This window comes from Salmo salar, chromosome ssa11, assembly GCF_905237065.1.
Source record: "Salmo salar chromosome ssa11, Ssal_v3.1, whole genome shotgun sequence".
NCBI classification, from domain to species: Eukaryota; Metazoa; Chordata; class Actinopteri; order Salmoniformes; family Salmonidae; genus Salmo; species Salmo salar.
The window spans coordinates 99,295,253-99,428,362 of NC_059452.1; the positions used below are offsets into that span (position 1 = coordinate 99,295,253).

Here is a 133,110-nt window from a genome sequence, read left to right on the forward strand (position 1 = left end):
GGTGTAACTGAATCAGGTTTGTAGGCCTCCTTACTCACACACACTTTTTCAGTTCTGCCCACAGATTTTCTATAGGATTGAGGTCAGGGCTTTGTGATGGCCACTCCAATACCTTGACTTTGTTGTCCTTAAGCCATTTTGCCACAACTTTGGTGGTATGCTTGGGGTCAATGTCCATTTGGAAGACCCATTTGCGACCTAGCTTTAACTTCCTGACTGATGTCTTGAGATGTTGCTTCAATATAACCACATCATTTTCCTGCCTCGTGATGCCATCTATTTTGTGAAGTGCACCAGTCCCTCCTGCAGCAAAGCACCCACAACATGATGCTGCCACCCCCGTGCTTCACGGTTGTGATGGTGTTCTTCGGCTTGCAAGCCTCCCCATTTTTCCTCCAAATATAACGATGGTCATTATGGCCAAACACTTATATTTTTGTTTCATCAGACCAGAGGACATTTCTCCAAAAAGTACAATCTTTGTCCCCATGTACAGTTGCAAACCGTAGTCTGGCTTTTTTATGGCGGTTTTGGAGCAGTGGTTTCTTCCTCGCTGAGCGGCCTTTCAGGTCATGTCGATATAGGACTCGTTTTACTGTGGATATAGATACTTTTGTACCTGTTTCCTCCAGCATCTTCACAAGTTCCTTTGCTGTAGTTCTGGGAATGATTTGCACTTTTCGAACCAAAGTACGTTCATCTCTAGGAGACAGAACTCATCTCCTTCCTGAGCGGTATGATGGCTGCGTGGTCCCATGGTGTTTATACTTGCATACTATTGTTTGTACAGATGAATGTGGTACCTTCAGGCATTTGGAAATTGCTCCCAAGGATGAACCAGACTTGTGGAGGTCTACAATTTTGTCAAGCAAAGAGGCACTGAGTTTGAAGTTAGGCCTTGAAATACATCCACAGGTACACCTCCAATTGACTCAAATGATGTCAATTAGCCTATCAAAATGACATCATTTTCTGGAATTTTCCAAGCGGTTTAAAGGCACAGTCAACTTAGTGTATGTAAACTTCTGACCCACTGGAATTGTGATACAGTGAATTATAAGTGAACTAATCTGTCTGTAAACAATTGTTGGAAAAATGACTTGTGTCATGCATAAAGTAGATGTCCTAACCGACTTGCCAAAACTATAGTTTGTTAACAAGAAATTTGTGGAGTGGTTGAAAACGAGTTTTAATGACTACAAAATTAGTGTATGTAAACTTCTGATTTCAACTGTATGTAAATGTGATATTTCAATTGTTTTTTGTTTTTTTTGCAAACACTCATCTAACAGGACTGTGTATATAATACTGTAGCATAAGGAGGACATCACCTAGCCAACTTATCCAGAGGTTTGGTCCTAATGGCTAAGATGTTGGACTTTCCAACACAGTGATAAGGTCCTTTTGGGACTACTTCCTGAATTTACTGCAGTTTCATGGCATAGGCATAACATATCACATCATAAGGAAAAGGAGACAATTACATATGTATATGGCTCTGAAGGGAAATAAGATTTGTGACAAAGATGGTTTGCTGAGAAGAGGCAGTGAAATGTGTGTGGTAGTGAAAGGGTTAAGGATGGGCATTTCACAACAGGCTTCAGGCCAGGCAGCCAATCAGCTTGCAGGACAGGTCTTCTAGAGCCCTGATTGGCTGCTGGGCGGCCATTGTCCTGACGATGGGAATCAGGTCCTGTCCGTGTGGTCTGTATCCAGGCGCTGGGGAAGTATGCTGCTGGAGCAGTGACAGAGAGAAACACTGCACAACACTCTCTCTCTGTCTGTGAGTCTCTCTATAGCTCTCTCTCTCTCTGTCTGTGTCTCTCTCTCTCTCTTTCTCTCTCTCTCTCTCTCTCACACACACACACACACACACACACACACACACACACACACACACACACACACACACACACACACACACACACACACACACACACACACACACACACACACACACAAAACAGTTTAGTTGGTCAGTTAGTGTCCACAAACCTCCAGGGTCCATAATCACAAACCAGGACCATGGGCTGTGTGGGTAAACAGGGAGTGTTTCCCTGGTCTGCCCCTGTCTCTGTGCGCATCCTCAAATGGCATCCCATTCCCAAAGGGTTCTGGTCAAAAGTAGTGCACTATATAGGGAATAAGGTGCCATATGGGATGCAACCCCGGTCTCCTCCATCATTTCCTGCGCTCCAGCTCTGGGCTTCTCCCTCCCTGAGGAGAGTGCTTATGATGGTTCTCCCTCCTGCTCTCGAATGCTCTGCTCTCTCTCTCACATTGTTGCTGCTGCTTCCAAGCACGAATGTAATTACACTAGTGGCCACAGGAGGGTACTCATCGCTCAATGCTAAGGCATACACGAACAAAACCTGTCACTGCTGCCATGCAACAGGTGCAAGATGTGGCTGTTTTTCCCCCCCAACTTCAAATCTAAGACTTATAAATGATTCTCTTATTTCTTCAACCCTGTACCCATGACTTTAGTATGACGATTTCAGAGTTGAGTATGTTATTCTGCTTTGTGTCACATCTCCCAATTAAGGAAGAATGTGCTGCAGCATGTGTTTCACAGGAGGTTGGTGGCACGTTAACTGGGGAGGAGGGGCTCGTGGTAAGGGCTGGAGCTGAATCGGTGGAATGTTATCAAACACATGGTTTCTGTGTGTTTGATGCCATTCCATTCGCTCCGTTCTGACCATTATTATGAGCCGTCCTCCCCTCAGCAGCCTCCTGTACATTACTGTATCATAGCTTTGCTATCATACCGCACATCTCCCCCCCGTAATAATTTGGACAGTGAGTCAAACATTTGTACATTTGGCTCTATACTCCAACATGAATTTCACCCTTTATTTTGGGGTATTTTCATACATATCTCTGTTTTACTGTTTAGAAATATAAGCACTTTATGCATATAGTTCCCACCATAATATATATATATTTTTTAAATCCTAGGTATTTGGACAAATTCCTTTATAATGTAATGTCAAAATGTAGATTTCTGCCTAGACATACCCAAAAGCAATTATTTATCTTGAGAGGGCCATAAACAATACCTAGTAATACTCATACTGACAGAAATATTAAAATGTAACCTTTCTAGTAAAAAGAAAAGTTATAAATTGCTTTGATGTAGTCACTTTTGAGGATAGAATATGAAATATGTATTTCCTATTCAACAAAATTGGATTAATAAGTAGAGTAGTGGAGGTATACGGGTGATCAATTATGTAGCACAAGAGAAATCATGCACCAAGTAGCCTACACAATCGCAAAACACATGAAATATACTGAACAAAAATATAAAACGCAACAATTTTACAGAGTTACAGTTCATATAAGAAAATCAGTCAATTGAAATAAATTCATTAGGCCCTAATCTATGGACTTTACATGACTGGGCAGGGGCACACCCATGGTTGGGCCTGGGAGGGCATGGGCCCACCCAACCAATAAGAATTATTTTTTCCCCACAAAAGGGCTTTATTACAGACAGAAATACTCCTCAGTTTCATCAGCTGTCCGGGTGGCTTGTCTTAGACGATTCCGCAGGTGAAGAAGCTGCATGTGGAGGCTGGTGTGGTTACGTGGTGTGCTGTTGTGAGGCCGGTTGGACGTACTGCCAAATTCTCTAAAACGATGTTGGAGGCGGCTTATTGTAGAGAAATTAACATTAAATTCTCTGGTAACAGCTCTGGTGAACATTCCTGCAGTCAGCGTGCCAATTGTACACTCCCTCAAAACATCTGTGGTATTGTGTTGTGTGACCTTCTAGAAGGGAGAAATGCTCACTAACATGGATGTACACTAATTTGTGCACAAAATTGGAGATACATTTTGTGTGTCTGGGATCTTTTTTTTCAGCTCTCATGAAACCACTTTACGTGTTGCATTTATATTTTTGTTCAGTATATATTAAACATGCGTGCCGCACACGTAGCCTGGTTTGACCAGAATATCACCTGCAGGCAGCAAGAGTGCACAGCTCTCAACTGGTTTTGTCATGGAGCAACTAACAGAAGAATGACATCGTTAGCTGGTAGGGTAGGAAAGATATTTAAATTTATGATATCTACCAGTAACATGCCAAGTAAGTCAACCATGGGTATGCAAACCAGGTATTGAAAAAGTTTGGTCCGAAGTGTTGGTTAGTAAGCTATTTGTGATGCACAATTATCATCATGGGCTGTTTGCATTAGGGGCGTAGGCATGGGGCCCAACCAATCAGATTATTGTGGACTTAGAATAGACAAAAATTTGATGTTCTATTAAAAAAAAAAGTCTGATTTTGAGAGTGAAAATTCAACAACAAAACATGTATAGAATTTTGTAACTTTTCTTTGGTGGGTGGGCTGTTTGGGAACTTTTTTGGCAAATTTGATTGTCGTTGTAGAGTACACACGATTTTGTGACTCAATAGGTAAAAATTCTTCAAAGATCCAGAAAAAAAGGACCTTGTGCATTTCAGGTAAAATAACAACCCAATGTTTATATCCCAGGACAAATTAGCTAGCTAGCAAACAAGCTAGCTAAATGTCCATGAATGTTTAATGTGTTTCGACCTGTCCCCAAATTAATATAGTTGGTTTAGGAGTTCATTTTGATATTTCAACCTGCATGTCCTGATCGAGTCTGGTGTAGATGGATTAAAATCAACATGCGTGCGAGCCAGGTGTAGTCAGCATGTTGGCTGCAGGCGGGCCAGCAGTAGCCTCAGGGACTGCCCTGCGCAAGAAATATCAGCACAGATTAAACTTCACTCAACTTTCTAGAGCAGTGGTCACCAACCGGTTGATCGCGATCGACTGGTTGATCTCCAAGGCATTCTTAGTCAATCGCCAAACATTTCTGTAAAAAACCCAACAATAAAACCCTGTGATCCTATTTTTTATTTTGCGGTAGGTGCACCCGATTCAGCTGTAGGCGGACCCTCAGTCACATTTAATGTGTCTGAAAGTCCAAACTAACCCTTCCGGGCGGGCCCGGAGAGCAAATCAAGTGCACTATAAGTCTACCGCTGGCCAATCGGATTGCTCAGATGACCAAGTCTGCAGTAACGTAGTTGGCATGAAAGACAGCTACAGTAAAGTTCGTACTGTGAGATTTCAAAATGTTTAAAACCATGACTAGAGAGAGACTATCAATGAATACAGCAAAGAGCTGCTGTTTTTATGAGAGTTCTTACTCAGCACTGTCAACACTTTTATAAGCCATAAAATGCACGTTCTACCTATTTCCACTCAGCGCTACAACAAACACTGCAGCAGTAATTAATGGGTAGGAAAGTGTATCTATAGGCTATTATTAGCAGCTTGGGTCTTTTTAATATAAAGGAATATTTAACTTTCTCAGTTCATAGGAGTAACAACATGAATTTGTGCATGAGGCAGAAATAATGCGGTGCGACTCGAGTTTTTCCATCAGCTGGAAGACGGTGTCCCTTTCTGGTCAGTGTCAGTGGAGGAAAGGGAGAGCGAAGAGACGTTAGAGGTTGACCCTCAGTCTGCTGCTCTCTCCCTCCGCTGAGACTGACCATCAGATGCAGGCAACATCAACCCAGTAAAATAAAAATAAAAGTAAATTATTTAAATGTATGCTCACTCAGCTGTGCCTCACAAATAATACAATGATGGATCTATTACCGGTATGTTCATATAGCCTACCTCAAACTTTTAAATATATATCTTTTTTAATGGGTCGATCAAATTTGCGGTGATAATGTATATATCCTACTGCACAAACCCCATTGCTACAGTACTGTTTTTAATTGGTTAACGTTGCATAGGCTTAAACATTTTTGACTCAAAATGTAGATAATGCTGGTGACCACTGTTCAAGAGTTCTCTGTTAACACTGTCAACGTTTCCCTTTAATGTGGCAATTGTGATCGAATCAACACAATATTAGCCACTTTCAATGCAACATAACGAAACAAAAATTATGCAAGAGATTTTGTTGTAGGCAGAACGCATCGAACTAGGATTCTATTGCATTGACACGCATGACTCAGCCCGTACTCTACAGACCTGTGCAACATAAACAATCAGAGCTGCAGTAGGTCTATATGCAAATACACCATTGCCATATATGGATCTGTGCCATTCACTTTGAACTGGACTGTGTTTACAGCATGAGCAGTCGTGAGTAGATGCACTTGTTTTGAGATCAAAGCAAGAGTAGCATGTTGCCACGTGTGCACATTTTGCTCATATCCTTTGCTAGTTAGTGAGTTATTAGCTCAGTTATAGATAATTTGTAGTCAGCAATAGGTGAGTGAGTGATTGCTTCCGCCAAGAGTGCACATTTCTAAACATCTTTGAAAAGCGATTTAGGTTAAGAGGTTTTTTTTATCTTAAAGGGGCAGTGTTGTATTTTGAGACAGGCTTAAATAAGCTTAGTAGCCAGCAGGTAGCATAATTTGACTGATTCTGTTATAATGCATTTTATTTTGTAAAGTGTTTTTTTTTGTTGCATCAAACAACACTTTTAGTCATCTTGTCTGATGGAGGCCTTCATTATGATCTATTAGCCACAGTAGCCTACTTGGCCTCTGTTAAAACTGTAACAAAAAATGGGTACAGCCTCAGTGTTCACAGTAAATGTGAGCTGGAATATGCACAGAATTTTAACAACATTCAAGTTTTGTGCTCTGCAGACCTGAAATGTTCTCAGTGCCTAAATTATTTTTAGGGCTAGGCCTAGGGGGGACCGCTTGATGATAAGATATAGGCCTAGGGGGACCGCTTGATGATAAGATATAGGCCTGGGGGGACAGCTTGATAAGGCATAGGCCTAGGGGGGACCGCTTGATGATAAGATATAGGCCTAGGGGGGACCGCTTGATGATAAGATATAGGCCTGGGGGGACAGCTTGATGATAAGATATAGGCCTGGGGGGACCCCTTGATGATAAGGTCTAGGCCTGGGGGGGACAGCGTGATAAGGCATAGGCCTAGGGGGGACAGCTTGATGATAAGATATAGGCCTGGGGGGACAGCTTGATGATAAGATATAGGCCTGGGGGGACCACTTGATGATAAGGTCTAGGCCTGGGGGGGACAGCTTGATAAGGCATAGGCCTAGGGGGGGACAGCTTGATGATAAGGCCTAGGGGGACCGCTTGATGATAAGATATAGGCCTAAGGGGGACCGCTTGATGATAAGGGATAGGCCTAGTGGGACAGCTTGACGATAAGGCATAGGCCTGGGGGGACAGCTTGATGATAAGGCATAGGCCTAGGGGGGGACAGCTCGATGATAAGGCATAGGCCTAGGGGGGACCGCTTGATGATAAGGTCTAGGCATGGGGGGGACAGCTCGATGATAAGGCATAGGCCTAGGGGGACAACTACAGTGGGGGAAAAAAGTATTTGATCCCCTGCTGATTTTGTACGTTTGCCCACTGACAAAGAAATTATCAGTCTATAATTTTAATGGTAGGTTAATTTGAACAGTGAGAGACAGAATAACAACAAAAAAATCCAGAAAAACACATGTCAAAAATGTTATAAATTGATTTGTATTTTAATGAGGGAAATAAGTATTTGACCCTTCTGCAAAACATGACTTAGTACTTGGTGGCAAAACCCTTGTTGGCAATCACAGAGGTCAGACGTTTCTTGTAGTTGGCCACCAGGTTTGCACACATCTCAGGAGGGATTTTGTCACACTCATCTTTGCAGATCTTCTCCAAGTCATTAAGGTTTCGAGGCTGACATTTGGCAACTCGAACGTTCAGCTCCCTCCACAGATTTTCTATGGGATTAAGGTCTGGAGACTGGCTAGGCCACTCCAGGACCTTAATGTGCTTCTTCTTGAGCCACTCCTTTGTTGCCTTGGCCGTGTGTTTCGGGTCATTGTCATGCTGGAATACCCATCCACGACCCATTTTCAATGCCCTGGCTGAGGGAAGGAGATTCTCACCCAAGATTTGACAGTACATGGCCCCGTCAAATGATGCGGTGAAGTTGTCCTGTCCCCTTAGCAGAAAAACACCCCCAAAGCATAATGTTTCCACCTCCATGTTTGACGGTGGAGATGGTGTTCTTGGGGTCATAGGCAGCATTCCTCCTCCAAACACGGCGAGTTGAGTTGATGCCAAAGAGCTCCATTTTGGTCTCATCTGACCACAACACTTTCACCAGTTGTCCTCTGAATCATTCAGATGTTCATTGGCAAACTTCAGATGGGCATGTATATGTATTCTTCAGCAGGGGGACATTGCGGGCGCTGCAGGATTTCAGTCCTTCACGGCGTAGTGTGTTACCAATTGTTTTCTTGGTGACTATGGTCCCAGCTGCCTTGAGATCATTGACAAGATCCTCCCGTGTAGTTCTGGGCTGATTCCTCACCGTTCTCATGATCATTGCAACTCCATGAGGTGAGATCTTGCATGGAGCCCCAGGCCGAGGGATATTGACAGTTCTTTTGTGTTTCTTCCATTTGCGAATAATCGCACCAAATGTTGTCACCTTCTCACCAAGCTGCTTGCTGATGGTCTTGTAGCCCATTCCAGCCTTGTGTAGGTCTACAATCTTGTCCCTGACATCCTTGGAGAGCTCTTTGGTCTTGGCCATGGTGGAGAGTTTGGAATCTGATTGATTGATTGCTTCTGTGGACAGGTGTCTTTTATACAGGTAACAAGCTGCGGTTAAGAGCACTCCCTTTAAGAGTGTGCTCCTGGGAGCCAGAAATCTTTCTGATTGAGAGGGGGTCAAATACTTATTTCCCTCATTAAAATGCAAATCAGTTTATAACATTTTTGACGTGTTTTTCTCAATATTTTTGTTGTTATTCTGTCTCTCACTGTTCAAATAAACCTAACATTAAAATTATAGACTGATAATTTCTTTGTCAGTGGGCAAACATACAAAATCAGCAGGGGATCAAATACTTCTTTCCCCCACCTTAGTTTTTTTAAGCATGTTACTAGAACCTGTACGCAATCAACTGCTTTTTGTCACACATGTTCAAGTATTTCACCTGAGGACAGGGAACATCGTTCTGAATCAGTTCAGTGATATCAATAACACTGCAAACAATCATGGAAACTAGATGTCGACCGATTCATCGGAATGGCCAATTAATTAGGGTGATTTCAAGTTTTCATAACAATTGGTAATCTGCATTTTTGGACACCGATCATGGCCGATTACATTGCACTCCACGGGGAGACTGCGTGGCAGGCTGACTACCTGTTATGCGAGTGCAGCAAGGAGCCAAGGTAAGCTGCTAGCTAGCATTAAACGTATCTTATAAAAAACAATCAATCTTAACATAATCACTAGTTAAACTAGTAATATCATCAACCATGTGTAGTTATCTAGCTTGTCCTGCGTTGCATATAATCGATGCGGTGCCTGTTAGTTTATCATTGAATCACAGCCTACTTCGACAAACGGGTGATTTAACAAGTGCATTCAAGAAAAAAGCACTGTCGTTGCACCAATGTGTACCTAACCATAAACATCAACGACTTTCTTAAAATCAATACACAGTATATATTTTTAAACCTGCGTATTTAGTTAATATTGCCTGCTAACATGAATTTCTTTTAACTAGGGGAATTGTGTCACTTCTCTTGCTTTCTGTGCAACAGAGTCAAGGTATATGCAGCAGTTTGGGCCGCCTGGCTCGTTGCAAACTGTGTGAATACTATTTCTTCCTAACAAAGACAGCCAACTTCACCAAACGGGGGATGATTTAACAAAAGCGCATTTGCGAAAAAAGCACAATCGTTTCACGACTGTACCTAACCATAAACATCAATGCCTTTCTTAAAATCAATACACAGAAGTATATATTTTTAAACCTGCATATTTAGTTAAAAGAAATTCATGTTAACAGGCAATTTTGAACTAGGGAAATTGTGTCACTTCTCTTTTGTTCATTGCACGCAGAGTCAGGGTATATGCAACAGTTTGGGCCGCCTGGCTCGTTGCGAACTAATTTGCCAGAATTGTACATAATTATGACATAACATTGAAGGTTGTACAATGTAACAGCAATATTTAGACTTGGGGATGCCACCCGTTAGATGAAATACGGAACGGTTCCGTATTTCACTGAAAGAATAAACGTTTTGTTTTCGAAATTATAGTTTCCGGATTTGACCATATTAATGACCTAAGGCTCGTATTTCTGTGTGTTATTATATTATAATTAAGTCTATGATTTGATAGAGCAGTCTGACTGAGCGGTGGTAGGCACCAGCAGGCTCGTAAGCATTCATTCAAACAGCACTTTACTGTGTTTGCCAGCAGCTCTTCGCAATGCTTCAAGCATTGCGCTGTTTATGACTTCAAGCCTATCAACTCCTGAGATTAGGCTGGCAATACTAAAGTACCTATTAGAACATCCAATAGTCAAAGGTATATGAAATACAAATGGTATAGAGAGAAATAGTCCTATAATAACTACAACCTAAAACTTCTTACCTGGGAATATTGGACTCATGTTAAAAGGAACCACCAGCTTTCATATGTTCTCCTGTTCTGAGCAAGGAACTTAAACGTTTGCAATATGTGCCATGTAAAAAAGCTCTTTTACTTTCTTCACCAAGACTTTGTTTTTGCATTATTTAAACCAAATTGAACATGTTTCATTATTTATTTGAGACTAAATTGATTTTATTGATGTATTATATTAAGTTAAAATAAAAGTGTTAATTGTTCATTCAGTATTGTTGTAATTTACAACAATACTGAATGAACAATTAACACTTTTATTTTAACTCAATATATATATATATATATATATATATATATATATATATATATATATATATATAATAGTCCGATTAATCGATATCGTCTTTTTTTGGTCCTCCAATAATCGGTATCGGCGTTGAAAAATCATAATCGGTCGACCTCTAATAGAAACACCGCTATAAAAGTCTTCTTTCAGAGATGTTTATATAGGTGTGTAGGTACAGTAGCATGGATAAGAACCGTTTGGTATTATCTGGATTTCGGCATACAATGTAATCTGATCTTCATCTAAGTCACAGACAAAACACAGTCTGCTTAAACTAATAACACACACATTATTGTATTTGTCTTGTCTATATTGAATACATCATTTAAACATTCACAGTGTGGGTTGGAAAAAAGTATGTGAACCCCTAGGCTAATGACTTCTCCAAAAGCTAATTGGAATCAGGAGTTAGCTAACCTGGAATACAATCATTGAGACGAGATTGGAGATGTTGGTTAGAGCTGCCTTGCCCTATAAAAAAATACTCACAAAATGTGAGTTTGCTATTCACAATAAGCATTGCCTGATGTGAACCATGCCTTGGACAAAAGAGATCTCAGAAGACTCAATATTAAGAATTGTTGACTTGCATAAAGCTGGAAAGGGTTACAAAAGTATCTCTAAAAAGGCTTGATGTTCATCAGTCCATGGTATGACAAATTGTCTATAAATGGAGAAAGTTCAACACTGTTGCTACTCTCCCTAGGAGTGGCCATCCTGCAAAGATGACTGCAAGAGCACAGTGCTCAATGAGGTTAAAAAGAATCTTAGTGTCAACATGCTAACATCTCTGTTGACGAGTCTACGATACGTAAACACTAAACCAGAATGGTGTTGTTACGGATACAAGTGTGTATCCTGTGTGTTTCTTTTCTCTCCTTCTCCCCATCACAGGTGACAATCATCAGTCCCCAATCAGAAGACACCTGTTCCTTCTCCCTCAACCAATCACAGTCCCTTTCCCTTGGTTTAAAAACCCAGTCAGTTGTTTTCTCCCAGAGCTCATTTTTATCTCGCGAGCTCATTCTCACTCTGTGATCAATCTTTGTGCTCATTCGCTCTTGTGTCCAATCTCTATCTCCCCGTGTCTCTCTCTCTCTGTATTGATCTCTTTTGTTTTTGCAAACTACATGTCACATTTGTCCGGTAATCCTGTGAGTATTGTTTTGTTATTTGACTGTTTGTTTGTTTGGTGGGAAAAGGGGGTACCAAGACAAGTCGCCCATGGGCATACATTACCCGTAGGAATACTGTGTCTAAGTACCATAGTTAGAACTGGGCGGACCACCCACTGTATTTTTGGTTAGTTAGCTAGCTGTTGTTGAAATAGGCTAGTCTAGCTTAGGGGTGGTTTTGGATTATTGTTTCGTTGCTTGGGTCCAGCTCAGCCCCTTTTCCCACACCCCTTTACCGTGTGTTTAAAATAAACCTTTTGAGTTTGACGGTAGATTTCAGTTGTCTGTGGTTTTTGGTTCTCACTGTTACATGTCACGATTATAATTTGCATGATTTATGTTACGGGTCTCGTATCCATCCCCCCTAGACCGCTGGGCCAAAGAGGTTCGTAACATAAGTGGGGGCTCATCCAGGATCTGTCATTACTGACGCCCATACCGCTCATGCAGATTGTTATTGTGTGGTTAGTCAGTGTTGAGCGTCATAAGCATTAGTGTTTGCTATTTGTTGGCTTTTGTGTTTGGTAGTAGTTCAAGATGGCTACTTTTGAGTTGAAATCCTTTTTGGATAACCCTTTGTGGGAGGTGTTTAATAAATGTCGTAAAATTGATTTAATGACCTTGGCAGAACATTATTCATTGTCTATTTCTCACAATTTAGTTAAGGCGGAGGTTAAGAAACTAGTGTTAAATGTATTGTTGAAAGAGCAGGTGCTTGTGTTACCGCTGCCTGAGCCTACTACCCCTGTAGGGGATGTTGCTGCTCCTGTAAGCCCGTCGGTGTCTGAGACCGAAGGCGAGGCTAAAGCTCCAGCTACATTGCCCCGTTTTGATCCACTCTCCCCACTGTCAACTGGTGATGCCAGAAGGGATGTCCGTTCTATACAGTTTCAACTGGAGGCAGAAGAGAGAGCCCAAATTAGGCGAGAAAATCTCCAGTTAGAAATGTGTAAACTTGAGGCAGAAAAAGAAAGAGAACAGCGGCAGTTGGAAATCTGTAAAATAGAGGCTGAAAAAGAAAGAGAACAGCGGCAGATGGATTTCAAAATGCGCCAAATGGAACTGGAAGCAGAGACAGCGAGGCTAGCCTTCGTTCCTACTGTGCCTGTTAGTGAGTCGTCCTCACCAGCTGTAGCTTCCAACACGTTTGACATTAGTAGGCAGATTGCCTTAGTACCTTTGTTTAGAGAGTCAGAGGTTGACTCCTATTTTTGTGTGTTTGAACGTATAGCTGTAGCCTTGAAATGGCCTGAAGAAGTATGGTGTTTATTGCTACAATGTAAATTAACTGGTAAAGCCCAAGAGGTTTTATCAGCGCTACCTCTGGAAGATAGTTTGAACTATGAAGTGGTCAAAGCTACCGTTCTTCGCGCTTATGAGCTTGTGCCTGAGGCATACCGACAGAGATTTAGGTCTCATAGAAAGTCTTCTAATAAGACTTATGTGGAGTTTGCTAGAGACAAGGGAAATCTGTTTGATAAATGGCATGCTGCTAGTAAGGTAACTAATTTCAACTCTCTCCGGGAGTTAATTTTGTTGGAAGAGTTTAAAAATTGTTTACCCGAACGCATTGTAGTATACCTAAATGAACAGAAAGTATCCTCCCTGTCAGAAGCGTCTGTGTTGGCAGACGAGTTTGTGTTGACGCACAAGAGTGTGTTTTCGGCTCATACTGAGAGTAGAGCTACTGAGTTGCCTACTTTTAGTCCTGGTCGGCCCGCAGTATATCAAGCACGCCAGAAAAATGAGCGTCCCTGTTTCTATTGTCATAAAGTGGGACATATGATTAATGATTGCTTCCTACTAAAACGCAAACAAGGGATGCCTATTCGTGCAAAGCCGCCGACAGGTGTTGGGCTAATTCGTACTGTTGTGAGGTCTGAAACGAAACCAGTGCCTCAGGGTAAATGTAGTTTGAAAGTCTCAGTACCCGACCGCAGTTACGAACCGTTCATTTTCGAGGGGTTTGTGTCCATAGCGAATGACGAAGCATCTCAGCGTCCTGTTAAAATCCTTAGAGATACTGGTGCGGCACAGTCATTTATATTGTCTGATGTGTTGCCCTTATCCGACAATACATACTGTGGTTCCAGTGTGTTAGTTCAGGGTATTGAAATGGGTTTTGTCCCAGTGCCATTGCACTTTGTGAATGTACACTCTGAGTTGATCAGTGGAATATTCAGAGTGGGGGTACGTCCTATGTTGCCAGTAAAAGGTGTGACCTTTATAATGGGTAACGATATTGCTGGAGGAAAGGTAGTACCCGTATTGGAAGTGTTGGATAAAAGTGACCACTCTCTCTCCAATGAGTTGGCACAGAGTTATCCCCATGTGTTCCCCGCTTGTGCTGTCACTCGTGCTCAGGCAAGACAAGTGGGTGACGTGATAGATTTGTCGAACACTGTTCTGTTCAAAGAAGATGATCAAGAGGATGGGTTGTGTACTACCTCTGCGAAGCTGATCACCTCTGACAAACAGACAAGGGAAGAATCGAAGTATGTTGAACTTATTGCTGAGGCAATACAGTTACCAGTCACTCGTGAGCAGCTGATTGCTAACCAGAAGGTTGACAACAAGCTTGCTAAATGTTTTTCTAGTGTTGTCTCATTGGAAGAGGTAAAGAAGAAGAATGTGGCTTACTTTCTTGATGGTAATCTCCTCATGCGTAAATGGACATCCCATGGTGGCGCGGAGGGAGATTGGAATGCTGTTTACCAAATAGTGATTCCTACAGCCTTTCGACACAATGTGTTATCCCTTGCTCATGATCACCAGTGGTCTGGACACTTAGGGATCACGAAGACTTATGATCGGATCCTTCGACATTTCTTTTGGCCAGGTTTAAAACAAGATGTGGCTCAGTTCTGTCGGACATGTCACACATGTCAGGTTACAGGAAAACCAAATCAGGTTATTCCTCCTGCTCCTCTTTGTCCTATACCTGTCATAGGTGAACCATTTGAACATGTGGTGGTTGATTGTGTTGGACCGTTACCGAAGACAAAATCGGGTAACCAGTTTCTGTTAACGATAATGTGTATGGCAACAAGATACCCCGAAGCCATTCCTCTGAGAAGGATTACAGCTCCAGTGGTGAGTAAAGCCTTAATTAAGTTCTTCACGACATTCGGGTTACCTAAGGTGGTACAAACTGATCAAGGTACAAATTTCCTGTCAAAGCTCTTCAAGCAGGTGTTAAAATCCTTGTCAGTTGCGCAACCGTGTATCAAGCGCATATCACCCAGAGTCTCAGGGTGCGCTTGAACGATGGCATCAGACACTGAAGTCTATGCTACGTAAATATTGTTTGGAATCTGAGAAAGATTGGGATGAGGGAGTTCCTCTAGTTTTGTTTGCTGCTCGTGAAACTGTACAGGAGTCCCTAGGGTTCAGCCCAGCTGAACTAGTGTTTGGTCACACAGTGAGAGGACCAATGAAAGTCCTTAAAGAACAGTTTTTGTCCCAAGAGTTGTGTACGGAAGAAGAGAATGTGTTGGACTACGTTAGTCGCTTTCGTGAGCGCCTACACCAAGCCTGTGCTCTCGCTAAGGAAGCTCTGTCTTCCTCACAAACAAGTATGAAAAGACACTATGATAAACAGGCTGTTTCTCGTCCACTACAGCCAGGTGACCAAGTGCTGGTGTTATTGCCTGTTCCAGGATCTTCACTGTCAGCTCGTTTCTCTGGTCCTTATTTGATTGAAAAGAAGTTAAGTGAAACTGATTATGTGCTTCAAACTCCTGATAGAAAACGGCAATCTCGTGTGTGCCACATTAACATGTTGAAAGCATACCAAACCCGACCCATCACCCAGGTAGATGGTTCAACCACAGCGGAAGTTACTGCTATTTCTGCTGCTTCTACGGCTATGATAGTGGACTGTCATATTGATGATGTTGATGGAGATGGATTGGAGTTGCGCAATACTCAGCAGCAGTGTGTTAGATTGCCCAACTCAGAAATGCTGATGTCTCTCCAGTCAGGTCTGGTTCACTTAACGGAAGGACAGGCCGACGATATTGTGAGGCTACTCCACAGTTTTCCATGTCTCTTTAATGACGTTCCTACTCGCACAAATGTGTTGGAACATGACATTAATGTTGGAAATGCTGCCCCTATCAAGCAACACCCATATCGTGTCAATGCTTCTAAGAGGAAGATAATGAGGGATGAAGTGAAATATTTGTTGGAAAATGACCTGGCCACGCCAAGTTCAAGCCCTTGGAGTTCTCCTTGCATTCTGGTTCCTAAACCTGATGGTACGTCCAGGTTATGTACGGATTATCGAAAGGTAAATTCTGTCACATTGCCAGATTCTTTCCCGTTACCCAGACTGGACGACTGTATTGACACTGTTGGTGCTGCTACTTATGTAACTAAGTTGGACCTCTTAAAAGGTTACTGGCAGGTTCCGTTAACCTCACGTGCTTCTGAGATTTCTGCCTTTGTTACCCCAGACAACTTCCTACAATACTCTGTCATGGCTTTTGGGATGCGAAATGCACCAGCCACTTTTCAACGACTGGTTAACACCGTATTAGCTGGCGTTCCTAATTGTAGTGCATATCTAGATGATCTAGTGATTTATTCATCTGAGTGGACAGATCATGTTAACTCTCTAAGGGTAGTATGTGAACGTTTGGCCGCTGCTTCTTTAACCCTGAACTTGGCAAAGTGCGAGTTTGGGAAGGCCACTGTTACCTATCTCGGCAAAGAGGTAGGCCATGGACAGGTGCGCCCTGTTGATGCTAAGGTCTTGGCTATCACTGCATTCCCTGCGCCTACCACCAGACGAGAGCTACGCCGCTTTTTTGGGGATGGTTGGCTACTACCGTAGCTTCTGTAAAAACTTCTCTGCGGTAGTTGCTCCATTGACCGATTTGCTCAGTCCGGCAAGATCGTTTGTGTGGTCCCCGGACTGTAAGGTAGCTTTTGAAACTGCTAAAGCACTATTATGTAATACCCCTGTACTTGCAGCTCCGTATTTTGAAAAACCATTTAAACTTGAGGTAGATGCTAGTGCCAGAGGTGCTGGTGCTGTTCTACTTCAGCAGGACAAGAGTGGACTGGATCATCCGGTGTGTTATTTCTCCAGAAAATTTAACAAATGTCAGACAAACTATGCCACCATCGAGCAAGAAGCTCTAGCGTTGTTGTTAGCTCTGCAATATTTTGAGGTGTACATAGGGTCTAGTGCCCTACCTGTGACTGTATATACGGACCATAACCCCTTAGTGTTTCTCCACCGTATGTACAACCAGAACCAGCGCCTTATGCGTTGGGCTCTTATTGTACAAAATTATAATTTGGAGATTTGCCACAAAAAGGGTTCTGAAAATATGTTAGCAGATGCTTTGTCTCGTGTGTAATAATTTTTGTATGTTTCGGAAGATTGACTTTGATTTTGTGAGTATTCATTGTAGATACTTTTGTATAAACTGTGTACATACTTTTAGTCGCAATCCCCCCTGGGGGTTGCTCTTTAAGGGTGGGAGTGTTACGGATACAAGTGTGTATCCTGTGTGTTTCTTTTCTCTCCTTCTCCCCATCACAGGTGACAATCATCAGTCCCCAATCAGAAGACACCTGTTCCTTCTCCCTCAACCAATCACAGTCCCTTTCCCTTGGTTTAAAAACCCAGTCAGTTGTTTTCTCCCAGAGCTCATTTTTATCTCGCGAGCTCATTCTCACTCTGTGATCAATCTTTGTGCTCATTCGCTCTTGTGTCCAATCTCTATCTCCCCGTGTCTCTCTCTCTCTGTATTGATCTCTTTTGTTTTTGCAAACTACATGTCACATTTGTCCGGTAATCCTGTGAGTATTGTTTTGTTATTTGACTGTTTGTTTGTTTGGTGGGAAAAGGGGGTACCAAGACAAGTCGCCCATGGGCATACATTACCCGTAGGAATACTGTGTCTAAGTACCATAGTTAGAACTGGGCGGACCACCCACTGTATTTTTGGTTAGTTAGCTAGCTGTTGTTGAAATAGGCTAGTCTAGCTTAGGGGTGGTTTTGGATTATTGTTTCGTTGCTTGGGTCCAGCTCAGCCCCTTTTCCCACACCCCTTTACCGTGTGTTTAAAATAAACCTTTTGAGTTTGACGGTAGATTTCAGTTGTCTGTGGTTTTTGGTTCTCACTGTTACATGTCACGATTATAATTTGCATGATTTATGTTACGGGTCTCGTATCCATCCCCCCTAGACCGCTGGGCCAAAGAGGTTCGTAACAGGTGTTCATGGGAGGACACCACAGAAGAAGCGACTGCTGTCCAAAAAAAACATGTCTGAAGTTTGCAGAAGAGCATCTGGATGTTCCACAGCGCTAATGGCAAAATATTCTGTGGACAGATGAAACTAAAGTTGAGTTGTTTGGAAGGAACACACAACACTATGTGTGGAGAAAAAAAGGCACAGCACACCAACATCAAAACCTCATCCCAACTGTAAAGTATGGTGGAGGGAGCGTCATGGTTTGGGTCTGCTTTGCTGTCTCAGGGCCTGAATAGCTTGCTACGTCAACGGAAAAATGAATTCCCAAGTTTATCAAGACATTTTGCAGGAGAATGTTAGGCTATCTGTCCGACAATTGAAGCTCAACAGAAGTTGGGTGATGCAACAGGACAACGACCCAAAACACACAAGTAAAGCAACAACAGAATGGCTTTAACAGAAGAAAATACGCCTTCTGGAGTGGTCCAGTCAGAGTCCTGACCTCAACCCGTTTGAGATGCTGTGGCATTACCTCAAGAGAGCGGTTCACACCAGACATCCCAAGAATATTGCTGAACTGAAACAGTTTTGTAAAGTGGAATGGTCCATAATTATTCCTGACCCGTTGAGAAGGTCTGATCTGTAGTTGAGGTTATTGCTGCCAAAGGAGGGTCAACCAGTTATTAAATCCAAGGGTTCACATACTTTTCCCACCCTGCACTGTGAATGTTTACACGGTGTGTTCAATTAAGACATGAAAACATATAATTGTATGTGTTATTAGTTTAAGCAGACTGTGTTTGTCTGTTGTTGAGACTTAAATGAAGATCACATTTTATGACCAATTTATACAGAAGTCCAGGTAATTCCAAAAGGTTCACATACTTTTTCTTTCCACTGTATACTGATATCTTGTAGCGGTGTTCGTGTAGCTTGTGGAATTTAACTTTTTATTCATTTCTCACAGTACTCTTTGCATTTGTCATTAATAAGAAATAGAAGACAGTACATTCCCCAGACAGATTAAACCTTGTCCTAGAGGAGGACGATCAAGAGAGACTCTCCTAGTCCAAGACTTAATCTGTGTTCAGCAGACAGGGAGTGGACCAGAGGGTCATTTCCTGACATATTTGAACAAAGTGGAAATCAACTGGGAAACGAAAAAACATTAGGGGTCAAACTTGGTTAGGCTAAGGTTAAGTTTAGGGACAAGGGTTAGGTTAAGGTTTGGGATAGCTTTAGTGAGGTTAGTGTAAGAGCTCGGGAAAGGCTTAAAGATTAGCACTGGGTTAGTGTACCATGGTCTGCCGCCATTCATTTTCTGCCTGTTGAAACTACCTCCTTTTAATGAAGACGGTCCAACAGTCACGGTTTTACTCTGGGGTTTGTTTTTAACTGTTGTTGTTTTACTCTGGGGTTTGTTTTTAACTGTTGTTTTACTCTGGGGTTTGTTTGTTTTTAACTGTTGTTTTACTCTGGGGTTTGTTTTTAACTGTTGTTTTACTCTGGGGTTTGTTTTTAACTGTTGTTGTTTTACTCCGGGGTTTGTTTTTAACTGTTGTTTTACTCTGGGGGTTGTTTTTAACTGTTGTTTTACTCTGGGGGTTGTTTTTAACTGTTGTTTTACTCTGGGGTTGTTTTTAACTGTTGTTTTACTCTGGGGTTTGTTTTTAACTGTTGTTGTTTTACTCTGGGGTTTGTTTTTAACTGTTGTTTTACTCTGGGGTTTGTTTTTAACTGTTGTTTTACTCTGGGGTTTGTTTTTAACTGTTGTTTTACTCTGGGGTTTGTTTTTAACTGTTGTTTTACTCTGGGGGTTGTTTTTAACTGTTGTTTTACTCTGGGGTTTGTTTTTAACTGTTGTTGTTTTACTCTGGGGGTTGTTTTTAACTGTTGTTTTACTCTGGGGGTTGTTTTTAACTGTTGTTGTTTTACTCTGGGGTTTGTTTTTAACTGTTGTTTTACTCTGGGGTTTGTTTTTAACTGTTGTTTTACTCTGGGGTTTGTTTTTAACTGTTGTTTTACTCTGGGGTTTGTTTTTAACTGTTGTTTTACTCTGGGGTTTGTTTTTAACTGTTGTTTTACTCTGGGGTTTGTTTTTAACTGTTGTTTTACTCTGGGGTTTGTTTTTAACTGTTGTTTTACTCTGGGGTTTGTTTTTAACTGTTGTTTTACTCTGGGGTTTGTTTTTAACTGTTGTTTTACTCTGGGGTTTGTTTTTAACTGTTGTTTTACTCTGGGGTTTGTTTTTAACTGTTGTTTTACTCTGGGGTTTGTTTTTAACTGTTGTTTTACTCTGGGGTTTGTTTTTAACTGTTGTTTTACTCTGGGGTTTGTTTTTAACTGTTGTTGTTTTACTCTGGGGTTTGTTTTTAACTGTTGTTTTACTCTGGGGTTTGTTTTTAACTGTTGTTTTACTCTGGGGTTTGTTTTTAACTGTTGTTTTACTCTGGGGTTTGTTTTTAACTGTTGTTTTACTCTGGGGTTTGTTTTTAACTGTTGTTTTACTCTGGGGTTTGTTTTTAACTGTTGTTTTACTCTGGGGTTTGTTTTTAACTGTTGTTTTACTCTGGGGTTTGTTTTTAACTGTTGTTTTACTCTGGGGTTTGTTTTTAACTGTTGTTTTACTCTGGGGTTTGTTTTTAACTGTTGTTTTACTCTGGGGGTTGTTTTTAACTGTTGTTTTACTCTGGGGTTTGTTTTTAACTGTTGTTGTTTTACTCTGGGGTTTGTTTTTAACTGTTGTTGTTTTACTCTGGGGTTTGTTTTTAACTGTTGTTGTTTTACTCTGGGGGTTGTTTTTAACTGTTGTTGTTTTACTCTGGGGGTTGTTTTTAACTGTTGTTTTACTCTGGGGTTTGTTTTTAACTGTTGTTTTACTCTGGGGTTTGTTTTTAACTGTTGTTGTTTTACTCTGGGGTTTGTTTTTAACTGTTGTTTTACTCTGGGGTTTGTTTTTAACTGTTGTTTTACTCTGGGGTTTGTTTTTAACTGTTGTTGTTTTACTCTGGGGTTTGTTTTTAACTGTTGTTTTACTCTGGGGTTTGTTTTTAACTGTTGTTGTTTTACTCTGGGGTTTGTTTTTAACTGTTGTTGTTTTTACTCTGGGGTTTGTTTTTAACTGTTGTTGTTTTACTCTGGGGTTTGTTTTTAACTGTTGTTGTTTTACTCTGGGGTTTGTTTTTAACTGTTGTTGTTTTACTCTGGGGTTTGTTTTTAACTGTTGTTTTACTCTGGGGTTTGTTTTTAACTGTTGTTTTACTCTGGGGTTTGTTTTTAACTGTTGTTTTACTCTGGGGTTTGTTTTTAACTGTTGTTTTACTCTGGGGGTTTGTTTTTAACTGTTGTTTTACTCTGGGGTTTGTTTTTAACTGTTGTTTTACTCTGGGGGTTGTTTTTAACTGTTGTTTTACTCTGGGGTTTGTTTTTAACTGTTGTTTTACTCTGGGGTTTGTTTTTAACTGTTGTTTTACTCTGGGGTTTGTTTTTAACTGTTGTTGTTTTACTCTGGGGTTTGTTTTTAACTGTTGTTGTTTTACTCTGGGGTTTGTTTTTTAACTGTTGTTTTACTCTGGGGTTTGTTTTTAACTGTTGTTGTTTTACTCTGGGGTTTGTTTTTAACTGTTGTTTTACTCTGGGGTTTGTTTTTAACTGTTGTTTTACTCTGGGGTTTGTTTTTAACTGTTGTTGTACTCTGGGGTTTGTTTTTAACTGTTGTTTTACTCTGGGGTTTGTTTTTATCTGTTGTTGTTTTACTCTGGGGTTTGTTTTTAACTGTTGTTTTACTCTGGGGTTTGTTTTTAACTGTTGTTGTTTTACTCTGGGGTTTGTTTTTAACTGTTGTTTTACTCTGGGGTTTGTTTTTAACTGTTGTTTTACTCTGGGGTTTGTTTTTAACTGTTGTTTTACTCTGGGGTTTGTTTTTAACTGTTGTTTTACTCTGGGGTTTGTTTTTAACTGTTGTTTTACTCTGGGGTTTGTTTTTAACTGTTGTTTTACTCTGGGGTTTGTTTTTAACTGTTGTTTTACTCTGGGGGTTGTTTTTAACTGTTGTTTTACTCTGGGGTTTGTTTTTAACTGTTGTTTTACTCTGGGGTTTGTTTTTAACTGTTGTTGTTTTACTCTGGGGTTTGTTTTTAACTGTTGTTGTTTTACTCTGGGGTTTGTTTTTAACTGTTGTTTTACTCTGGGGTTTGTTTTTAACTGTTGTTTTACTCTGGGGTTTGTTTTTAACTGTTGTTGTTTTACTCTGGGGTTTGTTTTTAACTGTTGTTGTTTTACTCTGGGGTTTGTTTTTAACTGTTGTTTTACTCTGGGGTTTGTTTTTAACTGTTGTTGTTTTACTCTGGGGTTTGTTTTTAACTGTTGTTGTTTTACTCTGGGGTTTGTTTTTAACTGTTGTTTTACTCTGGGGTTTGTTTTTAACTGTTGTTTTACTCTGGGGTTTGTTTTTAACTGTTGTTTTACTCTGGGGTTTGTTTTTAACTGTTGTTGTTTTACTCTGGGGTTTGTTTTTAACTGTTGTTTTACTCTGGGGTTTGTTTTTAACTGTTGTTTTACTCTGGGGTTTGTTTTTAACTGTTGTTGTTTTACTCTGGGGTTTGTTTTTAACTGTTGTTTTACTCTGGGGTTTGTTTTTAACTGTTGTTTTTTACTCTGGGGTTTGTTTTTAACTGTTGTTTTACTCTGGGGTTTGTTTTTAACTGTTGTTGTTTTACTCTGGGGTTTGTTTTTAACTGTTGTTTTACTCTGGGGTTTGTTTTTAACTGTTGTTTTACTCTGGGGTTTGTTTTTAACTGTTGTTTTACTCTGGGGTTTGTTTTTAACTGTTGTTGTTTTACTCTGGGGTTTGTTTTTAACTGTTGTTGTTTTACTCTGGGGTTTGTTTTTAACTGTTGTTTTACTCTGGGGTTTGTTTTTAACTGTTGTTTTACTCTGGGGTTTGTTTTTTAACTGTTGTTGTTTTACTCTGGGGTTTGTTTTTAACTGTTGTTTTTACTCTGGGGTTTGTTTTTAACTGTTGTTGTTTTTACTCTGGGGTTTGTTTTTAACTGTTGTTGTTTACTCTGGGGTTTGTTTTTAACTGTTGTTTTACTCTGGGGTTTGTTTTTAACTGTTGTTTTACTCTGGGGTTTGTTTTTAACTGTTGTTTTACTCTGGGGTTTGTTTTTAACTGTTGTTGTTTACTCTGGGGTTTGTTTTTAACTGTTGTTTTACTCTGGGGTTTGTTTTTAACTGTTGTTTTACTCTGGGGTTTGTTTTTAACTGTTGTTGTTTTACTCTGGGGTTTGTTTTTAACTGTTGTTGTTTTACTCTGGGGTTTGTTTTTAACTGTTGTTTTACTCTGGGGTTTGTTTTTAACTGTTGTTTTACTCTGGGGTTTGTTTTTAACTGTTGTTGTTTTACTCTGGGGTTTGTTTTTAACTGTTGTTTTTACTCTGGGGTTTGTTTTTAACTGTTGTTTTTTACTCTGGGGTTTGTTTTTAACTGTTGTTTTACTCTGGGGTTTGTTTTTAACTGTTGTTTTACTCTGGGGTTTGTTTTTAACTGTTGTTTTACTCTGGGGTTTGTTTTTTAACTGTTGTTGTTACTCTGGGGTTTGTTTTTAACTGTTGTTGTTTTACTCTGGGGTTTGTTTTTAACTGTTGTTTTTTACTCTGGGGTTTGTTTTTAACTGTTGTTTTACTCTGGGGTTTGTTTTTAACTGTTGTTTTACTCTGGGGTTTGTTTTTAACTGTTGTTTTTACTCTGGGGTTTGTTTTTAACTGTTGTTTTACTCTGGGGTTTGTTTTTAACTGTTGTTGTTTACTCTGGGGTTTGTTTTTAACTGTTGTTTTTTACTCTGGGGTTTGTTTTTAACTGTTGTTTTACTCTGGGGTTTGTTTTTAACTGTTGTTTTACTCTGGGGGTTGTTTTTAACTGTTGTTTTACTCTGGGGTTTGTTTTTAACTGTTGTTTTACTCTGGGGTTTGTTTTTAACTGTTGTTGTTTTACTCTGGGGTTTGTTTTTAACTGTTGTTTTACTCTGGGGTTTGTTTTTAACTGTTGTTTTACTCTGGGGTTTGTTTTTAACTGTTGTTGTACTCTGGGGTTTGTTTTTAACTGTTGTTGTTTTACTCTGGGGTTTGTTTTTAACTGTTGTTGTTTTACTCTGGGGTTTGTTTTTAACTGTTGTTGTTTTACTCTGGGGTTTGTTTTTAACTGTTGTTGTTTTACTCTGGGGTTTGTTTTTAACTGTTGTTGTTTTACTCTGGGGTTTGTTTTTAACTGTTGTTTTACTCTGGGGTTTGTTTTTAACTGTTGTTGTTACTCTGGGGTTTGTTTTTAACTGTTGTTTTTTACTCTGGGGTTTGTTTTTAACTGTTGTTTTACTCTGGGGTTTGTTTTTAACTGTTGTTGTTTTACTCTGGGGTTTGTTTTTAACTGTTGTTGTTTTACTCTGGGGTTTGTTTTTAACTGTTGTTGTTACTCTGGGGTTTGTTTTTAACTGTTGTTGTTTTACTCTGGGGTTTGTTTTTAACTGTTGTTTTACTCTGGGGTTTGTTTTTAACTGTTGTTTTTTACTCTGGGGTTTGTTTTTAACTGTTGTTTTACTCTGGGGTTTGTTTTTAACTGTTGTTTTACTCTGGGGTTTGTTTTTAACTGTTGTTTTACTCTGGGGTTTGTTTTTAACTGTTGTTTTACTCTGGGGTTTGTTTTTAAACTGTTGTTTTACTCTGGGGTTTGTTTTTAACTGTTGTTGTTTTACTCTGGGGTTTGTTTTTAACTGTTGTTTTACTCTGGGGTTTGTTTTTAACTGTTGTTTTTACTCTGGGGTTTGTTTTTAACTGTTGTTTTACTCTGGGGTTTGTTTTTAACTGTTGTTTTTACTCTGGGGTTTGTTTTTAACTGTTGTTTTTTTACTCTGGGGTTTGTTTTTAACTGTTGTTTTACTCTGGGGTTTGTTTTTAACTGTTGTTTTACTCTGGGGTTTGTTTTTAACTGTTGTTGTTTTACTCTGGGGTTTGTTTTTAACTGTTGTTGTTTTTACTCTGGGGTTTGTTTTTAACTGTTGTTTTACTCTGGGGTTTGTTTTTAACTGTTGTTTTTACTCTGGGGTTTGTTTTTAACTGTTGTTGTTTTACTCTGGGGTTTGTTTTTAACTGTTGTTTTACTCTGGGGGTTTGTTTTTAACTGTTGTTTTACTCTGGGGTTTGTTTTTAACTGTTGTTTTTACTCTGGGGTTTGTTTTTAACTGTTGTTGTTTTACTCTGGGGTTTGTTTTTAACTGTTGTTTTACTCTGGGGTTTGTTTTTAACTGTTGTTTTACTCTGGGGTTTGTTTTTAACTGTTGTTTTTTACTCTGGGGTTTGTTTTTAACTGTTGTTGTTTTACTCTGGGGTTTGTTTTTAACTGTTGTTTTACTCTGGGGTTTGTTTTTAACTGTTGTTTTACTCTGGGGTTTGTTTTTAACTGTTGTTGTTTTACTCTGGGGTTTGTTTTTAACTGTTGTTGTTTTACTCTGGGGTTTGTTTTTAACTGTTGTTTTACTCTGGGGTTTGTTTTTAACTGTTGTTTTACTCTGGGGTTTGTTTTTAACTGTTGTTTTTTACTCTGGGGTTTGTTTTTAACTGTTGTTTTTACTCTGGGGTTTGTTTTTAACTGTTGTTTTACTCTGGGGTTTGTTTTTAACTGTTGTTTACTCTGGGGTTTGTTTTTAACTGTTGTTTTACTCTGGGGTTTGTTTTTAACTGTTGTTTTACTCTGGGGTTTGTTTTTAACTGTTGTTTTACTCTGGGGTTTGTTTTTAACTGTTGTTTTTACTCTGGGGTTTGTTTTTAACTGTTGTTTTACTCTGGGGTTTGTTTTTAACTGTTGTTTTACTCTGGGGTTTGTTTTTAACTGTTGTTGTTTTACTCTGGGGTTTGTTTTTAACTGTTGTTGTTTTACTCTGGGGTTTGTTTTTAACTGTTGTTTTACTCTGGGGTTTGTTTTTAACTGTTGTTTTACTCTGGGGTTTGTTTTTAACTGTTGTTGTTTTACTCTGGGGTTTGTTTTTAACTGTTGTTTTTACTCTGGGGTTTGTTTTTAACTGTTGTTTTACTCTGGGGTTTGTTTTTAACTGTTGTTGTTTTACTCTGGGGTTTGTTTTTAACTGTTGTTTTTTACTCTGGGGTTTGTTTTTAACTGTTGTTTTACTCTGGGGTTTGTTTTTAACTGTTGTTTTTACTCTGGGGTTTGTTTTTAACTGTTGTTGTTTTACTCTGGGGTTTGTTTTTAACTGTTGTTTTTTACTCTGGGGTTTGTTTTTAACTGTTGTTTACTCTGGGGTTTGTTTTTAACTGTTGTTTTACTCTGGGGTTTGTTTTTAACTGTTGTTGTTTTACTCTGGGGTTTGTTTTTAACTGTTGTTTTACTCTGGGGTTTGTTTTTAACTGTTGTTTTACTCTGGGGTTTGTTTTTAACTGTTGTTTTACTCTGGGGTTTGTTTTTAACTGTTGTTGTTTTACTCTGGGGTTTGTTTTTAACTGTTGTTTTACTCTGGGGTTTGTTTTTAACTGTTGTTTTACTCTGGGGTTTGTTTTTAACTGTTGTTGTTTTACTCTGGGGTTTGTTTTTAACTGTTGTTTTTTACTCTGGGGTTTGTTTTTAACTGTTGTTTTACTCTGGGGTTTGTTTTTAACTGTTGTTTTTTACTCTGGGGTTTGTTTTTAACTGTTGTTTTACTCTGGGGTTTGTTTTTAACTGTTGTTGTTTTACTCTGGGGTTTGTTTTTAACTGTTGTTGTTTACTCTGGGGTTTGTTTTTAACTGTTGTTGTTTTACTCTGGGGTTTGTTTTTAACTGTTGTTTTACTCTGGGGTTTGTTTTTAACTGTTGTTTTACTCTGGGGTTTGTTTTTAACTGTTGTTTTTACTCTGGGGTTTGTTTTTAACTGTTGTTTTACTCTGGGGTTTGTTTTTAACTGTTGTTTTACTCTGGGGTTTGTTTTTAACTGTTGTTGTTTTACTCTGGGGTTTGTTTTTAACTGTTGTTGTTTACTCTGGGGTTTGTTTTTAACTGTTGTTTTACTCTGGGGTTTGTTTTTAACTGTTGTTTTTACTCTGGGGTTTGTTTTTAACTGTTGTTTTACTCTGGGGTTTGTTTTTAACTGTTGTTTTTTACTCTGGGGTTTGTTTTTAACTGTTGTTTTTACTCTGGGGTTTGTTTTTAACTGTTGTTTTACTCTGGGGTTTGTTTTTAACTGTTGTTGTTTTACTCTGGGGTTTGTTTTTAACTGTTGTTGTTTACTCTGGGGTTTGTTTTTAACTGTTGTTTTACTCTGGGGTTTGTTTTTAACTGTTGTTTTTTACTCTGGGGTTTGTTTTTAACTGTTGTTGTTTTACTCTGGGGTTTGTTTTTAACTGTTGTTTTACTCTGGGGTTTGTTTTTAACTGTTGTTGTTTTACTCTGGGGTTTGTTTTTAACTGTTGTTGTTTTACTCTGGGGTTTGTTTTTAACTGTTGTTTTTTTACTCTGGGGTTTGTTTTTAACTGTTGTTTTACTCTGGGGTTTGTTTTTTAACTGTTGTTGTTACTCTGGGGTTTGTTTTTAACTGTTGTTTTACTCTGGGGTTTGTTTTTAACTGTTGTTTTACTCTGGGGTTTGTTTTTAACTGTTGTTGTTTACTCTGGGGTTTGTTTTTAACTGTTGTTTTACTCTGGGGTTTGTTTTTAACTGTTGTTTTTACTCTGGGGTTTGTTTTTAACTGTTGTTTTACTCTGGGGTTTGTTTTTAACTGTTGTTTTACTCTGGGGTTTGTTTTTAACTGTTGTTTTTACTCTGGGGTTTGTTTTTAACTGTTGTTTTACTCTGGGGTTTGTTTTTAACTGTTGTTGTTTTACTCTGGGGTTTGTTTTTAACTGTTGTTGTTTACTCTGGGGTTTGTTTTTAACTGTTGTTTTACTCTGGGGTTTGTTTTTAACTGTTGTTTTACTCTGGGGTTTGTTTTTAACTGTTGTTGTTTTACTCTGGGGTTTGTTTTTAACTGTTGTTGTTTTACTCTGGGGTTTGTTTTTAACTGTTGTTTTACTCTGGGGTTTGTTTTTAACTGTTGTTTTACTCTGGGGTTTGTTTTTAACTGTTGTTTTTTACTCTGGGGTTTGTTTTTAACTGTTGTTGTTTTACTCTGGGGTTTGTTTTTAACTGTTGTTGTTTTACTCTGGGGTTTGTTTTTAACTGTTGTTGTTTACTCTGGGGTTTGTTTTTAACTGTTGTTTTTACTCTGGGGTTTGTTTTTAACTGTTGTTTTTTACTCTGGGGTTTGTTTTTAACTGTTGTTGTTTTACTCTGGGGTTTGTTTTTAACTGTTGTTTTACTCTGGGGTTTGTTTTTAACTGTTGTTTTTACTCTGGGGTTTGTTTTTAACTGTTGTTTTACTCTGGGGTTTGTTTTTAACTGTTGTTTTTTACTCTGGGGTTTGTTTTTAACTGTTGTTTTACTCTGGGGTTTGTTTTTAACTGTTGTTTTACTCTGGGGTTTGTTTTTAACTGTTGTTTTACTCTGGGGTTTGTTTTTAACTGTTGTTTTTACTCTGGGGTTTGTTTTTAACTGTTGTTGTTACTCTGGGGTTTGTTTTTAACTGTTGTTGTTTACTCTGGGGTTTGTTTTTAACTGTTGTTTTTTACTCTGGGGTTTGTTTTTAACTGTTGTTTTACTCTGGGGTTTGTTTTTAACTGTTGTTGTTTACTCTGGGGTTTGTTTTTAACTGTTGTTTTTACTCTGGGGTTTGTTTTTAACTGTTGTTTTTACTCTGGGGTTTGTTTTTAACTGTTGTTTTTTACTCTGGGGTTTGTTTTTAACTGTTGTTTTACTCTGGGGTTTGTTTTTAACTGTTGTTGTTTTACTCTGGGGTTTGTTTTTAACTGTTGTTTTACTCTGGGGTTTGTTTTTAACTGTTGTTGTTACTCTGGGGTTTGTTTTTAACTGTTGTTTTTACTCTGGGGTTTGTTTTTAACTGTTGTTTTTACTCTGGGGTTTGTTTTTAACTGTTGTTTTACTCTGGGGTTTGTTTTTAACTGTTGTTGTTTACTCTGGGGTTTGTTTTTAACTGTTGTTGTTTACTCTGGGGTTTGTTTTTAACTGTTGTTTTTTACTCTGGGGTTTGTTTTTAACTGTTGTTTTACTCTGGGGTTTGTTTTTAACTGTTGTTTTACTCTGGGGTTTGTTTTTAACTGTTGTTTTTTACTCTGGGGTTTGTTTTTAACTGTTGTTGTTTTACTCTGGGGTTTGTTTTTAACTGTTGTTGTTTTACTCTGGGGTTTGTTTTTAACTGTTGTTTTACTCTGGGGTTTGTTTTTAACTGTTGTTGTTTTACTCTGGGGTTTGTTTTTAACTGTTGTTTTACTCTGGGGTTTGTTTTTAACTGTTGTTGTTTTACTCTGGGGTTTGTTTTTAACTGTTGTTTTTACTCTGGGGTTTGTTTTTAACTGTTGTTGTTTTACTCTGGGGTTTGTTTTTAACTGTTGTTTTTACTCTGGGGTTTGTTTTTTAACTGTTGTTTTACTCTGGGGTTTGTTTTTAACTGTTGTTGTTACTCTGGGGTTTGTTTTTAACTGTTGTTGTTTTACTCTGGGGTTTGTTTTTAACTGTTGTTGTTTACTCTGGGGTTTGTTTTTAACTGTTGTTTTTACTCTGGGGTTTGTTTTTAACTGTTGTTTTACTCTGGGGTTTGTTTTTAACTGTTGTTTTTACTCTGGGGTTTGTTTTTAACTGTTGTTTTTACTCTGGGGTTTGTTTTTAACTGTTGTTGTTTTACTCTGGGGTTTGTTTTTAACTGTTGTTTTACTCTGGGGTTTGTTTTTAACTGTTGTTTTTACTCTGGGGTTTGTTTTTAACTGTTGTTGTTTTACTCTGGGGTTTGTTTTTAACTGTTGTTTTACTCTGGGGTTTGTTTTTAACTGTTGTTTTTACTCTGGGGTTTGTTTTTAACTGTTGTTTTACTCTGGGGTTTGTTTTTAACTGTTGTTTTACTCTGGGGTTTGTTTTTAACTGTTGTTTTACTCTGGGGTTTGTTTTTAACTGTTGTTTTACTCTGGGGTTTGTTTTTAACTGTTGTTGTTACTCTGGGGTTTGTTTTTAACTGTTGTTTTACTCTGGGGTTTGTTTTTAACTGTTGTTTTACTCTGGGGTTTGTTTTTAACTGTTGTTTTACTCTGGGGTTTGTTTTTAACTGTTGTTGTTTTACTCTGGGGTTTGTTTTTAACTGTTGTTGTTTTACTCTGGGGTTTGTTTTTAACTGTTGTTTTACTCTGGGGTTTGTTTTTAACTGTTGTTTTACTCTGGGGTTTGTTTTTAACTGTTGTTTTACTCTGGGGTTTGTTTTTAACTGTTGTTGTACTCTGGGGTTTGTTTTTAACTGTTGTTTTACTCTGGGGTTTGTTTTTAACTGTTGTTTTACTCTGGGGTTTGTTTTTAACTGTTGTTGTTTTACTCTGGGGTTTGTTTTTAACTGTTGTTTTACTCTGGGGTTTGTTTTTTAACTGTTGTTTTTTACTCTGGGGTTTGTTTTTAACTGTTGTTTTACTCTGGGGTTTGTTTTTAACTGTTGTTGTTTACTCTGGGGTTTGTTTTTAACTGTTGTTGTTTTACTCTGGGGTTTGTTTTTAACTGTTGTTTTACTCTGGGGTTTGTTTTTAACTGTTGTTTTACTCTGGGGTTTGTTTTTAACTGTTGTTTTTTACTCTGGGGTTTGTTTTTAACTGTTGTTTTACTCTGGGGTTTGTTTTTAACTGTTGTTGTTTTACTCTGGGGTTTGTTTTTAACTGTTGTTTTACTCTGGGGTTTGTTTTTAACTGTTGTTGTTTTTACTCTGGGGTTTGTTTTTAACTGTTGTTTTACTCTGGGGTTTGTTTTTAACTGTTGTTGTTTTACTCTGGGGTTTGTTTTTAACTGTTGTTTTTTTACTCTGGGGTTTGTTTTTAACTGTTGTTGTTTTACTCTGGGGTTTGTTTTTAACTGTTGTTGTTTACTCTGGGGTTTGTTTTTAACTGTTGTTTTACTCTGGGGTTTGTTTTTAACTGTTGTTTTTACTCTGGGGTTTGTTTTTAACTGTTGTTTTACTCTGGGGTTTGTTTTTAACTGTTGTTGTTTACTCTGGGGTTTGTTTTTAACTGTTGTTGTTTACTCTGGGGTTTGTTTTTAACTGTTGTTTTACTCTGGGGTTTGTTTTTAACTGTTGTTTTTTACTCTGGGGTTTGTTTTTAACTGTTGTTTTACTCTGGGGTTTGTTTTTAACTGTTGTTGTTTTACTCTGGGGTTTGTTTTTAACTGTTGTTTTTTACTCTGGGGTTTGTTTTTAACTGTTGTTTTACTCTGGGGTTTGTTTTTAACTGTTGTTTTTACTCTGGGGTTTGTTTTTAACTGTTGTTTTACTCTGGGGTTTGTTTTTAACTGTTGTTGTTTACTCTGGGGTTTGTTTTTAACTGTTGTTTTACTCTGGGGTTTGTTTTTAACTGTTGTTGTTTTACTCTGGGGTTTGTTTTTAACTGTTGTTTTACTCTGGGGTTTGTTTTTAACTGTTGTTTTTACTCTGGGGTTTGTTTTTAACTGTTGTTGTTACTCTGGGGTTTGTTTTTAACTGTTGTTTTACTCTGGGGTTTGTTTTTAACTGTTGTTTTACTCTGGGGTTTGTTTTTAACTGTTGTTGTTTTACTCTGGGGTTTGTTTTTAACTGTTGTTTTTACTCTGGGGTTTGTTTTTAACTGTTGTTTTTTACTCTGGGGTTTGTTTTTAACTGTTGTTTTTTACTCTGGGGTTTGTTTTTAACTGTTGTTGTTTTTACTCTGGGGTTTGTTTTTAACTGTTGTTGTTTTACTCTGGGGTTTGTTTTTAACTGTTGTTTTTTACTCTGGGGTTTGTTTTTAACTGTTGTTTTTACTCTGGGGTTTGTTTTTAACTGTTGTTTTTTACTCTGGGGTTTGTTTTTAACTGTTGTTGTTTTACTCTGGGGTTTGTTTTTAACTGTTGTTGTTACTCTGGGGTTTGTTTTTAACTGTTGTTGTTTTACTCTGGGGTTTGTTTTTAACTGTTGTTTTACTCTGGGGTTTGTTTTTAACTGTTGTTTTTACTCTGGGGTTTGTTTTTAACTGTTGTTTTTACTCTGGGGTTTGTTTTTAACTGTTGTTGTTTACTCTGGGGTTTGTTTTTAACTGTTGTTTTACTCTGGGGTTTGTTTTTAACTGTTGTTGTTTTACTCTGGGGTTTGTTTTTAACTGTTGTTTTACTCTGGGGTTTGTTTTTAACTGTTGTTTTACTCTGGGGTTTGTTTTTAACTGTTGTTTTACTCTGGGGTTTGTTTTTAACTGTTGTTTTACTCTGGGGTTTGTTTTTAACTGTTGTTTTTTACTCTGGGGTTTGTTTTTAACTGTTGTTTTACTCTGGGGTTTGTTTTTAACTGTTGTTTTTTACTCTGGGGTTTGTTTTTAACTGTTGTTGTTACTCTGGGGTTTGTTTTTAACTGTTGTTTTACTCTGGGGTTTGTTTTTAACTGTTGTTTTACTCTGGGGTTTGTTTTTAACTGTTGTTTTACTCTGGGGTTTGTTTTTAACTGTTGTTTTACTCTGGGGTTTGTTTTTAACTGTTGTTGTTACTCTGGGGTTTGTTTTTAACTGTTGTTGTTTTACTCTGGGGTTTGTTTTTAACTGTTGTTTTACTCTGGGGTTTGTTTTTAACTGTTGTTTTACTCTGGGGTTTGTTTTTAACTGTTGTTTTACTCTGGGGTTTGTTTTTAACTGTTGTTTTTACTCTGGGGTTTGTTTTTAACTGTTGTTTTTACTCTGGGGTTTGTTTTTAACTGTTGTTTTTACTCTGGGGTTTGTTTTTAACTGTTGTTTTACTCTGGGGTTTGTTTTTAACTGTTGTTTTACTCTGGGGTTTGTTTTTAACTGTTGTTTTACTCTGGGGTTTGTTTTTAACTGTTGTTTTACTCTGGGGGTTTGTTTTTAACTGTTGTTGTTACTCTGGGGTTTGTTTTTAACTGTTGTTGTTTACTCTGGGGTTTGTTTTTAACTGTTGTTTTTACTCTGGGGTTTGTTTTTAACTGTTGTTGTTTTACTCTGGGGTTTGTTTTTAACTGTTGTTGTTTTACTCTGGGGTTTGTTTTTAACTGTTGTTTTTTACTCTGGGGTTTGTTTTTAACTGTTGTTGTTTTACTCTGGGGTTTGTTTTTAACTGTTGTTGTTTACTCTGGGGTTTGTTTTTAACTGTTGTTGTTTTACTCTGGGGTTTGTTTTTAACTGTTGTTTTACTCTGGGGTTTGTTTTTAACTGTTGTTGTTTTACTCTGGGGTTTGTTTTTAACTGTTGTTTTTTACTCTGGGGTTTGTTTTTAACTGTTGTTTTACTCTGGGGTTTGTTTTTAACTGTTGTTTTACTCTGGGGTTTGTTTTTAACTGTTGTTTTTACTCTGGGGTTTGTTTTTAACTGTTGTTTTTACTCTGGGGTTTGTTTTTAACTGTTGTTTTACTCTGGGGTTTGTTTTTAACTGTTGTTTTACTCTGGGGTTTGTTTTTAACTGTTGTTGTTTTACTCTGGGGTTTGTTTTTAACTGTTGTTTTACTCTGGGGTTTGTTTTTAACTGTTGTTTTACTCTGGGGTTTGTTTTTAACTGTTGTTGTTTTACTCTGGGGTTTGTTTTTAACTGTTGTTTTACTCTGGGGTTTGTTTTTAACTGTTGTTTTTACTCTGGGGTTTGTTTTTAACTGTTGTTTTACTCTGGGGTTTGTTTTTAACTGTTGTTGTTTTACTCTGGGGTTTGTTTTTAACTGTTGTTGTTTTACTCTGGGGTTTGTTTTTAACTGTTGTTTTTACTCTGGGGTTTGTTTTTAACTGTTGTTGTTTTACTCTGGGGTTTGTTTTTAACTGTTGTTGTTTTACTCTGGGGTTTGTTTTTAACTGTTGTTGTTTTTACTCTGGGGTTTGTTTTTAACTGTTGTTTTACTCTGGGGTTTGTTTTTAACTGTTGTTTTTTACTCTGGGGTTTGTTTTTAACTGTTGTTGTTTTACTCTGGGGTTTGTTTTTAACTGTTGTTTTACTCTGGGGTTTGTTTTTAACTGTTGTTTTTTACTCTGGGGTTTGTTTTTAACTGTTGTTGTTTTACTCTGGGGTTTGTTTTTAACTGTTGTTGTTTTACTCTGGGGTTTGTTTTTAACTGTTGTTTTACTCTGGGGTTTGTTTTTAACTGTTGTTTTACTCTGGGGTTTGTTTTTAACTGTTGTTTTACTCTGGGGTTTGTTTTTTAACTGTTGTTTTACTCTGGGGTTTGTTTTTAACTGTTGTTTTTACTCTGGGGTTTGTTTTTAACTGTTGTTTTACTCTGGGGTTTGTTTTTAACTGTTGTTGTTTTACTCTGGGGTTTGTTTTTAACTGTTGTTTTACTCTGGGGTTTGTTTTTAACTGTTGTTTTTACTCTGGGGTTTGTTTTTAACTGTTGTTGTTTTACTCTGGGGTTTGTTTTTAACTGTTGTTTTACTCTGGGGTTTGTTTTTAACTGTTGTTGTTTACTCTGGGGTTTGTTTTTAACTGTTGTTTTACTCTGGGGTTTGTTTTTAACTGTTGTTTTACTCTGGGGTTTGTTTTTAACTGTTGTTTTTACTCTGGGGTTTGTTTTTAACTGTTGTTTTTACTCTGGGGTTTGTTTTTAACTGTTGTTTTTACTCTGGGGTTTGTTTTTAACTGTTGTTTTACTCTGGGGTTTGTTTTTAACTGTTGTTTTACTCTGGGGTTTGTTTTTAACTGTTGTTTTACTCTGGGGTTTGTTTTTAACTGTTGTTTTACTCTGGGGTTTGTTTTTAACTGTTGTTTTACTCTGGGGTTTGTTTTTAACTGTTGTTTTACTCTGGGGTTTGTTTTTAACTGTTGTTTTACTCTGGGGTTTGTTTTTAACTGTTGTTTTTACTCTGGGGTTTGTTTTTAACTGTTGTTTTTACTCTGGGGTTTGTTTTTAACTGTTGTTTTACTCTGGGGTTTGTTTTTAACTGTTGTTTTTACTCTGGGGTTTGTTTTTAACTGTTGTTGTTTACTCTGGGGTTTGTTTTTAACTGTTGTTGTTTTACTCTGGGGTTTGTTTTTAACTGTTGTTTTTACTCTGGGGTTTGTTTTTAACTGTTGTTTTTACTCTGGGGTTTGTTTTTAACTGTTGTTTTACTCTGGGGTTTGTTTTTAACTGTTGTTGTTTTACTCTGGGGTTTGTTTTTAACTGTTGTTTTTTACTCTGGGGTTTGTTTTTAACTGTTGTTTTACTCTGGGGTTTGTTTTTAACTGTTGTTTTACTCTGGGGTTTGTTTTTAACTGTTGTTTTTACTCTGGGGTTTGTTTTTAACTGTTGTTGTTTTACTCTGGGGTTTGTTTTTAACTGTTGTTTTACTCTGGGGTTTGTTTTTAACTGTTGTTTTACTCTGGGGTTTGTTTTTAACTGTTGTTGTTTACTCTGGGGTTTGTTTTTAACTGTTGTTTTACTCTGGGGTTTGTTTTTAACTGTTGTTGTTTTACTCTGGGGTTTGTTTTTAACTGTTGTTTTTACTCTGGGGTTTGTTTTTAACTGTTGTTTTACTCTGGGGTTTGTTTTTAACTGTTGTTGTTTTACTCTGGGGTTTGTTTTTAACTGTTGTTGTTTACTCTGGGGTTTGTTTTTAACTGTTGTTTTACTCTGGGGTTTGTTTTTAACTGTTGTTGTTTTACTCTGGGGTTTGTTTTTAACTGTTGTTTTACTCTGGGGTTTGTTTTTAACTGTTGTTTTTTACTCTGGGGTTTGTTTTTAACTGTTGTTGTTTTACTCTGGGGTTTGTTTTTAACTGTTGTTTTACTCTGGGGTTTGTTTTTAACTGTTGTTGTTTTACTCTGGGGTTTGTTTTTAACTGTTGTTTTTTTACTCTGGGGTTTGTTTTTAACTGTTGTTGTTTTACTCTGGGGTTTGTTTTTAACTGTTGTTTTTACTCTGGGGTTTGTTTTTAACTGTTGTTGTTTACTCTGGGGTTTGTTTTTAACTGTTGTTTTTTACTCTGGGGTTTGTTTTTAACTGTTGTTTTACTCTGGGGTTTGTTTTTAACTGTTGTTGTTTTACTCTGGGGTTTGTTTTTAACTGTTGTTTTACTCTGGGGTTTGTTTTTAACTGTTGTTGTTTTACTCTGGGGTTTGTTTTTAACTGTTGTTTTTACTCTGGGGTTTGTTTTTAACTGTTGTTTTTACTCTGGGGTTTGTTTTTAACTGTTGTTTTTTTACTCTGGGGTTTGTTTTTAACTGTTGTTTTACTCTGGGGTTTGTTTTTAACTGTTGTTTTTACTCTGGGGTTTGTTTTTAACTGTTGTTGTTTTACTCTGGGGTTTGTTTTTAACTGTTGTTTTACTCTGGGGTTTGTTTTTAACTGTTGTTTTTTACTCTGGGGTTTGTTTTTAACTGTTGTTTTTACTCTGGGGTTTGTTTTTAACTGTTGTTTTTACTCTGGGGTTTGTTTTTTAACTGTTGTTTTACTCTGGGGTTTGTTTTTTAACTGTTGTTTTACTCTGGGGTTTGTTTTTAACTGTTGTTTTTACTCTGGGGTTTGTTTTTAACTGTTGTTGTTTTACTCTGGGGTTTGTTTTTAACTGTTGTTTTTACTCTGGGGTTTGTTTTTAACTGTTGTTTTACTCTGGGGTTTGTTTTTAACTGTTGTTTTTACTCTGGGGTTTGTTTTTAACTGTTGTTTTTTTACTCTGGGGTTTGTTTTTAACTGTTGTTGTTACTCTGGGGTTTGTTTTTAACTGTTGTTTTACTCTGGGGTTTGTTTTTAACTGTTGTTTTTTACTCTGGGGTTTGTTTTTTAACTGTTGTTGTTTTACTCTGGGGTTTGTTTTTAACTGTTGTTGTTTTACTCTGGGGTTTGTTTTTAACTGTTGTTTTACTCTGGGGTTTGTTTTTAACTGTTGTTTTTACTCTGGGGTTTGTTTTTAACTGTTGTTTTTACTCTGGGGTTTGTTTTTAACTGTTGTTTTTTACTCTGGGGTTTGTTTTTAACTGTTGTTGTTTTACTCTGGGGTTTGTTTTTAACTGTTGTTTTACTCTGGGGTTTGTTTTTAACTGTTGTTTTTTACTCTGGGGTTTGTTTTTAACTGTTGTTTTTTACTCTGGGGTTTGTTTTTAACTGTTGTTTTACTCTGGGGTTTGTTTTTAACTGTTGTTTTACTCTGGGGTTTGTTTTTAACTGTTGTTTTACTCTGGGGTTTGTTTTTAACTGTTGTTTTACTCTGGGGTTTGTTTTTAACTGTTGTTTTTACTCTGGGGTTTGTTTTTAACTGTTGTTTTACTCTGGGGTTTGTTTTTAACTGTTGTTGTTTTACTCTGGGGTTTGTTTTTAACTGTTGTTTTACTCTGGGGTTTGTTTTTAACTGTTGTTGTTTTACTCTGGGGTTTGTTTTTAACTGTTGTTGTTTTACTCTGGGGTTTGTTTTTAACTGTTGTTTTACTCTGGGGTTTGTTTTTAACTGTTGTTGTTTTACTCTGGGGTTTGTTTTTAACTGTTGTTTTTTACTCTGGGGTTTGTTTTTTAACTTTTGTTTTACTCTGGGGTTTGTTTTTAACTGTTGTTGTTTTACTCTGGGGTTTGTTTTTAACTGTTGTTGTTTTACTCTGGGGTTTGTTTTTAACTGTTGTTTTACTCTGGGGTTTGTTTTTAACTGTTGTTGTTTTACTCTGGGGTTTGTTTTTAACTGTTGTTTTACTCTGGGGTTTGTTTTTAACTGTTGTTTTACTCTGGGGTTTGTTTTTAACTGTTGTTTTACTCTGGGGTTTGTTTTTAACTGTTGTTTTTACTCTGGGGTTTGTTTTTAACTGTTGTTTTACTCTGGGGTTTGTTTTTAACTGTTGTTGTTTACTCTGGGGTTTGTTTTTAACTGTTGTTTTACTCTGGGGTTTGTTTTTAACTGTTGTTTTTTACTCTGGGGTTTGTTTTTAACTGTTGTTGTTTTACTCTGGGGTTTGTTTTTAACTGTTGTTTTACTCTGGGGTTTGTTTTTAACTGTTGTTGTTTACTCTGGGGTTTGTTTTTAACTGTTGTTTTACTCTGGGGTTTGTTTTTAACTGTTGTTGTTTTACTCTGGGGTTTGTTTTTAACTGTTGTTTTACTCTGGGGTTTGTTTTTAACTGTTGTTTTACTCTGGGGTTTGTTTTTAACTGTTGTTTTACTCTGGGGTTTGTTTTTAACTGTTGTTGTTTTACTCTGGGGTTTGTTTTTAACTGTTGTTGTTTTACTCTGGGGTTTGTTTTTAACTGTTGTTTTACTCTGGGGTTTGTTTTTAACTGTTGTTTTACTCTGGGGTTTGTTTTTAACTGTTGTTTTTTACTCTGGGGTTTTGTTTTTAACTGTTGTTGTTACTCTGGGGTTTGTTTTTAACTGTTGTTTTACTCTGGGGTTTGTTTTTAACTGTTGTTTTACTCTGGGGTTTGTTTTTAACTGTTGTTTTTTACTCTGGGGTTTGTTTTTAACTGTTGTTTTACTCTGGGGTTTGTTTTTAACTGTTGTTTTTACTCTGGGGTTTGTTTTTAACTGTTGTTTTTTACTCTGGGGTTTGTTTTTAACTGTTGTTTTACTCTGGGGTTTGTTTTTAACTGTTGTTTTACTCTGGGGTTTGTTTTTAACTGTTGTTTTTACTCTGGGGTTTGTTTTTAACTGTTGTTTTACTCTGGGGTTTGTTTTTAACTGTTGTTTTTTACTCTGGGGTTTGTTTTTAACTGTTGTTTTACTCTGGGGTTTGTTTTTAACTGTTGTTTTACTCTGGGGTTTGTTTTTAACTGTTGTTGTTTTACTCTGGGGTTTGTTTTTAACTGTTGTTGTTTTACTCTGGGGTTTGTTTTTAACTGTTGTTTTTACTCTGGGGTTTGTTTTTAACTGTTGTTTTACTCTGGGGTTTGTTTTTAACTGTTGTTTTTACTCTGGGGTTTGTTTTTAACTGTTGTTGTTTTACTCTGGGGTTTGTTTTTAACTGTTGTTGTTTTACTCTGGGGTTTGTTTTTAACTGTTGTTGTTTACTCTGGGGTTTGTTTTTAACTGTTGTTTTTACTCTGGGGTTTGTTTTTAACTGTTGTTTTACTCTGGGGTTTGTTTTTAACTGTTGTTGTTTACTCTGGGGTTTGTTTTTAACTGTTGTTGTTTTACTCTGGGGTTTGTTTTTAACTGTTGTTTTTTACTCTGGGGTTTGTTTTTAACTGTTGTTTTTACTCTGGGGTTTGTTTTTAACTGTTGTTTTACTCTGGGGTTTGTTTTTAACTGTTGTTTTTACTCTGGGGTTTGTTTTTAACTGTTGTTTTTACTCTGGGGTTTGTTTTTAACTGTTGTTTTACTCTGGGGTTTGTTTTTAACTGTTGTTGTTTTACTCTGGGGTTTGTTTTTAACTGTTGTTGTTTTACTCTGGGGTTTGTTTTTAACTGTTGTTTTACTCTGGGGTTTGTTTTTAACTGTTGTTGTTTTACTCTGGGGTTTGTTTTTAACTGTTGTTGTTTTACTCTGGGGTTTGTTTTTAACTGTTGTTTTTTACTCTGGGGTTTGTTTTTAACTGTTGTTGTTTACTCTGGGGTTTGTTTTTAACTGTTGTTGTTTACTCTGGGGTTTGTTTTTAACTGTTGTTGTTTACTCTGGGGTTTGTTTTTTAACTGTTGTTGTTTTACTCTGGGGTTTGTTTTTAACTGTTGTTTTTACTCTGGGGTTTGTTTTTAACTGTTGTTGTTTACTCTGGGGTTTGTTTTTAACTGTTGTTTTACTCTGGGGTTTGTTTTTAACTGTTGTTTTACTCTGGGGTTTGTTTTTAACTGTTGTTTTACTCTGGGGTTTGTTTTTAACTGTTGTTTTACTCTGGGGTTTGTTTTTAACTGTTGTTTTTACTCTGGGGTTTGTTTTTAACTGTTGTTTTACTCTGGGGTTTGTTTTTAACTGTTGTTTTTACTCTGGGGTTTGTTTTTAACTGTTGTTGTTTACTCTGGGGTTTGTTTTTAACTGTTGTTTTACTCTGGGGTTTGTTTTTAACTGTTGTTTTTACTCTGGGGTTTGTTTTTAACTGTTGTTGTTTTACTCTGGGGTTTGTTTTTAACTGTTGTTTTACTCTGGGGTTTGTTTTTAACTGTTGTTTTACTCTGGGGTTTGTTTTTAACTGTTGTTGTTTTACTCTGGGGTTTGTTTTTTAACTGTTGTTTTTACTCTGGGGTTTGTTTTTAACTGTTGTTTTTTACTCTGGGGTTTGTTTTTAACTGTTGTTTTTTACTCTGGGGTTTGTTTTTTAACTGTTGTTGTTTTACTCTGGGGTTTGTTTTTAACTGTTGTTTTACTCTGGGGTTTGTTTTTAACTGTTGTTTTTACTCTGGGGTTTGTTTTTAACTGTTGTTGTTTACTCTGGGGTTTGTTTTTAACTGTTGTTTTTTACTCTGGGGTTTGTTTTTAACTGTTGTTGTTTTACTCTGGGGTTTGTTTTTAACTGTTGTTTTACTCTGGGGTTTGTTTTTAACTGTTGTTTTACTCTGGGGTTTGTTTTTAACTGTTGTTTTACTCTGGGGTTTGTTTTTAACTGTTGTTGTTTTACTCTGGGGTTTGTTTTTAACTGTTGTTGTTTTACTCTGGGGTTTGTTTTTAACTGTTGTTTTACTCTGGGGTTTGTTTTTAACTGTTGTTTTACTCTGGGGTTTGTTTTTAACTGTTGTTTTACTCTGGGGTTTGTTTTTAACTGTTGTTGTTTTACTCTGGGGTTTGTTTTTAACTGTTGTTTTACTCTGGGGTTTGTTTTTAACTGTTGTTTTTACTCTGGGGTTTGTTTTTAACTGTTGTTGTTTTACTCTGGGGTTTGTTTTTAACTGTTGTTTTACTCTGGGGTTTGTTTTTAACTGTTGTTGTTTACTCTGGGGTTTGTTTTTAACTGTTGTTGTTTTACTCTGGGGTTTGTTTTTAACTGTTGTTTTACTCTGGGGTTTGTTTTTAACTGTTGTTTTACTCTGGGGTTTGTTTTTAACTGTTGTTGTTTTACTCTGGGGTTTGTTTTTAACTGTTGTTTTACTCTGGGGTTTGTTTTTAACTGTTGTTGTTTTACTCTGGGGTTTGTTTTTAACTGTTGTTGTTTACTCTGGGGTTTGTTTTTAACTGTTGTTTTACTCTGGGGTTTGTTTTTAACTGTTGTTTTACTCTGGGGTTTGTTTTTAACTGTTGTTGTTTACTCTGGGGTTTGTTTTTAACTGTTGTTTTTACTCTGGGGTTTGTTTTTAACTGTTGTTTTTTACTCTGGGGTTTGTTTTTAACTGTTGTTTTACTCTGGGGTTTGTTTTTAACTGTTGTTTTTACTCTGGGGTTTGTTTTTAACTGTTGTTTTACTCTGGGGTTTGTTTTTAACTGTTGTTTTACTCTGGGGTTTGTTTTTAACTGTTGTTTTACTCTGGGGTTTGTTTTTAACTGTTGTTGTTTTACTCTGGGGTTTGTTTTTAACTGTTGTTGTTTTACTCTGGGGTTTGTTTTTAACTGTTGTTTTACTCTGGGGTTTGTTTTTAACTGTTGTTTTACTCTGGGGTTTGTTTTTAACTGTTGTTTTACTCTGGGGTTTGTTTTTAACTGTTGTTTTTACTCTGGGGTTTGTTTTTAACTGTTGTTGTTACTCTGGGGTTTGTTTTTAACTGTTGTTGTTTTACTCTGGGGTTTGTTTTTAACTGTTGTTTTACTCTGGGGTTTGTTTTTAACTGTTGTTGTTTTACTCTGGGGTTTGTTTTTAACTGTTGTTGTTTTACTCTGGGGTTTGTTTTTAACTGTTGTTTTACTCTGGGGTTTGTTTTTAACTGTTGTTTTACTCTGGGGTTTGTTTTTAACTGTTGTTGTTTTACTCTGGGGTTTGTTTTTAACTGTTGTTGTTTTACTCTGGGGTTTGTTTTTAACTGTTGTTTTACTCTGGGGTTTGTTTTTAACTGTTGTTTTACTCTGGGGTTTGTTTTTAACTGTTGTTGTTTTACTCTGGGGTTTGTTTTTAACTGTTGTTGTTACTCTGGGGTTTGTTTTTAACTGTTGTTTTTTTACTCTGGGGTTTGTTTTTTAACTGTTGTTTTTTACTCTGGGGTTTGTTTTTAACTGTTGTTTTACTCTGGGGTTTGTTTTTAACTGTTGTTTTACTCTGGGGTTTGTTTTTAACTGTTGTTTTACTCTGGGGTTTGTTTTTAACTGTTGTTTTACTCTGGGGTTTGTTTTTAACTGTTGTTTTACTCTGGGGTTTGTTTTTAACTGTTGTTTTTACTCTGGGGTTTGTTTTTAACTGTTGTTGTTTTACTCTGGGGTTTGTTTTTAACTGTTGTTTTACTCTGGGGTTTGTTTTTAACTGTTGTTGTTTTACTCTGGGGTTTGTTTTTAACTGTTGTTGTTTACTCTGGGGTTTGTTTTTTAACTGTTGTTTTACTCTGGGGTTTGTTTTTAACTGTTGTTGTTTACTCTGGGGTTTGTTTTTAACTGTTGTTTTACTCTGGGGTTTGTTTTTAACTGTTGTTTTACTCTGGGGTTTGTTTTTAACTGTTGTTTTACTCTGGGGTTTGTTTTTAACTGTTGTTGTTTTACTCTGGGGTTTGTTTTTAACTGTTGTTTTTACTCTGGGGTTTGTTTTTTAACTGTTGTTGTTTTACTCTGGGGTTTGTTTTTAACTGTTGTTTTACTCTGGGGTTTGTTTTTTAACTGTTGTTTTACTCTGGGGTTTGTTTTTAACTGTTGTTTTACTCTGGGGTTTGTTTTTAACTGTTGTTGTTTTACTCTGGGGTTTGTTTTTAACTGTTGTTTTTTACTCTGGGGTTTGTTTTTAACTGTTGTTGTTTTACTCTGGGGTTTGTTTTTAACTGTTGTTGTTTTACTCTGGGGTTTGTTTTTAACTGTTGTTTTACTCTGGGGTTTGTTTTTAACTGTTGTTTTACTCTGGGGTTTGTTTTTAACTGTTGTTTTTTACTCTGGGGTTTGTTTTTAACTGTTGTTGTTTACTCTGGGGTTTGTTTTTAACTGTTGTTTTTACTCTGGGGTTTGTTTTTAACTGTTGTTTTACTCTGGGGTTTGTTTTTAACTGTTGTTGTTTTACTCTGGGGTTTGTTTTTAACTGTTGTTTTACTCTGGGGTTTGTTTTTAACTGTTGTTGTTTTACTCTGGGGTTTGTTTTTAACTGTTGTTTTACTCTGGGGTTTGTTTTTAACTGTTGTTTTACTCTGGGGTTTGTTTTTAACTGTTGTTGTTTACTCTGGGGTTTGTTTTTAACTGTTGTTTTACTCTGGGGTTTGTTTTTAACTGTTGTTTTACTCTGGGGTTTGTTTTTAACTGTTGTTTTACTCTGGGGTTTGTTTTTAACTGTTGTTTTACTCTGGGGTTTGTTTTTAACTGTTGTTGTTTTACTCTGGGGTTTGTTTTTAACTGTTGTTTTACTCTGGGGTTTGTTTTTAACTGTTGTTGTTTTACTCTGGGGTTTGTTTTTAACTGTTGTTTTACTCTGGGGTTTGTTTTTAACTGTTGTTTTACTCTGGGGTTTGTTTTTAACTGTTGTTTTACTCTGGGGTTTGTTTTTAACTGTTGTTTTACTCTGGGGTTTGTTTTTAACTGTTGTTTTACTCTGGGGTTTGTTTTTAACTGTTGTTGTTTTACTCTGGGGTTTGTTTTTTAACTGTTGTTGTTTTACTCTGGGGTTTGTTTTTAACTGTTGTTTTACTCTGGGGTTTGTTTTTAACTGTTGTTTTTTACTCTGGGGTTTGTTTTTAACTGTTGTTTTACTCTGGGGTTTGTTTTTAACTGTTGTTGTTTTACTCTGGGGTTTGTTTTTAACTGTTGTTTTACTCTGGGGTTTGTTTTTAACTGTTGTTTTACTCTGGGGTTTGTTTTTAACTGTTGTTTTACTCTGGGGTTTGTTTTTAACTGTTGTTTTACTCTGGGGTTTGTTTTTAACTGTTGTTGTTTTACTCTGGGGTTTGTTTTTAACTGTTGTTGTTTTACTCTGGGGTTTGTTTTTAACTGTTGTTTTACTCTGGGGTTTGTTTTTAACTGTTGTTTTACTCTGGGGTTTGTTTTTAACTGTTGTTTTACTCTGGGGTTTGTTTTTAACTGTTGTTGTTTTACTCTGGGGTTTGTTTTTTTAACTGTTGTTGTTTTACTCTGGGGTTTGTTTTTAACTGTTGTTGTTTTACTCTGGGGTTTGTTTTTAACTGTTGTTGTTTACTCTGGGGTTTGTTTTTAACTGTTGTTGTTTACTCTGGGGTTTGTTTTTAACTGTTGTTTTACTCTGGGGTTTGTTTTTAACTGTTGTTTTACTCTGGGGTTTGTTTTTAACTGTTGTTTTACTCTGGGGTTTGTTTTTAACTGTTGTTTTTTTACTCTGGGGTTTGTTTTTAACTGTTGTTGTTTTACTCTGGGTTTTGTTTTTAAATGTTGTTTTACTCTGGGGTTGTTTTTTTAACTGTTGTTGTTTTACTCTGGGGTTTGTTTTTAACTGTTGTTTTACTCTGGGGTTTGTTTTTAACTGTTGTTTTACTCTGGGGTTTGTTTTTAACTGTTGTTTTACTCTGGGGTTTGTTTTTAACTGTTGTTTTACTCTGGGGTTTGTTTTTAACTGTTGTTTTACTCTGGGGTTTGTTTTTAACTGTTGTTTTACTCTGGGGTTTGTTTTTAACTGTTGTTTTACTCTGGGGTTTGTTTTTAACTGTTGTTTTACTCTGGGGTTTGTTTTTAACTGTTGTTTTACTCTGGGGTTTGTTTTTAACTGTTGTTGTTTTACTCTGGGGTTTGTTTTTAACTGTTGTTGTTTTACTCTGGGGTTTGTTTTTAACTGTTGTTTTTACTCTGGGGTTTGTTTTTAACTGTTGTTTTACTCTGGGGTTTGTTTTTAACTGTTGTTGTTACTCTGGGGTTTGTTTTTAACTGTTGTTTTACTCTGGGGTTTGTTTTTAACTGTTGTTGTTTACTCTGGGGTTTGTTTTTAACTGTTGTTTTACTCTGGGGTTTGTTTTTAACTGTTGTTTTACTCTGGGGTTTGTTTTTAACTGTTGTTGTTTTACTCTGGGGTTTGTTTTTAACTGTTGTTGTTTTACTCTGGGGTTTGTTTTTAACTGTTGTTGTTTACTCTGGGGTTTGTTTTTAACTGTTGTTTTACTCTGGGGTTTGTTTTTAACTGTTGTTGTTTTACTCTGGGGTTTGTTTTTAACTGTTGTTGTTTTACTCTGGGGTTTGTTTTTAACTGTTGTTTTACTCTGGGGTTTGTTTTTAACTGTTGTTTTACTCTGGGGTTTGTTTTTAACTGTTGTTTTACTCTGGGGTTTGTTTTTAACTGTTGTTGTTTTACTCTGGGGTTTGTTTTTAACTGTTGTTTTTTACTCTGGGGTTTGTTTTTAACTGTTGTTTACTCTGGGGTTTGTTTTTAACTGTTGTTTTACTCTGGGGTTTGTTTTTAACTGTTGTTTTACTCTGGGGTTTGTTTTTAACTGTTGTTTTACTCTGGGGTTTGTTTTTAACTGTTGTTGTTTTACTCTGGGGTTTGTTTTTAACTGTTGTTGTTTTACTCTGGGGTTTGTTTTTAACTGTTGTTTTTTTACTCTGGGGTTTGTTTTTTAACTGTTGTTTTACTCTGGGGTTTGTTTTTAACTGTTGTTTTACTCTGGGGTTTGTTTTTAACTGTTGTTTTACTCTGGGGTTTGTTTTTAACTGTTGTTTTACTCTGGGGTTTGTTTTTAACTGTTGTTTTTTACTCTGGGGTTTGTTTTTAACTGTTGTTTTTTACTCTGGGGTTTGTTTTTAACTGTTGTTTTTACTCTGGGGTTTGTTTTTAACTGTTGTTTTACTCTGGGGTTTGTTTTTAACTGTTGTTGTTTACTCTGGGGTTTGTTTTTAACTGTTGTTGTTACTCTGGGGTTTGTTTTTAACTGTTGTTGTTACTCTGGGGTTTGTTTTTAACTGTTGTTTTACTCTGGGGTTTGTTTTTAACTGTTGTTGTTTACTCTGGGGTTTGTTTTTAACTGTTGTTTTACTCTGGGGTTTGTTTTTAACTGTTGTTGTTTTACTCTGGGGTTTGTTTTTAACTGTTGTTTTACTCTGGGGTTTGTTTTTAACTGTTGTTTTACTCTGGGGTTTGTTTTTAACTGTTGTTTTTACTCTGGGGTTTGTTTTTAACTGTTGTTTTACTCTGGGGTTTGTTTTTAACTGTTGTTTTACTCTGGGGTTTGTTTTTAACTGTTGTTGTTTTACTCTGGGGTTTGTTTTTAACTGTTGTTGTTACTCTGGGGTTTGTTTTTAACTGTTGTTTTACTCTGGGGTTTGTTTTTAACTGTTGTTGTTTTACTCTGGGGTTTGTTTTTAACTGTTGTTTTACTCTGGGGTTTGTTTTTAACTGTTGTTTTTTACTCTGGGGTTTGTTTTTAACTGTTGTTGTTTACTCTGGGGTTTGTTTTTAACTGTTGTTTTACTCTGGGGTTTGTTTTTTAACTGTTGTTTTACTCTGGGGTTTGTTTTTAACTGTTGTTTTTTACTCTGGGGTTTGTTTTTAACTGTTGTTGTTTTACTCTGGGGTTTGTTTTTAACTGTTGTTTTTACTCTGGGGTTTGTTTTTAACTGTTGTTTTACTCTGGGGTTTGTTTTTAACTGTTGTTTTACTCTGGGGTTTGTTTTTAACTGTTGTTGTTTTACTCTGGGGTTTGTTTTTAACTGTTGTTTTACTCTGGGGTTTGTTTTTTAACTGTTGTTGTTTACTCTGGGGTTTGTTTTTAACTGTTGTTTTACTCTGGGGTTTGTTTTTAACTGTTGTTGTTTTACTCTGGGGTTTGTTTTTAACTGTTGTTTTTTACTCTGGGGTTTGTTTTTAACTGTTGTTGTTTTACTCTGGGGTTTGTTTTTAACTGTTGTTTTACTCTGGGGTTTTTTTTTAACTGTTGTTGTTTTACTCTGGGGTTTGTTTTTAACTGTTGTTTTACTCTGGGGTTTGTTTTTAACTGTTGTTGTTTTTACTCTGGGGTTTGTTTTTAACTGTTGTTGTTTTACTCTGGGGTTTGTTTTTAACTGTTGTTTTACTCTGGGGTTTGTTTTTAACTGTTGTTTTACTCTGGGGTTTGTTTTTAACTGTTGTTTTACTCTGGGGTTTGTTTTTAACTGTTGTTTTTACTCTGGGGTTTGTTTTTAACTGTTGTTGTTTTACTCTGGGGTTTGTTTTTAACTGTTGTTTTACTCTGGGGTTTGTTTTTAACTGTTGTTTTACTCTGGGGTTTGTTTTTAACTGTTGTTTTACTCTGGGGTTTGTTTTTAACTGTTGTTGTTACTCTGGGGTTTGTTTTTAACTGTTGTTTTACTCTGGGGTTTGTTTTTAACTGTTGTTTTTTACTCTGGGGTTTGTTTTTAACTGTTGTTGTTTTACTCTGGGGTTTGTTTTTAACTGTTGTTTTACTCTGGGGTTTGTTTTTAACTGTTGTTTTACTCTGGGGTTTGTTTTTAACTGTTGTTTTACTCTGGGGTTTGTTTTTAACTGTTGTTTTACTCTGGGGTTTGTTTTTAACTGTTGTTTTTTACTCTGGGGTTTGTTTTTAACTGTTGTTTTACTCTGGGGTTTGTTTTTAACTGTTGTTTTTACTCTGGGGTTTGTTTTTAACTGTTGTTTTACTCTGGGGTTTGTTTTTAACTGTTGTTTTTACTCTGGGGTTTGTTTTTAACTGTTGTTGTTTTACTCTGGGGTTTGTTTTTAACTGTTGTTTTACTCTGGGGTTTGTTTTTAACTGTTGTTGTTTTACTCTGGGGTTTGTTTTTAACTGTTGTTTTACTCTGGGGTTTGTTTTTAACTGTTGTTGTTTTACTCTGGGGTTTGTTTTTAACTGTTGTTGTTTTACTCTGGGGTTTGTTTTTAACTGTTGTTTTACTCTGGGGTTTGTTTTTAACTGTTGTTTTACTCTGGGGTTTGTTTTTAACTGTTGTTTTACTCTGGGGTTTGTTTTTAACTGTTGTTTTACTCTGGGGTTTGTTTTTAACTGTTGTTTTTACTCTGGGGTTTGTTTTTAACTGTTGTTTTACTCTGGGGTTTGTTTTTTAACTGTTGTTTTTACTCTGGGGTTTGTTTTTAACTGTTGTTTTACTCTGGGGTTTGTTTTTAACTGTTGTTGTTTACTCTGGGGTTTGTTTTTAACTGTTGTTGTTTTACTCTGGGGTTTGTTTTTAACTGTTGTTTTACTCTGGGGTTTGTTTTTAACTGTTGTTTTTACTCTGGGGTTTGTTTTTAACTGTTGTTTTACTCTGGGGTTTGTTTTTAACTGTTGTTTTACTCTGGGGTTTGTTTTTAACTGTTGTTTTACTCTGGGGTTTGTTTTTAACTGTTGTTTTACTCTGGGGTTTGTTTTTAACTGTTGTTTTACTCTGGGGTTTGTTTTTAACTGTTGTTGTTTTACTCTGGGGTTTGTTTTTAACTGTTGTTTTACTCTGGGGTTTGTTTTTAACTGTTGTTTTACTCTGGGGTTTGTTTTTAACTGTTGTTTTACTCTGGGGTTTGTTTTTAACTGTTGTTGTTTTACTCTGGGGTTTGTTTTTAACTGTTGTTGTTTACTCTGGGGTTTGTTTTTTAACTGTTGTTTTTACTCTGGGGTTTGTTTTTTAACTGTTGTTTTTACTCTGGGGTTTGTTTTTAACTGTTGTTTTACTCTGGGGTTTGTTTTTAACTGTTGTTTTACTCTGGGGTTTGTTTTTAACTGTTGTTGTTTTACTCTGGGGTTTGTTTTTAACTGTTGTTGTTTTACTCTGGGGTTTGTTTTTAACTGTTGTTTTACTCTGGGGTTTGTTTTTAACTGTTGTTTTACTCTGGGGTTTGTTTTTAACTGTTGTTTTACTCTGGGGTTTGTTTTTAACTGTTGTTTTACTCTGGGGTTTGTTTTTAACTGTTGTTGTTTTACTCTGGGGTTTGTTTTTAACTGTTGTTTTACTCTGGGGTTTGTTTTTAACTGTTGTTTTTACTCTGGGGTTTGTTTTTAACTGTTGTTTTACTCTGGGGTTTGTTTTTAACTGTTGTTGTTTTACTCTGGGGTTTGTTTTTAACTGTTGTTGTTTTACTCTGGGGTTTGTTTTTTAACTGTTGTTTTACTCTGGGGTTTGTTTTTAACTGTTGTTGTTTACTCTGGGGTTTGTTTTTAACTGTTGTTTTACTCTGGGGTTTGTTTTTAACTGTTGTTTTACTCTGGGGTTTGTTTTTAACTGTTGTTTTACTCTGGGGTTTGTTTTTAACTGTTGTTTTACTCTGGGGTTTGTTTTTAACTGTTGTTTTACTCTGGGGTTTGTTTTTAACTGTTGTTGTTTTACTCTGGGGTTTGTTTTTAACTGTTGTTTTACTCTGGGGTTTGTTTTTAACTGTTGTTTTACTCTGGGGTTTGTTTTTAACTGTTGTTTTACTCTGGGGTTTGTTTTTAACTGTTGTTTTACTCTGGGGTTTGTTTTTAACTGTTGTTTTACTCTGGGGTTTGTTTTTAACTGTTGTTTTACTCTGGGGTTTGTTTTTAACTGTTGTTTTACTCTGGGGTTTGTTTTTAACTGTTGTTGTTTTACTCTGGGGTTTGTTTTTAACTGTTGTTTTACTCTGGGGTTTGTTTTTAACTGTTGTTGTTTTACTCTGGGGTTTGTTTTTAACTGTTGTTTTACTCTGGGGTTTGTTTTTAACTGTTGTTTTACTCTGGGGTTTGTTTTTAACTGTTGTTTTACTCTGGGGTTTGTTTTTAACTGTTGTTGTTTTACTCTGGGGTTTGTTTTTAACTGTTGTTGTTTTACTCTGGGGTTTGTTTTTAACTGTTGTTTTACTCTGGGGTTTGTTTTTAACTGTTGTTTTACTCTGGGGTTTGTTTTTAACTGTTGTTGTTTTACTCTGGGGTTTGTTTTTAACTGTTGTTGTTTTACTCTGGGGTTTGTTTTTAACTGTTGTTTTACTCTGGGGTTTGTTTTTAACTGTTGTTTTACTCTGGGGGTTTGTTTTTAACTGTTGTTTTACTCTGGGGTTTGTTTTTAACTGTTGTTTTACTCTGGGGTTTGTTTTTAACTGTTGTTTTACTCTGGGGTTTGTTTTTAACTGTTGTTGTTTTACTCTGGGGTTTGTTTTTAACTGTTGTTTTACTCTGGGGTTTGTTTTTAACTGTTGTTGTTTTACTCTGGGGTTTGTTTTTAACTGTTGTTTTACTCTGGGGTTTGTTTTTAACTGTTGTTTTACTCTGGGGTTTGTTTTTAACTGTTGTTTTACTCTGGGGTTTGTTTTTAACTGTTGTTTTACTCTGGGGTTTGTTTTTAACTGTTGTTGTACTCTGGGTGTTTGTTTTTAACTGTTGTTTTACTCTGGGGGTTGTTTTTAACTGTTGTTGTTTTACTCTGGGGTTTGTTTTTAACTGTTGTTTTACTCTGGGGTTTGTTTTTAACTGTTGTTTTACTCTGGGGTTTGTTTTTAACTGTTGTTTTACTCTGGGGTTTGTTTTTAACTGTTGTTTTACTCTGGGGTTTGTTTTTTAACTGTTGTTTTACTCTGGGGTTTGTTTTTAACTGTTGTTGTTTTACTCTGGGGTTTGTTTTTAACTGTTGTTGTTTTACTCTGGGGTTTGTTTTTAACTGTTGTTTTACTCTGGGGTTTGTTTTTAACTGTTGTTTTACTCTGGGGTTTGTTTTTAACTGTTGTTTTACTCTGGGGTTTGTTTTTAACTGTTGTTTTACTCTGGGGTTTGTTTTTAACTGTTGTTTTACTCTGGGGTTTGTTTTTAACTGTTGTTGTTTTACTCTGGGGTTTGTTTTTAACTGTTGTTGTTTTACTCTGGGGTTTGTTTTTAACTGTTGTTGTTTTACTCTGGGGTTTGTTTTTAACTGTTGTTGTTTTACTCTGGGGTTTGTTTTTAACTGTTGTTTTACTCTGGGGTTTGTTTTTAACTGTTGTTTTACTCTGGGGTTTGTTTTTAACTGTTGTTGTTTTACTCTGGGGTTTGTTTTTAACTGTTGTTGTTTTACTCTGGGGTTTGTTTTTAACTGTTGTTGTTTTACTCTGGGGTTTGTTTTTAACTGTTGTTTTACTCTGGGGTTTGTTTTTAACTGTTGTTGTTTTACTCTGGGGTTTGTTTTTAACTGTTGTTGTTTTACTCTGGGGTTTGTTTTTAACTGTTGTTGTTTTACTCTGGGGTTTGTTTTTAACTGTTGTTTTACTCTGGGGTTTGTTTTTAACTGTTGTTTTACTCTGGGGTTTGTTTTTAACTGTTGTTTTACTCTGGGGTTTGTTTTTAACTGTTGTTTTACTCTGGGGTTTGTTTTTAACTGTTGTTTTACTCTGGGGTTTGTTTTTAACTGTTGTTTTACTCTGGGGTTTGTTTTTAACTGTTGTTGTTTTACTCTGGGGTTTGTTTTTAACTGTTGTTTTACTCTGGGGTTTTTTTTTAACTGTTGTTTTACTCTGGGGTTTGATTTTAACTGTTGTTTTACTCTGGGGTTTGTTTTTAACTGTTGTTTTACTCTGGGGGTTGTTTTTAACTGTTGTTTTACTCTGGGGTTTGTTTTTAACTGTTGTTTTACTCTGGGGTTTGTTTTTAACTGTTGTTGTTTTACTCTGGGGTTTGTTTTTAACTGTTGTTTTACTCTGGGGTTTGTTTTTAACTGTTGTTGTTTTACTCTGGGGTTTGTTTTTAACTGTTGTTTTACTCTGGGGTTTGTTTTTAACTGTTGTTTTACTCTGGGGTTTGTTTTTAACTGTTGTTTTACTCTGGGGTTTGTTTTTAACTGTTGTTTTACTCTGGGGTTTGTTTTTAACTGTTGTTTTACTCTGGGGTTTGTTTTTAACTGTTGTTGTACTCTGGGGTTTGTTTTTAACTGTTGTTTTACTCTGGGGGTTGTTTTTAACTGTTGTTGTTTTACTCTGGGGTTTATTTTTAACTGTTGTTTTACTCTGGGGTTTGTTTTTAACTGTTGTTTTACTCTGGGGTTTGTTTTTAACTGTTGTTTTACTCTGGGGTTTGTTTTTAACTGTTGTTTTACTCTGGGGTTTGTTTTTAACTGTTGTTTTACTCTGGGGTTTGTTTTTAACTGTTGTTTTACTCTGGGGTTTGTTTTTAACTGTTGTTTTACTCTGGGGTTTGTTTTTAACTGTTGTTTTACTCTGGGGTTTGTTTTTAACTGTTGTTGTTTTACTCTGGGGTTTGTTTTTAACTGTTGTTGTTTTACTCTGGGGTTTGTTTTTAACTGTTGTTTTACTCTGGGGTTTGTTTTTAACTGTTGTTTTACTCTGGGGTTGTTTTTTAACTGTTGTTTTACTCTGGGGTTTGTTTTTAACTGTTGTTTTACTCTGGGGTTTGTTTTTAACTGTTGTTTTACTCTGGGGTTTGTTTTTAACTGTTGTTGTTTTACTCTGGGGTTTGTTTTTAACTGTTGTTGTTTTACTCTGGGGTTTGTTTTTAACTGTTGTTTTACTCTGGGGTTTGTTTTTAACTGTTGTTTTACTCTGGGGTTTGTTTTTAACTGTTGTTTTACTCTGGGGTTTGTTTTTAACTGTTGTTGTTTTACTCTGGGGTTTGTTTTTAACTGTTGTTGTTTTACTCTGGGGTTTGTTTTTAACTGTTGTTGTTTTACTCTGGGGTTTGTTTTTAACTGTTGTTGTTTTACTCTGGGGTTTGTTTTTAACTGTTGTTTTACTCTGGGGTTTGTTTTTAACTGTTGTTGTTTTACTCTGGGGTTTGTTTTTAACTGTTGTTTTACTCTGGGGTTTGTTTTTAACTGTTGTTTTACTCTGGGGTTTGTTTTTAACTGTTGTTTTACTCTGGGGTTTGTTTTTAACTGTTGTTGTTTTACTCTGGGGTTTGTTTTTAACTGTTGTTGTTTTACTCTGGGGGTTGTTTTTAACTGTTGTTTTACTCTGGGGTTTGTTTTTAACTGTTGTTTTACTCTGGTGTTTGTTTTTAACTGTTGTTTTACTCTGGGGTTTGTTTTTAACTGTTGTTTTACTCTGGGGTTTGTTTTTAACTGTTGTTTTACTCTGGGGGTTTGTTTTTAACTGTTGTTTTACTCTGGGGGTTGTTTTTAACTGTTGTTGTTTTACTCTGGGGTTTGTTTTTAACTGTTGTTGTTTTACTCTGGGGTTTGTTTTTAACTGTTGTTGTTTTACTCTGGGGTTTGTTTTTAACTGTTGTTGTTTTACTCTGGGGTTTGTTTTTAACTGTTGTTGTTTTACTCTGGGGTTTGTTTTTAACTGTTGTTGTTTTACTCTGGGGTTTGTTTTTAACTGTTGTTGTTTTACTCTGGGGTTTGTTTTTAACTGTTGTTTTACTCTGGGGTTTGTTTTTAACTGTTTTACTCTGGGGTTTGTTTTTAACTGTTGTTTTACTCTGGGGTTTGTTTTTAACTGTTGTTTTACTCTGGGGTTTGTTTTTAACTGTTGTTTTACTCTGGGGTTTGTTTTTAACTGTTGTTGTTTTACTCTGGGGTTTGTTTTTAACTGTTGTTGTTTTACTCTGGGGTTTGTTTTTAACTGTTGTTGTTTTACTCTGGGGTTTGTTTTTAACTGTTGTTTTACTCTGGGGTTTGTTTTTAACTGTTGTTGTTTTACTCTGGGGTTTGTTTTTAACTGTTGTTTTACTCTGGGGGTTGTTTTTAACTGTTGTTGTTGTACTCTGGGGTTTGTTTTTAACTGTTGTTTTACTCTGGGGTTTGTTTTTAACTGTTGTTTTACTCTGGGGTTTGTTTTTAACTGTTGTTTTACTCTGGGGGTTTGTTTTTAACTGTTGTTGTTTACTCTGGGGTTTGTTTTTAACTGTTGTTGTTTTACTCTGGGGTTTGTTTTTAACTGTTGTTTTACTCTGGGGTTTGTTTTTAACTGTTGTTTTACTCTGGGGTTTGTTTTTAACTGTTGTTTTTAACTGTTGTTTTACTCTGGGGTTTGTTTTTAACTGTTGTTTTACTCTGGGGTTTGTTTTTAACTGTTGTTTTACTCTGGGGTTGTTTTTAACTGTTGTTTTACTCTGGGGTTTGTTTTTAACTGTTGTTTTACTCTGGGGGTTGTTTTTAACTGTTGTTGTTTTACTCTGGGGGTTGTTTTTAACTGTTGTTGTTTTACTCTGGGGTTTGTTTTTAACTGTTGTTGTTTTACTCTGGGGTTTGTTTTTAACTGTTGTTGTTTTACTCTGGGGTTTGTTTTTAACTGTTGTTGTTTTACTCTGGGGTTTGTTTTTAACTGTTGTTGTTTTACTCTGGGGTTTGTTTTTAACTGTTGTTGTTTTACTCTGGGGTTTGTTTTTAACTGTTGTTTTACTCTGGGGTTTGTTTTTAACTGTTGTTTTACTCTGGGGTTTGTTTTTAACTGTTGTTTTACTCTGGGGTTTGTTTTTAACTGTTGTTTTACTCTGGGGTTTGTTTTTAACTGTTGTTTTACTCTGGGGTTTGTTTTTAACTGTTGTTTTACTCTGGGGTTTGTTTTTAACTGTTGTTGTACTCTGGGGTTTGTTTTTAACTGTTGTTGTACTCTGGGGTTTGTTTTTAACTGTTGTTTTACTCTGGGGTTTGTTTTTAACTGTTGTTTTACTCTGGGGGTTGTTTTTAACTGTTGTTTTACTCTGGGGTTTGTTTTTAACTGTTGTTTTACTCTGGGGTTTGTTTTTAACTGTTGTTTTACTCTGGGGTTTGTTTTTAACTGTTGTTTTACTCTGGGGGTTGTTTTTAACTGTTGTTGTTTTACTCTGGTGTTTGTTTTTAACTGTTGTTTTACTCTGGGGTTTGTTTTTAACTGTTGTTTTACTCTGGGGTTTGTTTTTAACTGTTGTTTTACTCTGGGGTTTGTTTTTAACTGTTGTTTTACTCTGGGGGTTGTTTTTAACTGTTGTTGTTTTACTCTGGGGTTTGTTTTTAACTGTTGTTTTACTCTGGGGTTTGTTTTTAACTGTTGTTGTTTTACTCTGGGGTTTGTTTTTAACTGTTGTTGTTTTACTCTGGGGTTTGTTTTTAACTGTTGTTTTACTCTGGGGTTTGAGTATGAATGAACATGTAGATGGGTGGCTGAAGGAGGGAGTGCAGGAGCACGTATTTGTAAACCGAAACACAGTTAATTCTACATGACAGGAGCCGACATTCAGATACTATAATTCACACAACACAGACACATTGTGAAATCAAGTTCATAAGACAAACATGTTGGTGATTTATAACATGAGTCCTGAGCGGCAGTGAAGCTGGTCTCACAGATAGAACACTGTGGCATGGTGTACGAGCAACGTCACATCTTACCTGTACATGCACTCTTCATAATATAACCCCCCCCAGCATGTTAGTGCTGGGGTAGATAAAAACCCTGCAACTCCAAAAGAAGTTACCATCTTAAACAGAAATATAAAACAAAATAGCTGATAAAAACATTTATTGAAGGTTTCAAAGTAACAACAATTACATAATATAGGTTTGCTACAACGTTGGACTGTAGTGAAATAATATTGATCATATAATGCATATAATATATATCTCACATGCGACTCGTGATAAGACTTCACAGACTTAACAACAATGTTAATGAATTATCTGATTCCATAGAGAATATACTTAGATTTTTTACAGTAATAGGCTACCAAGAAATGTCTGAGAATTAAAATTGTAAAGGAAAATAGATTTAACTACATTGTAAAAGATTTACCGATTCACAGGCATGAAGCTTAAGTTATAAAACATTAACAAGCGTGACAAGGCATATGACAAGGGTGGCAGGTAGCCTAGTGGTTAGAGGGGGCAGGTAGCCTAGTGGTTAGAGGGGAGGCAGGTAGCCTAGTGGTTAGAGGGGGCAGGTAGCCTAGTGGTTAGAGGGGGCAGGTAGCCTAGTGGTTAGAGGGGGCAGGTAGCCTAGTGGTTAGAGGGGGGCGGCAGGTAGCCTAGTGGTTAGAGGGGGGCGGCAGGTAGCCTAGTGGTTAGAGGGGGCAGATAGCCTAGTGGTTAGAGGGGGCAGGTAGCCTAGTGGTTAGAGCGTTGGGCCAGTAACTGAAAGGTCGCTGGATTGAATACCAGAGATGACAAGGTGAAAAATCTGTCTTTGCCCATGAGCAAGGCACTTAACCCTAATTTCCTCCAGGGGTGCTTAACTACTATGGCTGACCCTGTAAAACAACACATTTCACTGCACCTATCCGGTGTATGTGGAAGAAAAAAATGTGGAGGGGCTGGGATCTTACAGTTAGAAGGCAAAGCATGACCAAAAACAGACCTACTCAGGCCGAGCAGCCTACAAGAAAAACATGTTCATATAGCTTTTCTGTAGAGCGTAGGACAGGAGGAAGAGACAGAAAAAAGGCATTCCCTTTATTACATTTCAAGGTGACTTAATCAAACCATCCAACCTTAACAAGTTACCCATGATCACCCAGGCCCAATATCCAAATCTAACGGCTTGTGGGGGATGAAACCAAATAAGGCAGAATTCCTAAGGACAATAAAATCCCTTAACATACAGTAGTTTAAAGTTCACCATGTCCAGATACAAGTTACCACAGATCATACATCCATATAGATGACATCAAAGTTCTCTTCAGAAGTTTCTGAGATACCAAACATGGAGGCAATAGCATCACTAACACACATTTCAATAGTCAGGAAGTGCTGAATGGCCCTTGAGTGTTTTCCTGGGCCATTTGTCATGCAGACCCAGAGGTGACAAAGCACATAAGTTAGGGCCTACAGTACAGTTTAATTAAGTTATTATCAAACCTGAGGGTATGTTCACTTACAGGTGTCAGTTTGAATAAGCCTTCATCTTCAAACGGACATTTTACACAATGGACACTGTTGTGTTCCCTTTAGTGAATATTCTTCATGTGTGATTTAAGGGAACTGATCTGACTAAAGCATTTGTTGCAATCATTGCAGCGATATGGTTTCTCTCCAGTGTGAATTCGCTTGTGGCGTGTCAGATCACCCGATGATGTAAAACCTTTCCCACATACAGAACACTTAAATGGCTTCTCCCCTGTGTGAGTCATCATATGAAGTGACAGTTTTCTGCTATAAATGAACCTTTTGCTGCAGACATGGCACTGATGAGATTTCTCCCCTGTGTGAGTCTTCATGTGTTCTCTAAGGACTCCCTTCCAAGTGAAGCTTTTGCCACAAACAGTGCACAGATAAGGTTTCTCTCCAGTGTGAATTCCCTGGTGGTCTTTGAGATAACTCAGTGATGTACAGCCTTTTCCACAAACAGGACACTTATGCAGCTCTCGCTCTGTTTTAGTTCCCGGATCTCTCTCTGTGTGAATCCTCATATGCTTTCTCAGATAACGTTTCTCCCGGAAGCACTTGCCACAATCACTGCAAAGATACAACTGTTTCTCTGATTGATTTTCTCTTCGTTTCTCCCCTGTGTGTGTCCTCATATGTCTAGTCAAATCACATTTCTGAATGAATCTTTTGTTGCAAACATGACATTGATGTGGTTTCTCCCCAGTGTGAATTCGCTGGTGGATTTTTAGAACATTTGGATATGCAAAGCCTTTTCCACATACAGGACACATATGCAGTCTTCTCTTTTTGTGACTCCCCAATTCTCTCTCTGTCCGACTTCTCGGTTCGCTCTCTGTCCGACTCCCCGGTTCGCTCTCTGTCCGGCTCTCTGTCCGACTCCCCGGTTCGCTGTCTGTCCGACTCCCCGGTTCGCTGTCTGTCCGACTCCCTGATTCAGTCTCTGTATGAGTCTTCATATGAACCCTCAAGTAACTCATCGTTCGGAAGCTTTTGCCACAATCGCTGCAGAGATATGATGGTTTCTCTCCAGAGTGATTCAGCTCGTGTTGTTTTAGACCTCCCAACGATTTAAAGCATTTTTCACAAAGAGCGCACTTGTATGATTTCTCCCCTGTGTGAATTCTCATATGCTTTCTCAGTTCATGTTTTTGACTGAAAGATTTGTCACACTCTTTACACTTATATGGTTTCTCCCCTGTGTGAATCTTCATATGCACTTTTAATGTTGCCCTTTGAGTGAAGCGTTTCTCACATTCAGTGCAACAAAACGGTTTCTCCCCTGTGTGAATCCTCATATGGTCTTTTAATGATGACCTTTGAGTGAAGCATTTCTCACATTCACGGCAACCATATGGTTTCTCCCCTGTGTGAGTCCTCATATGCTTGACCAGATGTCCCTTGCGGTAGAAGCATTTGTCACATTCTTTGCACTTATGTGGTTTCTCACCTGTATGAATGACCTGATGTATTTTTAACAGGCCTGAGCTAGTAAAGCTTTTAATGCACACAGGACACTTGAAGGGTTTCTCCCCTGTGTGATTTCTCTGATGTACTTTATAATGGCTTACATTATAAAAGCTTTTACTGCACACTGCACATGTGTATGGTTTCTCACTACCATGAAACTTTTGTTGGTGTTCCTTTAGGTAGCGTGGTCTCTTAAAGCATTTATTACACACAGGACAGATACATGGATTCACTCCATGAGTTTTCCCATGTATTTTTAGAGAGCCTGGTGTGTTGAAACATTCATTGCACACGGGACAGTTGTTCGGTTTTGCATCTGGGTGAGTAGTGCTCATATGTTTGTTGAAGTCGGTCTTGACACTGAAGGATTTGCCACATTCTTTGCACAGATATGTTTTTTCACCTGTGTGAATTCGCTGATGATCTTTTAAAGAAGCTGTGCAAAGAAAGGATTCATTGCACAAAGAACACTGCTGTGGTCCTTCTTTCTCCCCTGTGTGAACTTTTTTGTGTCGTTGTAGACCATTTAGTGATTTAAAGCCTTCACAACAGAAAGGACATCTGTGTCGTTTCTCTGCTTTGTGAATTCTCTGATGTACTTTTAAACTGATTGGTGCCTTAAACAGTTTACTGCACACAGGACACTTGTATCGCCTCTTGCTTGTGTGACACTTCAATGGTGCGTTCTGCTCATTGGTTATCTTGGCCTCAGTGCAGACTTGAGAGCTTTGTCCTTTCTTGTCCCGGGTTCTCTTTGACCCTGACGGTAGTTCTTCACTCTCCTCCTCATCAATACTAACAATGATTTCACTTGGAGCTGCAGAACAGTCTGGATGTAGTACAGAGAGGGGCTGAGAGTCACTGGTTGGTTCTGATACTCTGATACTGTAGTGCTCTTCATCTGATTCTGATTGGGTCTGTTCCGTTGTGTTGATGGGTTGAGAGTCCCTTTTGCTGTCCTGATCACAGTCACTTTCCACACAGGGAGGAATAAATATCAACTGTATGACCTCTGTGGTAGGAGACCTAAGTCTTTGAAGCTGCTCTTCCTCCTGACTGGTCCTGAGTTCCTCATGTTCCTCTGTAATCTGTGTGGGCTCTGGGTCCTCCTGGCTCAGACTGGGGCTCAACTCCTGCTCACAGTGCTGCTGCTGCTTAGGGGGAACCTCCTCTTCCGGGAGAGTTACCTGCTTGGGGTCTGCAGAGAAGGAGAGAAGTAAAAATACTAAATAACAATTCAAAATACTTCACATTCTGAATTCTCTATGCCGTGCTTAGGGCATCATGAAATTGTCAGCCGGTGATTGTCAAGCAAATAACTGCCGTTGTCACGGTAATTGAGACGATGTCTGGAATGACACATCGATCTCTGGAATGACACATCGTCCCATCGACCTGTCCGAACATCGTATGGTCTATTTATTTTTACCCGGGGCAGGGGGTCGTTGCGTTGCCTAGCAATTCAGCCTGGGTCCTCCACAAACCACTGATTAAGATCAAATCATTAGACTACAATGTGAAAATCATTTTACCAAGATTGTATTTCCCTGTGTGTAAATAAGTACATCAATATGAACCAATCATATGGTTAAATGTGGTACCGATAACTTTGATTGGTGATTTGGAACCAAATGTTGTAGGCCTACAGTGTGATACGAGACCCTTTCAATGGTGATTACAGACAATTTCAACTGAGATCGTGAGCGCACGTTCACCATAGAAGACAGGGCAGTCTTCTCGGGAGAGCTAAGCAAACAGTCATACTCAGTGTTCAACAGCAGGCCAGCGCAGAGCTCACATCCTCCCTACTGATGTCATCAGAGGAGATGATCACCCACTGGCCTGGTGGAGAGGGAATGAGGGTCATTTCACTTTTTGTTTGAATGCGACTTGTTTGTCTAAAACAGATCTTTCATGATCAACTTTCAAATGAATCTAGAACGCCAGTAAAAGGGTTCTATTCCTGAAAGTTGTGTTTGTGAATAGACAAAATAACAACACGATCTGGTAAATAATGAGAGACAGAATTCTAAATGGTAGCAACGTCAGCACAAGAACTGTTTGTCGGGAGCTTCATGAAATGAGTTTCATTATTCGATTCACCGCGATTTAACTGAATCTGAATTAACGCAATGGTGAAGTGAATAATTTTTCCCAGTCAAAAATAATAATGAATCGTTCAAAGAAAATCAATCAATACGGCCAGCCTTATTGGTGAGTGTCGGTATATGTATATATGAGCAACTTTTAATTCATGGGTTTAACATACTGGATTTGTTTATATTCCGTATGTACTAATTAGCATATTAAGTTCCTATAAAAGTTGCATGGTAATTTCTTAAATTGGTTTAAAATGTAACAAACTTTCAATGTTGCATAAAGTTTTGTTAATAATATGCCCACCTCATCTTAAATTACTGTAATTATGTATTTTCCCTATGCTGCTTCCTTCACTTGTTATTTTCCTGATTGGATAACATCTAGACTCAGTGTTGTGGTGTACTGTTCTCGCTAATGTTTTTCACCTGTGCATTCTGACACAATGAATTTAAATAGTGTAAGCCTACACAAAACACAGCCTTTATTTGAAGTGTTTCTAAATTCCAAGTTGGATTAAATGAATAGTGGAAAAACGATTGGAACCACATCCATGTCTGACTGCTAAGTTTTATAACACGTCCACTGTGGGGCTCAATGGTAAATCCTAACCTCATGAAAAAGTCCTGCGTCTTCCTGAGAAGCTTCTCTATAACATGAAATACAAAGTATAACACCAGAACCACAGTTTCAATGTTGACCCCTAACACTCTAATATCATACCTACCTTACATGACCAAAAGTATGTGGACACCTGCTCGTCAAACATCTCATTCCAAAATCATGGGCATTAATATGGAGTTGGTCCCCCTTTGCTGCTAAAACAGTCTCCACTCTTCTGGGAAGGCTTTCCACTAGATGATGGAACATTTCTGCTGGGACTTGCTTCCATTCAGCCACAAGAGGATTAGTGAGGTCGGGCACTGATGTTGGGCGATTAGAACTGGCTCGCAGTTGGCGTTCCAATTCATCCCTAAGGTATTTAATGGTGTTGAGGTTAGGGCTCTGTGCAGACTAATCCGGTTCTTCCACACCGATCGACATACCATTTCTATAAAGACCTCGCTTTGTGCACGGGGGCATTGTCATGCTGAAACAGGAAAGGGCCTTCCCCAAACTGTTGTCACAAAGTTGGAAGCACAGAATCCTCTAGAATGTCATTGTATGCTGTAGCATTAAGATTTCCCTTCACTGGAACTAAGGGGCCCAGCCCGAACCATGAAGAACAGCCCCAGACTTTTACTCTGCCTCCACCGAAATGTACAGTTGGCACTATGCATTGGGGCAGGTAGTGTTCTTCTGGCACGTTTCCACTTCACAATAACATCATTTACAATTGACCAGGGCTGCTCTAGCAGGGCAGAAATGTAACTAACTGACTTATTGGAAAGGTGGCATCCTATGACGATGCCACGTTTAAAGTCACTGTGCTCTTCGGGTGGGTATAATTTGTGGAACGTTCCAACAGGAACCTGTTCCAAAAACGTTGTAAATAACAAGGTAGCAAACAAACAACGCATACAAAGTTATATAGCGGCAGAATATGATACAGGGTAGGGTTTGTTAGCAACCTTGAACTTTATGAAGTTTTTGAAACAGATTCCTGTTGAAACGTTCCACAAATTATACCCACCCTGCTCTTCAGTACGGGCCATTCTACTGCCAATGTTTGTCTACGGAGATTGCATGGCTGTGTGGTCGACTTTATAACGTTACACCTGTCAGCAACGGGTGTTGTTGAAATAAAGGTGTCAACATACTTTTGTATATATACTGTATAATGCATTATGTTAACAGTTAAAAGTTTTGAAATAAAATATTTATTTGATTGTATATACGTTATATACACCTAGCCTTAGCAAGCTCTTTGCCAGCAAGGTAAGCTTTTTTAGTTATAATATTTAGTTAACGTTAGTTAGTTTTGCAAACATTAGCTACTTAGCATCAAGTGTAGACGATAGAAAGAAGGTCGTAAAAACAGATGTATATTCGTTTAGAAGACTTAAGTAAAACATTTTACCGGAGAATGACCTTTGATACACATTTCTACCACTAGCTAAGTCCTTGTTCTATCTGAGCCGGTAGTATACAGTAGCTGCCATTACCGCCGCAGAGAAAGGCCTATAGGATCTCACGTGAGTCGCGTCAGCCAGGCTAGATAATTAACGTTAGCTACTAAACTTTAAGTCAAAACAGCTTAAGTTACCTGAACGTAGCAGTGAATACGATACGTCCACGGCTAGTGATTCAGCAAACACAATATGTTGTTATCCTATAACTTGGTGTAACTGGTCGCTACAAACCTGCTCCGAAATGATCCAGAAGAAGCCCCCGAAGACGGTCGTTCTCTCCCTGAACCTCTGCTACCGTCTTTTCTACCACAACACATATCTCCACCGCCGCTGTTGTCAGCCGCTCCTGGTACTCTGCTAACGTCTTCTCCGCCGAACCAAATATATCCACAGCCGCTGCTGTTAGCCGCTCGGTAATAAACACACTCAACACCTGTAGTTTGGACATTTTACGTACAAATAAACATTTCAGACGCTCAAACTACATATTCCTATTAGACCCACACTTTCTGATGAAAACATGCGACTGAGCGCCATTATTGCTGTGAAAAACGCAATAATAACTAAGTACTTCCGGGTCATGGATTTTTGGAATCCTTCAGAATAAGAGTCCTGTCCCGTATACTTTGTCAATTAATAATGATGGAGGAAATGGTGGATAATGTACACAGTTATCGAAATGTTATACTACTTACCATACAAATAATAATTTAAAGTATTTCTATAAGATAGTGTATATTAAGTGGTCAACAATGTTTTTAGTGTGGGTATTATTCATTGCAGCATACAGCCTGAACATGTGTCAAAGTAAAAAAAGAGTTCCATTCTAGTCAGGAGCACTTCTACTTTCCAAATCCACAAAGTGTACACCCTGAGGAGCATCACTGCTCATTTTGCAGCCCTTAAAGAGGTGCCCATCAGCTTAAATCCAATCGTTTTTTTTCTTCATATTGGACACACATATTGCACCTTACATAATTGTCTGTATGCTGTGGGGGGGGGGGGGGGGGTCCATTCTATTCAGGAGCACTTCTAATTTCCAAATACACAGAGTTTACACCCTCCAGGGTCGTCATTGCTACTATTGTGGCCCTTTAAGAGTGGGAAATCCACTTAAATCCAAATATGCTGTTGGGTTTTATTTCACTTATTAGATGTGATGCATTACCATTTACAGTAGATGTAGGCCTAAGTATGAACGGACTGTAATGCACTAAGAGGTTTATATTGTATTAACATAGATTGAGCAACATATAATAGACATGACTAACTGGAGGGTTGCTGGCTAGTAGGCGTGTAGGCTGAGTAGACTCTTGACACACACACACAATGCCTGGTTGTGGGGCCGCTCAAGGACAGGTGTACGGGAGGGGCTGGTAGAATGGAAGATGGCTGTAGCACAAAAGCAGAAACTGTCCTAACTGTGGCACAAGAACAGGCACTGTCCTTGGGTGTCTGACTCTCGGGTACACACACGAAGATAAGCTAGAAGACAACTATGCTTGGCAACAAAGATGCGTCTAGAGGCTGGGACCAGCCTGCAAGCCAACGATAGGCTGGAGTAAGTCTAAACCACACCCAAGCCTCTACTATGACAGGCCCTCAGGGAGAGGGAACTACGTCTGTCAAGAAGTATTTAAGGAAGAACTTATGTCATTTCAGTTCTCTGTTTGCCCTGCGAGGTGTTACAGTGAACCCATATATACGAAGATTGCATTTACCATTTATTCTGCTTGACTAATTCTATTAATAAACAGCTGAAAATATATTCAGTAGCCTAGTGTTATATTTTGTTCTGATACCAGAATTGAATTGACGCAGCCCTAACAATGCGCATATTAGATAGGTTTTATTTACACAAATACATGTGCATAGGTAATCCCTGTCACGTGGTGTCTACACTTGACACATACATGCGACTTCTGCTATCAAAATACGAAGATTGCACTGAAAGACGGGTTTAGACGCACAAAAGTCGCTTTGTGGTCTGACTGTGTTCAGATCTGTAGGCCGTCATTGTAAATAAGAATTTGTTCTTAACTGACTTGCCTAGTTAAATAAAGGTTAAAAAATAAAAAATAAAGATCTGGCTGACAACTTCAGGAGGTGGTCAGGGATGCATTGTGTATGCATTTCCCCACAGTCTGGACGCAATCCGGTTACCGCCGTTTGGGTCTTTGCGTGTCAAAAAAAGATACACTTCAAATAACACTATTTGACGTGTCAAATAAGCTTGTTGACCAATCAGGAACTGAATAAGACTGCATGTTACATAATAATTTAATGCGTTCATCATTTTTTACCTAGTTATTCAACCTAGTTATTACACATTGATTTATTTACAGGTATTCTCAAACTGGGGTGCAATGCCGTCGAAGGTACGCCAAATAAAATGTGATTCACATCAAAAAAATATATAGTTAGTTATTTTTTCTTCACATTTTCAAACAGTACATTTATATTTTACGGGGCTATACATTTGGGTACGTTTTTTTTCTCACCTGAGTAGCCTTGTCTGACCGCTTGCATGGTGGCGAGTTTCTCACACGACCTGCCAATCTGGGTGATGTTTTTCTCTCGTCTGAATGATCTGAATCTAGGATTACAGGGACTCTCAGCAACTATATTCAATGCGGGACAAAATTGAGGCTATGATTAAGAAGTTGGAGCTCTTCTCTGTCTGCATTAACAAGAACAACACACAGGTCTTTCCATCATTGTATGATTTTTTTTTGTGCAAATGAACTCAAGTTTACGGACTATGTCAAACGTGATATAGCGAAGCACCTGAGTGAGCTGGGTGCGCAATTACGCAGATACTTTTCCGAAACGGGTGACTCAAACAACTGGATTCGTTATCCCTTTCATGCCCTGCCTCCAGTCCACTTTCATATATCTGAACAAGAGCGCCTCATCGAAATTGCAACAACCGGTTCTGTGAAAATTTAATTTAATCAGAAGCCACTGACATATTTCTGGGTAGGGCTGCGCTCAGAGTTTCTTGCCTTGGCAAATCGTGCTGTTAAGACACTGATGCCCTTTGCAACCACGTACCTATGTGAGAGTGGATTCTCGGCCCTCAATAGCATGAAAACTAAATACATATTTTCTGTAATATTCATATGTGAATACATACTGAATTATAATTGGATGCATTTTACCGCCGTATCATACTGTGCGGTGATTGGTTAAGACCACCCAGACGGTTAGGTCATGGGCAGTTGATCGTGGTTGGAGATAGGCTAACATGTAGTTGTAGCTAGTTAATAAAGAGTTATGTTAAGAAACATCCTGTAGTTCTGCGTTTTATTATTTTGTACAAAGCGTACAAAACAAGACATTTTCCACACAGACTGTGTGTGGAAAATGATTTAAGACAGACTGAGACTCTCTCCAATACAACCCAACATTGCAGAGTTATGTGCATCCTTTCAAGCACACCATTCTCATTAACCTGTGGTGAGTTTTTCACAATTTTTGATGAACAAATATGGTTTTATATGTAAGATGGTTAAATAAAGAGCAAAATTATTGATTATAATTCTATTATTATTTGTGCCCTGGTCCTATAAGAGCTCTTTGTCACTTCCCACGAGCCGGGTTGTGACAAAAATGTACACTCATTCTTATGTTTAATAAATGTATCGTATAGTGTGTGTGTGGGAGGCTTACAATGATGGCAAAAAAAACTAAATTTGAAAGTGCGCTGACCCTGGTGCTAAAGGGGGTATGTAGCTGGAGGTTGAATGTTTGAAGGGGTACGGGACTATAAAATTTTTGGGAACGACTGGATTACACTGTCACTCGTATTTCATATGTCACAACGATTCATCGATACGTATTCTATGATGCTGGTAAAGTTGTCTCGCGCACCTACAGCCCTGGTCATAAAAAAAGCTAGTTAGATCATGGATGCAAACAATGTTCTTCCCCAAATGCATAGCAAAACGACAATCTGTTTCAGTAGCTATATAGTTAGCTAGCTAACTATATGATCTCCAGCTGTCGTAGCTAGCTAACTATATAGCTAAGTGTCATCATTATAAGACAGTTCTTATTTGATTAATGGTGGTCGGACCCATCTATGTGAAAGTAGCCACAATAGTGTACTTTGCGTTTATTATTATTTGGGGCGGCAGGTAGCCTAGTAGTTAGAGCTTTGGACTAGTAACCCGAAAGGTTGCAATATTGAATCCCTAAACTGACAAGGTAAAAATGTCGTTCTGCCCCTGAACAAGGCAGTTAACTTGTTCCTAGGCCGTCATTGAAAATAAGAATTTGTTCTTAACTGACTTGTCTAATTAAATAAAGGTAAAATAAATAAATACAATCAATTACCGAAAGCGCATACAGAGTACGTCATCAGCACTCCCCCCACAAGTCTCCAGAAAACGTGTTTTGGGACCGAGGCACCTTTTCATTATAACGCTGGCGGAAATTCCATGATCAAAACTCTATGATCAGAATACTGCACTAACTGTCAAGTCTAGACACGACCTATTTATTATATGAAGCGAGATACCTGCCAAAAGGTTGAACGTACATATCGTTAAGATCATAAGAAAAGCCATGAGTGAAACATGAAACGTAGATTTGAAATTTCTGCTGTGAACATACACACACCATGTTTCGATTAAGGACCAACATTTTAGGCTTGAACAAATCTTGTGTTGCAATTATGATGTACACTAATACTTTTCAGAGTTTTGGCCTGTGATGAGTGCTGCACGAACAAGCGTAACACAGTATAAAAAAAAGGTAGTCAGGGAAACCGGAAAGAGGTATCCTGCACGTTTTCAAGTTAAAAGTCTCCATTCTCTATTACTCCTCAGTTGAGTTTACCTCACATTAGGTAGCAAATGTAATGGATATGTTTGCCAGCGCAAGTCTACAGTCGTGGCCAAAAAGTTTTGAGAATGACACAAATATTAATTTTCACAAAGTCTGCTGCCTCAGTTTGTATGATGGCAATTTGCATATACTCCAGAATGTTATGAAGAGTGATCAGATGAATTGCAATTAATTGCAAAGTCCTTCTTTGCCATGCAAATTAACTGAATCCCCCAAAAACATTTCCACTGCATTTCAGCCCTGCCACAAAAGGACCAGCTGACATCATGTCAGTGATTCTCTCGTTAACACAGGTGTGAGTGTTGACGAGGACAAGGCTGGAGATCACTCTGTCATGCTGATTGAGTTTGAAAAACAGACTGGGTGATGTATCTCTGGGTGATGTGGACATCCCCATGCATGCACCTTATCAAAATATGACTAATTCAATATTGCACCATCCCATTCTCTGGGCTCTGTCTGCAATCATAACCAGTAGTATCTACCAGGAATAATGAATCATAACCAGTAGTATCTACCAGAATAATGAATCATAACCAGTAGTATCTACCAGAATAATGAATCATAACCAGTAGTATCTACCAGAATAATGAATCATAACCAGTAGTATCTACCAGGAATAATGAATCATAACCAGTAGTATCTACCAGAATAATGAATCATAACCAGTAGTATCTACCAGAATAATGAATCATAACCAGTAGTATCTACCAGAATAATGAATCATAACCAGTAGTATCTACCAGGAATAATGAATCATAACCAGTAGTATCTACCAGAATAATGAAACATAGCCAGTAGTATCTACCAGAATAATGAATCATAACCAGTAGTATCTACTAGAATAATGAATCATAACCAGTAGTATCTACCAGAATAATGAATCATAACCAGTAGTATGTACCAGAATAATGAATCATAACCAGTAGAATCTACCAGAATAATGAATCATAACCAGTAGTATCTACCAGAATAATTAATCATAACCAGTATTATCTACCAGAATAATGAATCATAACCAGTAGTATCTACCAGAATAATGAATCTGTCACAGGGGTCGTTGAATGGAGACCAAGACGTTGTGTGGATAGTGCTCATTTTCAATACTTTAATGAAGACACTTGACAAAATAACAAAAACAACCAACACAGTCCCGTCAGGTACACTTAGACTAAACAGGAAACAACTACCCACAACCCCAAAGGAAAAACAGGCTGCCTAAGTATGGCTTCCAATCAGAGACAATGAAAGACACCTGCCTCTGATTGGAAACCATACCTGGCCGAACATGAAAACCAACACATAGAAATAGACAACTAGAACAAACCCACATAGATACAGAAAACCCAAAATACATACAAAACAAACCCCCCTGCCACGCCCTGACCATACTACTATGGCAAATTACCTCTTTCACTGGTCAGGACGTGACAGAATCATAACCAGTAGTATCTACCAGAATAATGAATCATAACCAGTAGTATCTACCAGAATAATGAAACATAACCAGTAGTATCTACCAGAATAATGAAACATAACCAGTAGTATGTACCAGAATAATGAATCATAACCAGTAGTATCTACCAGAATAATGAATCATAACCAGTAGTATCTACCAGAATAATGAATCATAACCAGTAGTATCTACCAGAATAATGAATCATAACCAGTAGTATCTACCAGAATAATGAATCATAACCAGTAGTATCTACCAGAATAATGAATCATAACCAGTAGTATCTACCAGAATAATGAAACATAGCCAGTAGTATCTACCAGAATAATGAATCATAACCAGTAGTATCTACCAGAATAATGAATCATAACCAGTAGTATCTACCAGAATAATGAATCATAACCAGTAGTATCTACCAGAATAATGAATCATAACCAGTAGTATCTACCAGAATAATGAATCATAACCAGTAGTATCTACCAGAATAATGAATCATAACCAGTAGTATCTACCAGAATAATGAATCATAACCAGTAGTATCTACCAGAATAATAAAACATATAGTAACAATCATAATAATAGAAGTTTGGTGGATCTATGAATTGCCACTGGAGTCTTTGCCACTCAAAATATTTTCTTTATAGAATATTTTGATGTTTATTTATCATCACTCAAAATCTTGCCAAAGCATATTCTGTGAGAGGGGTTAATATAAATGTTAAATCATTTTACATGAATCTGGTCATGAACATATGGACTTTGACATTAACAAGGGAGAGATTAAATGTAGGCTAAGTCTGGCATAAGTTTATTCCCACACTTTACAATAACTCTGTTGCAGTGATTTTAGGTAGTCTTCGTATAGGCTAAACTGCTTTATCGTGTAGAACTAACTCCTCACAGGCCGTTTGGTGTACATTTCTTTTGTTGGAGAGATGAAACTGCCAAAACTCTGAAAGGTATTATTGTACGTCAGAATTGCAACACAAGATTTGTTCAAGCCTAAAATGTTGGTCCGTAATCGTAATATGGTGTTTGTATGTTCACAGATGGAATGTCACGTTTCCGTTTCATAAATGGCTTTTCTTACGAGAATAGAAATTAACGTATGGACTTTCTTACAATCCTAGCGATATGTACGTTCAACCTTTTGGCAGGTATGTCGCTCCATACCAACTAGCCTGACTGCTAGAGGAACCTGGGTAAGATCTCAATTGCTTACTCCTCATGTTCTCTCCTTCTCAAAAACCATTAGAGGAGAAGGTCAGAGGGGAGGGACCTCTGGCTTTCTCATCCAATGGGTTTTGAGGAGATGAGGAGAGAGCACGACAAGTATGCAACTGAGATGTTACCTTTGTCTTTTCAAATATAGCATGGCACAGAGTTCAAATTGTGGTCTAGTAGCTTGGCTGGCCAGTGCACAAAATCCTTCAATTCCATCCCTGAGTAGAAACGTGTAAATAATCTGTATTTAGAATTGAAATATGACAAATAATTGTCTAAATATGAACAATGATTCAAATGTGTTCAAATTGTTACATTTGCATTACATTTGGGTTTCAAAACATGTTCCAGGGTCAAATGAAAGAACAACACATCTCTGTATACATCACATGAATATAGCACTATACAGGAAAAAACAACCGATTGTGTGCAAAATACTGAGGTAAATCAACGTCCGGGTTGGTGATGTAAGTGACATTGGTGACCCAATGAAATTCAAGCTATGGTGAGAGGAATACAATTCTCAACACTATTTACAGTGGTGCATCTACTAACACTGAAAGTAGGATTAAATCTGTTTCATCATTTTCATTTTGTCTAGGTGTGTATTTCCTTATTGAGATTACATGTTTTTGTCATTAGTTAACAAAATGGGTTCCATTATCATCTTAATTAGAAAATAAACACTCCCCCCTCATCCTATCCTAGCTGCAAAGCCCAATCCCACCCTCCACACTGAGTAGCTTCAAGTTAAATACAACTGTTCTTAAATTGCATTAGCTAAATCAGCTGCTAGAAAACACAAGTTAAGAGTTTCTTCCAGTGGTGCATGAATGTGAAACTTCAGGAGGCTGAAGAAATTCAGCGTGGCCCCTAAGACCCTCACAAACTTATACAGATGCACCATTGAGAGCATCCTGTCGAGCTTCATTACCTGGTACGGCAACTGCACCGCCCGTAATCCAGAACTCTCTAGAGGATGGTGCTGTCTTCCTAACCCATCACCAGGGGCACACTGCCTGCCCTCCCGGACACCTACAGCACCCGATGTCACAGGAAGGCCAAAAAGATGATCAAGGACAACAACCACCCGAGCCACTACCTGTTCACCCCGCTATCATTCAGAAGGCGAGGTCAGTACACTTCAAAGCTGGGACCGAGAGACTGAAAAACAGCTTCTATCTCACGGCCATCAGACTGTTAAATAGCCATCACTAGCCGACCTCTACCCAGTACCCTGCCCTGAACCTAGTCACTGTCACTAGCTAGGTATCACCCAGTTACTCAACCCTGCAACTTAGAAGCTCTGCCCTATGTACATAGACATGGAATCACTGTTCACTTTAATAATGGAACACTGGTCACTTTAATAATGGAACACTGGTCACTTTAATAATGTTAACATAATGTTTTACCCACTTCATATGTATATACTGTATTGTAGTCAAGGCCGTCCTATTGAACTTTTGCTGTACATTATATCCATGTATTCTTCAGGTATACTACATATTCTATCATATACTGTCCATAATGTCTATACATCCCATCACACATATATATATATATAACAACGGTGGAGAAATCATAGACCTACAGTATATACGTCAACAACGGTGGAGAAACTATAGACCTACAGTATATACGTCAACAACAGTGGAGAAACCATAGACCTACAGTATATACGTCAACAACAGTGGAGAAACTATAGACCTACAGTATATACGTCAACAACGGTGGAGAAACCATAGACCTACAGTATATACGTCAACAACAGTGGAGAAACCATAGACCTACAGTATATACGTCAACAACAGTGGAGAAACCATAGACCTACAGTATATACGTCAACAACAGTGGAGAAACCATAGACCTACAGTATATACATCAACAACAGTGGAGAAACTATAGACCTACAGTATATACGTCAACAACGGTGGAGAAACTATAGACCTACAGTATATACATCAATAACAGTGGAGAAACCATAGACCTACAGTATATACGTCAACAACAGTGGAGAAACTATAGACCTACAGTATATACGTCAACAACAGTGGAGAAACCATAGACCTACAGTATATACGTCAACAACGGTGGAGAAACCATAGACCTACAGTATATACGTCAACAACAGTGGAGAAACTATAGACCTACTGTTATCCTAATTAAGCAATAAGGCACGGGGGTGTGGTATATACCACGGCTGTCAGCCAATCAGCATTCAGGACTCGAACCACCCAGTGTATAATAATTTGCTTTGTGTTAACGAGTCCTCGCAACTGGACCTGTATTATTATCATAGTCACAAAGTAGGAGTACTGATCTAGGATCAGATTTGACTAGATCATCATAATGAGTAAGATTACATGGACAGGGGCAAACTGATCCTAGATCAGCACTCTGAAGCTGCATTTCCACCTAAGACTTACCCACGGTGTTTAACAACAACAAAAAGGCTCAGACTTTTGTGTTTCCACTCCACAGACCAGCTCCCGTATCTTTCTGGGCCATGGCCTCAGTGGACCTGCTGTGACTTGGGGCCAAGGCCAGTCCACTGATACTTTGTCAGCTGCATTTACATAACACTGGCTAACTGTGAACATAAATGAACACCTTCCACGATTGACACCTCCTCACAAAGCAATTGTCTTGAGGATGCAGAGGTTGTATTGTTACACAACTGATGGCAACAAATCAACACTAGAGCCAACATTGACATAAACACTGGGGACACACTGGTGAGGGGTAAGTATCAGATGGAAATTCACCATGAGAAGCTTTATGAATACCGTCCCTGCTGTCTTATTCAGATAGCCATGTAAATAAAAAAACAAGATAAAGTTTATTCAAAATTACAATCATTCAACATCCATTATAATCAGACATTTTTGTGAACAATGAGCATTGTCCTTTAACAATGACTAAAAGCTTCCTTTAAATGAAGACAGAAGACAGTTCAAACGATCCTATTTCATTATATCAATAATCAATAAGGACTCCTGCTGTTTACAGATGCACAGACTGCTCTCTTCAAAATAAGCAACATCTTTTCAAATATCGCATGGCACAGATTTTGGACCTGGGATAGTTCAAATTGTGGTCTAGTAACCCGGCTGACCAGAGGCCAAAATCCATGTTATGTTTTTCGCTTAATCCTTTCTATCTTCTGACTGGCACATTGGATACCTATGGGTTCTCCCTCTTGTGAATATTCTTCATGTGTGATTTAAGGGAATGACTTTGATTGGAGCATTTGTCACAACCGTTGCAGCGATACGTTTTCTCTCCATTGTGAACTTGCTTGTGCTGTGTCCGATCACCTAATGTTGTAAAGCATTTTTCACATATAGAACAATTATATCACTTCTCCCCTGTGTGCGTCTTCATATGTTGTGTCAGGACTGTGCTCCGAGTGAAGCTTCTGCTGCAAACGTTGCACTGGTATGGTTTCACTCCGTTGTGAATTCACTGGTGGCGTTTTAGAATACTTAATGATATCCAGCGTTGTCCACATACAGAACACTTAAATGGTTTATTGGATTTCTCCCCTATGTGAGTCATCATATGACGTGACAGGTATGCGCTCTGACTGAAGTGTTTGCTGCAAACGTTACACTGATGTGAATTCTCTCCAGTGTGAGTCTTCATGTGTTCTCTAAGGACTCGCTTCCAAGTGAAGCTTTTGCCGCAAACAGTGCACAGATAAGGTTTCTCTCCAGTGTGAATTCCCTGGTGGTCTTTGAGATAACTCAGTGATGGACAGCCTTTTCCACATACAGGATACTCTGTGTGAGTCTTCCACTCTCAGGAAGCTCATTGTTTGGAAGCTGCAAAGATACAACGCTTTCTCTGATTGACAGATGGGCGCTGTTTCGCTCGCTCAGATGCTTTAACTGAGATTGATTAATCTTTTTCTTGTATACCGAGTATATCATGTACAATAGCAATTAATATGCTTTGTTTACCGTATTGAACAAACTTTTTATATTTTTTGTACTTATATTTGTGGTGTGGTTTTCATATAAGCCCTTTTGGGCTTCCAACCTCACCTGCACACCATTTTTACCAGTTTAAAAAAAAAAATCTGTACTGGTTTGTCTTTCACCTCTTTTCTTTGATGTGAATAAATAAAACCTAAAAATCTAAACCTTTCTGTTGGAGTGCGTCTCGGTCAAATAAATTATCAATATTTCAATATTTTATTTGGATGGGCAAGGAGGTACGGTAGGGCAGGCCCCCTTAGGCCCACCCATAACGCCGGCCCTGGCTATAACTCTTCTGAAGTCAAATCTCTACCACCAAGTACTTCTCTGCAGCTGCCAAAACAACATCTATTTTCTGTGATTTATGTTCCATCTCTGTGGTACAGTTGATAACTACTGCTATGAACGCTAAGAAGCCAACCTCTACTGAAACATATATCACTCATTGGCCTATCCCTCTGTACTGGCACAGATCTACTATTCACAGGGATCCTCTCAGAATCCCTCAGCCTTGATCCACCTTCCTCTACTTTCTTCACTGTCTCAGCATAAGACACATTCTGCACTACTCTGACCCTGGCCACCTCAACCTGCCTCTCTGACCCTGGCCACCTCAACCTGCCTCTCTGACCCTGGCCACCTCAACCTGCCTCTCTGACCCTGGCCACCTCAACCTGCCTCTCTGACCCTGGCCACCTCAACCTGCCTCTCTGACCCTGGCCACCTCAACCTGCCTCTCTGACCCTGGCCACCTCAACCTGCCTCTCTGACCCTGGCCACCTCACCCTTCCTCTCTGACCCTGGCCACCTCAACCTGCCTCTCTGACCCTGGCCACCTCAACCTGCCTCTCTCACACTGGACACCTCCGATCCCCAACAACATGGGCACCCCTACAGTTGACAACTTTTTCCACCGAAACTCCACATTCCTCTGTCCCATGTCCTCCTGCACACTTCCCACATCTTGGAATCTCCCTCCTACACACTGCTGTGATATGTCCATAAACGTGCCACCTATAACACTGCAGAGGATTTGGTACAAAATCTCTAACAGCATAACTCATATATCTTAACATTACTTTGTCAGGTAAAGACTAAATCAAATCTCAAAAGAACAGACTGTGTCACTTCTGTTTCACCACGCTCTCCCCCGGGTCTGCGTTGCACCAAATGGCGAGTGTCGCAAACACCAGGAATCTTCAACTTCAATACCACCACTTCCACACTTAACACTATCCCAGAAATCACTCCCTTCAATGGTGTCCTGTACCTTAGCGTAGAGCAAGATACATGTCTTTCTCCAAGTTGCATCGCACAGAGCACCTGCACCCTCTGATCTGAAGAAACACAAACAAAACATCACAAGTCCCCTTCAGGTTACCTTCACTGACTCAACCGCACCCACCATGTTTTCCATCCAAACTGAAACCACCCCATGCATCAGCCAAAAGGCCTGGATCCACCCACGTCAAAGATCTCACTCCCACTGGACCAAACTTATCTCTATCATACCCATCGATACAAGGCTCGGGATCCTCACCACACCTTCCCCCCTCTTCCATTTCACCTCCAGAACTCCAACTGACATCCAGCTCACTCTGTTTGAACTTGACACCAATCCTTCTCAACATACCGTTCAACAGATTCCACCCTATCCTCTGCCTCCCTCAGTCTTTTCACCCTCCTTTGTCGTTCCCTCCAATCCTCCTCCATTAACCAATTACCCGACTTCTGACTTTTCCAAGCCAAAATCTCTTTCTTGCCTCCTCGAGGGACATGCTACGACCTGTATTCGACCTACCCAAATGCAAACTGTCTGGGCTTCCTCTCCCGAACCGCCATCATGAGTCGCATGCCCCTTGTCAATTTACTTCGGTTGTCACCAGATCATATCCACAAAGACATAAACCCAGCCTATTTCTACATTTTAAACCTAACACTAACCACACTGCTAACCTTATGCTTAAACCTAACCTTAAATTAAGACCAAAAAGAAAACATATTATAATCATGCATTTTTACGATTTAGCCAATTTGGACTGTGGCAATAGAATGCAGTGGAAGCCATTTTCTTTCCATATCCACATCGACGAAACAGTGACATGTTGAGGACCCAAAGAAATCCAACCAGAGGCAGGGGTAATACATTACTAGCCAATGTACTCGTTAGATAATGTCATTCTAAGGCGACGAGTTGCCAGACACAACATACCACTAATGGTGTCAAACTCATTCCACTGAGGGCTGAGTGTCTGCGGCTTCTTAGTTTTTCCTTTCAATTAAGACCTAGACAACCAGGTGAGGAGAGTTCCTTACTAAGACCTAGACAACCAGGTGAGGAGAGTTCCTTACTAAGACCCAGACAACCAGGTGAGGAGAGTTCCTTACTAAGACCTAGACAACCAGGTGAGGAGAGTTCCTTACTGAGACCTAGACAACCAGGTGAGGAGAGTTCCTTACTGAGACCTAGACAACCAGGTGAGGAGAGTTCCTTACTGAGACCTAGACAACCAGGTGAGGGGAGTTCCTTACTAAGACCTAGACAACCAGGTGAGGAGAGTTCCTTACTAAGACCTAGACAACCAGGTGAGGAGAGTTCCTTACAGAGACCTAGACAACCAGGTGAGGAGAGTTCCTTACTAAGACCTAGACAACCAGGTGAGGAGAGTTCCTTACTGAGACCTAGACAACCAGGTGAGGAGAGTTCCTTACTAAGACCTAGACAACCAGGTGAGGAGAGTTCCTTACTAAGACCTAGACAACCAGGTGAGGAGAGTTCCTCACTGAGACCTAGACAACCAGGTGAGGGGAGTTCCTTACTGAGACCTAGACAACCAGGTGAGGAGAGATTCTTACTAAGACCTAGACAACCAGGTGAGGAGAGTTCCTTACTGAGACCTAGACAACCAGGTGAGGAGAGTTCCTTACTGAGACCTAGACAACCAGGTGAGGAGAGTTCCTTACTAAGACCTAGACAATCAGGTGAGGAGAGTTCCTTACTGAGACCTAGACAACCAGGTGAGGAGAGTTCCTTACTGAGACCTAGACAACCAGGTGAGGAGAGTTCCTTACTAAGACCTAGACAACCAGGTGAGGAGAGTTCCTTACTGAGACCTAGACAATCAGGTGAGGAGAGTTCCTTACTGAGACCTAGACAACCAGGTGAGGAGAGTTCCTTACTAAGACCTAGACAACCAGGTGAGGGGAGTTCCTTACTGAGACCTAGACAACCAGGTGAGGAGAGTTCCTTACTAAGACCTAGACAATCAGGTGAGGAGAGTTCCTTACTGAGACCTAGACAACCAGGTGAGGAGAGTTCCTTACTAAGACCTAGACAACCAGGTGAGGAGAGTTCCTTACTGAGACCCAGACAACCAGGTGAGGGGAGTTCCTTACTGAGACCTAGACAACCAGGTGAGGAGAGTTCCTTACTGAGACCCAGACAACCAGGTGAGGAGAGTTCCTTACTGAGACCTAGACAACCAGGTGAGGAGAGTTCCTTACTAAGACCTAGACAACCAGGTGAGGAGAGTTCCTTACTGAGACCTAGACAACCAGGTGAGGAGAGTTCCTTACTAAGACCTAGACAACCAGGTGAGGAGAGTGCCTTACTGAGACCTAGACAACCAGGTGAGGAGAGTTCCTTACTGAGACCTAGACAACCAGGTGAGGAGAGTTCCTTACTGAGACCTAGACAACCAGGTGAGGAGAGTTCCTTACTGAGACCTAGACAACCAGGTGAGGAGAGTTCCTTACTGAGACCTAGACAACCAGGTGAGGAGAGTTCCTTACTAATCAGTGACCTTAATTCATCAATCAAGTACAAGGGAGGAGTGAAAACCCACAGACACTCTGCCCTCCGTGGAATGAGTTTGACACGTGATGTAAACCCATCATCGTACACCACACACACAAACACATAAATAAACAAACAGACAACTGATTTGAATCAAAACAAATAATTTATTCAAACAACTCATGGAAAAGAATGAAAAAGCCTTGTGATAGGATAGTACATGCAGGCCTGGGGTCAGCTCCAGCATATAGACAGAACAGTGAGAGTAGACGGAGAGGGCGTCCCGGGAATACCTCCTTCCTCCTGAAGTGCGCTGTCGATCACCAATCCCTCCCACAAAAAGGGAACAAGTGCACACTTTGGGAGAAAGGAGAGATCATTGGGACCCACTTAAAGATTCCTAAACAAGTGGGATCAACAAGTTAACTAGCTATGGTTTTGGCAAATAAACAACACACAAAGGTAAAGATCAAATGATTTAGAGTATCAACTCATTTATACCAAATCTATCTATATGTAGTTGTTCATAGACTTGGGCTTACAAGACTGATGTTTAATGCTTTGTGAAATTACTCAACTGTGTGTGTGTTACTGTCATAGATAATAAACCAACTAACTTGTGCCGTCTGGTGGACAGATTAGAACCGGTAACACGTTAACCGGTAACGTCAGCATGCACAGTAAACCATTATAGCATGCTGATCAAACATTACGTGAGGATGACATCAGACCCTCACTGATGTCCTCTTTGTTTGTATTGCGTGGGACGTTTTATGGTTGTGAAAAGACTCCAGTCTGTCTGACACAGTGCATAATATTGTGTTCTCTGACACACACGCACGTTTACACACGTATCATACCAGCTTGTTAACGTGTGCACACTGAAGGTGCTACAAAAGCTAATTCCGTTGTTAATTGTATGATCAGTGTAGGGCACCCTATTGGCACCCTGTTCCTTATAGGCCTAGTGCACAACTTTTGACCAGGGCCCACAGCGTACCATTTTGGACGCAGCCCAGGTCTTAGCCACTCATAAAGAAACAGATCAGCACAAAGTTCTGCACTTAGAATGAACATAGATATAGAATTAAAAAAAATAAAAACAAAGGAAAACAAACACACAAAATTTACAATGACCTAAAACTAACGTTCAATCTAATTATAATATTTAAACTCTTAAAAACAACAAACTAAAAGGGTAGGTGAGTGAGAACGACTGCTGACAGAAAAGCTCCTCTGTAGAGCCTAAACATCACACACTCCCAATGGATACACCAGCCAACTCAGAAACAACACACTCCCACCACCGCACAATGCTAAAAAAGACCAAGTATTTTTCCTTTGTCTTTTTGTCTTTAAAGCTGTTCCTTAACAGAAGCCTTGGGAATGACTCTCAGTCAACACAAGCTGCTGGGCAACTGGGATGAAAATCACTTCATGGTTTTACAGGAACTGAAACGGACCACTTCCGGGTCATCAGAGGCTGAGAGTGTGGTTTGGGGTCACAGGGACTTGGAGGAGGGTGGGTAGATGAAGGTACCCCCCCGTCCACTATACTACAACCTGGCTGGTACCCCGATACTACAACCTGGCTGGTACCCCAACCTGGCTGGTACCCCAACCTGGCTGGTACCCCGATACTACAACCTGGCTGGTACCCCGATACTACAACCTGGCTGGTACCCCGATACTGCAACCTGGCTGGTACCCCGATACTACAACCTGCCTCCCCTGCCACTCCCCCGAGTGGCGCAGCGGTCTAAGGCACTGCATCTCAGTGCTAGAGGCGTCACTACAGACCCTGGTTCGATTCCAGGCTGTATCACAACCGGCCCAGCGACGTTAGGGTTTGGCCCGGGGTAGGGCCTCATTGTAAAAAAGAATTTGTTCTTAACTGACTTGCCTCGTTAAATAAAGGTTACATAAATAAAATACAAAGCCTCTCTCTCTGTGCTGCTCTGGGGGTTCCAGCAGCTGTCAGTCAAACAGATCCTCACACAGACACACACTATAACACTGCTCAGTCAGGTTTGGGCCTTCGTCCTCCAGCCCTAACCTCCCTCTCCATTCCATGTCTCTCTTCCTCTCTGTCGTTTTCACTGAGGTAAGTACTGCCGCTGGCCTTGTGAACGTTCTGCAGAAGTTACGCACGACGCATGGCTGGACCAAAGAAACCAGAAATGAACACAAATACATCTCCTCCTCCTGTCTTCTACCTCTCTTCATGGGCCAGCCTTCCTGCATCTCTTAAAACTCTCCCTGCTCCTCTCCTCCCTTCCGCTCCCTGAGCTCAGCGGTAAACACACACACCTCATCACAATGAGAGGGTAAAAAGCTCTCAGCCTATTCAACTCATTCCACACAAAATAAAATGCTTTTTAGTTTCCATATTTCATTTTTCCACAAAAAAAGCTTTCTTCTCCTTCTCTCCATCAGTCTTCACTTCTGCATTAGCTTACAGGCTCCTCCTCCACTCCGATGGTATGGGAGGTGGCCAGCGGTTCTCAGCAGTTGATTGGTTGTTTGAGTGCTATGGGCGTGGTCTAAGATGTAACCCGGTTCAGCCCACTTTGGCCCAGGTGAGGAAGGCGGGGATGTCTCTGACCGGCACATTCCTGGTCAGGGCTTTGACCCGCAGGTTACGGTCATCTGTCAGAAGAACCACCTCCCGACGCAACCGCACCGGACCGTCTGGTAGAGAGAGGTTGGAAGGGAGGAAGAGGGCAAATCGGTAGGGGAGAGAGAGTGGAGGGGAGCAGAGGTTGGGAGAGAGAAGGGAGCAGAGGATGGGAGGGGGGGGAGAAGGGAGCAGAGGATGGGAGGGGGGGAGAAGTGGTGGGGGGGATTTGGGGAAGGAGAGGATAGAGGGAAAGAGGGGGGGTTAATATAAAAGTATAGACAAATCAGGCATAATGTGTGTGGGTGGTTGTCTACCTCTCTGTGCAGGCATGAAGTCCTTAGCCTTGTCTTTGCAGTAGTGGAGACAGCAGGACAAGATGACATCATCATTGTTCCCCTGGAGAGAGAGAAAGGAAGAGAGGAGGTAGGGAGGGAGGAGAGACTGGTAAATCTAAAGATGATTTTCAACGACAGCCCAAAATTGGATGAAAATGCATTGATATGCAGTCAGACTGCTCCAAATGGTATGATGGTAAAACATCGCACTGTAAACAGAGGATCTGGGTGTTTAAACACACACATTAACACACCTGTTGTCCGGAGGTGTCTTCACTGCGGAAGGCAATAGACTCCAGTTGACTTCCTCTGCTGGTCAGCGCTCTGAGACAGGGCTCTCTGGCCTCGAACCCTCGCTCCAGAAACGCCACGGCAACCTTGGCCTTCTCCTGGACCGCCCGTGCATGAGTCGCGCCAGGGTTTCCACGGGAACCACCGCCGCCACGACCACCGCCGGAGCCTCCGCAGCTCTCCTGACCCTTTGCCAGACCATCCAACTCTGTTATCACTGGAGAAGGGAGAGAGCGAGAGGGGGAGAGAGATAGAGAGACAGTGCGGAGAGACGGGGGAGAGATAGGGGGAGAGATTAAGGGGGAGAGATTAAGGGGGAGAGAGAGAGAGTGAGAGACGGGGAGGGAGAGAGAGCGAGCGAGTGACGGGGAGAGAGAGAGAGGTGGAAGGGGGTTAGAAAAGGAGGGGGAGAGGTATCTTGAGGCCGGTGAGGTGGTTGATGAAGCCTGTGTGTGTGTGTGTGTGTGTGTGTGTGTGTGTGTGTGTGTTAGTTACCTATGAGGGGCACCACCAGTATGTAAGTCCCAGACTGCAGTAGTGTCTTGAGGCTGGTCAGGTGGTCGATGAAAGCGTTGGTGTCTGGAACCAGGAAAAGAGGACGGACCTCTAACTCCAGCTGACCACATGTCTGTAACACGGCCTGCACAGAGGGACACACCCGCATGTTAACACACGTTACATGGTATAAACACATGTATACACACACGTTAACACACAGGTTAATACGCTCAAGAATTCAGGACATACAGCGGGGTCCGAAATGATTGACACCCTAAAAAAAGATGATCAATAATTACAGTAGGAAGTCAATGCTGAGCTACACAGAACCAGTTAAAAGTTGACACAACTACTCACTCCGGGGTTTTTATTTATCCATTTTTATACTATTTTCAACATTGTAAAAATAAAGAAAAACCGTTGAATGTGTAGGCTTTTGACTGGTACTGTATAGTACGCACCAAAAAAATGGGGAAATGATATTATACCAATACAATTGCTCAGAGAAAGAGATGTTGTTTATTAAGTCATATTATTTTCCTCAAAAAAAGGTAGGGGTCAAAATTGACACACCTAAAGATTCTTGTAAATAAATGAGTCAAAAAGTTTAGTATTTGGTCCCATATTCATAGCATGCAATGAGTATGTTTACATGCACAGGAATAAAGTAATATAAACACTTTACTCTGCTTATCTTAAATCGGGTCAGTTTTCAGCTGTGGTAATATAATTGCACAAGGGTTTCCTAATGATCAATTAGCCTTTTAAAATGATAAACTTGGATTAGCTAACACAACGTGCCATTGGAACACAGGAGTGATGGTTGATGATAATGGGCCTCTGTACACCTATGTAGATATTCCATAAAGAAATCTGCCGTTTCCAGCTACAATAGTCATGTACAACATTAACATTGTTTACACTGTGTTTCTGATCAATTTGATGTTATTTTAATGGACAAAACATTTGCTTTTCTTTTAAAAACAAGGAAACTTCTAAGTGACCCCAAACTTCTGAACGGTAGTGTACAGTCGTGGCCAAAAGTTTTGAGAATGACATACATATTCATTTTCACAAACTCTGCTGCCTCAGTGTCTTTAGATATTTTTGTCAGATGTTACTATGGAATACTGAAGTATAATTACAAGCATTTCATAAGTGTCAAAGGCTTTTATTGACAATTACATGAAGTTGATGCAGAGTCAATATTTGCAGTGTTGACCATTCTTTTTCAAGACCTCTGCAATCTGCCCTGGCATGCTGTCAATTAACTTCTGGGCCACATCCTGACTGATGGCAGCCCATTCTTGCATAATCAATGCTTGGAGTCTGTCAGAATTTGTGGGTTTTTGTTTGTCCACCGCCTCTTGAGGATTGACCACAAGTTCTCAATGGGATTAAGGTCTGGGGAGTTTCCTGGCCATGGACCCAAAATATCGATGTTTTGTTCCCCGAGCCACTTAGTTATCAATTTTGCCTTATGGCAAGGTGTTCCATCATGCTGGAAAAGGCATTGTTCGTCACCAAACTGTTCCTGGATGGTTGGGAGAAGTTGCTCTCGGAGGATGTGTTGGTACCATTCTTTATTCATGGCTGTGTTCTCAGGTAAAATTGTGAGTGAGCCTCTCCCTTGGCTGAGAAGCAACCCCACACATGAATGGTCTCAGGATGCTTTACTGTTGGCATGACACAGGACTGATGGTAGCGCTCACCTTGTCTTCTCCGGACAAACTTTTTTCCGGATGCCCCAAACAATCGGAAAGGGGATTCATCAGAGAAAATGACTTTACCCCAGTCCTCAGCAGTCCAATCCCTGTACCTTTTGCAGAATACCAGTCTGTCCCTGATGTTTTTCCTGGAGAGAAGTGGCTTCTTTGCTGCCCTTCTTGACACCAGGCCATCCTCCAAAAGTCTTTGCCTCACTGTGCGTGCAGATGCACTCACACCTGCCTGCTGCCATTCCTGAGCAAGCTCTGTACTGGTGGTGCCCCGATCCCGCAGCTGAATGAACTTTAGGAGACGGTCCTGGCACTTGCTGGACTTTCTTGGGCACCCTGAAACAATTGAACCGCTCTCCTTGAAGTTCTTGATGATCCGATAAATGGTTGATTTAGGTGCAATCTTACTGGCAGCAATATCCTTGCCTGTGAAGCCCTTTTTGTGCAAAGCAATGATGACGGCACGTGTTTCCTTGCAGGTAATCATGGTTGACAGAGGAAGAACAATGATTCCAAGCACCACCCTCCTTTTGAAGCTTCCAGTCTGTTATTCGAACTCAATCAGCATGACAGAGTGATCTCCAGCCTTGTCCTCGTCAACACTCACACCTGTGTTAACGAGAGAATCACTGACATGATGTCAGCTGGTCCTTTTGTGACAGGGCTAAAATGCAGTGGAAATGTTTTGGGGGGATTCAGTTAATTTGCATGGCGAAGAGGGACTTTGCAATTAATTGCAATTCATCTGATCACTCTTCATAACATTCTGGAGTATATGCAAATTGCCGTCATACAAACTGAGGCAGCAGACTTTGTGAAAATTAATATTTGTGTCATTTTCAAAACTTTTGGCCACGACTGTATATAGTGTGTGTCTGTGTGAGTGTGTATATAGTGTGTGTGTACGTATATAGTGTGTGTGTGTGAGTGTGTATATAGTGTGTGTGTGTGTGTGTGTGTCTCTGTGAGTGTGTATTTGTGTGAGTGTGTATATAGTGTGTGTGTACGTATATAGTGTGTGTGTGTCTGTATATAGTGTGCGTGTGTGTGTCTGTAAGTCTGTGTGAGTGTGCATATAGTGTGTGTGTGTGTGACCTGTATCTTGTCCCTGCGTCGTTGCTGCTGCGCCAGTCTGTTAGTGAGGGCGCTGTGTCTGGCCCGAAGCTCTCTGATGTCATCTTCGCTGCCCCCGCCCTCATCCCCCTCGGAAACAGACGACTCCGCCTCCACGATGACGTCATCGCTCTAAGATACAGCACCACAGGAGAGAGGGGAACAGAGGGACATGTTAGCAGCCACACATCTAAAAACACCTACACACCTGATTCAGCTAACCATGGGATTCAAGACGGTAATTAGTTGAGACAGGTGTCTAACTCAGTGCTAGACTTAAAACAAATATTCAAGGAATGAGAGACCGAAAAACTTGGAGAAGAACCTGCGATAACATTTGATTGGTAAGAGAGAGAAACAAACAAACACCTCTCTCTCGGTCAGTGAGTCGTGTCGACTGTGGGCGTCGCCGGGGCTGCTGGGTTGGGGAGAGGTTGCCATGGAGACATACTTCCCTCCCTTGAAGGCCAGGAGAGGTTGTTCCTGTCCACACAGAGCCTCCAGGAAATACTTCAACACTGTTACCCTTTTACAGTCTGCTGCTATTACCTAGAGGGAGAGACAGAGAGAGAAATAGGGAGAGAGTGAGACGGGGAGAGCGAGAGAGAGAGAAAGGGAAAGAGTGAGGGGGACAGAGAGAGAGAGAGAGGGAGAGAAAGAGAGAGAGGGAGAGAGTGAGAGCGAGCAAGAGAAAGAGAGCGAGAGCATGTATGCAATGTATATATGGTGTATAAACTCACGGTATCCCTGGTGAGGTCTATGTAGCAAGGTTCCTGTGGGGCGGCGAGCAGCGGGACGAAGCCGGCCAGCAGCCTGTCCTCCTCCAATAGCAACAGGCGGAGCTCCTCATCCCCCTCGTCTCCGTCCCCGTCTGCCTTGTACAGCGGCGCTTCCCCGTGGTCGACACGCGCCAACGCATTACACAGGTCGGCCAAGCTACGCCACACACCAGAGCTACAACCACTGGTAGAGAGACGAGGGACAATCAGTGTGGTACAGTAACACCTCCCCACAGGAACAGAGAGGAGACAGTAACACCTCCCCACAGGAACAGAGAGGAGACAGTAACACCTCCCCACAGGAACAGAGAGGAGACAGTAACACCTCCCCACAGGAACAGAGAGGAGACAGTAACACCTCCCCACAGGAAGAGAGAGGAGACAGTAACACCTCCCCACAGGAACAGAGAGGAGACAGTAACACCTCCCTACAGGAAGAGAGAAGAGACAGTAACACCTCCCCACAGGAACAGAGAGGAGAGAGTAACACCTCCCCACAGGAACAGAGAGAGGAGACAGTAACACCTCCCCACAGGAACAGAGAGGAGACAGTAACACCTCCCTACAGGAAGAGAGAGGAGACAGTAACACCTCCCCACAGGAACAGAGAGGAGACAGTAACACCTCCCTACAGGAAGAGAGAGGAGACAGTAACACCTCCCCACAGGAACAGAGAGGAGACAGTAACACCTCCCTACAGGAAGAGAGAAGAGACAGTAACACCTCCCCACAGGAACAGAGAGGAGACAGTAACACCTCCCTACAGGAAGAGAGAAGAGACAGTAACACCTCCCCACAGGAACAGAGAGAGGAGACAGTAACACCTCCCCACAGGAACAGAGAGGAGACAGTAACACCTCCCTACAGGAAGAGAGAAGAGACAGTAACACCTCCCCACAGGAACAGAGAGGAGACAGTAACACCTCCCTACAGGAAGAGAGAAGAGACAGTAACACCTCCCCACAGGAACAGAGAGGAGACAGTAACACCTCCCTACAGGAAGAGAGAGGAGACAGTAACACCTCCCCACAGGAACAGAGAGGAGACAGTAACACCTCCCCACAGGAACAGAGAGGAGACAGTAACACCTCCCTACAGGAAGAGAGAGGAGACAGTAACACCTCCCCACAGGAAGAGAGAGGAGACAGTAACACCTCCCCACAGGAACAGAGAGGAGACAGTAACACCTCCCCACAGGAACAGAGAGGAGACAGTAACACCTCCCCACAGGAACAGAGAGGAGACAGTAACACCTCCCCACAGGAACAGAGAGAGGAGACAGTAACACCTCCCCACAGGAACAGAGAGGAGACAGTAACACCTCCCCACAGGAACAGAGAGAGGAGACAGTAACACCTCCCCACAGGAAGAGAGAAGAGACAGTAACACCTCCCCACAGGAACAGAGAGGAGACAGTAACACCTCCCCACAGGAAGAGAGAAGAGACAGTAACACCTCCCCACAGGAACAGAGAGGAGACAGTAACACCTCCCCACAGGGAGATCGTCCTGTGTTTGGATTGTATACTCACTCTATACTACAAGGCGGAGGATTCCATTGGTCGGGGTGTCCAAGCATCCAATCAGACCAGACTTTAACGCTGGGCAGCAGCTCCCTCAGGTCCAATGGGAAGGCAGAAACTTTCACCATCCCCTCCTCCCACTCATCCCCCTCTTCTCTCTCCTCCTCAGGGATGGGCTCTGAGAGAGGGAGTGAGGGAGAGGAAGAAAGGGATAGGGAGAGAGAGAAAGAGAATCATTGTCTGCCTTCCTAGGGGGTAGAGTTCATAGGTCAGGCAAACCTCTCCATTAAGGTTACTACAAGCTGTGTGGGTAGAGTTGGATTTTTGGTAACATGATATCCTCATCAGTCCCACTCCCACTCACGATAGCAAAATAAAAAAACATTTGGCATTACATTTTTAGAAAGCAAGGAAGAGTCCCCTTCCCTTGCGAGTAGTAGCTAGCTGGCAGCCTGGCTAGGTGGCTTTAGCCTGGCTAAAACATAGCAAGCTAGCCAGCCTTTTTAGCTTCCCACTTCTCCAATGCGACATAATCAGATTCATAATTTAAAAAAATATGCCCTGGAAAATATTCTTATACTTGTCGGTGTAACCTGTTAGGTTGTAATTATCAGAGTAAGAACTCGAGGGACACTATGAAAGCTTAAACCAAGTGAATTCATCCCAGAGGGTCGAACAGCTGAACCGACCAAAACATGGTACCACCAGTGGTGGTATACAGTCTCCTCCCTGCTAAACATTGCCTCTTTATTGCAGGAAACTAAGTGTTAGGGGAAATAAACTGTTCCTTCTCCCTTAACATGACCTGACCTCGACCCCCTTCATCACTAATCCATGGCTCTCTCCTTATCAATGCCTGCCACATGTGATCGTTTTCCCTACACTCAGTTCATTCCAAGCTTAATTGCACCCACCATATACCTTCCTCCTACAGATAACCATTCACTTCTGGTGTAGACCCTCTAAAACATAGTACTCAATATTTCAATAGGATACCTGATAATTAACCCTAAGTTTTAGGAGTCAGAACCAAGAATCCATCCAACCTAAAACATGATCCCAGTTTGATATGCTGCTTGTGTATTCATTCCCATAGCATCTAAATAAAACACCATGTTTTGGTCATGGAGAAAAAGCACATGGCTAGTTAGCTGGCTACAGCAGGTTCTACCATTTCACAGTAGCCTGTTAGTGGGTTAGAGGGTTTGAGAGTTATGGGGTTAGAGGGTTAGTGGGTTAGAGGGTTAGAGTGTTAGTGGGTTAGAGTGTTTGTGGGTTAGAGTGGTAGTGGGTTAGAGGGTTAGAGTGTTTGTGGGTTAGAGGGTTAGTGGGTTAGTGGGTTAGTGTGTTAAAGGGTTAGTGGGTTAAAGGGTTAGTGTGTTAGTGGGTTAGAGTGTTAGTGGGTTAGAGTGTTTGTGGGTTAGAGTGGTAGTGGGTTAGAGGGTTTGTGTGTTAGAGGGTTTGTGTGTTAGAGGGTTTGTGTGTTAGAGGGTTAGAGGGTTTGAGAGTTATGGGGTTAGACGGTTAGTGGGTTAGAGTGTTAGTGGGTTAGAGTGTTAGTGGGTTAGTGTGTTAGAGGGTTAGTGGGTTTGAGAGTTATGGGGTTAGACGGTTAGTGGGTTAGAGTGTTAGTGGGTTAGAGTGTTAGTGGGTTAGTGTGTTAGAGGGTTAGTGGGTTTGAGAGTTATGGGGTTAGAGTGTTAGTGGGTTAGAGGGTTAGTGGGTTAGAGTGGTAATTGGTTAGTGGGTTAGAGTGTTAGTGGGTTAGAGTGTTAGTGGGTTAGAGGGTTAGTGGGTTAGAGGGTTAGTGGGTTATCGTGTTAAAGGGTTAGAGTGGTAGTGGGTTAGTGGGTTAGAGTGTTAGTGGGTTAGAGTGTTAGTGGGTTATCGTGTTAAAGGGTTAGAGTGGTAGTGGGTTAGTGGGTTAGAGTGTTAGTGGGTTAGAGGTTAGAGGGTTAGTGTGTTAGAGGGTTAGTGTGTTAGAGTGTTAGAGGGTTAGAGGGTTAGAGGGTTAGTGTGTTAGAGGGTTAGTGGGTTAGAGGGTTAGTGGGTTAGAGGGTTAGTGGGTTTGAGAGTTATGGGGTTAGACGGTTAGTGGGTTAGAGTGTTAGTGGGTTAGAGTGTTAGTGGGTTAGTGTGTTAGAGGGTTAGTGGGTTTGAGAGTTATGGGGTTAGACGGTTAGTGGGTTAGAGTGTTAGTGGGTTAGTGTGTTAGAGGGTTAGTGGGTTTGAGAGTTATGGGGTTAGAGTGTTAGTGGGTTAGAGGGTTAGTGGGTTAGAGTGGTAATTGGTTAGTGGGTTAGAGTGTTAGTGGGTTAGAGTGTTAGTGGGTTAGAGGGTTAGTGGGTTAGAGGGTTAGTGGGTTATCGTGTTAAAGGGTTAGAGTGGTAGTGGGTTAGTGGGTTAGAGTGTTAGTGGGTTAGAGTGTTAGTGGGTTATCGTGTTAAAGGGTTAGAGTGGTAGTGGGTTAGTGGGTTAGAGTGTTAGTGGGTTAGAGGTTAGAGGGTTAGTGTGTTAGAGGGTTAGTGTGTTAGAGTGTTAGAGGGTTAGAGTGTTAGAGGGTTAGAGGGTTAGTGGGTTAGAGGGTTAGTGGGTTAGAGTGTTAGTGGGTTAGAGTGTTAGTGGGCTAGCGTGTTAGTGGGTTAGAGTGTTAGTGTGTTAGAGGGTTAGCGTGCTAGTGGGTTAGAGGGTTAGCGTGCTAGTGGGTTAGAGGGTTAGCGTGCTAGTGGGTTAGAGTGTTAGAGTGTTAGTGGGTTAGTGGGTTAGAGGGTTAGTGGGTTAGAGGGTTAGTGGGTTAGAGTGTTAGTGGGTTAGTGGGTTAGAGGGTTAGTGGGTTAGTGGGTTAGAGGGTTAGTGGGTTAGAGTGTTAGTGGGTTAGAGGGTTAGTGGGTTAGAGGGTTAGTGGGTTAGAGGGTTAGTGGGTTAGAGGGTTAGTGTGTTAGTGGGTTAGTGGGTTAGCGTGTTAGCGTGTTAGAGTGCGTCAGAGAACACAACTCTTCCCTCATATGAACTGTGTCAATCAAACAATCTTTACACAACCATACAATGTATACAAATATCCCATCTGTGAATGACATACCTGCAGGTGTGTCTCTCAGTAGTTCTGTGCAGCGCTGGACCAGCAGAGAGAACATGGCCAGACCCAGAGATGTAGTCTGCTCCTGTAAAACAGACCTCACCTCACCATCTCCTCCTAGAGGAAGGGAGACGAGAGGGAGGGAGGAGGAGAGGGAGGGAGGGAGGGAGGGAGGGAGAGGGAACGGGGAGGAGAGGGAGGGAGGGAGGGAGAGAGAAAGGGAAGGAAGGAGGTAGAGGGAGAGAGGAAGGGGGAGGGAGAGAGAGAGAGGAAGGGGGAGGGAGAGAGAGAGAGGAAGGGAGAGGGAAGGGAAAGGGGAGGAGAGGGATCATAGGCTTCAGTGTTTTTGCGCAAGGTCACTTTTCTCTTGGTGTGTGTGTGTGTGTGTGTGTGTGTGTGTGTTACCTCTGCTCTGAGCGTTGTGTATAGTGAACATGTTGATGGTGATGATCTGTAACATGTGTGTGTGTGTTACCTCTGCTCTGAGCGTTGTGTATAGTGAACATGTTGATGGTGATGATCTGTAACATGTGTGTGTGTGTTACCTCTGCTCTGAGCGTTGTGTATAGTGAACATGTTGATGGTGATGATCTGTAACATGTGTGTGTGTGTTACCTCTGCTCTGAGCGTTGTGTATAGTGAACATGTTGATGGTGATGATCTGTAACATGTGTGTGTGTGTTACCTCTGCTCTGAGCGTTGTGTATAGTGAACATGTTGATGGTGATGATCTGTAACATGTGTGTGTGTGTTACCTCTGCTCTGAGCGTTGTGTATAGTGAACATGTTGATGGTGATGATCTGTAACATGTGTGTGTGTGTTACCTCTGCTCTGAGCGTTGTGTATAGTGAACATGTTGATGGTGATGATCTGTAACATGTGTGTGTGTGTTACCTCTGCTCTGAGCGTTGTGTATAGTGAACATGTTGATGGTGATGATCTGTAACGTGTGTGTGTGTGTTACCTCTGCTCTGAGCGTTGTGTATAGTGAACATGTTGATGGTGATGATCTGTAACATGTGTGTGTGTGTTACCTCTGCTCTGAGCGTTGTGTATAGTGAACATGTTGATGGTGATGATCTGTAACAGGCGTGTTCTTCCCAGGGGAGAGGGGCTGTGTTGGAGCAGTGCTCTGAACTCCTGGAGAACACGACTGACCACCTCCGGGAACGACTCCATGCTGCCACACAGTGGACATGTTGCTCATTTAGCACACACTCTTACCCAGAGATACTTACAGTCAGTGCTTTCAACTAAGATAGGTAAGACCAGAAAAATCCTTCAAAAACAACAGCATTATCAGTGAAATACGTGTGTTAGAGCATACACACAACCACACGGGCTTTAAAAAAATGAAGTCTACATATTTAATTCACGACCACACACACACCAAAATAACTCACCCCACTTTAGTGAAGAGTTTTCCATGAGCGTGGAGGAAGCTGAGAATGAACCTCTTATTGAGCTGCAGACAGACAGGAGCAACAGAGCACTGATGAGTCAGATAGTAGGTCTAACATTGATTAGTCATGTCTGTCCTGTCGTCTTCTTTCATTGTTCTATGCTATTTAACAGCTAGGTGAAGGGGACTGGTTATAACAGCTAGGTGAAGGGGACTGGTTATAACAGCTAGGTGAAGGGGACTGGTTATAACACTGGTTATAACAGCTAGGTGAAGGGGACTGGTTATAACACTGGTTATAACAGCTAGGTGAAGGGGACTGGTTATAACACTGGTTATAACAGCTAGGTGAACAGGACTGGTTATAACACTGGTTATAACAGCTAGGTGAAGGGGACTGGTTATTACACTGGTTATAACAGCTAGGTGAAGGGGCCTGGTTATTACACTGGTTATGACAGCTAGGTGAAGGGGCCTGGTTATTACACTGGTTATAACAGCTAGGTGAAGGGGCCTGGTTATAACACTGGTTATAACAGCTAGGTGAAGGGGCCTGGTTATTACACTGGTTATAACAGCTAGGTGAAGGGGACTGGTTATAACAGCTAGGTGAAGGGGACTGGTTATAACACTGGTTATAACAGCTAGGTGAAGGGGACTGGTTATAACACTGGTTATAACAGCTAGGTGAAGGAGCCTGGTTATTACACTGGTTATAACAGCTAGGTGAAGGGGACTGGTTATAACACTGGTTATAACAGCTAGGTGAAGGGGACTGGTTATAACAGCTAGGTGAAGGGGACTGGTTATTACACTGGTTATAACAGCTAGGTGAAGGGGACTGGTTATTACACTGGTTATAACAGCTAGGTGAAGGGGACTGGTTATAACACTGGTTATAACAGCTAGGTGAAGGGGACTGGTTATAACACTGGTTATAACAGCTAGGTGAACAGGACTGGTTATAACACTGATTATAACAGCTAGGTAGGTGATAGAGACTGAGCAGAAAGGTGGGCACCAGAACCTGACTATAGGCCAACTTACATCAGAAAAACAACAAAGGTAATTGAAGAGATGAAAAGAAAAAGAGAGGAAGATTAAACTATGGTAAACAGTCTTCCAGACACAAAGACAGACATTTGTCATTAACTACTGATTTAGTCATGGGGAAGTCTGTTAACTAACAGGTTTCACACATGGATATGTGTGTGTGTGTGTTAGCAATGGGCATTTTAAATTATTTCACTATTAGAATAATATATATTTTTTACAGATATCCCGGATAGTCGAACTACATGTAAAAATAACAACAACAAAACCATTTGGAACAGTGTTTGAAGTTGGGAAATGGCTTTGCTACGCAGCCTGCGAAACATAGGACAGAGGTGCTGCTCTGCTTGCTTGCTACGCAGCCTGCGAAACATAGGACAGAGGTGCTGCTCTGCTTGCTTGCTACGCAGCCTGCGAAACATAGGACAGAGGTGCTGCTCTGCTTGCTTGCTACGCAGCCTGCGAAACATAGGACAGAGGTGCTGCTCTGCTTGCTTGCTACGCAGCCTGCGAAACATAGGACAGAGGTGCTGCTCTGCTTGCTTGCTACGCAGCCTGCGAAACATAGGACAGAGGTGCTGCTCTGCTTGCTTGCTACGCAGCCTGCGAAACATAGGACAGAGGTGCTGCTCTGCTTGCTTGCTACGCAGCCTGCGAAACATAGGACAGAGGTGCTGCTCTGCTTGCTTGCTACGCAGCCTGCGAAACATAGGACAGAGGTGCTGCTCTGCTTGCTTGCTACGCAGCCTGCGAAACATAGGACAGAGGTGCTGCTCTGCTTGCTTGCTACGCAGCCTGCGAAACATAGGACAGAGGTGCTGCTCTGCTTGCTTGCTACGCAGCCTGCGAAACATAGGACAGAGGTGCTGCTCTGCTTGCTTGCTACGCAGCCTGCGAAACATAGGACAGAGGTGCTGCTCTGCTTGCTTGCTACGCAGCCTGCGAAACATAGGACAGAAGTGCTGCTCTGCTTGCTTGCTACGCAGCCTGCGAAACATAGGACAGAGGTGCTGCTCTGCTTGCTTGCTACGCAGCCTGCGAAACATAGGACAGAGGTGCTGCTCTGCTTGCTTGCAGCAGTGCGGGGGTCAGTGTGTTTGAGACGGGAAGGAGAGAGAGTAGTCATACAGACTTGTGCTAGTTAGACAAACTTGTAGATGCCAGGGTTTTTTTCTGGACAAAAAAAAGGGCTTAGGTGGTGTGGCAGGGGGAATGGCAACGGTCAGCCTGTCGGCACGGCTGAATTGTTAAGAAAATTGTACAGACATCTGGCCCGTATGGTACATTATGCATCATATAAAACACTTTTGGACTATATCAACAATGGACTAATGAAACAAATACCAAAAGATCGTTTTTGGATGGAGTTTTCCTTTAGGTTTACACAAAGCATTTTTCCACCCCAAAAATTTTGAAAAATAAAAAAAATACATATACTGTATGGACTTAGGCTGCCCGCCCAAGGGTTTCTATGGCAGAAGAATCGCTGGATGCCATAGGTTATCTATCATCCCATCTTGTAGTGCCTGTCTTGACTGCATCAAATCGATGTTAGTCAGCTAGCTAGCTACTAGGCTAATTGAGTCTATTTTGCTGTGCTTCCCATCCTTGTCGACAACAATTCCATTCAGATTAAACAGCCAACCTGATGGTTGCTCGTCGCAACCTACTCCTTCTCATTTAGCTAACTTAATTCCGTCATTTTAATTCAATTTTGCAATGATTAGAGATCTCCCACATTGCTTTATACACATGCAGCCTCGGACTGTAGTGCCACTGATTGGCTGACAATTACAAGAAACGCGTAGAACCTTTGTAAGACTACATTATGTATTTTTATTGGGGGCACGTCTTAAAAACTACATTAAAATGTGTATTGTTTAATTGAATTAAGAATTTAAAATGTCATGGTAAATCCGTGTATAGCAATATCACAGCCTTTTCATTGTTAAAATATGCCGGGTTTTGTTTCTTAAAAAAAATTGATACTCTCGCAACTATTCTAATACTAATGTATTTGAATATTCAAATAACAGTGCTCATCCCTAGTGTCTGCGTGTGTGTCTGTGTGGGTGTCTGTGTGGGTGTCTGGGTGTTTACATGTTTCTGCCTGCACGTGTGTGTCTGTGTGGGTGTCTGTGTGTCTGCGTGTGTCGGCGTCTGGGTGTTTACATGTTTCTGCCTGCACGTGTGTGTCTGGACATGTTTACCTAGAAGTCCCCACAAGAAAAGTAAACTAACAAAAACTTGGTTAGGGTTAGGTTTTTGGGTTAAGGTTAGTGTTAGGTTTAGGGGTTAGGGAAAATTGTATTTTGAATGGGACTAAATTGTGTGTCGCCGACAAGGTTAGTTGTACAAGACTGTGTATGTGAGCGGGTGTTTGTGTGTTTGCCTGCGTATGTGTGTGTGTGTGGATGTGTTTTTACGAGGGCGTATCTCCATGGAGACGGCGAGAGCGCCGCGGCCCACGACGCACTCTGTCTGTCCACTACGGAGGGTGAGTCACAGAGCCACCACTTCCTGGGAGAGAAAACATCTCTAGTGTGTGTATATGTATGTTTATGTCTGTCTGTGTGTGTATATGTGTGTGTGTGTGTGTGAGAGAGAATATGGGTGTGTTTCTCTGACTGTGCCCTGTGGACAAGGGAACCTGAGAACCAGAGGTGTTTAACAGAGAAAGTGACAGCATATACAGTGCATTCAGAAAGTATTCAGACCCCTTCACTTTTCCCACATTTTGTTACATTACAGCCTTATTCTAACATTGATGAAAGTATTTTTTCCCCTCATCAATCGACACACAATAACCCATAATGACAAAGCAAAAACAGGTTTTAGATTTTTTTGCAAGGAGAGGAAGAGGAGAATATGAGCTGGAAAGAAAGAAAGAAAGACCGACAGAGAGAGAGATATATAATGGTGAATAGTTCCTGTTGTGTGTCTGGAAACAAGGTCACATGTGACTCCATTTCTGTGTGTGTCTCTGTTGCTGTGTGTGTCTATGTGTGTGTGTGTGTGTGTGGCTACCATGAAGTATACTTCTTCTGACGCATGATTGAACATGTGCACACCCACAGATGGACACAAAGAGACACAGAGGAGTTTTAACAATGTCCAATATAGAAGAACTGTAACAGAACCGGAAGAGAAGCAGAAGAGAAGCCATAAAGAGTAAGTGTGCGTGGGTGCATACATATGTGTGTATTGTACTCACGTCACTAGCGCTGAGGTTGCCGAGCTCTCCGTCCTGTTCAGAGTCTCTGCTGGACTCGCTGCCCCCGCGGTGCGATGAGAGAGCCCCTGCCTGGACGACAGGGCGAAGCCAGATCTCTACTCTGGCCCCCTGCTCCCCCCGTCCTCTTCCTCCACCCCGGACGCCCGGGCCCCTGGAACCCCCTTCTGACTCCTGCCTCCGCCCCATCTGGTCCGCCTGGGGGGGTCAAGGGGTCAGAGGTCATATATACAGAATACACAAGCAGGGGACAGAACCAGGAGATGAAAGGCTTGGATGTGTTTGGTCTATGAATACATTAGCTGGTCTATGAAAGCAGTGTCGGTTGAGCTATAGGTGTATATGTGGCCAGTGTGTGTGTGTGTTCGACCTTGCGTTTGGTCTCTTCAAACAGACTCATGAGGCTCTCCTTGGCAGTGAGGATGGGATTGGAGGCCGCCAGGCTACGCATGTAATAATACACCGCATCCAACTTCCTCTTCTAGAGAGAGAGAGAGAGAGAGAGAGAGAGAGAGCGAGAGACAGAGAGAGCGAGAGACAGAGAGAGCGAGAGACAGAGAGAGCGAGAGACAGAGAGAGCGAGAGACAGAGAGAGCGAGAGACAGAGAGAGAGAGACAGAGAGAGAGAGAGACAGAGAGAGAGAGAGAGAAGAGAGAGAGAGACAGAGAGAGAGAGAGAGAGAGAGAGACAGAGAGAGCGAGAGACAGAGAGAGCGAGAGACAGAGAGAGCGAGAGAGAGAGAGAGAGAGAGAGACAGAGAAGAGATGTGAGTGATCTTTCTTGTGTCTGTCGGGTTTCTCTCTCAAAATATTACTAACTATATACATTATTCACCATTTTCATGGAAATCATTTTTTTGGTCAGCAATACATACTTTACACAGCATTACATCAACACAACACAGCAGATATTTGTCTCGTCTCATCTTGTCCCCCACTGTAGAAAATAACACATCTTCTCACCGTGTAAACAGCCAGCAGGGCCAGCTGGTTGTAGGGTCGTCCGTTCTTAGGAGCAATCTGCTGGGCCTTCAGGTACCAACTAGACAGGAGGAAGAAAAGGAGGGAAGAGGAAGAAAGAAGAGGGAGAAGGAAAAGAGAAGATGACTTTACACAAAAAGAGAGACCACTCCTGTGTCGGGGTTGTAAAGCTGGCTTCGAGGCAAGCAACACTGAAGCATGCATGAGAGCACCAGCTGTTCAGGACGACTGTGTGATCACGCTCTCCGTAGCCGATGTGAGCAAGACCTTTAAACTGGTCAACATTCACAAGGCCGCGGGGCCAGACGGATTACCAAGGTGTGTACTCAGAGCATGCGCAGACCAACTGGCAAGTGTCTTCAATGACATTTTCAACCTCTCCCTGACCAAGTCTGTAATACCTACACGTTTCATGCAGACCCCTATAGTCACTGTGCTCAAGAGAGCGAAGGTAACCTGCCTAAATGACTACCGCCCCGAAGCACTCACGTCGGTATCCATGAAGTGTTCGCATACCGCCCAACAGATCCACAGATGACGCAATCTCAATCCACACTGCGCTTTTCCACCTGGACAAAAGGAACACCTATGTGAGAATGATGTTCATTAACTACAGCTCAGCGTTCAACACCATAGTGCCCACATAGCTCATCACGAAGCTAAGGATCCTGGGAGTAAACACCTCCCTCTGCAACTGGATCCTGGACTTCCTGATGGGCGCCCCCAAGTGGTAAGGGTAGGCAACAACACTTCTGCCACACTGATCCTCAACACCGTGGCCCAACAAGGGTGCGTGCTTAGTCCCCTCCTGTACTCCCTCTTCACCCATGACTGCGTGGCCAAGAACGACTCAAACTCCATCATTAAGTTTGCTGACGATACAACAGTGGTAGGCCTGATCACCGACAACGATGAGACAGCCTATAGGGAGGAGTTCAGAGACCTCAATGTGAGCAAGACAAAGGAGATGATCGTGGACTACAGGAAAAGGAGGGCTGAACAGGCCCCCATTAACGTCGACGGGGCTGTAGTGGAGCGGGTCGAGAGTTTCAAGTTCCTTAGTGTCCACATCCCCAACGAACCATCATGGTCCAAACACACCAAGACAGTCGTGAAGAGGGCACGACAACACCTTTCCCCCCTCAGGATACTGAAAAGATTTGGCATGGCTCCCCAGATCCTCAAAAAGTTCTACAGCTGCACCATCGAGAGCATCCTCACTGCTTGCATCCCCGCCTGGTATGGCAACTGCTCGGCCTCCGACCATAAGGCACTACAGAGGGTAGTGAGTACGGCCCCGTACATCACTGGGGCCAAGCTTCCTGACATCCAGGAAAATTGTCAACGACTCCAGTCACCCAAGTCATAGAGTGTTCTCTCTGCTACCGCACTGCAAGCGGTACCGGAGTGCCAAGTCTAGGTTCAAAAGACAATTAATAAAACGGCCACCGGGACTATTTACATTGACCTCCCCCCTTTGTTTTTACACTGCTGCTACTCACTGTTTATTATCTATGCATAGTCACTTTAGCCATACCTAGATGTACAAATTACCTTGACTAACCTGTACCCCCGCACATTGACTCGGTATCGGTACCCCCTGTATATAGCCTCATTATTGTTAAGTAATTTTGTGTTACTTTTAATTACATTTTTTACTTTATTTTGTAAATATTTTCTTAACTATTTCTTGAACTGCATTGTTGTTTAAGGGCTTGTAAGTAAGCATTTCACGGTTGTATTCGGCGCATGTGATTTGATAGCTACCGGTAATTTACTAAAGTTACTGGAATCTTCTGGCAATCTATTGTAACTTTGGTAATTTATACTTTAATAACTGCATTTTTTAAATTCATATATAAAAAAAAGATATATATGAAAATATATATATCTGTGTCCATATTGTCCAACAGTTTTTAGTAGATAGACCATATGGTCCAAGAGAAAATAGCCTAATGAATGAAAAAAGCGTCTAATCAGCAATAGCATTATTTTCAATTACCTCTGCAACTTGTCCAATGATTGACTATTTTCACAACTGCCACCAGTTTAACGGCAAAACATTGACAACAAATACATATTGACAGAGTAAATTAAATATATTGCAAAAAAATAAATAGGGGATATTTTTTATTTCACCTTTATTTAACCAGGTAGGCCAGTTGAGAACAAGTTCTCATTTACAAGATAAAGCAAAGCATTGCGACAAAAACAACAACACAGAGTTACACATGGGATAAACAAACGTAGTCAATAACACAATAGAAAAATCTATATACAGTGTGTGCAAATGTAGAAGATTAGGGAGGTAAGGCAATAAATAGGCCATAGAGGCTAAATAATTACAATTTAGCATTAACACTGGAGTGATAGATGTGCAGATGATGATGTGCAAGTAGAGATACTGGGTTGCAAAAGAGCAAAAAGATAAATAACAATAGGGGGATGAGGTATTTGGGTGTGCTATTTACAGATTGGCTGTGTACAGGTACACCAATGGTATTCACTAAGTGTATGGTTTATATTTAGAATGTTTTACAGCGGTCATTCGATTTTTTTATAATAAAATCATATACATTTTTTCTCACATATTTTACATGTGATAAGGCCAGAGATAATTACAGACACCTGTGATAATCTGTAGTACCTAAAACGACAACTGGATTTATTTCGATAGATTACATACAATAATTAAAAGATACCAAAATTCTGGTAGTTTACTGGTAAACTTTGAAAGTTTCCAGTAATATACCCTCCCTTTGTAACCCTACACTTGTGACTAAAACTTTAAAGTTTATCATGACAGTAAGAGACAAATGCCGACGTTCTGTACATTACCTTGGAAATAATGGAAAACGCAGCGGGACGAGGCGGAGTCAAGTCCCTTTGCGGAGTTCATTTTTATCCTGCTTATACCACAGTTGCTAAAGAAAACAATACTAAAGCAAACATTTACCAGTAGAAATAAAAACATTTAATTGATATTTTCATTTTTATAAAGAGAATTCAAACTTTCTCATATTTTAATTGCTAGAGATGAAACCCAGTCGTTCGTTCAATTGGTTTGATATTTATGGACACGACCCAGTCGTTAGTTCAGTTGGTTTGATATTTATGAACGCGACCCAGTCGTTCGTTCTGGTTTGATATTTATGGACGCGACCCAGTCGTTAGTTCAGTTGGTTTGATATTTATGAACGCGACCCAGTCGTTAGTTCAGTTTGTTTGATATTTATGGACGCGACCCAGTCGTTAGTTCAGTTGGTTTGATATTTATGGACGCGACCCAGTCGTTAGTTCAGTTGGTTTGATATTTATGGACGCGACCCAGTCGTTAGTTCAGTTGGTTTGATATTTATGAACGCGACCCAGTCGTTCGTTCTGGTTTGATATTTATGGACGCGACCCAGTCGTTAGTTCAGTTGGTTTGATATTTATGAACGCGACCCAGTCGTTCGTTCAGTTGGTTTGATATTTATGAACGCGACCCAGTCGTTAGTTCAGTTTGTTTGATATTTATGGACGCGACCCAGTCGTTAGTTCAGTTGGTTTGATATTTATGAACGCGACCCAGTCGTTCGTTCAGTTGGTTTGATATTTATGGATGTGACTCAGTCGTTCGTTCAGTTGGTTTGATATTTATGGACGCGACCCAGTCGTTAGTTCAGTTGGTTTGATATTTTTGGATGTGACCCAGTCGTTCGTTCAGTTGGTTTGATATTTATGGACGCGACCCAGTCGTTCGTTCTGGTTTGATATTTATGGTCGCGACCCAGTCGTTAGTTCAGTTGGTTTGATATTTATGGTCGCGACCCAGTCGTTAGTTCAGTTGGTTTGATATTTATGGACGCGACCCAGTCGTTAGTTCAGTTGGTTTGATATTTATGGACGCGACCCAGTCGTTCGTTCTGGTTTGATATTTATGGACGCGACCCAGTCGTTCGTTCTGGTTTGATATTTATGGTCGCGACCCAGTCGTTAGTTCAGTTGGTTTGATATTTATGGTCGCGACCCAGTCGTTAGTTCAGTTGGTTTGATATTTATGGACGCGACCCAGTCGTTAGTTCAGTTGGTTTGATATTTATGGACGCGACCCAGTCGTTAGTTCAGTTGGTTTGATATTTATGGACGCGACCCAGTCGTTAGTTCAGTTGGTTTGATATTTATGGACGCGACCCAGTCGTTAGTTCAGTTGGTTTGATATTTATGGACGCGACCCAGTCGTTAGTTCAGTTGGTTTGATATTTATGGACGCGACCCAGTCGTTAGTTCAGTTGGTTTGATATTTATGGACACGACCCAGTCGTTAGTTCAGTTGGTTTGATATTTATGGACGCGACCCAGTCGTTCGTTCAGTTGGTTTGATATTTATGGACGCGACCCAGTCGTTAGTTCAGTTGGTTTGATATTTATGAACGCGACCCAGTCGTTAGTTCAGTTGGTTTGATATTTATGGACGCGACCCAGTCGTTAGTTCAGTTGGTTTGATATTTATGGACGCGACCCAGTCGTTCGTTCAGTTGGTTTGATATTTATGGACGCGACCCAGTCGTTAGTTCAGTTGGTTTGATATTTATGGACGCGACCCAGTCGTTAGTTCAGTTGGTTTGATATTTATGGATGTGACCCAGTCGTTCGTTCAGTTGGTTTGATATTTATGGATGTGACCCAGTCGTTAGTTCAGTTGGTTTGATATTTATGAACGCGACCCAGTCGTTAGTTCAGTTGGTTTGATATTTATGGACGCGACCCAGTCGTTAGTTCAGTTGGTTTGATATTTATGGATGTGACCCAGTCGTTCGTTCAGTTGGTTTGATATTTATGGACGCGACCCAGTCGTTAGTTCAGTTGGTTTGATATTTATGGACGCGACCCAGTCGTTCGTTCAGTTGGTTTGATATTTATGAACGCGACCCAGTCGTTAGTTCAGTTGGTTTGATATTTATGGACGCGACCCAGTCGTTCGTTCTGGTTTGATATTTATGGATGTGACCCAGTTGTTCGTTCTTTAAGTTCCGTTTCTGCATTTGCTTTTGTTTAACCTGTTTCCTATTGACATTCATTTAGATACATCCATAACAATGAGCTGATATGCCCAATTTTGCCTGGCATAACTAGAAAAGTTTGCCTTCTCGTCAGGACACTTGACACTATTCATTACGAGATCACATTGCATTTCAAACACTAGGCTAGAAGCGAACTAAACAAGTAAAAAAATACCAGTTGCTGAAAACAGCTAGTCAAACTAGAAACATGTGGGAGGATTTGACAGCATAGCGCCACTTGCGTCACGACTGCAACAGTAGGTACGAGATAAATCAATGTTCATCACTCACCACATTAGGTCATCAGATGCTCCATAAAAATATGTCACTGCAAAAACAAAGAAATGCTATCTAGCTATGTTTTTCCTCGTGGGACCTGCGTTTACAATGTATCCAATTTCGGTTTGCATTGTGAACGCTGGCCCTTTCAGTGAATTGGCTAGCAGAGATGTGAACAACCCCCCCCCCCTCACAGTTTTACGAGGCAGTTTTACGACTTTACAACCACGTCGTAAATACCATAGAGACTCTCCCTGACCATGCAATTGAGAAAGAGCTTCACAGTAAAACAAAGGGATTCTCCCGCCCAATTCTACTACATCCCAGAATTTGAGAATGGAACAATAGTCCTATTTTGGAGAATGTGAAAACGGTCGGTGGAGAAGCCAGCTACGACGCGGCCGTTTTGTTTCATGTTCGTGACCTCATACAGCCACATTACCCTAACTCTGTTTATACAGGTGCCTCAGCTATGAGGTTTGCATCTAATTCTTGTATAAAATGAATGAGTAAAGATGAAACTATTTACGAAATGATGTAATGTGATGTTAACTTTTAAAATGAGAAAATTGTCTTCCCTGTAAAGTTTAACTAAGTCAGTAGCCAAGCTCAAGTGAATAGGCATTGGTTGGAAATGATGAACCAACCCCTTCTCTACATTTCTATAAGAGCCCCCATGACCCAATTCACATTGAACTAAGCAAACCCCAGCGTGAGCTGTGGTGGCGAATAGTAGCACATCCACTCTACATAACGAAAAGTCACTCAAGTTCTGAATACCGTGAGGATTTGTCTTCACGTTTAAAAGGGCTAATTCTAATGTCAACCATAGAGGCCAGGAAACGTGGGAGCTTGCTCTACACGTAAAATGGTATGAACTCTGAACTATTGATCACTTAAGAAGAAGTGAGTCCTAGACGACAGCCTAACAGACTGCAGCTGGAAAGGTAGCAAATCTAGTACGAGAACACTGAGCGACGTGGACGAATCTCCAGAGTGAGATGAACCTCTCCGACCATGTGAACTTCTCACACGACGACCCGGAAGTTTCCACAAAGGACGAGGGCGACATCGACTGGGCAAACCAGAGCCTCACATCACCAGCTTCACGTAAATACAATGCATTGCTTTTCCCAAATGAGTGATCGTTAGTGGCATATGTATTTATGTGAGAATAGCTTCCCAGGTCCTATGAAGACCAATGTTCCTTAGTCTTCCTTCCAAAACCTCTTTCTCTTCTCTCTGAATTTACCATGTTATAACCCAACTGTTTTGTCTTGTTTAGTCCACTAGGGACGGCATTTTACTGTATAATGTTATTATGTATTGTATATTCTGTAATTGTTTAGTTAGTTAGTTAATAAATAATTGAGCCAATAGGTGTATGGATGATTCATAGTAGAGGCTGGGTTCGTGCAGATAACCAACAATTTACGACGTTCAGATGAGACTGACGAAGGTAATAATAATAATAATAATAATTTATTAATAGAAGACTAATTGATCAGATATTCAAATATCTGAAGAGGTATACTCAGAAAATTATAACTTTGTAATCTGAACATTTTCCGTGATTAGTTTAATCACGTAATAATAATTACAGAGAATTGATTTGATAAAATAAGTCTTCACCTTTAATAATGATACTAAAGACATGACAGTGTGGTTGTTGGTTTAGCTTTCTGTAACTGTGTAGCAAGTATAGGCGGCATGTGTAGGTGCATATTGCATCAAGGTGTTACGATTTCTTTCCCAACTCTCCCAATATCTGGTTTTAATGTACATTCTAGAATGCCCTTCTAGCCAATCAGAAATTAGTATTCAACAATGCTGTGGTATAAGCTACATTTACCAGTTGGGGAATAGTCTCCCTGAGAACAAAAAGCACACCGTTTTCTCCATTGTGGAGAAACGAGCAGGAACACACATGAATGGTCATGTATGAATGGTCAGACAATTATGTGTTTTGTGGTAGCCAATAGCCACGGTTGATGTGCTACGTACCTGCGGGCCTTGCCGTAGTTAGCAGAGTCGCTGGCCTGCTCCCGGTAACGGGCGATGTCCCCCTGACAGATCAAACACCGCTGGGCACTGATCAGAGCATACTTCACCTGAACCAACACACATTAAACATGGTTAATTACACACACACACACACACACACACACACACACACACACACACACACCGTACCCAAACACACACACACACTAGTTACCGTTTTGCGTAGTGGTCGTGGTCTGATGGCCATGCCGTCCATGTAATCCTCCAGTTTAAACTGAAACACCATCTGAAGCTTCTGCAGCAGCGCATCAAAGAATACTGCCCCCTGGAAAACAAACAACAGCATTATATAAAAGTTTAGTTCCCTGAAGAAATGTAGTCTGCATACTGTCACCAAACCCTATTCGCATTAAAGTGCTGTTCACACAATCAGTGCTTGTGTGTGTGTGTGTGTCTGTACGTGGTGTTTGTCTGTCTGTACATGTTTCAAGTTAAGTTTTATTAGTCGTATGTACGGGACACACATGATATACACCGTCCCACGAAATGCTTACTTGCACGTTCCTTTTGGACAATGCAACAACAATAATAAATAATGAAAGATAAGAATAGGAACATAAAGTAAATGTCTCAGTACAATAGAATAAACATTTCAATTTAAATACAATAAAGGAAGGCACAATTTATAGTCCAATATTTACATGTGTTTTAGGTAATGACTGATTGACGCCTGTGTGTGTACATGCTGTGTGTTCAGTGTGTGTACCTCGTCCAGCAGTGTCAACAGCATGGCGGTGATGCGCGGAGCTGAGTCTCCACTGGGATCTTTGAGGAGCTGTCTGAAGCGCTCTATAACCTGGTAGAACACGTTCTTCCATAGAGCCTGGTCCATGTTCTGGCTGTCACTGAACTCTATGTCTGTTAGGATCACCCGCTCGTACAGGGTCAACAGCTCAGCTCTGGGGGGGGGACGGGGACGACACAAGATAAAGAAAGGAGCATAGTCTGTTTTTAGACAGCAGGTTGCAGCTTTCACCATTCCTCCATCCTTCCCCCCCTCCATTAGCAGGTTACTGAGCTGTTGCTTCCTCTCCATCCCTCTATCTTACCTGAGCTGAGCCATGCGGTCCAGTCCATCAGCACTGAGTCTGTCTCGAGACAACAGGTTAGTGAGCTGTAACTCCTGACTGTCCGCAGCTCTCAGCAGTCTCCCCAGCTCTCCTCTGGCATGTTGCCCAGCCTCCTCAGGGGTTAGACCTGCTCCGGATCCACCCCCTGCTGCTGCCTCGGGTCCATCTGGGTACCCCTGGCCCCTGTACCCCCCGTAGAACTGACCTGGGTGGTACATGTCGTTAGAGGGGGGGATCTGGTAAGGGCCGGCGGGCATAGTGTGGTAAGGGTAGGGGTAGCGTGTGTTGGGGTTAGGGTTGGCGTTGTAAGGGTAAGGGTTGTCAGAGTTCTGGTACTTGTAGAAGGCCTGGGCCATGGCTGCAGCCTGCTGCTGCAGGTGGAAGTGCTCCGCCTGGTGGACCGGGGGACTCCCTGCAGCCTCGTCATCTGTATCCAGGAAGTGCAGTGCTCCGTAACCAACGCCTGTCTGCAGGTACATGGGTTGCTGCTGCTGGAGCGATGCATGCTGGGAGAGCCCGAGGGCGGGTTTCTGGTCGGGGTTGTTCGGGTCCCAGAGACGCCTTGTTCCTCCGCCCCTTCCTCCTCCTCTCCCTAGTCCCACTTCTCTTCCTCCACGGATCCCACCAAACAGTAGCCTCGGCCCGGGCTCCGCCGGCAAATTCGAGAGGTTGGTGTGGGCAGGGAGGATGAGGATGCCCCTCCCCCTGCCGCAAGGCCCAGTGCCCTGTCTGCGTCGCCCCTGGGGGTCCTCGCCGGGGCCTGAGGTAGCCTGGGAGGAGCCTGACTGTCTGTCACTGTGAGATATTCTCAGGAGACCTCCTCTCCCTCTTCCTCCTCTGTGCCTCCCTCCTGTCCCTCTGCTCTCCTCCCCCCTCTTCCTCCTCTCCGGGCTCCAGTCCTCCTCTCCGTCTCTCCTCCTTCTCCTCCTCCTCTCATCCATCCAGTCTCCCACCTTGCTCTCTTCCATTGAGTCAGTAGAGGAGTCTCTAGCGCTTCTCCTCCTGTTCTGGAGCTGACCACCTCCTCCTCCTCCTCCCTCCCCTCTCTCTCGCTCCCTGCGCCCCAGCCGGTCTCGTCGGGCCCTGTCCTCCCCCAACCCCCCTCCCTGTCCCAGTCCAGGTCCGTCCAGACTGGTGCCACTGCTGGCAGAGCTGGTGCTGTAGGTGCGGTTCCTGGGTCTTCTGATGTCTGACTTGGAGTAACGCTTAGAGGACGATGATGGGTGGTGGTGGTGGTTGTTAGGACTAGTGTTGGCTCTGCTCCTCTCGTTCCCCTCCGCTGGCCTCTCTCTGTTTCTCTCCATCTCTCCATCCCTCTCTCTGTCTCGGGGTCTGTTGTTCCCTCTCTGCTTGTCCCTCTCCGTCCCCCTATCCCTCGGTTCCTCTCTTTCTGTCTCTCTATCCCTCGGTTCCTCTCTTTCCATCTCTCTATCCCTCTGTCTTTCTCTTTCTGTCTCTCTATCCCTCGGTTCCTCTCTTTCCATCTCTCTATCCCTCTGTCTTTCTCTTTCTGTCTCTCTATCCCTCGGTTCCTCTCTTTCCATCTCTCTATCCCTCTGTCTTTCTCTTTCTGTCTCTCTATCCCTCGGTTCCTCTCTTTCCATCTCTCTATCCCTCTGTCTTTCTCTTTCTGTCTCTCTATCCCTCTGTTTTTCTCTTCCTTTTGTTGGCTGTGTATCTGCAGGACGGTTTGCTTCCCTCTCTTTGTCCCCCTCTGACTCTCTCTTATTTCTCTCTTTCATCACTCGCTCACCCTTCCCCCCTCCTCCTTCCCCACTCCCTCTTCTCCTGGAGTCCTGATTGCCACCCGTCTCCCCTCCTCCTCCTCTGTTCCTGCGGTTTCCCCTCTCTCTCTTCTTCTCCTCATCTCCTTCATTTGCTCTTCCTCCCTCAACTCCTCTGCTCCTCCTGCCCTCAACGCTGGCATTCTTCCTCCTGTCTACTTCCTGACCGTGTCCTTTCTCTCCTCCTCCTCTCTCCTCCTCCTCCTCTCTCCCGGATGAGACAGTCACATTGAGTTTCTCCATCTTCCCAGTCAGATTCTCTGATACAGGGTCTGAGACTGCTGCTGCTGCTATGCCTGTCTCTCTCCTCCCCTGCCGTCTCCCCTTCTCCTCACACCTGCCACCTCTCCCCTTCTCCTCCGCTACCCCTCTCTCTCCTCCAGTCTCTTTTTGTGGGGCTGGATCTCTCCTGACTACAGCCTCCTCTCTAACAGAACCAGACCCAGGACCAGGTTTCTTGGTCTCTCTTCCCACTTCCTTCCCCTGGGTGCAGGTGGTGCTCCTTCGGCCCCCAGGCTGATAGATCTCCCGGTCCGGTTTACGAGTCTTCCTGGTGGGCTTGGCAGAGCCAAGGGAACCCCCTGCTGGCTCCGGGATGTCTGGGTCTCTCCCACTGTGGTCCTTCTCTCTCCCTCTATCCCTCTGGTCCTTCTCTCTCCCTCCATCCCTCTGGTCCTTCTCTCTCCCTCCATCTCTCTGGTCCTTCTCTCTCCCTCCATCCCTCTGGTCCTTCTCTCTCCCTCCATCCCTCTGGTCCTTCTCTCTCCCTCCATCCCTCTGGTCCTTCTCTCTCCCTCCATCCCTCTGGTCCTTCTCTCTCCCTCCATCCCTCTGGTCCTTCTCTCTCCCTCCATCCCTCTGGTCCTTCTCTCTCCCTCCATCCCTCTGGTCCTTCTCTCTCCCTCCATCCCTCTGGTCCTTCTCTCTCCCTCCATCCCTCTGGTCCTTCTCTCTCCCTCCATCCCTCTGGTCCTTCTCTCTCCCTCCATCCCTCTGTCTGGAGCTCTGTGGTCCGCTGCCTGAGCCCGATGGCCCCCCTGCACTGCTACTGTTGCTGCTAATGTTGCTGTTGTCGACTCTGGTGGTGTGGTGGTCACCTCTTTGAGTCTTCTGTAGTGCAGATTCTTGAGAGCCTTCGCTGTTAAAAGTAAAACCTTCCCCACCATGACTACCCCCTCCTCCATATTTATCTTCTCCTTCTTTCCCCATCCCTCCATCTGTATATCCAGGTTCAGTTGAAACCATCTCAGTGGCGGCCATCTTGAGTCCTTCTTCCTCCTTCTGTGGCAGTGGTGACAGTACCAGCTCCTCCTCAGGGTCAGAGGTCATGGTTACAGGGTCTCCAGGGTGACGAGGGGAGGTCACCACCTCGCCTTCCTTTCTGTCATGGCAACGGTTGCCGTGGATGGCCTCGGACGTGTAGCATTGCAGATTGGGATGTTTTGATGCGTCGTTGCCGTGGTTACTCTGCTGCTGGCATTCGCCACGCCCCTCCTCTCCTTGCTCCTCTGTGACAGGGAGAGAGGGAAGGGGGAGATAGAAAAGGGAGATAAATAGTTGGGGAAAGAGAGAGAGAGGGAGAAGAATGAGGAGAAAGGGAGAGATATATTAGCAGTGATGACAAGGTGTGTGTTATGAACTTGAAAGTGTTCCAAGAAGCTGTAGAGAGGACGTTCAGACAACAGACAGACTACTTGTCCTGTCCTACACACAGTAACAGTGCAGAGTTAACACACAGACACAGGTCCACCTGCACAGAGCACATCACATCCTATCTCACCTTCTTATGTGTTATTCATCTCCCAGTCGGCTAATGAACTAAACTGACTCATCAGGCTCTTCAACTAACCCTCAGCAGGAGACAGTTTAACCTGTTAGGGCTAGGGGGCAGCATTGACACGGCTGGATAAAAAACATACCCGATTTAATCTGGTTACCACTCCTACTCAGTAACTAGAATATGCATATACTTATTACATATGGATAGAAAACACCCTACATTTTCTAAAACTGTTTGAATGGTGTCTGTGAGTATAACAGAACTCAAATGGCAGGTCAAAACCTGAGAGATTCCTTTACAGGAAGTGGCCTGTCTGACCATTTGTTGAACTTCTTTTCCATCTCTATCATTTACTAAGGATCTCTGCTCTAACGTGACACTTCCCACGTCGTCCATAGGCGCTCAGAGCCCGGGAAAAAACAGAATGTCGTCATTCCAGCCCCAGGCTGAAACACATTATCGCCTTTCTCAAGTGGCCGATCAAGAGACACTAGCTTATGCGCGTGACCCCGACCGCCCCCGCCTTTGGGATTTTTTTCCTCTGTTTGCCGAAAAGGAGATTCCCTGTCGGAATATTATCGCTTTTCTACGAGAAAAATGTCGGAAAAATTGATTTTAAACAGCGGTTGACATGGTTCGAAGTACGGTAATGGAATACTTAGAATTTTATTGTCACGAATTGCGCCAAGCGCGTGACACTTCTTTACTATTTCGGATAGTGTCTGGAACGCATCGAACAAAACGCCGCTATTCGGATATAACGATGGATTATTTTGGACCAAACCAACATTTGTTATTGAAGTAGCTGTCCTGGGTGTGTATTCTGACGAAGACAACAAAAGGTAATGACATTTTTATAATAGTAAATATGATTATGGTGAGTGCTAAACTTGCCGGGTGTCTAAATAGCGAGCCCGTGATGCCTGGGCTATGTACTTAGAATATTGCAAAATGTGCTTTCACCAAAAAGCTATTTTAAAATCGGACATATCGAGTGCATAGAGGAGGTCTGTATCTATAATTCTTAAAATAATTGTTATGCTTTTTGTGAACGTTTATCGTGAGTAATTTAGTAAAATGTTAGCGAATTCCCCGGAAGTTTGCGGGGGTATGCTAGTTCTGAACGTCACATGCTAATGTAAAAAGCTGGTTTTTGATATAAATATGAACTTGATTGAACAAAACATGCATGTATTGTATAACATAATGTCCTAGGGTTGTCATCTGATGAAGATCATCAAAGGTGAGTGCTGCATTTAGCTGTCTTCTGGGTTTTGGTGACATTATATGCTGGCTTGAAAAATGGGTGTCTGATTATTTCTGGCTTGGTACTCTGCTGACATAATCTAATGTTTTGCTTTCGTTGTAAAGCCTTTTTGAAATCGGACAGTGTGGTTAGATTAACGAGAGTCTTATCTTTAAATGGCTGTAAAATAGTCATATGTTTGAGAAATTGAAGTAATAGGATTTTTAAGGTTTTGAAAATCGCGCCACAGGATAGCCGTGGCTGTTACGTAGGTGGGACGAATTCGTCCCGCCTAGCCTAGAGAGGTTAACCTGTTGGGGAAAGGGGGCAGTATTTGCACGGCCGGATAAAAAACGTACCCGATTTAATCTGGTTACTACTCCTGCCCAGTAACTAGAATATGCATATAATTAGTAGATTTGGATAGAAAACACTCTAAAGTTTCTAAATCTGTTTGAATGGTGTCTGTGAGTATAACAGAACTCATATGGCAGTCAAAACCCTGAGACAAATCCTAACATGAAGTGGAAATCTGATGTGTGGAATCACTTTCAAGCCTTTGCCATTGAAACACACAGGGACTTATTAATCATTTAGCACTTCCTACGGCTTCCACTAGATGTCAACAGTCTTTACAAAGTGGTTTGAGTCTTCTATGGTAGAAACTGACCCAAAGAGAGGCTTGGGAAGTTGGTCACAGGGGGAGGGCCTATACTACTATGACGCGGGCGCCCATGGGAACCCTTTTGTTCCGAAACGTTTAGTAAGACAATGCAATAGTCCGCCTTGAATATTATTGAAGCTCTGGTTGAAAAAGGCCCTAAAGATTTATGTTATACAACGTTTGACATGTTTGAACGAACGTAAATATATATTTTTTGCACATTCGTGACGACAAGTCCAGCGCGCCTCGTACATTATGAGTAGCCTTCGGAACGCGTTAACAAGAAGGAACTATTGGGACATAAATTATTAACTTTTTCGAACAAAACTACATTTATCGTGGACCTGGGATTCCTGGAAGTGCCTTCTGATGAAGATAATCAAAGGTAATGGAATATTTACAATAGATATATTTGATTTTAGATGGTTCCAAGATGGCGCTAACATGTATCGCCTAGCCTATTTTTCTGAGCATACCACGTCGTTTATTGCAAAGTGTGATTTCCCAGTAAAGTTATTTTTAAATCTGGCAATGCGGTTGCATTCACGAGATGTTAATCTATAATTCTTTGAATGACAATATTATATTTTAACAATGTTTTCAAATAGTAATTTTGTAAATTGTAGCGCTGATTCACCGGAAGCATTTCAGGGAAAATATTTTCTTAACGTCACGCACCGATGTAAAATGCTGTTTTTATATATAAATATGAACTTTATCGAACAAAAAATGCATGTATTGTGTAACATGATGTCCTAGGAGTGTCATCTGATGAAGATTGTCAAAGGTTAGTGCTGCATTTAGCTGTGTTTTGGGTATTTGTGATGCATGCTAGTTGCTTTGAAAATGTCTTTTTTTGGCAGGGTACTCTCCTAACATAATCTAATGTTTTGCTTTTGCTGTAAAGTCTTTTTGAAATTGGACAACGTGGTTTGATTCAGGAGAGGTGTATCTATAAAATGATGTAAAATAGTCATATGTTTGAGAAATTGAAGTTATAGCATTTATGAGGTATTTGTATTTTTGCGCGACGCGATTCCACTGGCTGTTGACTAGGGTGGCAAGCGTCCCACGTTCCCAGACAGGTTAACCTCCTGCCAAATGTATGACCATATTAGAGACACATATTTCCCTCATATTACACAGATCCACAAAGAATTTGAAAACATACCCAATTTTGATAAACTCCCATATCTACTGGGTGAAATACCACAGCAGCAAGATTTGTGACCTGTTGCCACAAGAAAAGGGCAACCAGTGAAGAACAAACACCATTGTAAATACAACCCATATTTATGTTTATTTTTTTCCCCCTTTTGTACTTTAACTATTTGCACATCGTTACAACACTGTATATAGATATGTGACATTTGACGTGTCTTCATTCTTTTGGAACTTCTGTGAGTATAATGTTTACTGTGATTTTTTATTGTTCATTTCACTTTTGTTTATTATCTATGTCACTTGCTTTGGCAATGTTAACATATGTTTCCCATGCCAATAAAGCCCTTGAATTGAGAGAGAGAGAGCGCGAGCAAGGAGAACAGTCATGATGCCTGCATGAAAATGTAGCCCACCTATGCCGCATATATCAACAACAAAAAATGGACATGGCACACACTCACAGGTGCCCCAGGGCCTGGATATACGGACATGGCACACACTCACAGGTGCCCCAGGGCCTGGATATACGGACATGGCACACACTCACAGGTGCCCCAGGGCCTGGATATACAGACATGGCACACACTCACAGGTGCCCCAGGGCCTGGATATACGGACATGGCACACACTCACAGGTGCCCCAGGGCCTGGATATACGGACATGGCACACACTCACAGGTGCCCCAGGGCCTGGATATACGGACATGGCACACACTCACAGGTGTCCCAGGGCCTGGATATACAGACATGGCACACACTCACAGGTGTCCCAGGGCCTGGATATACGGACATGGCACACACCGACAGGTGTCCCAGGGCCTGGATATACGGACATGGCACACACCGACAGGTGTCCCAGGGCCTGGATATACGGACATGGCACACACCGACAGGTGTCCCAGGGCCTGGATATACGGACATGGCACACACCGACAGGTGTCCCAGGGCCTGGATATACGGACATGGCACACACCGACAGGTGTCCCAGGGCCTGGATATACGGACATGGCACACACCGACAGGTGTCCCAGGGCCTGGATATACGGACATGGCACACACCGACAGGTGTCCCAGGGCCTGGATATACGGACATGGCACACACTCACAGGTGTCCCAGGGCCTGGATATACGGACATGGCACACACCCACAGGTGTCCCAGGGCCTGGATATACGGACATGGCACACACCGACAGGTGCCCCAGGGCCTGGATATACGGACATGGCACACACCGACAGGTGCCCCAGGGCCTGGATATACGGACATGGCACACACCGACAGGTGCCTCAGGGCCTGGATATACAGACATGGCACACACTCACAGCTGTCCCAGGGCCTGGATATACGGACATGGCACACACCGACAGGTGCCTCAGGGCCTGGATATACAGACATGGCACACACTCACAGCTGTCCCAGGGCCTGGATATACGGACATGGCACACACCGACAGCTGTCCCAGGGCCTGGATATACGGACATGGCACACACCGACAGGTGTCCCAGGGCCTGGATATACGGACATGGCACACACCGACAGGTGTCCCAGGGCCTGGATATACGGACATGGCACACACCGACAGGTGTCCCAGGGCCTGGATATACGGACATGGCACACACCGACAGGTGTCCCAGGGCCTGGATATACGGACATGGCACACACCGACAGGTGTCCCAGGGCCTGGATATACGTTGTAGCTATGGTGAGCAACTTTGTCATCAAGGCAAAGGGTGGCAACTTTGAAGAATCTCAAATCTAAAATAGATTTAGATTTTTTGGTTACTACATGATTCCATATGTGTAATTTCATAGTTTTGATATCGTCGCAATTGTTCTACAATGTAGAAAATAGTAAAAATAAAGAAGGAAAAAAACTTGAATGTGTAGGTGTGTCCAACGTTTTGACTGGTACAGTGTGTGTGAAATTAGTTTTGATTTAGAATGGACCATTATGAGGCACCTGTCGCGGGTCAGGGGAAAAAATACACGTAATCTATGCACTTAAATAGCGAATGGAGGACACTTTTCCCATTGTTCATTTTCATACCAGCCAGCTAGGCTATACTCCTGTTTTAAGCCAAACAATGTTCTTAATATTGGGAAGGTTGAGAAATAAATATAGTATGCCTAGCCTACAGAAAGCTGTTGGGATTACATTTGCATTGATGTCAGAGTGATTAAAGGGACAATAGAGTGCTGAGTACCAGGCAGTTAGCAAGTTTGGTAGGTTACTAATGACCATCAGCAGCATCAGAGCTTGGAGAAGCCTAGTTAACGTGACTATGTGATCATGTGGAATTTGACTATGGTCATTACTCGTGACTACCAGCGTGGCGGTAATACAGTCAGAGTAACAAGCCCTAGGCGCAGCTCCAATGTATCAAATGTACAAATGTAACAACCGAAGACTCATCAGGGTCTGCACCCACACTTGCCATCACCTCTAATTTTTATTTTAAAAACTGACAGTGGAATAGATGCACAGGAAGACTGGATGGAGAGAAGCAGGTGAGTGATGGCTGGAAGGGGATGTGGCTGGCTGATCACAGCTGCCACACTTGAGATGTGCATGAAAGTGAAGTGGAAATTACAGCACATACAAGAAACTAGTTGCTGTTGCTTAATTTTTTTTACTACATTTATAAACCAAACTGACTTTATAAACATTTTATAATAGGTGTGAGCTTATTAGATCGGTAGGGACCAAATGTTTTTTTTTTATATCATATGAAACGGTACTATGGAGCCGTGGCCGTGCATGACTCCAAAACCATCATTAAGTTTGCCGACGACACAGCGTTGGTAGGTCTGATCACCGACGACGATGAGACAGCCTACAGGGAGGTCAGAGACCTGGCAGCGTGTTGCCAAGACATCAACCTCTCCCTCAACGTCAGCAAGACAAAGCAGCTGATAGTGGACTACAGGAAACGGAGGGCCAAGCAAGCTCCTATCCACACCGATGGGGCTGTAGTGGAGCAGGTCAAGAGCTTCAAGTTTCTCGGTGTCCACATCGCTAAGGAATTATCATGGTCCACACACACCAACACAGTTGTAAAGAGGACGCAACAACGTCTGTTCCCCCTCAGGAGGCTGAAAAGGTTTGGCATAGGCCATCAGATCCTCAAAAAGTTCTACAGCTGCACTAGTGAGATCATCTTGATTGGCTGCAAAGACTCCAGCCACCCAAGGCATACACTGTTTTCTCTGCTACCGCACAGCAAGCAGTATCAATGCACCAAGGCTGGAACCAACAGGACCCTAAACAGCTTCTACCCTAAGCCATTAGACTGCTAAATAGGTAGTCATATAGTTAACCAATAGCTACCTGGACTATCTGCATTGACCATTTACACACGAACTATTTTGACTCATCACATATTTACATTTTTTACATTTTAGTCATTTAGCAGATGCTCTTATCCAGAACGACTTACAGTAGTGAATGCATACATTTCATACATTTTTTCCCCCGTACTAGTTCCCCGTGGGAATCGAACCCACAACCTTGGCGTTGCAAACACCATGCTCTACCAACTGAGCCACACGGGACTACATATGCTGCTGTTACTGTCTATTATCTATCCTGTTGCCTTGTCACTTTATCCCTACCTATATGTACATATCTACCTCAATTCCCTCATACCCCTGCACATGGACTCGGTACTGGTATCCCGTGTATATTGCCAAGTTATCGTTACTCATTCTGTACTTATTCCTTGTGTTATTATTTTTCTAATACTTCTCTTTTTTTCTCTCTCTGCATTGTTGGAATGGCAGTAAGTACACATTTTGCTTAGTCTACACCTGTTGTTTATGAAGCATGTGACGAATAAAATGTGATTGATATGGTATTCTAAAATGTTGGAATCATCTTCTGTGAAGATGGCGCAGGAGAGGATGCTGGCGTCTTATTGGCTCTTAACCAACCGTGCTATTTTGTTTGTTTTTTCACATTGTTCGTAACTTGTTTTGTACATAATGTTGCTGCTACCGTCTCTTATGACCGAAAAGAGCTTCTGGACATCAGAACAGTGATTACTCACCTCGAATTGGACAAATCATTTCTCTTTAATGAGTCGGACAGGATGGATATACTCCAAACACCCGTACAGGCCCTCATCCCCGTCATTCGCCAAGTCTAGGTCCAAGAGGCTTCTAAACAGCTTCTACCCTCAAGACATAAGACTCCCGAACGTCTAATCAAAAGGCTACCCAGACTACTTGCATTGCCCCCCCCCCCCTACGCTGCTGCTACTCCCTGTTATTATCTATGCATAGTCACGTTAATAACTCTACCTATATGTACATATTACTTCGACAGCGATACCCATACCCCCTGTATATAGCCCCGCTATTGTTATTTACTGCTGCTCTTTAATTATTTGTTATTCTTATCTCTTACTTTTTTTGAGGTATTTTCTTAAAACTGCATTGTTGGTTAAGGGCTTGTAAGTAAGCATTTCACTGTAAGGTGATCTGTTGCCACAAGAAAAAGGCAACCAGTGAAGTACAAACATCATTTTAAATACAACCCATGTTGATTTATTTTCCATTATGTTCTTCAACTATTTGCACTGTGTTACAACATCGTACATAGCCATAATTTAACATTCTAAATGTCTCTCTCTATTCTTTTGAAACTTTTGTTTTATTAGTGTAATGTTTATTTCACTTGCTTTGACAATGTAAACATGTTTCCCATACCTATGTAAGCATGGGGGGGCGTTTGAAAACAAACGACCACATGATGAGCCTAGCTACCGTTAGCTAGCAAGTTAGCGTTAGCCACTTAGTTTCGTGGCACTTTATACTTCGGGTAGCTCATTTTGCGTTCTCTTTCTTAGTGTATTGAGCACTTCTGCGATCGTTCTCACCTCTGTGAACATCGCCGTGGTTGACGAAACTCGACGCTTCAACTCGAAGCTCCGCAGCAGAAATCCGTACTCTGTCTAGTTCACTGAGGTCTAATTCGTCCGCCATCTTCGTCTCTATCCAACAACACAAACACACGGCGCCTCGGAGGGACAAAACACAACGCGCCCGCAGATAAACGCGTTAAGATAAACAACTGTTTGTCATTCTGGGTACAGTAGCCAAGCTTGAACATTAGGCTATACTTTGCCGAAAGACCGGCAGATGGCGATATTGATCTGGTATTGATGGCTCCAAAAGCATTGTGTACAGTCGGCTATTGTAACAAAGACAGTACAGTATGAAGATACGTTAAAACCGCTTCTCCAATCCCCGATCACCCTTGTAGGCCATGTTTTAGCACGGTTGTCTATTTGTAATGATGAAGAGAGTTTAGAGCACATTTTATTGAACTGCTAGCTACAGAACTAAAGAAATATGGGGCCTGACGAGAAGTATTGATTTCGATGTATAAATTCCAAGACAGTCTTTCACTGCGTTTACACACATGGATGACAATGCTAAAGATCTATGGTGGACAATAATGTGCATTGTGAACAATAAGATTGGTCACTGTGACAAATAAAATTTGATGTTGATGTTAAGCAGTCTAATAATGAAACCATGTAATGATGTGAAAATAGACTTGTATTTATATGAATGAAATATGGGACCTGATGAGAAGTATTGATTGTGATGTATAAATCTCAAGACAGTCTTTCACTATGTTTTTGATACTCACATGGATGACAATACTAAAGGTCTATGGAGGACAATAATATGCATTGTAAACAATAAGATTTGGAAGACAAGATGTATGATGACTATAAAACAAGTTTTTGTCCCCTATGACATTATTTTTAAACAACTCAGAACAGAATAAAAACAAGAACAAAGCTGGACTCCAAAAAACAAGTTTAACTACAGAAACTTCCATGGACACTATTAAATATGTAAACTACACAAGGACACCCAGGCGCGAGCTGCCTAGTGACGCGACCCTACGATGGGATAAATGCCTTTTATCCTCACTTCGAGGCAAGCAACACTGAAGCATGCATGAGAGCACTAGCTGTTCCGGACGACTGTGTGATCACGCTCTCTGTAGCCGACGTGAGCAAGACCTTTAAACAGGTCAACATTCACAAGGCTGCGGGGCCAGACTGATTACCAGGACGTGTCCTCAAAGCATGCGAGGGCCCATTTGGCATGGGTCCTCAGATCCTGAAAAGATTCTACAGCTGCACCATTGAGAGCATTCTGACGGGGTGCATCACTGCCTGGTATGGCAACTGCTCGTCCTCCGACCGCAAGGCACTACAGAGGGTAGTGCGTATGGCCCAGTACATCACCAGGGCCAAGCTTCCTGCCATCCAGGACCTCTGTACCAGGCAGTGTCAGAGGAATGCCCTAAACATTTTCAGACTCCAGCCACCCTAGTCATAGACTGTTCTCTCTGCTACCGCACGACAAGCGGTACCGGAGCGCCAAGTCTAGGTCCAAGAGACTTCTAAACAGCTTCTACCCCCAAGCCTTAAGACTCCTGAGCATCTAATCAAATGGCTACCCCGACTATTTGCATTGCCCCCCATCCCTCTTTTACACTGCTGCTACACTCTTATTATCTATGCAGTGTCACTTTAATAACTCTACCTACATGTACATATTACCTCAAATATGTCACGGTAGTCGAAGCGATTAGACCAAGGCACAGCGGGTTGCGTGCTCATCATAACTTTATTTGTAAAGTGAACACAAAAAAACAATAAATAAAGAACGACAGTGAGACAGTTTCGCAGGCTACACAAAAGCAATGCAAAAAAAACAACTACCCACAAAGGGACGGGTGGAAAACAAGCTCCCTAAGTATGACTCTCAATCAGAAACAACGATGTACAGCTGTTCCTGATTGAGAGCCACAGCAGGCCAACAAAGAAATACACAACATAGAAACCCTAGAATACAAAACAAGAACATAAACCAAAAACCCCGGAACACATAAATTCAACACCCCTCTACATGCACACACACCCCGAACCATATAAAACAAATACCCCCTGCCACGTCCTGACCAAACTACAATAACCAATAACCCCTTATACTGGTCAGGACGTGACAAATTACCTCGACTAACCGGTGCCCTCGCACATTGTCTCTGTACCGGTACCCCTTGTATATAGCCTCGCTATTGTTATTTTACTGCTGCTCCTTAGTTGTTTGTTACTTGTATTTCTTAATTTTTTTTGGTATTTTTCTAAAAACTGCATTGTTGGTTTAGGGCTTGTAAGTAAACATTTCACTGTTGTATTCGGCGCTTGTGACAAATACAATTTGAAGTGTCTTTACTGACATGTTCAACCTCTACCTGACCGAGTCTGTAATACCTACACGTTTCAAGCAGACCACCCTGTGCACAAGAAAGCGAAGGTAACCTGCCTAAATGACTACAGCCCCGTAGCACTCACGTCGGTAGCCATTAAAGGCTTTGAAAGGCTGGTCATGGCTACATATCAACACAATCATCCTGGAAACCCTAGACCCACTCCATTTCGCATACCGCCCCAACAGATCCACAGATGACGCAATCTCAATCGCACTCCACACTGCCCTTTCCCACCTGGACAAAAGGAACACCTATGTGAGAATGCTATTAATTGACTACAGCTCAGCGTTCGACACCATAGTGCCCACAAAGCTCATCACTAAGCTAAGGACCCTGGGACTAAACACCTCCCTCTGCAACTGGATCCTGGACTTCCTGATGGGCCGCCCTCAGATGGTAAGGATAGGCAACAACACGTCTGCCACGCTGATCCTCAACACGGGGGCCCCTCAGGGTGTGTACTTAGTCCCCTACTGTACTCCCTGTTCACCCACGACTGCGTGGCCATGCATGACTCCAACACCATCATTAAGTTTGCTGGCGACAACGCTGGTAGGCCTGATCACCAACAACGATGAGACAGCCTATAGGGAGGAGGTCAGAGACGCCAGGACAACAACCACTGCCTCAACGTGAGCAAGACAAAGGAGCTGTTCGTGGACTACACGAAAAGGAGGGCTGAACAAGCCCCCATTCACATCGACGGGGTCAAGAGTTTCAAGTTCCTTGGTCTCCACATCACCAACAAACTATCATGGTCCAAACACACCAAGACAGTCGTGAAGAGGGCACGACAACCCCTTTTCCCCCTCAGGAGACTGAAAATATTTGGCATGGCTCCTCAGATCCTCAGAAAGTTATGCAGCTGCACCATTGAGAGCATCCTGACTGCTTGCATCGCCGCCTGGTATGGCAACTGCTCGGCATCCGACCGTAAGTGGCTACAGAAGGTAGTGAGTACGGCCCAGTACATCACTGGGGCCAAGCTTCCTGCCATCCAGGACCTATATATTAGGCGGTGTCAGAAGGCAGCCCAAAAAATGGTCAAAGACTCCAGTCACCCAAGTCATAGACTGTTCTCTCTGCTATCGCACGGCAAGCAGTACCGGAGCGCCAAGTTTAGGTTAAAAAAAAAGCTCCTTAACAGCTTCTACCCTCAAGCCATAAGACTTCTGAACAATTAATCAGATGGCCACCCTGACTTTTTTTCGATAAAAAAAGCAAGGTTGGCTAGCTACCATGCTGACCAGACCGGACACGTCGTGTGCACCGCGAAATACATTTTGAAATCCATGTTATTCAATTATTGTACCACACTGCTCGCACGTGCCAACGAGCGTCTGCGATGCCAAGGGCTAAAATAGAACTCCTTTCTATTTCTGACGCAGATCGCGCTGAAAGTCCTGCCTCTCCCATCTCCTCATTGGTTTATAGAAGCAGGTACCCACGTGCCATCTCTTCATTGGTTATTACCACGTGGGTGATTAAAAGACGAACTGTTGTGCTGGTTGTCGTGGTAATACTATGAAAGTTTAGATGCGATCAACATATAAGTTCAAAGAAGGAAAAGCCTGGAAGGAGGAGAAATGACTAGAAACGATTCGGTTCCCCGTTTTATGCGTGGATTAATTGTCGGAGTAGAGGACCTTGTGCATTTCAGGTAAAATACCAACTCAATGTTTATATCCCAGGACAAATTAGCTAGCAAGTGCAAGCTAACTAGCTAAATTGCCATACATGTTTAATGTTTTTCGACCTGTCCCCAAATAAATGTCATTGGTTCAGAGTTCTTTTTGATATTTTAACCCTCGTGTAGTGATCGCGTTTGGTGTAGGGGGACAAAATAAATGTATGCATGATAGCGCACCATTTATTTACTTAACCTTTATTTAACTAGGCTGCTGCTACTCGCTGTTTATTATCTATGCATAGTCACTTTACAAATTACCTCGACTAACCTGTACTCCCGCACATTGACTCGGTACCGGAGGTGGAGCCTCTTCATTCAGCACTCCCTGAAACATTCCGGCTGCCACGTTCAAGTGCTAGTCCGAACTAGGAAACTCTGAAATGTCAAATTTGCTAACTTCTTGTATAAACGTGCCACGTTCAACAAATCATAAAGTCGGACATTTCGAGTTTCCTAGATCTGACTAGTATAGAAACGCGGCATGAAATCATAGGTAGAAACACGTAATCGGGTCTAACGATCGTTAGGCGCCGAGCTGCGCATGTACAGGCCGTCAACTCCAACTATAAAGTTTGGAGTAATAACATGTTCAACTACTTAAGACATTGGCTCGAATCTAGGTTGTGCATTTAGATATTTGAGAAAAGGAACAATTAAACAATAATTTTTCACTTCTCTCTTTAACTTATCAAACCCCCAAACCCCGGCCTTGTCGGTTTGGTCTTTTTCCCAATCGTTCCCGGAAGTCTCGCGATGTTGCACCTCTGGGTTTAGAAACTCTGTGGCTGTAGCCTGATTGGCTGAACGCGATATGCAACATCTGGGACTAGCATTCGTAGGCATTAGCCACTTCAGCACGGTGGTGGAGCACTGTATTTCATGTTGAAAGTATGCATATTTTCCCGCCTTCTCGCAGTTAAATCGAGTTAAGGAGAACATCTACGCATTTGAACTGGTCCACAGGGGATACGAGTGTATTTCCGGCTGCATGAAATGCCTTTGGACGGTAAGATGGAAACGACTCAATATCGCCATCTGTCGGGCTATGTGCTAGGCTATACCCTTTCTACCTCACGACCCAGAACGGGGTCAGTAGCCTAGGGATCGCGTGTCAAGACTAAAACAATTATATATATATATATATATATATATATGTATGTATGTATGTATGTATGTATGTATGTATGTATGTATGTATGTATGTATGTATGTATGTATGTATGTATGTATGTATGTGTGTGTTTATTTTATTTGTTTAATTTTTTGGAACTCAGTCGGGCTTTCGACTTACTGCTGTTGAGAGTTGTAATAGTAGAATGCACAAGGTTTCTAAATTTGGTAGTGCATGGGCAGTTTTCATTTTATTATGTCAATCACTGACAGACCTTAGAGAGCTATTTATAACCTGTCAAAAACGTCCAGTTGATGCACCTGCCCGTGGTAGCTAGGTAGGTAAATTATGCTAACCTATTTAAATCTTGTAGGGTAGTTATCGTAGCCAGATGATGTGCCCAGCGGCCTTGACCCCCAGGGCCCCCCCATTGATTTTGTTGAGCCACTCAGGTATCATATCACCTGAGTATCATATGAATACTCTGAGTTTGTTACTATGCCGATAAATGACAATGTCCATCCGGACCTTTGCCACCCAGGAAATGTGTGTCTGGATCAGAAATAATAGTTGAGAACCCCTGCTATACAGTGTAATTTACAAATTAAGTGAATTAGGATATGAATTAGGTTATAAATGTATTCAAATGTTTAGTCAAGATTTGCGATATGTCAGAGTATGTCTACAAAGTGAAACAACACCAACCTGTAGCTAACAAAACAAATAGCTAAAAGGGATCTGACTGCATTCTTTTAAATTGTTTTTAGAAATAATGAATCTAACCATTACACCCTAGAACCCCATGGTGATGGCTTTGGTGACGTATGACACTTGTTTGCTTCTTGCCTACATAAAATGGTTGGGTGGTAAGTGAAGTGATTTTGACTTTTTTAGATATGTTAAAGCTGGTTTGTAAGTAATTTCAAATACATTACATTTCATATGTGCCTCTAGTCAACAATGATAAGTCATTTTCTCTCTTTCTCATCTCTCTTTTCTTATCTTTCTTCCTTGCTTTCACCACCCTCCCATCTCTCTCCCATTCTCTTGGTAGCCTTCTCTGTTGCACTCTCTCTCTGTCGCTCTCTCTGTCTCTCTCTCTGTCGCTCTCTCTGTCGCTCTCTCTGTCGCTCTCTCTGTCGCTCTCTCTGTCTGTCGCTCCCTCCCCCTCTCTCCCTCTCTGTGGAATAATGAGATGTGTGAATGGAGAGGGAGGGGGGATGTGAGTCATCCCAATGAGTCATGCAGTGTGTGTTAAGGATGGCACAGGAAGAGACAGGCAGTAAATATGGGCATACACAGACACGGAAATATGGTCACACAACAATAACAAACCACACACACACACACACACACACACACACACACACACACACACACACACACACACACACACACACACACACACACACACACACACACACACACACACACACACAGCTATAATGGATTAATTGGCAAAGCCAGAGTGAGTGTGTGTGCAGAATAGCATATTTTGCTCGTGGTCCTGTAGATCTTTAACATGCAGTTACAGACATTGACCAGCTGGTGTCAGGTGTATTGAGTATTGAACCCCTGGCTAGCAATGCTCAAACACACTGCAGCTTCCTGCCCTCTTCTCCCATTGAGCTCTCTGGACCTAAGACAATCACACACTTACAGGAACTTAAATATGATGATTTAGTTGGATCCAACCCAGCTGATAGCAAGCTGTGTGTGAGTGTTTGTTAAAGAAATAACTATCTTCTTTTCTTTCACACCCCCTCTCCATCTCGACGTCATATCTTTTGCTCTTTCTTTCGGTTGACACTTCTCTTTGTCTTTTCTATCTGAAACAGACAGAATAGGAGTGAAAGAGAGAGGAGGTCAGGGAGAATGAGAGACAGAGAAAGATACAAAGGAGAGAGAAGAGAGCAGGAGCGCATGCAAGATAGAGAGAGAGAGAGTTTGAGACAGACAGACAGACAGACAGACAGACAGACAGACAGACAGACAGACAGACAGACAGACAGACAGACAGACAGACAGACAGACAGACAGACAGACAGACAGACAGACAGACAGACAGACAGACAGACAGACAGACAGACAGACAGACAAAGGGAGAGGGATATAGGGATTGTGAGAGAGTGGGACAAAGAGAGAGAATGAAAGAGGTAAAGAAAGAGAGAGAATGAAAGAGGTAAAGAAAGAGAGAGAATGAAAGAGGTAAAGAAAGAGAGAGAATGAAAGAGGTAAAGAAAGAGAGAGAATGAAAGAGGTAAAGAAAGAGAGAGAATGAAAGAGGTAAAGAAAAAGAGAGAAGGAAAGAGGTGAAGGAAAGAGGTAAAGAAAGAGAGAGAATGAAAGAGGTAAAGAAAGAGAGAGAATGAAAGAGGTAAAGAAAGAGAGAGAATGAAAGAGGTAAAGAAAAAGAGAGAATGAAAGAGGTAAAGAAAGAGAGAGAATGAAAGAGGTAAAGAAAGAGAGAGAAGGAAAGAGAGGAAAAACAGATAGAGGGACAGAAAGAGAAAGAATAGATAGAGAAAGAAAGAAAGAAAGAGCAGGTGGGGGACCCAGCTGCATCAGCAGTAGCAGTGCAGAGAGATGAGGTGTTGTAGCAGCCGTCTGCTCTATCTGACAGTAGAGTAAACATCCTTATTTCCCTAGCAACAAGATTCACTTCGGAATTAAAGGACCAGTGCCTTACACATGACGCACGCTCTCTCTCTCTCATTTTCCCTCCATTTTTGTCTTCTTCTCTCTCCACTTCATTATGTTTTTTTGAAGTCTTCTTGATTGCTCATTCTCCCCCCATGTTCCTACAGCATGTGAGTGAATGATACATCTAAGGCCTGTGTGTGAGCTCACATCCACAGTGGGATGATTTGATTCGGTAGACCTACATGTTCTTGGAGAACTGTAATTGCTAATAGGCTACTGTAGATCATGTGCACATTGAACGCTGTAGTCCAGTGGTCACCAACCTTTTCGAGTCAAGATCACAAAATGCATTTTAAACTTAACTTAAAAATCGTAAGCCTATGCCCAATACATTATCACTGCATATTGGCTATGCTTGAATTGCCCTGCCAAAATTGTTTTTCTCAGACCATATTTAAAAATGTTAGGTATATGATCACACTGGTAATAGATCATTTGTTGTATTAGTTGTGAAGCACAGCTGAGTGAGCATAATATAGTTTTAGTTTTACTGGACTGATGGCCTGCATCTGATGAGAGGGAGGGAGCAGGGGGAGGCTCAGTAAAGGGGACACCTTTTTCCAGCTGATGGCGAAACTTAAGTCGCACTGCATTATTTCTAACTCATGTATTGTTTTTTGTTGTTGTCATTTAGCAGACACTCTTATCCAGAGTGATTTACAGTAGTGAGGACATACATTTTCATACTGTTCCCCATGGGAATCGAACCCACAACCCTGGTGTTGCCATGTTCTACCAACTGAGGCACACAGGACACCTATGACCAGAGAAAGTGAAATATTCCTCGATATCAAAAAAATCCACAAACCGCTAATAATAACAACACAAGCTCATGGAAACACATTGCTGTACTCATTCATTACAGCTGCAGTGCTGGTTATAGCGTGAGTGGAAGTAGGGAGAACTTGCATTTTATGGCTTATAAAAGTGTTGAACAAAGTGTTGACAGTGCTGAATAACAACTTAAACATGAACTTAATCATAAAAACAGCAGCTATTTGCTGTAATTGCTGAGTCTCTCTCTAGACGTGGTTTTAAATGTTTTGAAATCCCACATGATCAACTTTGGTGCGTTAGAGGCTTCTTTTCACAGTCTATAGCACAAGGAAACTGTACAGACACAGTGATCTGAGCTATCTCAAGGGAGCTCCTGCGTGGCTCAGTGGTCCAAGGCACTGCATCTCAGTGCAAGAGGTGTCACTACAGACACCCTGGCTTGAATCCAGGCTGTATCACGACAGGCCATGATTGGGAGTCCCATAGGGCGGTGCACAATTGGCCTGGATTTGGCTTTTGTAGGCTGTCATTGTAAACAAGAATTTGTTCTCAACTTACTTGCCTAGTTAAATAAAAATAAAATACAAATCAGATTTGCTATAGGTGCACTTGATTTGCTCTCTGGGTCTGCCAGATAGGCGGAGAACTACCTTTAGACACACAAAATGGTTCAAAATGAGAACACTTTGCCTTCCAGGCACTAGGGCTGCTGAATCAAGTGCACCTTTACATTGGGTTTTTTACAGAAATGTTTGGTGATCGACTAGGAATGGCTTGGATCGCGATCGACCAGTTGGTGACCACTGCACTAGCCATCGTGCATTCATTTATTTTGTCCCCCTACACCAAACGCGATCGCGACACGCAGGTTAAAATATCAATACAAACTCTGAACCAATTACATTAATTTGGGAACAGGTCGAAAAGCATTAAACATTTATGGCAATTTAGCTAGTTTGCTTGCACTTGCTAGCTAATTTGTCCTGGGATATAAACATTGAGTTGTTATTCTACCTGAAAGGCACAAGGTCCTCTACTCCGACAATTAATCCACACATAAAACGGGGAACCGAATCATTTCTAGTCATCTCTCCTCATTCCAGGCTTTTTCATCTTTGAACTTATATGGTGATTGGCATCTAAACTTTCATAGTATTACTACACCGACCGGCAACACAGTTCGTCTTTCAGTCACCCACGTGGGTATAACCAATGAGGAGATGGCACGTGGGTACCTGCTTCTATAAACCAATGAGGAGATGGGAGAGGCAGGACTTGCAGCGCGATCTGCATCAGAAATAGAAAGGATTTCTATTTTAGCCCTTGGCAACACAGATGTTCGTTGATGCACGCGAGCAGTGTGGTGCAATAATTGAATAACAGATTTCTAAATTTATTTTGCAACGCTCGCGCACGCGACGCAAGCGGTGTGGTCAGCCTATAATGCATGTACTGGATATAGTAGATGTGGCCTGGTATTTATTGACTGAGAAATACTGCTGACAGGCTACTCTCTGGGACAAACTTGGAATAATTAGTTCCCTAACTAGTAGTCTATTAAGTAGTATTCAATAGGTATTTGGCATCATTTTATTTTTACTATGTTAGTTCTCTGGTAAATAAGTCAATATCAGCTTAGCTACAGTTGAAGTCGGAAGTTTACATACACTTAGGTTGTAGTCATTAAAACTCGTTTTTCAACCACTCCACAAATGTACTTTGTGTATGTCCTAACCGACTTGCCAAAACTATAGTTTGTTAACAAGAAATTTGTGGAGTGGTTGAAAACGAGTTTTAATGACTCCAACCTAAGTGTATGTCAACTTCCGACTTCAACTGTACATATGAATAGGCTCTTCTCAGTTTCAGCACCACTATTTTGTCAAATTTTTGTATTTCGTTGTCGTTGTCTTCTTCTTTTTCTTAGCAGTGGCGTGTATTCATGGATGCCAAGGGAATCCAGCCTTCCCCAAAACAATTGACCAAGATTTTTTTTAATAAAATACAAAATCATTTATCTTTCGTCTCTCTGTGTTTCATAATATTCCTTAAATTTTCCTTCTCTACATGTAAGCCATCTATCTGATGCTGTCCGGTCCAAACAAGTATGACATTGTTGCCGCCCATAGCATTGAAGGCAAGGGAAGAGAGCATTTGGCCTCATTTGATAAAAAAATAAACAAGAGTCCCAAAAATGTGCCAATCAGCATTGAACTAAACTGAGCAAGCTCAACTGTAAATGGTCCAAAAAAACTGTGTCAAGGGAAGCCAACTTGGATTTGGCTTCACTCCTATCAAGCCTCATTGAGAGCATACGTCATTGACAGAAGAACTTGAATTGTTGCATCTCGTTGTGTTGTTGTCCTCCCATGGCCAGCTAGCCAGTGTGGCCCTTTCCTAAATTAGCTATGGATGGAGATAGGGATTTGGACTTGTGGTTTTACTTAATTCTCCGTACTGACCAATGATTATAACGGCGATTCTGATCCAATCATTACATTCATACATTGTTGTGCCCCTGGCCTGAGAGGATGAAAGTTCAATATGTAGCTAGATGTAGAAGGCTAATGTTAACTGGCTAACATTGCCCATGAATGGAAGTTATTCTAGCAAGCAAGCATTTTAGCCAGGTAGCCTAGGACAACAAAAAATACAAGCGTGTACTACTGTATGACAGAGTGATAGACCGTTTCCTCAACATGAAAGAGAGGAGGATGGCATTGGTGTTTCTCTACAAGTAGGGTGAATCAACATGTTTTTCTACTTGTACGCACACATAAGGTCATGTAACTGTTTGTTTGTCACTGTATTAGACTAAAGCATACAGATGATAGAATACGTGGACAACTACAAATACCTGGGTGTTTAGTTAGACTGTAAACTCTCCTTCCAGACTCACATTAAGCATCTCCAATCCAAAATTAAATCTAGAATCGGCTTCCTATATCGCAACAAAGCATCCTTCACTCATGCTGCCAAACATACCCTCATAAAACTGACCATCCTACCGATCCTCGACTTCGGTGATGTCATCTATAAAATAGCCTCCAACACTCTACTCAACAAACTGGATGCAGTCTATCACAGTGCCATCCATTTTGTTACCAAAGCCCCATCCACTACCCACCATTGCGACCTGTACGCTCTCGTTGGTTGGCCCTCGCTTCATACTCGTCGCCAAACCCACTGGCTCCAGGTCATCTACAAGTCTCTGCTAGGTAAAGCCCCGCCTTATCTCAGCTCACTGGTCACCATAGCAGCACCCACTTGTAGCACGCGCTCCAGCAGGTATATCTCACTGGTCACCCCCAAAGCCAATTCCTCCTTTGGTCGTCTTTCCTTCAGTTCTCTGCTGCCAATGACTGGAACAAACTGCAAAAATCTCTGAAGCTGGAGACTCATATCTCCCTCACTATCTTTAGCACCAGCTGTCATAGCAGCTCACAGATCACTGCGCCTGTACATAGCCCATCTGTAAACAGCCCATCTATCTACCTACCTCATCCCCATACTGTATTTATTTATTTATCTTGCTCCTTTGCACCCCAGTATCTCTACTTGCACATTCATCTTTTGCACATCTACCATTCCAGTGTTTAATTGCTATATTGTAATTACTTTGCCACCATGGCCTATTTATTGCCTTAACTTACCTCATTTGCACTCACTGTATATAGACTTTTTGTTTTCTTTTGTTCTACTGTATTATTGACTGTATGTTTTGTTTATTCCATGTGTAACTCTGTGTTGTTGTATGCGTCGAACTGCTTTGCTTTATCTTGGCCAGGTCGCAGTTGTAAATGAGAACTTGTTCTCAACTAACCTACCTGGTTAAATAAAGGTGAAATAAATAACAATTTGATGATGTTGAAGTTGAAATTGAAATGTTGATGTTGAAATGGTGCTGGAATAGTTGAAGCAGCTCCTGTTTTCTTTGTGACTTGCGATAACTATCCATGGTTCTAAATCATTAGTTGTTTAGTAGTCCAAAAATGTCAGAAACATTACCTTGTTTGACCGTGCTGTAGATCTGTAACTGTTTGTTACATGCAGTATGTTTTGTGGACTTCACCAGACAGAGGTAGCTCTCCAGTTTTGTGATGAAACAAAGGTGTGGTTGAATTTATTCTGCCACTGTATCTTCTTATTGTCTCGGCCTTAGGCCTATATATCACGGTGTCAAGGCATATGAACTAACAGGTTATAGAGCAAACAATGCAATTATCACAACACATAGGTAGCTTGGCTTCCCCAGTGATTTTACCCACGCACCACTACTGCTTCTCGGTCAGAGAGAGAGAGAGAGAGAGAAACAGAGAGGAGAGAAGAGGAGAGAAACAGAGGTAAGAGGAGAAACTGGCTCTACTTACACCAGTGAAAGAACAACAGCCTGATAGTCCAGAATACGGAATAGAACCAGCAGCTTCAGGCTTGAGCACAAACTTAATGGAGATTCGTATATATTCTACAACATATCAATAGATTACAGTTTTTATTGTCTTATTAAACTCACTCGACAGATGTTAAGATACATGTTAGCATTAATATTATGATTATACAGCTATTTTGTTGTGGTACAATACAGTTTAGATAGTGAATATGCTGTGATTCAGTGCTGTAGTGGAGAATGTGTCGTTTCTGCAGTGAAGTAGTGTCTTTGTGTCTGTGTGTGAGAGGGAGGGGGAGCCGGAAGTGCCGGGTGTGTGTGTCTCTCTCTGTGTGTGTCTGTGTGTGTGTGTGTGTGTGTGTGTGTGTGTGTTCACTCCACTAAATTATACAGCGGAGGACCAACTGCTGCGTTATGCACAAGATTCTCAACTCGACAGGGATCTGATGTCTATGTCCTTGAAGACATGGCTCATGTGTGCAGGGTTCTGATTGTCAGTACAGTGCTTTGGTGCAGGTAGAGCAATGCAGAATGACAGGAGACAGGGAAGAGGGAGAGCACGAGCGAGGGAGGGAGGGAGGGAGGGAGGGAGGGAGGGAGGGAGGGAGGGAGGGAGGGAGGGAGGGAGGGAGCGAGCGAGCGAGGGAGGGACTGAATACAGATGAGGAAAGCGGAGGCGGAGGTTTTTTTTTGCAGGTGAATTCTTAACACCAGGGGGGTTTCCACTGCCCCCTCACCCCCACCCACCCCTGCCTCTCTCGTGGGATGGAGGGATGACTTTTGAAAGTGACAGCAGAGGAGGACAGATGGAGGGAGGAAGTTAGCTTAGAAAAGAGGAGTGAGGGATGGGGTAGCAGAGGGCGATGGAATGAAGAGGGATGAGAAATGCAGAATGAAGAGGAAGAGGGATGAGAAATGAAGCTGAAGAGGGATGAGAGAGAAATTGAGGGAAGGAGAGGAGAGAGAAAGAGATGAGAGACACTGATGGAGGGGAGAGAGAAAGAGGTGAGAGATACAGTGATGGAGAAGGAGAGAGAAAGAGGTGAGAGACTGATGGAGACGAGAGAGAAAGAGGTGAGAGATACAGTGATGGAGAAGGAGAGAGAAAGGTGGAGGGAACATACAGAATGAAGAGAGAGAAAGAAAGAGATTGATGAGAGAGAAAGAGATCAATGAGAGAAAGGGTGGCAGCGTAGCCTAGTGGTTAGAGTGTTGGACTTGTAACTGAAAGGTTGCAAGTTTGAATCCCTGAGCTGACAAGGTACAAATCTGTTGTTCTGAACAAGGCAGTTAACACACTGTTCCTAGGCTGTCATTGAAAATAAGAATTTGTTCTTAACTGACATGCCTAGTAAAATAAGAGATTGATGAGTGTGGAGAGATGGATCTGTGTGATGCTGTTATTAAAGTTTGTGATATGTCCCTTAATTAGTACTGTTTCTAATGTCTCATTTACATTGAGGGGGAGGGGGGAGAAAGAGGAAGGCAGAGAGCGAGTGCTCTGTTTGGCTTTCACCATATGTTGTATTATATTGAGGACAACAGCAGTGTGGGGAGCCTCCCACCGGAAGACTCATTGTCATTACTAACATTAATCATCAACACACACTGGTTGCTATTCATCTTTACCTGCTTGTGACTTTTTCATGAGAAGCCAGGTTTGTGGATCCTTTGGGGATTTACAGTCCCTTCAGAAAGTATTCATACCTCTTGAATGATTCTACATTTTGTGATACAGCCTGAATTCAAAATGGATTAAATTGATTTTTCTCTCTCACCCATCGACACACAATACCCCATAATGATAGTAAAAACATGTTTTGAGACATTTTACGTCTCTAAGAGCTTTCCACACCTGGATTGTGCACCATTTGCCCATTATTATTTTCTTCAAGTTCTGTCAAATTGGTTGTAGATCATTGCTAGAAAACCATTTTCAGGACTCGCCACAGATTTTCAAGCAGATTTAAGTCAAAACTGTAACTCGGCCACTCAGGAACATTCACTGTCTTCTTGGTAAGCAGTTCCAGGATAGATTTGGCCTTCTGTTTTAGGTTATTGTCCTGCTGAAAGGAGAATGAATCTCCCAGTGTCTAGTGGAAAGCAGACTGAACCAGGTTTTCCTTTAGGACTTTACCTGTGCTTAGCTCCATTCCAATAATATTTTTATCCTGAAAAACTCTACAGTCCTTAACATTTAAAAGCATACCCATAACATGACGCAGCCACCACTATGCTTGAAAATATGGAGTGTGGGAGTCAGTAATGTGTTACATTGGATTTGCCCCAAACATAACACTTTATTTGGGACAAAAAGGGAATTACTTTGCCACATTTTTTGCAGTGTTACTTTAGTGCCTTATTGCAAACAGGATGCATGTTGTGGAATATTTTTATTCTGTTCAGGCTCCCTTCTTTTCACTCTTTCATTTAGCTTAGTATTGTGGATTAACTACAATGTTGTTGATCCATCCTCAGTTTTCTCCTATCACAGCCATTAAATTCTGTAACTGTTTTAAAGTCACCATTGGCCTCTTGGTGAAATCCCTGAGCGGTTTCCTTCCTCTCCGGAAACTGAGTTAGGAAAGACACCTGTATATTTGTAGTGACCGGGTGTATTGATACACCATCCAAAGTGTAATTAATAACTTCATCATGCTCAAAGGGATATTCAATGTCTGTTTTTTTTTTTTTACCCATCTACCAATAGGGACCCTTCTTTGCGTGGCATTGGTAAACCTCCCTGGTCTTTGTGGTTGAATCTGTGTTCGAAATTCGCTGATTGACTGAGGGCCCTTACAGATATTTGTATTTGTGGGGTACAGAGATGAGGTAGTCATTCAAAACTCAACGTCCAGTGTGGCTCAGTTGGCAGAGTGTGGTGCGTGCAACACCAGGGTCGTGGGTTTGATTCCCACGGAGGGGACCAGTACGAAAATGGAAACATTTGCTCTGGATAAGAGTGTCTGCTACAATGTAAATGTTAAACACTATTATGTGACTTGTTGAGCACATTTTTACTCCTGAACTTATTTAGGCTTGCCATAACAAAGGGGTGAATACATATTGACTCAAGACATTTCAGCTTTTCATTTTTAATTAATTTGTAGAAATTTCGAAAAACAGAATTCCACTTTGACATCATGGGGTATTGTGTGTAGGCCAGTGACAAAATTATAAATGTAATCTATTGTAAATTCAGGCTGTAACACAACAAAATGTGGAAAAAGTCAAGGGGTGTGACTACTTTCTGTATGTTTTGGATTCTGAATCACTCAGATGGACGGACGGAGACAGACAGACAGACAGACAGACAGACAGACAGAGTTATAGTGTCATATTTCTCTGAATCACACACAGCACCATCCATAAGAACTCAGATGTGTGTGTGTGTGTGGCAGTGTGTGTGTGGCAGTGTGTGTGTACATGTTTGTGTTTCATCAAGTGTGTACGAAGCCTTATCGAAAGTATGTAATTTATATATGTGTGTGTGTGTGTGAATGCGTGCGGGTGGGTGTGAGTGTGTGTGTTCATGTATGTGTGTGCAAATGTGTGTGAGGAAGGGACGTAGGCGTGAGACAGTAGAGGGAGAGATGTGTGGGGGCGAGAGAGAGGGGTTTCACCAATCAACACCCAATGGCTTCAGAC

At 40.9% G+C, this 133,110-nt stretch overlaps 2 protein-coding genes across 4 annotated transcripts; both read right to left on the minus strand.

The window, feature by feature from the left end:
• Window positions 1–55,457: 55,457 nt before the first annotated feature.
• On the minus strand, window positions 55,458–63,023 carry LOC106563798 (zinc finger protein 271). Its single transcript, XM_014129658.2, has 2 exons — window positions 62,703–63,023; window positions 55,458–59,500 (listed from the first exon to the last, which is right to left on the minus strand). Exons 1-2 carry the CDS (start codon window positions 62,917–62,919, stop codon window positions 56,895–56,897), a joined length of 2,823 nt encoding a protein of 940 aa, XP_013985133.1. The 5' UTR covers window positions 62,920–63,023; the 3' UTR covers window positions 55,458–56,894.
• A 14,905-nt stretch (window positions 63,024–77,928) lies between these two features.
• On the minus strand, window positions 77,929–116,574 carry LOC106563799 (telomerase-binding protein EST1A). Of its 3 annotated transcripts, XM_014129659.2 has the most exons (19): window positions 116,375–116,574; window positions 104,840–108,152; window positions 104,497–104,689; window positions 103,945–104,055; window positions 103,731–103,837; window positions 96,385–96,463; window positions 95,792–95,902; window positions 95,404–95,619; window positions 91,138–91,199; window positions 90,769–90,914; window positions 89,737–89,850; window positions 86,667–86,835; window positions 85,097–85,319; window positions 84,726–84,905; window positions 84,339–84,488; window positions 81,523–81,667; window positions 80,991–81,244; window positions 80,716–80,797; window positions 77,929–80,472 (listed from the first exon to the last, which is right to left on the minus strand). In XM_014129659.2, the coding sequence occupies exons 1-19, from the start codon at window positions 116,478–116,480 to the stop codon at window positions 80,342–80,344; spliced, it is 5,892 nt and encodes a 1,963-aa protein (XP_013985134.2). In that variant the 5' UTR covers window positions 116,481–116,574; the 3' UTR covers window positions 77,929–80,341. The 3 variants fall into 3 exon arrangements, with proteins under 3 accessions (XP_013985134.2, XP_013985136.2, XP_013985135.1); XM_014129661.2 differs by lacking the exons at window positions 90,769–90,914; window positions 91,138–91,199; window positions 95,404–95,619; ... (5 more) ...; window positions 104,840–108,152; window positions 116,375–116,574 and adding an exon at window positions 90,209–90,731; XM_014129660.2 differs by lacking the exons at window positions 90,769–90,914; window positions 91,138–91,199; window positions 95,404–95,619; ... (5 more) ...; window positions 104,840–108,152; window positions 116,375–116,574 and adding an exon at window positions 90,139–90,730.
• Between the last annotated feature and the right edge of the window lie 16,536 nt (window positions 116,575–133,110).

Bases quoted from the DNA above. Each gene is read 5' to 3' on its own strand.
- LOC106563798 (XM_014129658.2), bottom strand. From the start codon at position 62,919: ATGTCCAAACTACAGGTGTTGAGTGTGTTTATTACCGAGCGGCTAACA. The intron at 59,501-62,702 runs GTTTGTAGCGAC...CCTTCTCTGCAG, and splicing joins TCTGGATCATTTCGGAGCAG to ACCCCAAGCAGGTAACTCTC.
- LOC106563799 (XM_014129659.2), bottom strand. From the start codon at position 116,480: ATGGCGGACGAATTAGACCTCAGTGAACTAGACAGAGTACGGATTTCT. The intron at 85,320-86,666 runs GTGAGTATACAA...TCTCTCTACCAG, and splicing joins CCTCCGCCTTGTAGTATAGA to TGGTTGTAGCTCTGGTGTGT. The intron at 81,668-84,338 runs GTCACACACACA...CCCTCTGTGCAG, and splicing joins GACGCAGGGACAAGATACAG to GCCGTGTTACAGACATGTGG.